Below are 144179 nucleotides of genomic sequence, written 5' to 3'. Positions count from 1 at the left end.
GAGATGGATGTAGGACAAATGACTTTTTTTGAAACTAAAGATTCACTTTTCAGAAACCATATAAGTGTTATGCAGGTATGTGTTTTCTTCACATGCTCACATCTTTACGTAACATGGCATGCTTATCTTTACTCCATTGTCTGATTTTAAGGTTATGTGAAAAAAGGTTTTTGACGATATTTCTATAGCGCCGACATATTCCACAGCACTTTACATTATAGAGGGGATTAGTACAGACAATAGACATTACAGCATAACCATAATCACATAGATCAAAACTGATACCAAGAAGAGTGAGGGCCCTGCTCGCAAGCTTACAATCTAAAAGGGGAGACACGAGAGGTGGATGGTAACAATTGCTTTAGTTATTTGGACCAGCCATAGTTTAAGGCTCGGGTGTTCATGTAAAGCTGCATGAACCAGTTAACAGCCTAAGTATGTAACAGTACAGACACAGAGGGCTATTAACTGCATAAAGTGTATGAGAACATGATACGAGGAACCTGATTATGGTTTAAGTTTTTTTTTTTTGTTTTTTTTTGAATGGGCCACACAGGGATAGTTGGCTTAATGAGTTGATGCGGTAGGCCAGTCTGAACAAATGCATTTTTAGGGCACGCTTAAAACTGAGGGCATTGGGGATTAATCGTTTTAACCTGGGTAGTGCATTCCAAAGAGATGGCGCAGCACGTGAAAAATCTTGGAGACTGGAGTGGGAGGTTCTGGTTATTGAGGATGCTAACCTGAGGTCATTAGCGGAGCAGAGGGCACGGGTAGGGTGGAAGACTGAGACCAGGGAGGAGATGTAGGGTGATGCTGAGCCATGAAGTGCTTTGTGGGTGAGAGTGATAAGTTTGTACTGGATTCTGGAGTGGATGGGTAACCAGTGTAATGACTGGCACAAGGTAGAGGCATCGGTGTAACGATTGGTGAGGAATATTTAAAGGGATTGTCCAGTCTGTGACTGCAGACTTCTCAATCCTTACAGCATGTGTACTGCATACTGTCAGGATTTTATCACCAGGGAGATCGGGTGGTCACATGACCATAAGTATGCGGTTTGGTTACTTCTGGCCACACTTCAACTTGACTTGCTCATCCTCCCTCAATTTGCTTGAGCACAAACTATCAGCACATGAACACTTTTTTTGCAAGTCCCACACTTGTGGTTAAGCAACCGTCCGCTCTCGCCATCCTCAAATGATTGATTTTTTTATTTTTATTTTTTAAAAAAAAACACTCGGAGCATGATGGCGAACCTTATGTTAATGGTGTGAGTAGTCTGAGAATAGATGGTTACTCAACTACTTCAATTGAAACCCTCTTACCAGGGATGGGCAATTACATTTTCCATTTTCCAGAGGGCCCACATGAGACTGACTTTTACAGAGAACCAAACTAACACTTTAATATTGAGCTAAACTGATTCCATAGTATTTTTATTACCTTATCGCAGATTATTGAGCCGGTCAAAACTATGTAACTTACTAATATTTATAAAAAGCAGTAAACCATTCTACTCCTGTTATTCGAGCCCTTGTACTGTGATCAACAGCCCCCCCCCCCAAAAAAAAAAAAACCAAACAAAAAAAAACTAACAGTATGACCCCACAGCTCCCACACAGTAGAATGGTCCCCCAGCTCGTCATGGCACTAATATACCTACAAAAAAATCGTTCAAAATTAGGTTGACGGATTATTCCAACTGTAGTAAGTTGCTGTCCCCTATGCACAGGATCCCAGCAATCCCAGGCCTTGTGAACAGATCTCTGAACCTTGACTGTAGTGGAGGTGTGATCTCACAAGCTCTATAGCACAGAATAATTGTTCAAACCAAGTACAAGCGCTCTGTTCTTCACAGCGGGGACCATTGTTTCGATACACCTTCCCACATTCTTGGTTTCATCTATCTCCACTCTGCTCTGGCCCTATGGAGCCAGACGTGTCAATCAAGGGGGGATCAATCAATTAACTACACCTTCCCACTGCTTGGGAAAGGGACAGTGGAGATGGTGGGACAACAAGCAGTGGGAAGGTTTATTTAATTGATTGGGCCACTTTTCGATTGACACATCTTCATAGGGCCAGAGAAGGGTGGAGATGGATGGAAAGCAAGAATGTGGGAAGGTGTATATAAATGATTGTCATTGCTGTGAAGCACCAAGCGCCAGTACTTAGTGTGAACAGTCATTCTGTGCGGACGGTCCCTTTTAAAAGCACTGTGCGCCTTCTACATTAGCCACCACTGATAGAGGCAGTGGTAATCTAGGTAAGTCACAATAAAATACCTCTGTTATTGATATTTTTAATAAGATTTAAATTGCTAAGTTGGCTTGTTTTGTCTTTCGGGTGCTTTGCAATTTCACCTGAAGCTCTGTAGTATTTGAAGTAATGAACATGTAATTCTTCGCAGGTATCTTTTTTTTTTTTTTTTTTTTTAAGAAGAAAAAAACCTTCTAAACTGTAATTCTGGGGGGTGCCAAAAGTTTCAAGTTTATGGCATTAAAAGGGTTATTCCCATCTCAAAGATCCTATCCCAATATGTAATAGATGTAGTAATATTAGCAAACGCCTTAAATTAGAAATGTAGTATAGTTTTTCTGACACAAAATGTCTCTTTTCTCATGTGCAGGCATTGTAGGACCTTAGGTATCCATCCATGGTTATGACCACTAGCAACTAGCTGTCAGTTGTTGTGTTTTTTTTGTTTGTTTTTTTTCCCAATAGTTGCAACCACGGATACCTAAGGTCCTACAATGCCCTGCACATGACTGAAGCAAATCAGAAACACTATGCTATATATCTAATTGGAGGGATTTGCTAATATTATACCCACTACATTTTGGGAATGGATCTTGGAGAAGGGACTACTCCTTAAGTCCTAGTCAGCTGTTGCTAGTGTGTGTGTGTGATATACACCATAAAAATTTAATACACAATTATAAATATAAAATGGTTATGTTGTTCTTGAGTAATTTATAATGTATTTTTTTCCCCAGCTTTTGTCCGAATTTGTCTGCAATCTCTCAAACGCTCAGGCTATCACATAATGTAGCTGTATCCTTTTTTTAGAAAGGTGTTTGGTATATAAGTGTAAATGGGAAAACTGCATCCTTTAGGATGGAATGTACCTTTCAGAGTTGGAAATCAGAGTTTGGACACAACCACACAGCTGCTGTTGCTTTTTTCCTGCCCTCCCTGGGGATCAAGCAAGTGTGACTGGCAATGTGTATGTACATATAACAGATCCCGACACTACATAATCACATGGATATTCAAGTACAGGGAAAAAGTGTGTATCATACATACATACATACATACATACATACATACATACATACATACATACATACATACATACATACATACATACATACATACATACATACATACATACATACCAGGGCTGTGCAGTCAGTATAAAATGGACCGACTCCTAAAATATGTAATAAATTTGGTTCAGTGCAGGATGTGCTGTGTTTTCATAGTAATTTGGGAAAGTTATGAAATGTCCTATAAAAGTCTGTTTCTGATCTAAGGATCTCGGCTTTTAGTTGAGATGAATGTGTGCTGCACTTTGTATACATGCTCAGTAGTGAGGGAGTCATGGAGACAGAGGTATGGCTTACAGACTCCAAAGCCCTGATTTATACACACGCCTTCAACATTAAATTGTAACACCAAAAAATAAGATGTGGAATTATGAAAATCACAGGGACGTCAGCAGTCTCAACTGCCAGGAATGTTGTGCCATGTGGAATGAACTTGGGCACGCAAAACATCAAAATCAGCTGCTGGCAGCGCCCTCTATAATTGCCACTCAATGATGTATCCCATGGAGAACAAATATGTAGATGTTCCAGTAGCTCGAGCAACAAACCAAAGACCAAAGCAGGACTTTACACTTAATGCCGGGGTCACACTTGCAAGTGCAATGCGAGAAACTCGCGCATCAATTCCTGGCACTGCCACCGCCACTCGGGATTGGAGCATGCAGCTGCATGTGTTTTTATGCAGCTGAATGCCCTGGTCCCTAGTGCCAGCGACAGTGTCAGGAATTGATGCGTGAGTTTCTCGTATTGCACTCGCAAGTGTGACCCCCTGCCTAAGAGGCTAGACTTGAATTCCTGCCTTTATTGCTAGCTTGCATGCTTGATGATGGCTTTTGAGCGCAGTGGCTTAAGGTCAATAGACTACCTACAGCTGAACATCTGACTCCTAGCCCATTATCGTGCTTATGCTTTTTTTCAATAGTTTGTGTAGACAGGAGTTAATTCCTTTAGTCTTGGCATGTGATGTCCAACTTGTAGTACAGACAGGGCCGGCCCGAACGTATAGGCGAACTAGGCAGCCGCCTAGGGCGCCGACCCTAAGGGGGCGCCAGAGGAAAAAATTATAAAAAATCTTTTCAAAAGGCAAAAGGTGTATGGAGCGGAGCTGAATGTGTGTGGAGCGGAGCCGTGTGTGTATGAGGTGTACGGAGCGGAGCGCATGTGTACGGAGCGCAACCGCGTGTGTAGGAGTAGCTATGTGTGGCCATTATACGGTATGGAGCATCATGTGTGGCCAATATACAGTATGGAGCATCATGTGTGGCCATTATACAGTATGGAGCACTGTGTGGCCATATTTTTTTGTTTATAATTATTCTTTATGAAACGGTGTGATCAGCAGTGCTAAATGGGTGTGGTTGGGACGTGGATATGGGTGTGGCTCGTTATGAATGGGTGTGGTCAGAGGCGTGGCCTAAACTTTGTCCCTCTTTCCCATCTTCAAAAGTTGGGAGGTATGGGTAACTAAGCGCAGGGCCGCGCTTAGTAACCCGATGTTTACCGTGGTTACCAGCGTAAACGTAAAAAAAAACCAAACAGTACATACTTACATTCCGGTGTCTGTCCCCGGCGTCTCAGCTTCTCTGCACTGTGTGAGCGTCTGCCAGCCGGAAAGCGAGCACAGCGGTGACATCTGACGTCACCGCTGTGCTTTCCGGCTATGGCGCTTACACAGTGGAGAGAAGCAGAACGCCGGGGACAGACACCGGAATGTAAGTATGTACTGTTTGTTTTTTTTATGTTTACGCTGGTAACCACGGTAAACATCGGGTTACTAAGCACGGCCCTGCGCTTAGTTACCCGATGTTTACCCTGGTTACCGGGGACTTCGGCATCGCTCCAGCGCCGTGATTGCAACGTGTGACCGCAGTCTACGACGCTGGAGCGATAATCATACGATCGCTGCGACGTCACGGATCGTGCCGTCGTAGCGATTAAAATGGTACTGTGTGACGGTACCCTTACACAGTATGTTAGATAGCATATCAGTGGGCAAGTCTGTATTCTTGACCCACCAGACATAAACACTTAAATTCACAAGCCAATATACAGATAAAAAGCCAGTTCTTTTGTTTTTGCAAAACATGGTTGTCTGGGAAATTAAGATACAATCTGGTTTCTTCACAACCCCTGATAGCCTGAAAGGAAAAAAGTTTTAATCTGAGAGGCCAGATCTGCCACAGATCCAAACATGGATCATGACAGTAAGCTTGCTGCAGCTCTCCGCACACTCTTGGTTGGAACACGTACACAGACTCCTGCTGTAAGTCTGCAGCTGGGTTCCTGATACTGAGTAAACGGGCAGAGGACAAATTAGGGTGTAATGGGGTCAGTTGCTCAAGCAGGGGGCAAGAACTATAGCTGACGCTGCCTGCAGGCAGCCATGGACTGGAATAGCAAAACAGATCCCGAAGCGAGGCAAATAAGGTTAACCCCCGCATGACCAGACTGGTGTGAGATTAGCAAGAAACAAACCCCGGCCTGGATCATGATAGTACATTAATGAGAAAAAAATGAACTTTTATGAATTTTCCAAATGGGTGCAATGAAACAAAGAGTGAAACATTTAAAGGGGTCTGAATACTTTTCATACACACTGTAAATAACACAGTGTACTTAGTTAACGTTATTTGGTTTAACAAAAAGTGTAAAACCCATCCCACCATGACAAGTTATACCCATCAGGGTTGTTCTAACTGTTCTCTAGTAGTAAAACCTTACCATGTGTCAAATGATGTCAATGACAAAAAGGGAGGAGGGACTAGCACACATAGGGTGGTATTGAAACGCACTCAAATAAAAGTTCTGAAATCGACTCTAGAACTGCTTCCTTAATATAGCAGTGCGGTCTACTCTCCTTTTTCTCTTAAATGATGTCAATGTCAAAAAGGGCAGAGCAAGACAGGGCCTGACTGAGACACCCATCCATGAGAAGCAATACAGATAAAATACTTAGTTCAGAAAGGGGTGGCATGCCCCCTGTTTGTACAAAATACAAGACATTACATCGAGACTGAAAATTTTAGCTAGACAATAATACGGTTTACAAGCAAAGTGTAAGAGCAAGTTAACACTGTAGTCTGCTAGAGGCGGTGGTGGTCCCAGAGGAAGACGAGGAAGCAGAAGTGGATGCGGAAGGTATACCAATATCTCTAACTTCCAAACTGTCTTCGCACAGGCGGGTGCCTTGAGAGGGTGGATAACAGCAATCAAGGGGGGTTTATGGTACCAGACAAACTGTTAGTGAAGGTGCAGAAGCCGAGGAAAAATTGGATGTGGAAGAGATGATGGTGCAAAACAGTCAGGAGATAAAGAGAACAATAATCCCCTCTCTGTTGTCCATGTTTGGTGTGCGGGGACGGAGAAAGCAGGGATGGAGGAAGCAAGATTGAGTATCTATCTACACTATTTCTAATCTTGGGAAATGTATGCTACTTTAGTGGTGTGTGCCAATAATTTTTTGAAATATGGAGACTCCAAGTTGTGGCTCCATCTGGTGGGTTGCCTGTAGTGGAAGAAGTCTCAGAGCACCAGGCTTACACCTGTCACTCATCCACTGATCATTTTATAAGGTATAAGGTAGTGTCAAGACTCAGAACATTTTTATTACCTTTTGTGCATTACTGCCCTTTTCCAAGATGGCATCTTTGGTCTCATGTGCACTGTGTCTTCCTGCTATATAACTCAACCCCAGCATTCAGTCTGTGCTAGAGTATTCTGCCTTGCATCCAGCTCCTGACCCTGTTGACTTTCTGGCTATATACCTGCTCCTGTGAACCTGTGTGGTTATCCTGCTACTCTGCTCTGAGTTCCTGCTGCATACACCAGTTTCCAGTAATTCTCCTTCATCTGCTGCTTGTGTTTTCTTCCATCTGCATTTGCTGGTCATGTAAGCTGTTTGCTGCTCTGCTTAAACCTGAGACTATTACCCAGACCTCCCTGGTTGTGCTAAGATATTATTTGAACTTCCTTATAAGCATAGCTATCTGTGTTTGGACTAAAACAAGGACTTATTCATGTCAAGTATCCTCAAGAATAATTGTGCTTCATAGACTTTCTGGGTGATTGCATTTCCCTCTGAAGTTCCCTATAGACTGTTTAAGCCGCGTTTAATATTTACACCAAGTGTTGTGGACTTGAATTTCTCTCTGCACCTGTTTGAATCACCGTGTGATAATATAGACTTTACCGCTTATAAAACTGTGTCCTGTAGTTGTCTTGTTCCATGCAAAGAGTCTCCTGAGTTATCCCCTATAATTATTACAGGATACTCTAGCCAGAAAAGAGGAGACTGCTGGAACAATAACTGCAGAAAGCAGATTAGAGCAGGTGTTTTCCATAATTAGATTACTGCAGAAAAATGTCGAAGGTCTGCAAAAAAAGTTTGAAAGCTTTGAACACAATCAACAAGTGTTTGGACAAACTTTGCAGGACTTAAGCACCCGCATGGCAGCCCAGGAAAACAAACTTGCTGGCATAGAGTCCCAGTATGGACTGGCTTTCAGGACATAAGCACACAAATAGCTGCACAAGCGACTTTACCCTCTGGGCAACCGCCACCAGCTAGCCCACCTAAGTTGCCCCCATTCAGATTTAATGGTGATCGCGACAAATGTTGTGGCTTTGTGAATCAATGTATGCTATATTTTGATGTGCATGCTGACCGTTTTCCTACTGATAGATCCAAAGTATTGTGTGTAATAATGCTGCTGACCTTACGAGCGCTCATCTGGGCGAATCCGAAGATTGAGTCTCGTGACCCACGGTTAAATAACTTGGATGATTTCTTGGCTGCTATGGCATTAATGTTTGATGATCCTAATCGCCGTGCAACCGCTGAATCTACTTTATTGTCTTTACGCCAGGCTAAACATTCTGTTATTGAGTATGCTACTGAATTCAGGAGATTAGCGTTAGATACCAATTGGGACAGTTATGCACAATTGCCTATTTTTAAAAGGGGTCTGTCTAGTACTGTAAAAGATGAATTAGCTCACTCTGAATTACCACAAGAGCTAAAAACGTTTATGCAGCATTGTGTACGCATAAACATTCGCCTTACTGAGTGTAGGCAGGAGAAGTTTGCTGCACATAACCGTATTTCTAACTTTTCCCTTCCTTCCAAAGAGCCTGCAGGTAAAACCTCTCGGGAGGTGGAGGAGGTGCCCATGCAAATTGATTCCGTTCAGAGGCGCGAGATTAATGAGCGCTGGGAGCATTACCTTAGTGAAAGTCTATGTTTCTACTGCGGTCAGTCTGACCACTTTTTAATCAACTGTCCCAAGTGTCCCAAGCGGCCTAACAAGGTGCTAGCAGCGGTAGGAGAATATGACAACTGTGATGATGAATCTGACATCTCTGAATGTAGCCTGCCTTTAAACGCTGTATTCCATTCACTTTCTATGACTTCACCCCCCCAAGGAGCTTAAGGAAAAGAACTCTCACTATTCTCTCCCTATTAAGATCCTGTGTTGAGGACAGTGGATTTCCAGTGCAGCTATGATAGACTCTGGTGCAGGTGGCAATTTCATGGATATCGCATTTGCAGGGCCGGCGTTAGGGCCAGGCAGACTAGGCAGCTGCCTGGGGCCCCCACTCCCTTGGGGGCCCCCAGCATCTACAGCAGAAGCTTCACTGATAATAGCATTATCAGTGAAGCTTCCGAGTAGAGACTGGTTAAGGACCTGTAGTGACATCACGATCAGGTGACCTGCCATGTGACCGTGATGTCACCACAGGCCATGTACTCTGGGAATGTTTGTAGCAGTAAAATAGGAGCCTGCAGTGAAGCACAGGAGCAGCGGCCACTGAACCTCCCCCATCAGCGTGATAGAAGTGCTCATTGGCCAGCGCCCTGTCCTGCTGCACGGAGCCTCTGAGGGGAAGGGAGAGAGACCCAGCACCAGTAACAACCTGAGCCGGCAGATAAGTAAAGAGCACCGTCCCACTGTGTGTGTGCTGCTCCTGGTGATGATGGCTCCTGTCCTGCTGTCAGCAACTCCTGCTCTTGTCGGCAGTCCCAGCAGAGGAGAGGGCAGAAAGGTGTCTGCTGGGAGCAGGAGGAGCTGCATCTGATAGTGTGCATCATCTCATTCCCTCCAGCATAAAGGTGTGTGTGTGTGTGGTGTGTATAGCGTGTGTCATGTGTAGTGTGTGCTTATGTGAATCACATGTATCAAATGAGCATTTGTTGTGCTGCATGTGTGTGCCGTGTATGTGTGTGTGTATAAGTGTGTCTTTGCTTGCCGTGTGTGTGTGTGTGTGTGTGTATGTATATATATATATATTGTATGTGTGTATATATATGTGTGTGTATGTATGTGTGTATAAATGCGTGCCATGTATGTGTATAAATGCATGCCATGTATATATTTGTGTGTATAAGTGCATGCCATGTGTGTGTTTATGTGTGTGTAAAATATATATATATATATATACGCTATGTATGTGTGTATGTATAAGAATGCTATGTATGTGTCTGTGTATAAGTGCATGCCATATATATGTGTGTGTATATAAGTGTGTGCCGTGTATGTGTGTATGCGTGCGTGCCATGTACATGTATGTGTGTATAAGTGTGTGTGTATAAGCATGTGTCATGTGCGTGTGTGTTTAATTGTGTGTATATATATATATATATATATATATATATATATATATATATACTTTTTTGCATTATTCTATATAAACATACAGTGATAGTGTGTGTGTGTGTTCCATGCACATTTTAAAATAATGGTTGAACAGACTAGAGTGTATATATATATATATATATATATATATATATATATATATATATATATATATATATATATATATATATATATATATATATGACACACACACACACAGCCCTGCTGCTTATAGCATGATACTATATGGGGACAGATTGATCTACTAGTGTTCTGTCCCCATCATTCGATTCGTCCTCAGACGATGTAAAGAGGCCGAGAAACAAGAGCCAAACGACTTCAATGTTGTCAATCGCACGCATCGAACGGTCTGAACTCAACGCATGTAAATGCAACCAAAATGTTTGAGCGTCATGGTGCAATATGTATGTGAGCATTGGGGGCCTCATTTTAAACTTTTGCCTAGGGCCCCACTTTGTCTAAAACCGGCCCTGCGCATTTGCCAAAGAACTAGGTATTGAAATTTAGCAAAGAGCCTCTCCAATTACCATGGAAACAGTGGATGGCTCACCTTTAATCTCTGGACCTGTGGATCAGGAGACCGTACCCCTTGAAATTTTGTTGGAGCCTAATCATCAGGAGCAACTTTCTTTCTTGCTAAAATCTCCTCCTCATTTTCCTGTGATTTTAGGCATTCCTTGGTTGCGTTCTCAGAACCCAAATATCAACTGGGAGACCAAGGAGATTATCTTTCCAACAAGGAGCAACTCAGTGTTAACTGAAGCTGTCCCCGAGTCCACAGCTACGGAACCACCTGTACAGGTATTTACTTTACCTTCATCATACAAAAGTGTTCTCTGACATCTGTGACAAGAAGAATGCAGATCAGCTTCCTCCACACAGGCATTATGACTGTCCCATTGAGCTGCTTCCTGGGGCAGCTATTCCTTTTGGTAACGTATACCCTTTGGCGGCACCTGAGCTTCAAGCCTTAAAGGAGTATATTGATGAAAATCTGGCCAAAGGCTTCATACGTCCTTCTTCCTCACCAGCAGGGGCACCCATATTTTTTGTAAAAAAGAAGGATGGGACCCTGAGACCCTGTGTTGACTATCGGGAACTCAATAAGGTGACCATACGAAACCGTTACCCTTTGCCTCTGATTCCCAAATTACTGGAAAGAGTCCGCCATGCTAAGGTGTTCTCTAAACTGGATCTTCATGGGGCTTATAATTTGGAATGCTTATAAAATATAAATATATATAGAAATGCTGGGCCAGGCATTGTACCATCCAGCCCTGCTGCACCGTTACAAAATTTCTACTGTGGGTCAATTGATGACCCTTTTCCTGGTGTCTGCCCCTAATTTTTGCAAATGTTTTAACTCCAGGTTTGGTCTCCTTCATGTGTGTTGCCTGAATTTGCCAGTGTTCCCAGCACAGCAGGCCTACACCAGTTCCTCAGTCACCTCCTAATTTCAACTTAATTTGAAAGCTGTAAATGCTGGCCCAAACCCTGTCTCATGCATGGCCCATGTTTGCCTCTTGCACCATTTTAAAATTTCTAATGTGGGTCAATTGATGCCACTTTTCCTGGTGTCTACACCTAATTTATGGAAATGTTGGGACTTCAAGTTGGATCTCCTTCATGTTTGTTGCCTTAATTTGCAAGGGCTCTCACAGCACCAGTTTGACTTCTGACGACCCCTTTAACCCATTCCTGACATTTGACATAAGTTTATGTCATGGTTGGGAAGAGATTTCCGCCAAATGATGTAAATTTATATCATGACTAGAGTTGGATGACTTTTACTTTTTTAGGATCGAGTCGGGTTTCGCGAAACCCAACTTTCTCAAATGTCGGGTCGGGTGAAATCGGCCGATTATTGCGAAAAGTCGGGGGCCGGCTGAAACACGAAACCCAATGAAAGTCAATGGGGAATCAAAGTCGGCAGTGAGTGGAGGACAGGAAAACACCTACAGTGCCCATTTTAATGCCAAAAACATAAATTCTTATTAATTAAGCTTGTCAATCTTACTTTACTTTTTAATAATAGTTACGCAATTAAAACAGGGAGTCATTTGGCTAAAGTTGTGGGGGGGTAGGGCTGGCTCAAGATTTTCTTGGGCCCAGGAAACGCGGAATACGTCATGGCGGTGGAGCAGGGAGAGGTAAGTATTTCAACTTTGCAAGTGCTGTGATCCTAAGCATGCAGGGGGGGGGGGCACTAGTTGGCACTGGAACAGGGCCCCTCATAGTATGGCGGTGTGTTTGATGGCGCGCGGCGCCTCCCACTGCCAGAGACACTTTTGCGTACAATGAGGGGCCCTGTGCCAGTGCCAACGAGTATGCCCCCCCACCTGATGAAGGAACATGCATTTTCACCTGCACCTTCCTCTTTGTCCCCGTGTAAAATGGTATAGTATGCGGGAAGGGGAACCTGACTTTCAGCAGGGTCAGATTCTGGCTGTGTAGAGTGCAAGGGGAATGTAGTGGTCTGGGTCAATGTACCAGCAGACTCATCTAGCAGTGGCTGGGCAATGGGCAGGATGAAGAGGAAACACAGATATAGGCCCAAAATAAAAAAGTAGGCTAAAAGCAGTTAAAAATTGGTAACAGGAGTACACAGGCAGCATAGCTTTGTTCAGTGGAGGACAACTGTAAGGACTGGCTGTCACAGTTACTAGGCCCAAATAAGTAAGTAGGCTAAATGCAGTTCAAAATTGGCAATAGGAGTACACAGGCGGCATAGCTTTGTTCATTGGAGGACAACTGTAAGGACTGGTGCAGACAGACACATGTAGTAAGCCTAAAATAAAAAAGTAGGCTAAATGCAGTTCAAAATTGGTAACAGGAGTACACAGGCGGCATAGCTTTGTTCAGTGGAGGACAACTGTAAGGACTGGCTGACACAGTTACTAGGCCCAAATAAGAAAGTAGGCTAAATGCAGTTCAAAATTGGTAACAGGAGTACACAGGCGTCATAGCTTTGTTCAGTGGAGGACAGCTGTAAGGACTGGCACTGACAGACACAGGTAGTAGGCCTAAAATAAAAAAGTAGGTTAATGCAGTTCAAAATTGGTAACAGGAGTACACAAGTGGCATAGCTTTGTTCAGTGGAGGACAACTGTAAGGACTGGCTGGCACAGTTACTAGGCCCAAATAAGTAAGTACGCTAAATGCAGTTCAAAATTTGCAACAGGAGTACACAGACGGCATTGCTTTGTTCAGTGCAGGACAACTGTAGGGACTGGCGCAGACAGACACAGGTAGTGGGCCTAAAATTAAAAAGTAGGCTAAATGGAGTTCAAAATTGGGAACAGGAGTACATAGGCGGCATAGCTTTGTTCAGTGGAGGACAACTGTAAGGACTGGCTGACACAGTTACAAGGCCCAAATAAGTAAGTAGGCTAAATGCAGTTCAAAATTGGTAACAGAAGTACACAGGCGGCATAACTTTGCTCAGTGGAGGACAACTGTAAGGACTGGCGCAGACAGACACAGGTAGCAGGCCTAAAATTAAAAAGTAGGCTAAATGCAGTTCAAAATTGGTAACAGGGGTACACAGGCGGCATAGCTTTGTTCAGTGGAGGACAACTGTAAGGACTGGCTGACACAGTTACTAGGCCTAAATAAGTAAGTAGGCTAAATGTCTGCCAAAGAAATGTTCATAAATAAACAGTGGCATAGCTAGGTACAGGGTTGGGATCCTCTGCTGAGTAGCAGACAGTGGTAGTTGGTGCAAAGTATTAACTGGTCTAAATGGAGGCCAGGGCCCCTGTATATTTTTACTATCATCTATCATTTCAACAAATTTGTATTGGCAGTGCCATTGAAGGATTTAACTGCACAGACTACACAGTGGTGGAGCAGGGAGAGGTAAGTTTTGCAAGTGGTAGAGCACTGTTTGAGCTGGGGGGAACACTCTCTCATGGGCGGCGGTACTGGCACAGGGCCCCTCATATTACAACGGTGTGTCTGACGTTGGTTGTGCACCACCACTGTCAGAGACACTTCATTGTACTATGAGGGACCCTGTGCCAGTGCCGTCGCCCAAGAGTGGGCACACCCACCTGTCCAGGCAAACGGCACTAGCACGGGTTGTTGCGCCAAGTGGTGACCACGGCCCTGTGGGGGGAGTCAGCCCATTTAGGGAGGTATAACAATGGCCTATGGTGGACATTCAGAAGCTGCAAATGGAGGAATTGGAGCAGTCAGTAAGAGGAGGCCAAAAGCAAGACATTTTTCAGGCAAGCTACATGTCAGCAGGGGAAGGTGGGGCAAAATAATTCGAAATCCATAATTGGTTCATTTTAATGAAGGTTAGATTATCAACATTTCGGGTAGTCAGACGTGTCCTTTTTTCGGTCAGTATTGAACCAGCAGCACTGAAGACTCTTTCTGATAGCACACTATCAGCTGGGCAAGCGAGCTCCTGTAATGCATATTCTGCCAAATCAGGCCAGGTGTAGTGTTGAGCATTCCGATACTGCAAGTATCGGGTATCGGCCGATACTTGCGGGTATCAGAATTCTGATACCGAGATCCGATACTTTTGTGGTATCGGGAATCGGTATCGGGATTAATATCAATGTGTAAAAGAAAGAATTAAAATAAAAAATAGGGATATACTCACCTCTCCGACGCAGCCTGGACTTTACCGCCGTAACCTGGAGCCGTTGTACCTAAAAATGCGCGCTTGAAGGGCCTTAGATGATGTCACGGCGCTCTGATTGGTCCGCAGCGGTCGCGTGACCGCTACGCGACCAATCACAAAGCAGTGACGTAAAGAAGAATGACCTGTGAGGGAGAACATCGATAAGGGAGGAAAAATAGTTCGTAACCATACTGGACAAATGCTGTCTCCTGTCACTTTGAATCGATGCAGCAGTACCTGTCGTGTCTGCGGTCATTGCGAAATCACACCACAACCTGGTCATAAAACCCCTCTGTCCAACGCCACTTCGTATTTGTGCACCTCTAACATCTCTGCCATGTTGCCCCCTACAGCTCGTGTGAGAACCATCACCGCCGCTGTGTGCTGGGAATGCCTGAACCAAACGGTCTACAAGAGTTGTTTTGTAGCCAATATTTGCTCAAGGTTCTCATGTGGCATGATATTTTGTAATTTTCCTTTATATCGTGGATCCAGGAGGCAGGCCAACCAGTATTCGTCATCGGTCATCATTTTGATAATGCGGGGGTCCCTTTTTAGGATGCGCAAGGCATACTCAGCCAGGTGGGCCAATGTTCCAGGTGTCAATTCACTGCTTGTGCTGGGTTGAGGAGCACTTTCTTGCAAATCAACATCACTTGTGTCCCGCAAAAACCCTGTACCTGACCTTGCAACGCCACCAGTTTCTATTGCCCCCTGAGAAGCATCCTCCTCCCATAAATATTCATCCCCATCATCCTCCTCCTCCTCCTCTTCGTCCGCCACCTCGTCCAGGAGAGTTCCCTGAGCAGACAATGGCTGACTGTCATCAAGGCTTCCCTCCTCCTCGGCTGCAGATGCCTGCTCCTTAATGTGTGTCAAAATTTGCATCAGCAGACACATTACTGGAATGCTCATGCTTATGATGGCGTCATCTGCACTTATCAGCCGTGTGCATTCCTCAAAACACTGAAGGACTTGACAGAGATCTTGTAGCTTCGACCACTGCACACCAGACAACTCCATGTCTGCCATCCAACTGCCTGCCCGTGTATGTGTATCCTCCCACAAATAAATTACAGCATGCCTCTGTTCGCACAACCTCTGAAGCATGTGCAGTGTGGCGTTCCACCTTGTTGCAATGTCAATTATTAGGCGGTGCTGGGGAAGATTCAGCGATCGCTTATGGTTCAGCATACGGCTGGAGTATACAGGCGACTGGCGGATGTGCAAGCAAAGTCTTCGCACCTTCAGGATCAGGTCTGGTAACCCTGGATAATTTTTCAGGAAGCACTGCACCACCAGGTTCAAGGTGAGAGCCAGGCAAGGTATGTGGTTCAGTTCTGAAAGGGCTATGGCAGCCTTAAAATTCCTTCCATTATTACTGACTACCTTGCCTGCCTCAAGATGTACACTGCCCAGCCATGACTTAGTTTCTTGCTGCAAGTATTCGGCTAGTACTTCCGCAGTGTGTCTGTTGTCACCCAAACACTTAATTTCCAACACAGCCTGCCGACGCTTACCACTAGCTGTTCCATAATGGGACACCTCGTGTGCAACACTGGCAGCTGCGGATGGAGTGGTCATGCGACTGCGCTCTGTGGATGAGCTTTCGCTTCTGGAGGAGGAGGAGGAGGGGTGGCGAACGCCTACAGCCAACTGTTTCCTAGACCGTGGTCTAGGCAGAAATGTCCCACTATGGCTGTCCCCTGTGGACCCTGCATACACCACATTAACCCAGTGCGTCGTGATGGATACGTAACGTCCCTGGCCATGCCTACTGGTCCATGCATCTGTTGTGAGGTGCACCTTTCTACTGACTCATTGCCTCATTGCATGGACAATGTGGTCTTTGACATGCTGGTGGACGGCTGGGATGGCTTTTCTCGCAAAGATGTGTCGACTGGGTAGGTCATAGCGTGGTACTGCGTAGGCCATCAGGACTTTGAAAGCTTCGCTTTCAACCAACCAGTAGGGCATCATCTCTAACGAGATTGGTCTAGCAATGTGGGCGTTCCAACCCTGTGTACATGGATGAGAGGATGAGTACTTCCTTTTCCTAACGAGAGTCTCTTGTAGGGTGAGGTGTACTGGAGAGCTGCATATTTTGGAACTAGCGGGGGTGGTGGTGGACACAGCAGATTGAGAGAGGGTTGGTGATGGTATTCTTGATGTTGGCCTACATACAGTGTTTCCTACCTAGAAACTTGTGATTCCCTGACTGCTTTGGCCTTGCGATGATACCTCCACATTTGCTGCTGGTGGTGTCCTAACTAGGGTTGAGCGACTTTCATTTTTTAAAGATCGAGTCGGGTTTTATGAAACCCGACTTTGTCCAGAGTCGAGTCGAGTGCAGTCGGCCGATTATCGCTAAAAGTCGGGGATCGACCGATACACGAAACCCAATGCAAGTCAACGGGGAATCATAGTCGGCAGTGAGTGGAGGCCAGGAAAACACCTACAGTGCCCATTTTACTGCCAAAAACATCCATTCTTGTTTCTGAAGCTTGTCAATCTTAATTAATTTTATAATAATAGTTGTTCATTGGAACCTGGGGGTCATTTGGCAAAAGTTGTGGGGGGTAGGGCTGGTTCAAGTTTTAGTGGGCCCAGGAATCGTGGACTACGTCACGGCGGTGGAGCAGGGAGAGGTAAGTATTTCAACGTTGCAAGTGCTGTGATCCTGAGCAAGCAGGGGGGGCCCACTCGTTCGCATTGGCACTGGCACAGGGCCCCTCAAAGTACAGCGGTGTGTTTGCATGGCGGGGGCGCCTCCCACCAGCAGCGACACTTTTGCGTACTCTGAGGGGCCCTGTGCCAGTGACGTCGCCAACGAGTATGCCCCCCCACCTGATGAAGGAACCTGCACTTTCATCTGCACCTTCCTCTTTGTCCCTGTGTAAGGTGGTATAACATGCGGGAAGGGGAACCTTACTTTCAGCAGGGTCAGATTCTGGCTGTGTAGAGTGATGGGGAATGTAGTGGTCTAGGTCAATGTACCAGCAGACTCATCTAGCAGTGGCTGGGCAATGGGCAGGATGAGGAGGAAACAGATATAGGGCCAAAGAATAAAGTAGGCTAAATGCAGTTCAAAATTGGTAACAGAAGTACACAGGCGGCATAACTTTGCTCAGTGGAGGACAACTGTAAGGACTGGCGCAGACAGACACAGGTAGTAGGCCTAAAATTAAAAAGTATGCTAAATGCAGTTCAAAATTGGTAACAGGGGTACACAGGCAGCATAGCTTTGTTCAGTGGAGGACAACTGTAAGGACTGGCTGACACAGTTACTAGGCCTAAATAAGTAAGTAGGCTAAATGTCTGCCAAAGAAATGTTCATAAATAAACAGTGGCATAGCTAGGTACAGGGGTGGGATCCTCTGCTGAGTAGCAGACAGTGATAGTTGGTGCAAAGTATTAACTGGTCTAAATGGAGGCCAGGGCCCCTGTATATTTTTACTATCATCTATCATTTCAACAAATTTGTATTGGCAGTGCCATTGAAGGATTTAACTGCACAGACTACACAGTGGTGGAGCAGGGAGAGGTAAGTTTTGCAAGTGGTAGAGCACTGTTTGAGCTGGGGGGAACACTCTCTCATGGGCGGCAGTACTGGCACAGGGCCCCTCATATTACAACGGTGTGTCTGACGTTGGTTGTGCACCACCACTGTCAGAGACACTTCATTGTACTATGAGGGACCCTGTGCCAGTGCCGTCGCCCAAGAGTGGGCACACCCACCTGTCCAGGCAAACGGCACTAGCACGGGTGCTTGCGCCAAGTGGTGACCACGGCCCTGTGGGGGGAGTCAGCCCATTTAGGGAGGTATAACAATGGCCTATGGTGGACATTCAGAAGCTGCAAATGGAGGAATTGGAGCAGTCAGTAAGAGGAGGCCAAAAGCAAGACATTTTTCAGGCAAGCTACATGTCAGCAGGGGAAGGTGGGGCAAAATAATTCGAAATCCATAATTGGTTCATTTTAATGAAGGTTAGATTATCAACATTTCGGGTAGTCAGACGTGTCCTTTTTTCGGTCAGTATTGAACCAGCAGCACTGAAGACTCTTTCTGATAGCACACTATCAGCTGGGCAAGCGAGCTCCTGTAATGCATATTCTGCCAAATCAGGCCAGGTGTAGTGTTGAGCATTCCGATACTGCAAGTATCGGGTATCGGCCGATACTTGCGGGTATCAGAATTCTGATACCGAGATCCGATACTTTTGTGGTATCGGGAATCGGTATCGGGATTAATATCAATGTGTAAAAGAAAGAATTAAAATAAAAAATAGGGATATACTCACCTCTCCGACGCAGCCTGGACTTTACCGCCGTAACCGGGAGCCGTTGTACCTAAAAATGCGCGCTTGAAGGGCCTTAGATGATGTCACGGCGCTCTGATTGGTCCGAAGCGGTCGCGTGACCGCTACGCGACCAATCACAAAGCAGTGACGTAAAGAAGAATGACCTGTGAGGGAGAACATCGATAAGGGAGGAAAAATAGTTCGTAACCATACTGGACAAATGCTGTCTCCTGTCACTTTGAATCGATGCAGCAGTACCTGTCGTATCTGCGGTCATTGCGAAATCACACCACAACCTGGTCATAAAACCCCTCTGTCCAACGCCACTTCGTATTTGTGCACCTCTAACATCTCTGCCATGTTGCCCCCTACAGCTCGTGTGAGAACCATCACCGCCGCTGTGTGCTGGGAATGCCTGAACCAAACGGTCTACAAGAGTTGTTTTGTAGCCAATATTTGCTCAAGGTTCTCATGTGGCATGATATTTTGTAATTTTCCTTTATATCGTGGATCCAGGAGGCAGGCCAACCAGTATTCGTCATCGGTCATCATTTTGATAATGCGGGGGTCCCTTTTTAGGATGCGCAAGGCATACTCAGCCAGGTGGGCCAATGTTCCAGGTGTCAATTCACTGCTTGTGCTGGATTGAGGAGCACTTTCTTGCAAATCAACATCACTTGTGTCCCGCAAAAACCCTGTACCTGACCTTGCAACGCCACCAGTTTCTATTGCCCCCTGAGAAGCATCCTCCTCCCATAAATATTCATCCCCATCATCCTCCTCCTCCTCCTCTTCGTCCGCCACCTCGTCCAGGAGAGTTCCCTGAGCAGACAATGGCTGACTGTCATCAAGGCTTCCCTCCTCCTCGGCTGCAGATGCCTGCTCCTTAATGTGTGTCAAAATTTGCATCAGCAGACACATTACTGGAATGCTCATGCTTATGATGGCGTCATCTGCACTTATCAGCCGTGTGCATTCCTCAAAACACTGAAGGACTTGACAGAGATCTTGTAGCTTCGACCACTGCACACCAGACAACTCCATGTCTGCCATCCAACTGCCTGCCCGTGTATGTGTATCCTCCCACAAATAAATTACAGCATGCCTCTGTTCGCACAACCTCTGAAGCATGTGCAGTGTGGCGTTCCACCTTGTTGCAATGTCAATTATTAGGCGGTGCTGGGGAAGATTCAGCGATTGCTTATGGTTCAGCATACGGCTGGAGTATACAGGCGACCGGCGGATGTGCAAGCAAAGTCTTCGCACCTTCAGGATCAGGTCTGGTAACCCTGGATAATTTTTCAGGAAGCACTGCACCACCAGGTTCAAGGTGAGAGCCAGGCAAGGTATGTGGTTCAGTTCTGAAAGGGCTATGGCAGCCTTAAAATTCCTTCCATTATTACTGACTACCTTGCCTGCCTCAAGATGTACACTGCCCAGCCATGACTTAGTTTCTTGCTGCAAGTATTCGGCTAGTACTTCCGCAGTGTGTCTGTTGTCACCCAAACACTTAATTTCCAACACAGCCTGCCGACGCTTACCACTAGCTGTTCCATAATGGGACACCTCGTGTGCAACACTGGCAGCTGCGGATGGAGTGGTCATGCGACTGCGCTCTGTGGATGAGCTTTCGCTTCTGGAGGAGGAGGAGGAGGGGTGGCGAACGCCTACAGCCAACTGTTTCCTAGACCGTGGTCTAGGCAGAAATGTCCCACTATGGCTGTCCCCTGTGGACCCTGCATACACCACATTAACCCAGTGCGTCGTGATGGATACGTAACGTCCCTGGCCATGCCTACTGGTCCATGCATCTGTTGTGAGGTGCACCTTTCTGCTGACTCATTGCCTCATTGCATGGACAATGTGGTCTTTGACATGCTGGTGGATGGCTGGGATGGCTTTTCTCGCAAAGATGTGTCGACTGGGTAGGTCATAGCGTGGTACTGCGTAGGCCATCAGGACTTTGAAAGCTTCGCTTTCAACCAACCAGTAGGGCATCATCTCTAACGAGATTGGTCTAGCAATGTGGGCGTTCCAACCCTGTGTACATGGATGAGAGGATGAGTACTTCCTTTTCCTAACGAGATTCTCTTGTAGGGTGAGGTGTACTGGAGAGCTGCATATTTTGGAACTAGCGGGGGTGGTGGTGGACACAGCAGATTGAGAGAGGGTTGGTGATGGTATTCTTGATGTTGGCCTACATACAGTGTTTCCTACCTAGAAACTTGTGATTCCCTGACTGCTTTGGCCTTGCGATGATACCTCCACATTTGCTGCTGGTGGTGTCCTAACTAGGGTTGAGCGACTTTCATTTTTTAAAGATCGAGTCGGGTTTTATGAAACCCGACTTTGTCCAGAGTCGAGTCGAGTGCAGTCGGCCGATTGTCGCTAAAAGTCGGGGATCGACCGATACACGAAACCCAATGCAAGTCAACGGGGAATCATAGTCGGCAGTGAGTGGAGGCCAGGAAAACACCTACAGTGCCCATTTTAATGCCAAAAACATCCATTCTTGTTTCTGAAGCTTGTCAATCTTAATTAATTTTATAATAATAGTTGTTCATTGGAACCTGGGGGTCATTTGGCAAAAGTTGTGGGGGGTAGGGCTGGTTCAAGGTTTTAGTGGGCCCAGGAATCGTGGACTACGTCACGGCGGTGGAGCAGGGAGAGGTAAGTATTTCAACGTTGCAAGTGCTGTGATCCTGAGCAAGCAGGGGGGGCCCACTCGTTCGCATTGGCACTGGCACAGGGCCCCTCAAAGTACAGCGGTGTGTTTGCATGGCGGGGGCGCCTCCCACCAGCAGCGACACTTTTGCGTACTCTGAGGGGCCCTGTGCCAGTGACGTCGCCAACGAGTATGCCCCCCCACCTGATGAAGGAACCTGCACTTTCATCTGCACCTTCCTCTTTGTCCCTGTGTAAGGTGGTATAACATGCGGGAAGGGGAACCTTACTTTCAGCAGGGTCAGATTCTGGCTGTGTAGAGTGATGGGGAATGTAGTGGTCTAGGTCAATGTACCAGCAGACTCATCTAGCAGTGGCTGGGCAATGGGCAGGATGAGGAGGAAACAGATATAGGGCCAAAGAATAAAGTAGGCTAAATGCAGTTCAAAATTGGTAACAGGACTAAACAGGCGGCATTGCTTTGTTCAGTGGAGAAGCAAACCCAGGAGCAGCAGACACTGTTCTTCTGGCTGTGTAGAGTGATGGGGAATGTAGTGGTCTAGGTCAATGTACCAGCAGACTCATCTAGCAGTGGCTGGGCAATGGGCAGGATGAGGAGGAAACAGATATAGGGCCAAAGAATAAAGTAGGCTAAATGCAGTTCAAAATTGGTAACAGAAGTACACAGGCGGCATAACTTTGCTCAGTGGAGGACAACTGTAAGGACTGGCGCAGACAGACACAGGTAGTAGGCCTAAAATTAAAAAGTAGGCTAAATGCAGTTCAAAATTGGTAACAGGGGTACACAGGCGGCATAGCTTTGTTCAGTGGAGGACAACTGTAAGGACTGGCTGACACAGTTACTAGGCCTAAATAAGTAAGTAGGCTAAATGTCTGCCAAAGAAATGTTCATAAATAAACAGTGGCATAGCTAGGTACAGGGGTGGGATCCTCTGCTGAGTAGCAGACAGTGATAGTTGGTGCAAAGTATTAACTGGTCTAAATGGAGGCCAGGGACCCTGTATATTTTTACTATCATCTATCATTTCAACAAATTTGTATTGGCAGTGCCATTGAAGGATTTAACTGCACAGACTACACAGTGGTGGAGCAGGGAGAGGTAAGTTTTGCAAGTGGTAGAGCACTGTTTGAGCTGGGGGGAACACTCTCTCATGGGCGGCGGTACTGGCACAGGGCCCCTCATATTACAACGGTGTGTCTGACGTTGGTTGTGCACCACCACTGTCAGAGACACTTCATTGTACTATGAGGGACCCTGTGCCAGTGCCGTCGCCCAAGAGTGGGCACACCCACCTGTCCAGGCAAACGGCACTAGCACGGGTTGTTGCGCCAAGTGGTGACCACGGCCCTGTGGGGGGAGTCAGCCCATTTAGGGAGGTATAACAATGGCCTATGGTGGACATTCAGAAGCTGCAAATGGAGGAATTGGAGCAGTCAGTAAGAGGAGGCCAAAAGCAAGACATTTTTCAGGCAAGCTACATGTCAGCAGGGGAAGGTGGGGCAAAATAATTCGAAATCCATAATTGGTTCATTTTAATGAAGGTTAGATTATCAACATTTCGGGTAGTCAGACGTGTCCTTTTTTCGGTCAGTATTGAACCAGCAGCACTGAAGACTCTTTCTGATAGCACACTATCAGCTGGGCAAGCGAGCTCCTGTAATGCATATTCTGCCAAATCAGGCCAGGTGTAGTGTTGAGCATTCCGATACTGCAAGTATCGGGTATCGGCCGATACTTGCGGGTATCAGAATTCTGATACCGAGATCCGATACTTTTGTGGTATCGGGAATCGGTATCGGGATTAATATCAATGTGTAAAAGAAAGAATTAAAATAAAAAATAGGGATATACTCACCTCTCCGACGCAGCCTGGACTTTACCGCCGTAACCTGGAGCCGTTGTACCTAAAAATGCGCGCTTGAAGGGCCTTAGATGATGTCACGGCGCTCTGATTGGTCCGCAGCGGTCGCGTGACCGCTACGCGACCAATCACAAAGCAGTGACGTAAAGAAGAATGACCTGTGAGGGAGAACATCGATAAGGGAGGAAAAATAGTTCGTAACCATACTGGACAAATGCTGTCTCCTGTCACTTTGAATCGATGCAGCAGTACCTGTCGTGTCTGCGGTCATTGCGAAATCACACCACAACCTGGTCATAAAACCCCTCTGTCCAACGCCACTTCGTATTTGTGCACCTCTAACATCTCTGCCATGTTGCCCCCTACAGCTCGTGTGAGAACCATCACCGCCGCTGTGTGCTGGGAATGCCTGAACCAAACGGTCTACAAGAGTTGTTTTGTAGCCAATATTTGCTCAAGGTTCTCATGTGGCATGATATTTTGTAATTTTCCTTTATATCGTGGATCCAGGAGGCAGGCCAACCAGTATTCGTCATCGGTCATCATTTTGATAATGCGGGGGTCCCTTTTTAGGATGCGCAAGGCATACTCAGCCAGGTGGGCCAATGTTCCAGGTGTCAATTCACTGCTTGTGCTGGGTTGAGGAGCACTTTCTTGCAAATCAACATCACTTGTGTCCCGCAAAAACCCTGTACCTGACCTTGCAACGCCACCAGTTTCTATTGCCCCCTGAGAAGCATCCTCCTCCCATAAATATTCATCCCCATCATCCTCCTCCTCCTCCTCTTCGTCCGCCACCTCGTCCAGGAGAGTTCCCTGAGCAGACAATGGCTGACTGTCATCAAGGCTTCCCTCCTCCTCGGCTGCAGATGCCTGCTCCTTAATGTGTGTCAAAATTTGCATCAGCAGACACATTACTGGAATGCTCATGCTTATGATGGCGTCATCTGCACTTATCAGCCGTGTGCATTCCTCAAAACACTGAAGGACTTGACAGAGATCTTGTAGCTTCGACCACTGCACACCAGACAACTCCATGTCTGCCATCCAACTGCCTGCCCGTGTATGTGTATCCTCCCACAAATAAATTACAGCATGCCTCTGTTCGCACAACCTCTGAAGCATGTGCAGTGTGGCGTTCCACCTTGTTGCAATGTCAATTATTAGGCGGTGCTGGGGAAGATTCAGCGATCGCTTATGGTTCAGCATACGGCTGGAGTATACAGGCGACTGGCGGATGTGCAAGCAAAGTCTTCGCACCTTCAGGATCAGGTCTGGTAACCCTGGATAATTTTTCAGGAAGCACTGCACCACCAGGTTCAAGGTGAGAGCCAGGCAAGGTATGTGGTTCAGTTCTGAAAGGGCTATGGCAGCCTTAAAATTCCTTCCATTATTACTGACTACCTTGCCTGCCTCAAGATGTACACTGCCCAGCCATGACTTAGTTTCTTGCTGCAAGTATTCGGCTAGTACTTCCGCAGTGTGTCTGTTGTCACCCAAACACTTAATTTCCAACACAGCCTGCCGACGCTTACCACTAGCTGTTCCATAATGGGACACCTCGTGTGCAACACTGGCAGCTGCGGATGGAGTGGTCATGCGACTGCGCTCTGTGGATGAGCTTTCGCTTCTGGAGGAGGAGGAGGAGGGGTGGCGAACGCCTACAGCCAACTGTTTCCTAGACCGTGGTCTAGGCAGAAATGTCCCACTATGGCTGTCCCCTGTGGACCCTGCATACACCACATTAACCCAGAGCGTCGTGATGGATACGTTACGTCCCTGGCCATGCCTACTGGTCCATGCATCTGTTGTGAGGTGCACCTTTCTACTGACTCATTGCCTCATTGCATGGACAATGTGGTCTTTGACATGCTGGTGGACGGCTGGGATGGCTTTTCTCGCAAAGATGTGTCGACTGGGTAGGTCATAGCGTGGTACTGCGTAGGCCATCAGGACTTTGAAAGCTTCGCTTTCAACCAACCAGTAGGGCATCATCTCTAACGAGATTGGTCTAGCAATGTGGGCGTTCCAACCCTGTGTACATGGATGAGAGGATGAGTACTTCCTTTTCCTAACGAGAGTCTCTTGTAGGGTGAGGTGTACTGGAGAGCTGCATATTTTGGAACTAGCGGGGGTGGTGGTGGACACAGCAGATTGAGAGAGGGTTGGTGATGGTATTCTTGATGTTGGCCTACATACAGTGTTTCCTACCTAGAAACTTGTGATTCCCTGACTGCTTTGGCCTTGCGATGATACCTCCACATTTGCTGCTGGTGGTGTCCTAACTAGGGTTGAGCGACTTTCATTTTTTAAAGATCGAGTCGGGTTTTATGAAACCCGACTTTGTCCAGAGTCGAGTCGAGTGCAGTCGGCCGATTATCGCTAAAAGTCGGGGATCGACCGATACACGAAACCCAATGCAAGTCAACGGGGAATCATAGTCGGCAGTGAGTGGAGGCCAGGAAAACACCTACAGTGCCCATTTTACTGCCAAAAACATCCATTCTTGTTTCTGAAGCTTGTCAATCTTAATTAATTTTATAATAATAGTTGTTCATTGGAACCTGGGGGTCATTTGGCAAAAGTTGTGGGGGGTAGGGCTGGTTCAAGTTTTAGTGGGCCCAGGAATCGTGGACTACGTCACGGCGGTGGAGCAGGGAGAGGTAAGTATTTCAACGTTGCAAGTGCTGTGATCCTGAGCAAGCAGGGGGGGCCCACTCGTTCGCATTGGCACTGGCACAGGGCCCCTCAAAGTACAGCGGTGTGTTTGCATGGCGGGGGCGCCTCCCACCAGCAGCGACACTTTTGCGTACTCTGAGGGGCCCTGTGCCAGTGACGTCGCCAACGAGTATGCCCCCCCACCTGATGAAGGAACCTGCACTTTCATCTGCACCTTCCTCTTTGTCCCTGTGTAAGGTGGTATAACATGCGGGAAGGGGAACCTTACTTTCAGCAGGGTCAGATTCTGGCTGTGTAGAGTGATGGGGAATGTAGTGGTCTAGGTCAATGTACCAGCAGACTCATCTAGCAGTGGCTGGGCAATGGGCAGGATGAGGAGGAAACAGATATAGGGCCAAAGAATAAAGTAGGCTAAATGCAGTTCAAAATTGGTAACAGAAGTACACAGGCGGCATAACTTTGCTCAGTGGAGGACAACTGTAAGGACTGGCGCAGACAGACACAGGTAGTAGGCCTAAAATTAAAAAGTATGCTAAATGCAGTTCAAAATTGGTAACAGGGGTACACAGGCAGCATAGCTTTGTTCAGTGGAGGACAACTGTAAGGACTGGCTGACACAGTTACTAGGCCTAAATAAGTAAGTAGGCTAAATGTCTGCCAAAGAAATGTTCATAAATAAACAGTGGCATAGCTAGGTACAGGGGTGGGATCCTCTGCTGAGTAGCAGACAGTGATAGTTGGTGCAAAGTATTAACTGGTCTAAATGGAGGCCAGGGCCCCTGTATATTTTTACTATCATCTATCATTTCAACAAATTTGTATTGACAGTGCCATTGAAGGATTTAACTGCACAGACTACACAGTGGTGGAGCAGGGAGAGGTAAGTTTTGCAAGTGGTAGAGCACTGTTTGAGCTGGGGGGAACACTCTCTCATGGGCGGCAGTACTGGCACAGGGCCCCTCATATTACAACGGTGTGTCTGACGTTGGTTGTGCACCACCACTGTCAGAGACACTTCATTGTACTATGAGGGACCCTGTGCCAGTGCCGTCGCCCAAGAGTGGGCACACCCACCTGTCCAGGCAAACGGCACTAGCACGGGTGCTTGCGCCAAGTGGTGACCACGGCCCTGTGGGGGGAGTCAGCCCATTTAGGGAGGTATAACAATGGCCTATGGTGGACATTCAGAAGCTGCAAATGGAGGAATTGGAGCAGTCAGTAAGAGGAGGCCAAAAGCAAGACATTTTTCAGGCAAGCTACATGTCAGCAGGGGAAGGTGGGGCAAAATAATTCGAAATCCATAATTGGTTCATTTTAATGAAGGTTAGATTATCAACATTTCGGGTAGTCAGACGTGTCCTTTTTTCGGTCAGTATTGAACCAGCAGCACTGAAGACTCTTTCTGATAGCACACTATCAGCTGGGCAAGCGAGCTCCTGTAATGCATATTCTGCCAAATCAGGCCAGGTGTAGTGTTGAGCATTCCGATACTGCAAGTATCGGGTATCGGCCGATACTTGCGGGTATCAGAATTCTGATACCGAGATCCGATACTTTTGTGGTATCGGGAATCGGTATCGGGATTAATATCAATGTGTAAAAGAAAGAATTAAAATAAAAAATAGGGATATACTCACCTCTCCGACGCAGCCTGGACTTTACCGCCGTAACCGGGAGCCGTTGTACCTAAAAATGCGCGCTTGAAGGGCCTTAGATGATGTCACGGCGCTCTGATTGGTCCGAAGCGGTCGCGTGACCGCTACGCGACCAATCACAAAGCAGTGACGTAAAGAAGAATGACCTGTGAGGGAGAACATCGATAAGGGAGGAAAAATAGTTCGTAACCATACTGGACAAATGCTGTCTCCTGTCACTTTGAATCGATGCAGCAGTACCTGTCGTATCTGCGGTCATTGCGAAATCACACCACAACCTGGTCATAAAACCCCTCTGTCCAACGCCACTTCGTATTTGTGCACCTCTAACATCTCTGCCATGTTGCCCCCTACAGCTCGTGTGAGAACCATCACCGCCGCTGTGTGCTGGGAATGCCTGAACCAAACGGTCTACAAGAGTTGTTTTGTAGCCAATATTTGCTCAAGGTTCTCATGTGGCATGATATTTTGTAATTTTCCTTTATATCGTGGATCCAGGAGGCAGGCCAACCAGTATTCGTCATCGGTCATCATTTTGATAATGCGGGGGTCCCTTTTTAGGATGCGCAAGGCATACTCAGCCAGGTGGGCCAATGTTCCAGGTGTCAATTCACTGCTTGTGCTGGATTGAGGAGCACTTTCTTGCAAATCAACATCACTTGTGTCCCGCAAAAACCCTGTACCTGACCTTGCAACGCCACCAGTTTCTATTGCCCCCTGAGAAGCATCCTCCTCCCATAAATATTCATCCCCATCATCCTCCTCCTCCTCCTCTTCGTCCGCCACCTCGTCCAGGAGAGTTCCCTGAGCAGACAATGGCTGACTGTCATCAAGGCTTCCCTCCTCCTCGGCTGCAGATGCCTGCTCCTTAATGTGTGTCAAAATTTGCATCAGCAGACACATTACTGGAATGCTCATGCTTATGATGGCGTCATCTGCACTTATCAGCCGTGTGCATTCCTCAAAACACTGAAGGACTTGACAGAGATCTTGTAGCTTCGACCACTGCACACCAGACAACTCCATGTCTGCCATCCAACTGCCTGCCCGTGTATGTGTATCCTCCCACAAATAAATTACAGCATGCCTCTGTTCGCACAACCTCTGAAGCATGTGCAGTGTGGCGTTCCACCTTGTTGCAATGTCAATTATTAGGCGGTGCTGGGGAAGATTCAGCGATCGCTTATGGTTCAGCATACGGCTGGAGTATACAGGCGACCGGCGGATGTGCAAGCAAAGTCTTCGCACCTTCAGGATCAGGTCTGGTAACCCTGGATAATTTTTCAGGAAGCACTGCACCACCAGGTTCAAGGTGAGAGCCAGGCAAGGTATGTGGTTCAGTTCTGAAAGGGCTATGGCAGCCTTAAAATTCCTTCCATTATTACTGACTACCTTGCCTGCCTCAAGATGTACACTGCCCAGCCATGACTTAGTTTCTTGCTGCAAGTATTCGGCTAGTACTTCCGCAGTGTGTCTGTTGTCACCCAAACACTTAATTTCCAACACAGCCTGCCGACGCTTACCACTAGCTGTTCCATAATGGGACACCTCGTGTGCAACACTGGCAGCTGCGGATGGAGTGGTCATGCGACTGCGCTCTGTGGATGAGCTTTCGCTTCTGGAGGAGGAGGAGGAGGGGTGGCGAACGCCTACAGCCAACTGTTTCCTAGACCGTGGTCTAGGCAGAAATGTCCCACTATGGCTGTCCCCTGTGGACCCTGCATACACCACATTAACCCAGTGCATCGTGATGGATACGTAACGTCCCTGGCCATGCCTACTGGTCCATGCATCTGTTGTGAGGTGCACCTTTCTACTGACTCATTGCCTCATTGCATGGACAATGTGGTCTTTGACATGCTGGTGGATGGCTGGGATGGCTTTTCTCGCAAAGATGTGTCGACTGGGTAGGTCATAGCGTGGTACTGCGTAGGCCATCAGGACTTTGAAAGCTTCGCTTTCAACCAACCAGTAGGGCATCATCTCTAACGAGATTGGTCTAGCAATGTGGGCGTTCCAACCCTGTGTACATGGATGAGAGGATGAGTACTTCCTTTTCCTAACGAGATTCTCTTGTAGGGTGAGGTGTACTGGAGAGCTGCATATTTTGGAACTAGCGGGGGTGGTGGTGGACACAGCAGATTGAGAGAGGGTTGGTGATGGTATTCTTGATGTTGGCCTACATACAGTGTTTCCTACCTAGAAACTTGTGATTCCCTGACTGCTTTGGCCTTGCGATGATACCTCCACATTTGCTGCTGGTGGTGTCCTAACTAGGGTTGAGCGACTTTCATTTTTTAAAGATCGAGTCGGGTTTTATGAAACCCGACTTTGTCCAGAGTCGAGTCGAGTGCAGTCGGCCGATTGTCGCTAAAAGTCGGGGATCGACCGATACACGAAACCCAATGCAAGTCAACGGGGAATCATAGTCGGCAGTGAGTGGAGGCCAGGAAAACACCTACAGTGCCCATTTTAATGCCAAAAACATCCATTCTTGTTTCTGAAGCTTGTCAATCTTAATTAATTTTATAATAATAGTTGTTCATTGGAACCTGGGGGTCATTTGGCAAAAGTTGTGGGGGGTAGGGCTGGTTCAAGGTTTTAGTGGGCCCAGGAATCGTGGACTACGTCACGGCGGTGGAGCAGGGAGAGGTAAGTATTTCAACGTTGCAAGTGCTGTGATCCTGAGCAAGCAGGGGGGGCCCACTCGTTCGCATTGGCACTGGCACAGGGCCCCTCAAAGTACAGCGGTGTGTTTGCATGGCGGGGGCGCCTCCCACCAGCAGCGACACTTTTGCGTACTCTGAGGGGCCCTGTGCCAGTGACGTCGCCAACGAGTATGCCCCCCCACCTGATGAAGGAACCTGCACTTTCATCTGCACCTTCCTCTTTGTCCCTGTGTAAGGTGGTATAACATGCGGGAAGGGGAACCTTACTTTCAGCAGGGTCAGATTCTGGCTGTGTAGAGTGATGGGGAATGTAGTGGTCTAGGTCAATGTACCAGCAGACTCATCTAGCAGTGGCTGGGCAATGGGCAGGATGAGGAGGAAACAGATATAGGGCCAAAGAATAAAGTAGGCTAAATGCAGTTCAAAATTGGTAACAGGACTAAACAGGCGGCATTGCTTTGTTCAGTGGAGAAGCAAACCCAGGAGCAGCAGACACTGTTTTAAGGGCCCAAACACACTAATAGGCCAAATGCAGTTTAATATCTGATACTTTAGGCCAAAAGCCTAAAGACTGAAGCTCAGCTTTATACAGTGGAGGACAACACCAGGGAGGGGCAGACACCGTTAGTAGGCCCTAACCACCAAGTTTTTAAAAAACAGCACTTAATGAGAGCCAGAAGGTTGAAGCTCAGCTTTATTCAGTTGAGGCCAAACACCAGGGAGGGGCAGACACCGTTAGTAGGCTGTAACCACCAAGTTTTTTAAAAAACAGCACTTAATGAGAGCCAGAAGGTTGAAGCTTAGCTTTATACAGTGGAGGACAAACACCAGGGAGGGGCAGACACCGTTAGTAGGCTGTAACCACCAAGTTTTTTAAAAAACAGCACTTAATGAGAGCCAGAAGGTTGAAGCTTAGCTTTATACAGTGGAGGACAAACACCAGGGAGGGGCAGACACCGTTAGTAGGCTGTAACCACCAAGTTTTTTAAAAAACAGCACTTAATGAGAGCCAGAAGGTTGAAGCTCAGCATTATACAGTGGAGGTCAACACCAGGGAGGGGCAGACACCGTTAGTAGGCCGTAACCAAAGTTGAAGGCCAAATGCAGTTTAATATCTGATACTATAGGCCGAAAGCCAGAAGGTTGAAGCTCAGCTTTATTCAGTTGAGGACAAACACCAGGGAGCGGCAGACACCGTTAGTAGGCCCTAACCACCAAGTTTTTAAAAAACAGCACTTAATGAGAGCCAGAAGGTTGAAGCTCAGATTTAGACAGTGGAGGACAATTTGAATTAGGGACTGCAGACAGACTTAGTAGGCTGTCCCCTGTGGACCATGCATCCACCACATTAACCCATTGCGCCGTAATGGACACGTAATCTTCCGTGGCCATGCCTACAGGTCCATGCGTCTGTTGTCAGGTGCACCTTTGTACTCACAGATTGCCAGAGTGCATGGACAATGCGGTCTTTTACATGCTGGTGGAGGGTTGGGATGGCTTTTCTCGCAAAAGAAGTGTCGACTGGTTAGCTTGTATCGTGGTACAGCGTACTCCATCATGGCCTTATTAATAGTAAATAAAATATATAACTAGGCTCTATGAACTTTTAAATAGGTTCCAGGGGTACACGGGCAGCATTGGTGTGGTCAGTGGAGGAGTATTGCAAGAAGGGACCGCAGACAGGCTAACGAAGGCCTAAAATAACAAACAATAGGCTCATGGCAGTTTTAAATCGGTTACATGGATACACAGGCAGGCACTCCAGGCAGCATTGTGGTCAGTGGAGGAGTATTGCAAGTAGGGACCGCAGACAGGCTATCAAAGGCCTAAAATAACAAACAATAGGCTCATGGCAGTTTTAAATCGGTTACATGGATACACAGGCAGGCACTCCAGGCAGCATTGTGGTCAGTGGAGGAGTATTGCAAGTAGGGACCGCAGACAGGCTATCAAAGGCCTAATATAACAAACAATAGGCTCGTGGCAGTTTTAAATCGGTTACATGGATACACAGGCAGGCACTCCAGGCAGCATTGTGGTCAGTGGAGGAGTATTGCAAATAGGGACCGCAGACAGGCTAACAAAGGCCTAACATAACAAACAATAGGCTCATGGCAGTTTTAAATCGGTTACATGGATACACAGGCAGCATTGTGGTCAGTGGAGGAGTATTGCAAGGAGTGTCTGACACAGTTAGTACTCCCAAAAAATAAATAGATGTTAATGTCTCGCAAAACAACAATAAATTAAAAAAGGGTGGCATGCTTAGGTACAGGGGTGGGCTCATCTGCAGAGTTTATGACAAAGTAATTTGGCAGTAAATTACTATTTACTGGTGTCAATATAGGACACTGACCCAGACTACTTTAACTAGCATCATAGATGTCAACAAATTGGTATTGTTTGTCAGGGCCAGGCATTGAATGATGTCAGCGCATAGACTAAACATTGGTGGAGCTGTGCGAGATAATTTTGAACGTGGTAGAGCACAGTTTGAGCTTTGGGGGGGGAACTCTCTTGTGGCCGGAGGTACCGCCCCAGGGCCCCTCATGTTACAACGGTGTGTCTGACGTTGGGTGCGCACCACCACCGCCAGAGACACTACATTGTACTATGAGGGACCCAGTGGCAGTGTCGTTGACCAAAAGCGGGCACACCCACCTCTTCAGACAAACAGCATTGTAACGGGTGCTTGCGCCAAGTGGCGAGACCACGGCCCAGTGGGGGGAGTTTTCCCATTGGGGGAGGTGTAAACATGTCGTATGCTGGACAAACAGCTGCTGCAAATTAAGAGATTGGAACACTCAGTAAGACCAGTCCACAAGCAAGCAATTTTTATAGGAAAGCTAGGTGTCAGCCGGGAAAGGTGGGGCAAAATAATTTGAAATCCAGGAGTGGTTCATTTTAATGAAGGTGAGATCATCCACATTTTGGGTAGCCAGACGAGTCCTTTTTTTCGGTTAATATTGAACCAGCAGCACTGAATACTCTTTCTGATAGCACACTAGCTGCTGGGCAAGCAAGCTCCTGCAATGCATATTCTGCCAATTCAGGCCAGGTGTCTAATTTGGATGCCCAGTAATCAAATGGGAATGACGGTTGAGGGAGAACATTGATAAGGGATGAAAAATAGTTAGTAACCATACTGGACAAATGTTGTCTCCTGTCACTTTGAATAGATGCTGCAGTACCTGTCCTGTCTGCGGTCATTGCAAAATCACTCCACAACCTGGTCAGAAAACCCCTCTGTCCAACGCCACTTCTGATCTGTGCACCTCTAACACCTCTGCCATGTAGCCCCATGTGAGAACCATCACCAGCGCTGTGTGCTGGGAATGCCTGAATCAAACGGACTACAAGAGTAGCTTGTTTGGTTGCTAATATTTGTTCGAGGTTCTCATGTGGCATAATATTTTGCAATTTGCCTTTATAGCGAGGGTCAAGGATGCAGGCCAATCAGTAATCATCATCGCTCATCATTTTAATAATGCGTGTGTCCCTTTTGAGGATACGTAAGGCATAATCCACCATGTGGGCCAAAGTTCCAGTTGTCAAATCTGCGGTTGTGCTGGTTGGAGGGGCAGTTACAGGCAAATCTACGTCACTTGTCTCCCTTAAAAAAACAGAACCCGGCCTTGCAATGCCACTAATTTCTGTTGGCCCAGGAGAAGCTTCCTCATTCAAAAAGTACTCATCCCCATCATCCTCCTCATCCTCCTCCTCCTCTTCGCCCGCTACCGCGTCCTCTACACGGCCCTGACCAGACAATGGCTGACTGTCATCAAGGCTTTCCTCATCCTCGGCTGCAGACGCCTGCTCCTTTATGTGCGTCAAACTTTGCATCAGCAGACGCATTAGGGGGATGCTCATGCTTATTATGGCGTTGTCTGCACTAACCAGCCGTGTGCATTCCTCAAAACACTTTAGGACTTGACACAGGTCTTGTAACTTCGACCACTGCACACCTGACAACTCCATGTCTGCCATCCAACTGCCTGCCCGTGTATGTGTATCCTCCCACAAAAACATAACAGCACGCCTCTGTTCGCACAGTCTCTGAAGCATGTGCAGTGTGGAGTTCCACCTTGTTGCAACGTCGATGATTAGGCGATGCTGGGGAAGGTTCAAAGACCGCTGATAGTTCTGCATACGGCTGGAGTGTACGGGCGAACGGCGGATATGCGAGCAAAGTCTGCGCACTTTGAGGAGCAGGTCGGGTAACCCCGGGTAACTTTTCAGGAAGCACTGCACCACCAGGTTTAAGGTGTGAGCCAGGCAAGGAATGTGTTTCAGTTGGGAAAGGGCTATGGCAGCCATGAAATTCCTTCCGTTATCACTCACTACCTTGCCTGCCTCAAGATGTACAGTGCACAGCCATGACTGAGTTTCATTCTGCAAGAACTCGGACAGAACTTCCGCGGTGTGTCTGTTGTCGCCCAAACACTTCATTGCCAATACAGCCTGCTGACGCTTGCCACTAGCTGTCCCATAATGGCACACCTGGTGTGCAACAGTGGCAGCTGCGGATGGAGTGGATGTGCGACTGCGGTCTGTGGACGAGCTCTCGCTTCTGCATGAGGAGGAGGAAGAGGAGGAGGGGGGGGCGAATGCCTACAGCCAACTCTTTCCTTGACCGTGGGCTAGGCAGAACTGTCCCAATATTGCTGTCCCCTGTGGAGCCTGCATCCACCACATTCACCCAGTGTGCCATGATGGACACGTAACGTCCCTGGCCATGCCTACTGGTCCATGCATCTGTTGTCAGGTGCACCTTTGTAGTCACAGACTGCCTGAGTGCATGGACGATGCGGTCTTTAACATGCTGTTGGAGGGCTGGGATGGCTTTTCTAGAAAAGAAGTGCCGACTGGGTAGCTCGTAGCGTGGTACAGCGTAGTCCATCAGCGCTTTGAAAGCTTCGCTTTCAACTAACCGGTAGGGCATCATCTCTAATGAGATTAGTCTAGCAATGTGGGCGTTCAAACCCTGTGTACGCGGATGCAAGGATGAGTACTTCCTTTTCCTAACAAGAGTCTCATGTAGGGTGAGCTGGACTGGAGAGCTGGAGACCGTGGAACTAGCGGTGGTGCCGGTGGACATGGGTGAGTGAGAGAGGGTTGGAGATGGTATTCTTGCCGGTGCCCTACATGCAGTGTTTCCTACTACTAACCTGGTGATTCCCTGACTGCTTTGGCCTGGCGATGAAAGCTGCACAGATACTGCAGGTGGTGTGGGAAATGGTCAGCTTACAGGGAGGGAAGGGATGTAGCGCTGCTGACTAGCTTCATTGGCCGAGGGTGCTGCAACCTTTAGGGACATTTGGTAGTTAGTCCAGGCTTGCAAATGCATGGTGGATAAATGTCTATGCATGCAACTTGTATTTAGACTTTTAAGATTCTGACCTCTGCTTAAGGTAGTTGAACATTTTTGACAGATGACTTTGCGCTGATCATTTGGATGTTGTTTAAAAAAATGCCAGACTGCACTCTTTCTACTATCGGATACCTTTTCAGGCATTGCAGACTGAGCTTCTTTGACTGGATGGCCACGCTGTCCTCCAACTGGTTTTGGTTTTGCCACGCGTTTTTGGCTAGATACGGGCCCGGTAGATGGAACCTGTTGTGATGTTGATGCCTGCTGCGGCTCCTCCTCCTCCGCTTCAGAACTACTGCCGCCTGCACCCTGTTCCCCCAATGGCTGCCAATCGGGGTCCACAACTGGGTCATCTATGACCTCCTCTTCTATGTTGTGTGCAACTTCGTCTGTGTCACCGTGTAAGCCGGTGGTATTGCGTTCGTGACGGAGCACCATAGTCTCAGCTGGTTTTGATTCTGCCTCAGTACACTGCGAGGGCAATGTTCTGGTCTGAGTCAAAGGAACAGCATAGTAATCTGGCTGTGGCTGTGCATGTGTGCACTCCTTGTCCGAATCAACTTCTAATGGGCATGGCCTGTTAACTGTTTCACTGTGTAACCCAGGAACGGTATGTGTAAAGAGCTCCATGGAGTAACCTGTTATGGCGACTGACGCATCCTTCACTGTTGTTTTTAGTGAAGGACACAAGGAAGCGACTTGTTCCTGACCGGGAGCATCCACTGACGATGCACTGCTCTGACATTTGGCACTTTCCGAGGAGGAGGCGAAAGAGCTAGAGGCAGAGGCAGCAATGAAAGCCAATACTTGTTCCTCCTGCTCCGGCTTCAAAAGTGGTTTTCCTACTCCCAGAAAAGAGAGCGTTCGAGGCCTTGTGTAGCCAGACAACGAACCTGGCTCAACAACTCGAGACTTAGGTGCTGTACTGCTTTTACCACGACCACCTGATGCTCCACCACCACTACCGTCATTACCAGCTGACAATGACCGCCCACGGCCACGACCTCTTCCACTAGACTTCCTCATTGTTTGCAAAACGTAACCAAAGTAACGCTATTTGTTACTGTAAAACAACTTATAAGGTGAACTCAAACTTCTGTAGGATTTATATATACCTTTATAGGTGCCTGACACTGAAAGGAAAATCAGGCCCAATGTTACACACTAGGTTTTCTGTGCCCCAATAATTTGAGACAGATGGCACACACAGGACCAGCACTCAAGCAGAAATGCCAATCTTAATCTCCCACTATTATTTTTTTTTTAAAAGGGAGAATTTACCCCCCCCCAAAAAAAAAAATGGCCAAGTATTACACAGTGGTTTTCGGTGGCACACAATGAGAGACAGATGCCACACACAGCAATGGCACGGAGGCAGACTTGCCAATATTTATCTCCCACTAATTATTTTTTTTTTAAAAGGGAGAATGTACCCCCCCCAAAAAAAATGGCGAAGTATTACACAGTGGTTTTCGGTGCCACACAATGAGAGATAGATGCCACCCACAGCAATGGCATGGAGGCAGACTTGCCAATGTTTATCTCCCACTAATTTTTTTTTTTTTAAAAGGTAGAATGCACCCACAAAAAAAAAAATGGCCAAGTATTACACAGTGGTTTTCGGTGGCACACAATGAGAGACAGATGCCACACACAGGACTGGCACAGAGGCAGAGTTGCCAATATTTATCTCCCACTAATTATTTTTTTTTGAAAAGGGAGAATGTACCCACAAAAAAAAAAATGGCCAAGTATTACACAGTGGTTTTCGGTGGCACACAATGAGAGACAGATGCCACACACAGCAATGGCACGGAGGCAGACTTGCCAATATTTATCTCCCTGCAGTTATCTCAGAAAAGTATGGCAGGCAGCTATAAAAAGGACTGCTGCACACAAACGTGTGGACAAACACACAAGATAGCTGTGCAGAAAGGAAGGAAAAACAGGATTTGTGCTTTGAAAAAAGCAGTTGGTTTGCACAGCGGCGTACACACAGGCAGAGCAACGCAGCTATCAGGGTCAGGGAGCCTTCTAGTGCAGCCCAATGAGCTACAGCACTGAGGAAAAAAAAATGTAGCTTCCACTGTCCCTGCAAACAAAAGGTGGTGTTGGACAGTGGAAATCGCTACAGCACAAGTGGTTTGTAGCTTTATGTACCCTGCCTATCACTATCCCTGCTTCTGAAGAAGCGGCAGCAACCTCTCCCTACGCTCAGATCAGCAGTAGAAAGATGGCGGTCGGCGGGAACGCCCCTTTATAGCCCCTGTGACGCCGCAGAAAGCAAGCCAATCACTGCAATTCCCTTCTCTAAGATGGTGGGGACTGAGATCTATGTCATCACGCTGCCCACACTCTGCGTCCACCTTCATTGGCTGAGAAATGGCGCTTTTAGCGTCATTGAAACGCGACTTTGGCGCGAAAGTCGCGTACCGCATGGCAGACCCCACACAGGGATCGGCTCGGTTTCATGAGACGCCGACTTTGCCAAAAGTCGGCGACTTGTGAAAATGAACGATCCGTTTTGCTCAACCCTAGTCCTAACCAGTGGGCTTACAGTGAGGGAAGCAATGTAGCGTTCCTGACTACCTTCATTGTGAGCGGGTGCTCCAACGGTACGGGACCTTTGGTAGTTATTCCAGGCTTGCAAGTGCATGCTGGTTAAATGTCTACGCATGCACGTTGTATTTAAATTTTGGAGATTCTTCCCTCTGGTAGAGGTCTTGAGCATTTCTTACAGATAACTTTTGACTGATCATTCGGATCTTGGTTAAAAAATTGCCACACTGCACTCTTCCTACTATGGATAACATTTTCAGGCATTGCACACTGTGCGACTTTCACCGGATGGCCACACTGTCCTAAAACTGTTTTTGTTTTTGACAAACGTGTTTGGCCGGATACGGCCTGCCAGATGACAGCTGTTGAGATGTAGATGGCTGCTGCGGATCATCCTCCTCCGCTTCTGAGCTACTGGCAGCGGCACCCTCTTCCCCAATGGCTGCCAATCTGGGTCAACAACTGGGTCATCTATCACCTCCTCTTCAATATCATGTGCACCTTCCTCTGTGTCACCATGTAAGTTGCTATAGCGTTCGGGATGGGGCACCATAGTCTCATCAGGGTCAGATTCTGGCTCAGTACACTGTTAGGGCAATGTAGTGATCTGAGTCAATGGAACAGCATAATAATCTAGCTGTGGCTGTGCATGTCTGCACTCCATGTCCGATTCAACTTGTAATGGGCTGTTAACAATTTCCCTTTCTAACCCAGGCACGGTATGTGTAAAGAGCTCCATGGAGTAAACTGTAGTGTAGCCTGACGCATCCTTCACTTTTGGTTTGGGTGAAGGACACAAGGAAGCGGCTTGTTCCTGACCGGTAGCATCGACTGATGACTCGCTGCTTTTATATTTTGAACTTTGGGAAGAGGAGGCGAAAGAGCCAGAGGCTGAGTCAGCAAGGAAAGCCAAAACTTTTTCCTGCTGCTCCGGCTTTAAAAGTGGTTTTCCTACTCCCAGATAAAGGAGCCTTCGAGGCCTTGTGTAGCCAGACGATGACGCTGGCTCAACACCTCGAGGCTTAGGTGCTATTTTGCTTTTCCCACTATGACCAGATGCTCCACCATCACCACCACCACCATCATCACCATCATTACCAGCTGGCAACGACCGCCCACGGCCTCTTCCACCAGACTTCCTCATTTTTGGGAAAATGTAACCAAAATAACAACCATTATATGGTACTGTAAAACAAGGTAGAAGGTGTATATAAACTTGTTGAGAATTTTAATCTCCCTTTTTTTTGGGGGGGAACTGCACCAAAACTCAGGCCCAGTGTATTACACTACACAATGTAAGTGGCAGAATGTGGCTGGAAGATATACGACAAACTAATAGAACTGACGTAGATCCACTTAGTGGCAATTTAAATCTCCCTTTTTTGGGGGGGAGACTGCACCAAAACTCAGGCCCAGTGTATTACACTACACAATGTAAGTGGCAGAAAGTGGCTGGCTGATATACCACAAACCAACAGGACTCTAGTATATCCACTTTGTGAGAATTTGAAACTCCCTTTTTTGGGGGGGAGACTGAACCCAAACTCAGGCCCAGTGTATTTTACAACGCAATGTGAGGGGCAGCAAGTGGCTGGCTGATACACAACAAACTAAGAGGACTGAGGTATATCCACTTTGTGAGAATTTGAATCTCACTTTTTTTGGGGGGGAGACTGAACCACAACTCAGGCCCAGTGTATTTTACAATGCAATGTGAGTGGCAGCAAGTGGCTGGCTGATACACGACAAACTAAGAGGACTGAGGTATATCCACTTTGTGAGAATTTGAATCTCACTTTTTTTGGGGGGGAGACTGAACCCAAACTCAGGCCCAGTGTATTTTACAACACAATGTAAGTGGCAGAACGTGGCTGGCTGATATACGACAAACTAACAGAGCTGACGTATATCCACTTTGTGACAATTTGAATCTCCCTTTTTTGGGGGGGAGACAGCACCACAACTCAGGCCCAGTGTGTAACACAACACAATGTAAGTGGCAGAAAGTGGCTGGAAGATATCTGAAAAAATCCAAGGACTGTAGTACAATTTCAATCTCCCTACAATGATCTCAGGACAAGTATGGCTGCAACAAAAAGGACTGCTGCACACAAAAGTGTGGACAAATAAACAAGATAACTGCAGAAAGGAGCAACAGGATTTTTGCTTTTAAAAAAGCAGTTGGTTTGCACAGCAGCGGTGCAAACAGCAATGCAGCTGTCAGGGAGCCTTATAAGTAGTAGGGTATCGGCCGATATTTGCTGTATCGGAATTCCGATACCGAGATCCGATACTTTTGTGGTATCGGGAATCAGTATCGGGATCGATATTAATGTGTAAAATAAAGAATAAAAATAAAAAATATTGATATACTCACCCTCTGACGTGCCCTGGTTGTAACCGACAGCCTTCGTTCATAAGAATGAGCGCTTGAAAGTCCTTAGATGACGTCGCGGCCTGTGATTGGTCACGGAGCGGTCACGTGACCGCAACACGACCAATCACAAGCCGTGACATCATCTAAGGTCTTTCAAGCGCTTGAAAGACCTTAGATGAAGTCGCGGCTTGTGATTGGTCGCGTTGCGGTCACATGACCGCTCCGTGACCAATCACAGGCCGCAACGTCATCTAAGGACTTTCAAGCGCTCATTCTTATGAACGGAGGCTGGCGGTTACAACCAGGGCGCGTCAGAGGGTGAGTATATCAATATATTTTTTTTTTATTCTTTATTTTACACATTAATATGGATCTCAGGGCCTGAAGGAGAGTTTACTCTCCTTCAGACCCTGGAAACCATCAGGATACCTTCCGATACTTGGTGTCCCATTGACTTGTATTGGTATCGGGTATCGCTATTGGCGATATCCGATACTTTTCGGGTATCGGCCGATACTATCCGATACCGATACTTTCAAGTATTGGACGGTATCGCTCAACACTACTTATAAGGCAGCCTAATAAGCTACAGAGCTGATGCACAAAGATATAGCCTCCACTGTCCTTGCAAAAAAAAGGTGGTGTTGGACAGTGGAAATCGCAACAGCACAAGCGGTTTGGGGTTAACCTTCCCTCCCTAACTATAGCCCTTCTTCTTTCAAGGCTGCAGCAATCTCTCCCTATGCTAAGATCGGCAGAAGATGGCGGTTGGCGTGCACGCCCCTTTATACCCCCTGTGACGCCGCAGAAAACAAGCCAATCACTGTCATGCCCTTCTCTAAGATGGTTACTTTCTTTAAATGTTTTAAGCAATAGTAGTCTACTTACAAAGCTGATATTTTGGCCACCTTAGTGTGGTGGAGCAGAAAGGCAGTTTGAGCTGTTGCTTGAGATATCATGGCTCCCAGCACAGCATTTACAACTTTGAATTTAAGTTCAAATTAAGAGGTGGGTGAAGGCCTACACCGGTCCCTCACCCACCTCTTAATTTGACCTTAAATTCAAAGCTGTAAATGCTTGCAGAGACCCTGGCTCATAAACTGCTGCTGCAACATTATAAAATTTTGTCAATTGATGCCAATTTTCCTGGTGTCTTCCCCTATTATTTGGAAATGTTTTGACTCCAAATTGGATCTCCTTCATGTTTGTTGCTAGAATTTGGCAGAGCTCTCAGAGCACCAGGCCTTCACCTGTCACTCGTTCACCTGTTAGTGATCAATGTTTAAGTTAGAAATGCTGATCCAAGCCCTGTCCCAGGCATCCATGCCATGCAAATTGTGAGAATCAGACTGCACTCAGAAGTCATCCGAGTGCGGTCCTATTGGAATACCTGGGGTGGACCTGCAGATCCGCGACAACGAACCTCCCAAGGGTGAGCTGACCAGGTAGACCACCCCCTATACAGGGAGCGTTAGGGGCAGACCCAAGGGAGACTATTGCCGCAGAAGCTGGAACCCAGAGACAGGTAGTAGGAGGTATAAAAATGGAGAATCTAGGCGTAGGACAGACAGAGCGGGGTAAGAAGAAGTACAGTTAGGTAAGAGCTGGGTACAGGTGAGACCAAAGGAGCACTGCGGAGGGGAAGACACAAAGGAAGCAGGACAGGACAGAGACTCCAGACTAACAGAGTATGGAGAGAACACTGGGAGGACTGGACTGGATGAGGAGACAAGGAAGCCTGGGAGAGACAGAGAAAGTGAACTGGCTGGACAGAGTGGAGACTCAAAACAGGCAGTGCAGAGACTAAGATGGACCTGAGTCACAGAAGCACAAATGACAGACAGGCAAGGAGAAGAGGAAGGAATCGCCTTATGTACATGGAGTGCTGGAGGACTTCCGGGTCACGGTCCTCCAGGATCACAGAGAGGAGATACAGAGCGCCTGTAAATCAGAAAGAGGAAGTGCTGGAGTGAGCTGTGCGCACGTGCACCCGACAACCAGGGAGCGGAGAGGAATGAAGGAGAGGACGCGCGCCTGCAGGAGGAGCGCGCTGCAGCGGGTAAGTATGAGCAGAAGGAGTGGCCGTGGCACAAATATACTATTTGTACCCTTAGTCAGTTAGGCTGTTGGTGAGTTTTTTCGTAGGTGTAAACAATGGTAATTGGGATACCACCTTTGAGGATTGTACTGTGTATGATGTTAAGGATCCTGGAGGAGGAGGAGATGCCACTTGATGAAGCGCTTGCCATCCACTGGAGCACAGACTCTTTTGGCCCTCACTTACAAGGCATACCACTGTGCGACTGCCAAAGAAAGGGAGTTGAGAAACCCGCCCAGTAAGAGAAGCTGTCTTCTTTGAATAGGACAAGCCTGTGTTTGTTCAGTAGTAACATTACCACCTACAACACATACACCTCAAACACCAAGCCTATGCCTCTTTCTACCACGGCCATGCTTTTTCCAACTCATATTGGATGCACCCTTCCCCTCATTTAGGCAACTGTTTCTCAACCCTAGGCACATAACTGTCTGTCACCTGTCAATAAATTAACAATCTGTATTTATTTGCTGAGATAGTGTGGCTAGACCATAGAATTGGCACAAAAGATTTAGATGCTGAAATGTGGACAGATGTATGGACCACACAATTAGCACAAATGATTTAGATGCTGAACTGTGGACTCCTGGATGGACAATACAATTATCACAAAGGATTTAAATGCTGAAATGTATACTGCTTACTGGACAACACAATTTGCAAAAAGGATTTAGACCCTGAAATGTGGACTTCTGGCTGGACCACACTATTAGCACAAACTATTTAGATTCTGAAATGTAGACTCCTGGCTGGATCACACTATTAGCAGAAAGGATTTAAAGTCATAAATGTGGCCTGGTTGTCATGTTGGACGCTGTTCAGACCAGGTCGTTCGATAGACAGCGGTAATTCCGCTTTTGACCACTATGCGCTCATTGGCGTCAGCTACATTTTATCTAGCTGGTCCGGGATTAATTTGCCTGGTGCTCGGATTTGAAGCTGGGCCATGCCCACTGCCTTTAAATAGTTCTCCTGAACATTGGGCATCGCCGATTATAGCTTCTGTCTTGTGCATTGTTATATCGGTTTGGAGTGGTGAGCTAGTAGTTGGAGTATCGTTGTTGGTGGTGTATTTCCCTTTGTCTTATTTGCTTCTTCCTATATTTGTATTTGTTTTGCCCTTTGCATTTATAGTGTATTCCTGAGTGACTGCAGCGTGGTGCTTATTTTTCCGTTATCCTTGTCTGTGCTAACTGTGGGTATTGGAGTGTGGACTCTTCACTGGGTGGTGGGCGGTGGTTTCAGCCTAGGGTTGAAACAGGAGATAGGGTGAGGGTGGAGGCCCAGACATGCACACCATCAGTGTAAACTCTGGGAGATGGTCAGTCAGGGTTTCCCTAGTCTGAGGGAAATTGCAGGGGCCCGGGTTATTAGCTCTTTCCTGCCTAGGTCTCCCATGACATTATAATTGGCCAACATTATTTTCATGGATCCCATGATTTCCATAACCCGCCATTTGAAGGCGCTGTCCCTACAGGTCACTGAGTTAAGGGGGACAGTGCAGCAACAGGGACTAGCAGTGTCTAATGTGCAAGCCGGAGTTACAGGTAAAGTTGCTGAGCCTAAGTTTCCTTTGCCTGAAAAATTTTCCGGGGAACGCAGTAAATTTGTTTCTTTTCGTGAAGCTTGCAAACTGTATTTCCGTGTGCGCCCGATCTCCTCCGGTAATGAGGCTCAGCGTGTGGGCCTGGTGTTGTCATTATTAAGCGGGGATCCCCAAGCATGGGCGTTTTCTTTGTCGTCTGATTCTGCTACATTTAACTCTGTGGAGAGTTTTTTTTCTGCTCTAGGACACATTTACGACGATCCGGACAGAATGGCTCTAGCAGAATCTAAAATACGCACTATTTGCCAGGGGGAGCGTGTTGCAGAGGATTACTGTTCTGAATTTCACCGCTGGGCGGTCGACACACAGTGGAATGAGTTCGCGCTGCGGAGTCACTTTATTCATGGAGTTTCTAATAGGGTTAAAAAAGCCCTCCTGATGTACGAGACTCCTGCTTCACTAGATTCCGCTATGAGTCTTGTTGTCCGCATTGATCGCTGTTTGCGTCAGGGGGATCATGAGACGCCGCCTGTGGGTGAAGGTTTAGGTTCACGTGAGGTTGCTGCAGGTGAGCACACGGAACTTATGCAAATCGCAGGGGTATCACATGTTAAGAATCGAGCCCCTGTACTCAGGAAGCAGGGAGCCTGTTTTTACTGCGGTAAAATTAGTCATTTTATTAATATCTGTCCTTTGCTGTCAAAGAAAAAGCAACGGCGGGAAAACTTCTAAGCTCAGAGGGTGTGGAGGAGTCCAATCTGAGCTTATGTATATCCTCCATGATGGTTTCTCAGTGCATGCTCCCTGTCAAAGTTGTTGTCGCTGGCAGAGAGCTGCCAATCACTGTTTTTGTGGATAGTGGTTCTGCCACAAATCTCATTGATGAGGAGTTTGCGTGCACTGCTGGTTTTAGAATCGAAAAACTGCCTCATCCTATCCGTGTGGTCACCATCAATTCTGCTCCTCTCCCACAGGGGGAGATTACTGAGTTTGTGGCTGAGGTTAAACTCCACATTGGGGTTCTTCATTTCGAGCAGGTTACATGTAAGGTGCTCAAGAGTCTTCCGGCACAATTGGTTCTGGGTTTTCCATGGTTGTCTACACACAACCCGGTTATTGACTGGAAAACTCAGGACATAATTCAGTGGAGTGATGGAGTGATTTCTGTCAGGAGAATTGTTTGGCCACATGTGTTTCTGCTGTGACTCCAAGCGTTCCTGAGTCACTTCTGGATTTTGTGGATGTGTTCTCTGAGAAGGGTTGTTCAGAGTTGCCACCACATCGCTCCTATGACTGTTCTATCAGGTTTAAACCAGGGGCCAAGTTGCCGAAAGCAAGGATGTTTAACATCTCCGGTCCGGAGAGACAAGCGCTAAAGGATTACATTGCTGAAAGTTTGAGCAAAGGGCACATCAGGCCTTCATCCTCACCAGTGGCAGCAGGGTTCTCCTTCGTTAAGAAGAAAGATGGTGGACTACAGCCGTGTCTGGATTTCAGGGAGTTAAACCAGATTACGGTTCGTGATCCATACCTTATGCCACAGATACCTGATTTTTTCAACCAGGTGGCAGGTGCTAAGTGGTTTACCAAGCTTGACCTCAGGGGGGCGTACAACCTCATAAGAGTCCGTCAAGGTGATGAGTGGAAGACGGCGTTTAATACCCCTGAGGGTCATTTTGAAAATTTGGTGATGCCATTTGGGTTGACAAACGCACCTGCAGTGTTTCAACATTTTATAAATGATGTCTTCTCGCATGTTTTGGGGAAATTCGTTATTGTGTACCTAGATGACATCTTCATATATTCTTGCGACCGTGATACTCATTTAGATCATGTCAGGCAGGTGTTACAGCTTCTCAGAGAGAATAAGCTATACGCAAAACTGGAGAAATGTGTATTTTCGGTACAGGAGTTGCCTTTCTTGGGCTATATTGTGTCTGCTTCTGGTTTTAAAATGGACACCGCTAAGGTGCAAGCGGTGTTGCATTGGGAACAGCCTGATAACCTAAAAGCACTTCAGCGGTTCCTTGGGTTTTCTAACTACTATAGGAAGTTTATCAAGGATTTTTCTATCATTGCTAAACTGCTAACTGACATGACTAAAAAGGGTACCAATTTCTCCGTTTGGCCTGAGGCTGCTGTGTGCGCATTTGAATCTCTTAAAGGGAACCTGTCACCCCGTTTTTTCCGTATGAGATAAAAATACTGTTAAATAGGGCCTGAGCTGTGCATTACAATAGTGTATTTTGTGGACCCCGATTCCCCACCTATGCTGCCGAAATACGTTACCAAAGTCGCCGTTTTCGCCTGTCAATCAGGCTGGTCTGGTCAGATGGGCGTGGTGACATCGCTGTTTCTTCCCCCAGATCTTGCTTAGTTTTCCGTTGGTGGCGTAGTGGTTTGCGCATGCCCAAGTCCTGAATCCACTGCACAGGGGAGCCAAAAGAACGCGATCTGCGCTATTCCCCTGGTGATCGGTGGGGGCAGCCATCTTCCTGTGGCCGCGTGTGCGCAGATGGAGCGCTCTGCTGCCCGGGGCTTCAGGAAAATGGCCGCGGGATGCCGTGCGAGCGCAGATGGAGATCGCGGCGGCCATTTTCCTGAAGCCGAAATGCAAACTCTGCTTCAGGAAAATGGCCGCCGCGATCTCCATCTGCGCACGCACGGCATCCCGCGGCCATTTTCCTGAAGCCCCGGGCAGCAGAGCGCTCCATCTGCGCACGCGCGGCCACAGGAAGATTGCCGCCCCCACCGATCACCAGGGGAATAGCGCAGATCGGGCTCCTTTCCCTCCCCTGTGCAGTGGATTCGGGACTTGGGCATACGCAAACCTCTACCCCACCAATGGAAAACTAAGCAAGATCTGGGGGAAGAAACAGCGATGTCACCACGCCCATCTGACCAGACCAGCCTGATTGACAGGCGAAAACGGCGACTTTGGTAACGTATTTCGGCAGCATAGGTGGGGAATCGGGGTCCACAAAATACACTATTGTAATGCACAGCTCAGGCTCTATTTAACAGTATTTTTATCTCATACGGAAAAAACGGGGTGACAGGTTCCCTTTAAAAACAGGTTTGTTTCGGCTCCCATTCTGGTGCAGCCAGATGTATCAAAACGTTTTGTTGTAGAAGTCGATGCGTCTGAGGTTGGTGTGGGGGCGGTGTTGTCACAAGGCTCATCCTTGAGTGGTTTGCATCCGTGCGCCTATTTTTCCAAGAAACTGTTGCCCGCCGAACGTAACTACGATATCGGCAACAGAGAGTTGTTGGCAATCAAATTGGCCTTTGAGGAATGGCGACACTTCTTGGAGGGGTCGGTTCATCAGGTTACTGTTATTACCGACCATAAGAATTTGCTTTATTTGGAGTCTGCCAAGCGTCTGTCTCCCAGGCAGGCTCGCTGGGCATTGTTTTTCACACTGTTCAACTTTGTTGTCACTTACAGACCTGGTTCTAAAAACACTAAGGCGGATGCTTTGTCCAGGTGTTTTCCGGGGGGAGAGCCTCGGGAAGATCCAGTACCCATCCTCCAAAAGGGTGTACTGGTTTTGGCTCTCACTACCGAGGTTGAGGCTGAGATTGCCGAGGCCCAGGAGGAGGTACCATCTGAGCTTCCCATCAACAAAATGTTTGTACCGCTTCATCTCCACTTAAAGGTTTTGGCGGAGCATCATGTGTCTATCCTGGCTGGCCACCCAGGGGTTAGAGGTACCTTGGAGTTGGTGTCACGTCGGTTTTGGTGGCCCAAGATCCGACAGGACGTGGTCTCATACGTGTCAGCTTGCACAACGTGCGCTAGGACTAAGATACCCCGCTCCCGTCCTGTTGGCACACTACTTCCTCTCGAGGTACCTAGTAAGCCATGGACAGAAATCTCCATGGATTTTATCACTGACTTGCCCTCCTCAGCTGGGAACACGGTCATCTTGGTGATTGTTGATCGGTTCTCAAAAATGTCGCACTTTGTGTCTTTGCCTTCGTTGCCTAACGCTAAGACTCTGGCTCAGGTATTTGTGCAGGAGGTGGTCAGACTTCATGGGGTTCCATCTGACATCGTTTCTGATAGGGGGTCTCAGTTTGTGGCAAAATTTTGGAAAGCATTTTGTTCACGGCTGGGGATCAAGTTGTCTCATTCTTCGGCGTTTCATCCTCAGTCAAATGGTCAGACCGAGCGTATGAACCAAAACTTGGAACAGTACTTATGCTGCTTTGTTTCGGATAACCAGGAGGAGTGGTCGAAGTTTCTTCCTTTGGCTGAGTTTGCCATCAATAGTCATTGCCAGGAGTCGTCTGGGGAGTCTCCGTTTTTTGTGTTTACGGGCTTCATCCTCAATTTTGTACTTTGAGTCAGGGGGGCTCTTCCGGCGTCCCAGAGGAAGACCAGTTAAGAGCACAATTATCATCAGTCTGGAGGAGAGTTAAACAGCGCCTGTTGAGTGTGGGTGCTAGGTACAAACGTGTGGCTGACAGTAGGCGTGTGCCAGGTCCAGACATGAGTGTGGATGACTGGGTGTGGTTATCCACAAAAAACATAGGACTCAAAATACCATCCCTTAAATTGGGTCCACGGTTTATTGGTCCATTTAGGGTCACCGCTGTCATTAACCCAGTAGCGTACCGGTTGGAGCTTCCTACGGTGTATAAGATACACAACGTGTTCCACAGGTCTCTTTTAAAGAAGGTGGTGGGTTCCGTGGACACGGGGCCTATGCCACCTCCAGTCTTGGTGGATGGTAATTTGGAATTTGAAGTCTCCAAGGTGGTTGACTCTCGTGTAGTGCGCCGCACTTTACAGTACTTGTAATAAATTAGAACAGAGCCACATATATGTCCAATCACGGACAGAGCAAACTCCCAAACAGTATATAAATATGCGAAGAAAGGAGTCAAACAGCTGTCACTTGTAGTTAATAAAAAGGTAGATATTTATTAAATGACAACAATTTATATTAAACTATCAGTACAGGTTCAGCAGATAATAAAACCATATTTTAAATCAACTAAATGTGCGGAGATTCCAGCAACTAATCAGAGTGCAGAAACCACCCACAACGTCCAGATACAGGACTTTTGTCATTGGCTGCCTATGTCACAGTTCCCTCTTCATATACAGTTAAATCCATATATATTTGGACAGAGACAACATTTTTCTAGTTTTGGTTATAGACATTACCACAATGAATTTTAAACAAAACAATTCAGATGCAGTTGAAGTTCAGACTTTCAGCTTTCATTTGAGGGTATCCACATTAAAATTGGATGAAGGGTTTAGGAGTTTCAGCTCCTTAACATGTGCCACCCTGTTTTTAAAGGGACCAAAAGTAATTGGACAGATTCAATAATTTTTAATAAAATGTTCATTTTTAGTACTTGGTTGAAAACCCTTTGTTGGCAATGACTGCCTGAAGTCTTGAACTCATGGACATCACCAAACGCTGTGTTTCCTCCTTTTTGATGCTCGGCCAGGCCTTCACTGCAGTGGTTTTCAGTTGCTGTTTGTTTGTGGGCCTTTCTGTCTGAAGTTTAGTCTTTAACAAGTGAAATGCATGCTCAATTGGGTTGAGATCAGGTGACTGACTAGGCCATTCAAGAATATTACACTTATTTGCTTTAATAAACTCCTGGGTTGCTTTGGCTTTATGTTTTGGGTCATTGTCCATCTGTAGTATGAAACGACGACCAATCAGTTTGGCTGCATTTGGCTGGATCTGAGCACACAGTATGTCTCTGAATACCTCAGAATTCATTCGTCTGCTTCTGTCCTGTGTCACATCATCAATAAACACTAGTGACCCAGTGGCACTGGCAGCCATGCATGCCCAAGCCATCACACTGCCTCCGCCGTGTTTTACAGATGATGTGGTATGCTTTGGATCATGAGCTGTACCACGCCTTCGCCATACTTTTCTCTTTCCATCATTCTGGTAGAGGTTGATCTTGGTTTCATCTGTCCAAAGAATGTTCTTCCAGAACTGTGCTGGCTTTTTTAGATGTTTTTTAGCAAAGTCCAGTCTAGCCTTTTTATTCTTGATACTTAGGAGGGGCTTGCACCGTGCAGTGAACCCTCTGTATTTACTTTCATGCAGTCTTCTCTTTATGGTAGATTTGGATATTGATACGCCGACCTCCTGGAGAGTGTTGTTCACTTGGTTGGCTGTTGTGAAGGGGTTTCTCTTCACCATGGAGATTATTCTGCGATCAACCACCACTGTTGTCTTCAGTGGACGCCCAGGTCTTTTTGCATTGATGAGTTTACCAGTACTTACTTTCTTTCTCAGGATGTACCAAACTGTAGATTTTGCCACTCCTAATATTGTAGCAATTTCTCGGATGTTTTTTTTCTGTTTTCGCAGCTTAAGGATGGCTTGTTTCACCTGCATGGAGAGCTCCTTTGACCGCATGTTTACTTCACAGCAAAACCTTCCAAATGCAAGCACCACACCTCAAATCAGCTCCAGGCCTTTTATCTGCTTAATTGAGAATGACATAATGAAGGGATTGCCCACACCTGTCCATGAAATAGCCTTGGAGTCAATTGTCCAATTACTTTTGGTCCCTTTAAAAACAGGGTGGCACATGTTAAGGAGCTGAAACTCCGAAACCCTTCATCCAATTTTAATGTGGATACCCTCAAATGAAAGCTGAAAGTCTGAACTTCATTTGCATCTGAATTGTTTTGTTTAAAATTCATTGTGGTAATGTCTATAACCAAAATTAGAAAAATGTTGTCTCTGTCCAAATATATATGGACCTAACTGTATGTAGGGTATTGGCGATTTCAGGAAACATTGCACAACAAACTGTGATGTCCATTTTTTTCCTGTTAGCCCCAAGGTTCTAATTTTTATTAGGGCTATTCTGATTTTGTCATTGACCTGACCTCTCATCTCTGACCCTACTTGGCAACCATTCCTACCTCTGGATGGCAGACCATTCATTCATGGTAACGTTCCACTGGGTCCTAATGTAAAACCAGATCTCTGTACAGGGGTTAAAGGGTATTAGGATTTCTCTGGTGTCTGCCAGACAGAGCGGCTTGTGACAAGTCTGTCTGAGGCAGCTTTTTGAGCCAATAACCCAGCAGAACATAGAGGAAATCCATGGTTATCTACTGGCATTGACTTTGAGGACTTCTCACCGCATAGAAGAATCCCACTCACAGATCGGATTGAAACTCTTTGGACTCATACCTTCAGGTCTGATTGTAGCAATCATCTTATTTATTTTACCTCGGCATATTAGCGCATATCCTGTCAAACATGTCAAACATAGGTTATTCATCTTAATCAGCACATAGGCAGTTCATGCTTTTATTATATGCTGCTTTGTATACCAAGTTTTTGTGTATTGAATGTGGGAGTGCATATATACACCTTTAATTTTTATATTAAATGTATTATTTTTATCAGGGCTATGTCCCTTAGGCCGGCCTCACACTCAGCGTATGTAAATACGGTCCGTTTTTTACGGCCGTAATACGCAGAAAAGTCCCCAAAATAGTGATCCGTATGTCATCCGTAGGCAGGGTGTGTCAGCGTATTTTGCGCATGGCATCCTCCGTATGTAATCCATATGGCATCCGTACTGCGATATTTTCTCACAGGCTTGCAAAACCGGCATCTAATGGATTTATGTGCTCAAATGTTCGTGAAAACATATATACAGTATATATATATATATATATATATATATATATATATGTCATTGAGACATATATATATATATTCTGTATTTATATTTAATTCAGCGCGATATATGTGAAAAACCGGTAATTCAATTGCCGGCTTTTGCTATCTCCTTCCCAAACCCGACAGGATATGAGACATGGTTTACATACAGTAGACCATCTCATATCCCTTTTTTTTTTGCATATTCCACACTACTAATGATAGTAGTGTGTATGTGCAAAATTTGGGCGCTGCAGCTGCTAAAATAAAGGGTTAAATCGTGGAAAAAATTGGCGTGGGCTCACGCGTAATTTTCTCCGCCAGAATGGTAAAGCCAGTGACTGAGGGCAGATATTAATAGCCTAGAGAGGGTCCATGGTTATTGGCCCCCCCTGGCTAAAAACATCTGCCCCCAGCCACCCCAGAAAAGGCACATCTGGAAGATGCTCCTATTCTGGCACTTGGCCACTCTCTTCCCATTCCCGTGTAGCAGTGGGATATGGGGTAATGATGGGTTAATGTCACCTTGCTATTGTAAGGTGACATTAAGCCAGATTAATAATGGAGAGGCGTCAATTATGACACCTATCCATTATTAATCCAATAGTACTAAATGGATAATAAAACACACACATGATTACAAAGTATTTTAATGAAATAAAGACACATGTTGTTGTAATATTTTATTAGACTCTTAATCCACCTGAAGACCCTCGTGCTGTAACAAAGTTAAAAAAACAAACAACAATATTCCATACCTTCCGTTGTTATGTCCCACGATGTAAATCCATCTGAAGGGGTTAAATCATTTTACAGCCAGGAGCTGTGCTAATGCACTCGCTCGTGCCTGTAAACCCCCGGGTACTGAAAGGAAAGCTGGGTGATCTGTAGTTACCTTGAGTTGCGGTGAGGCGCCCTCTGCTGGGTGTCCTCATATGAACTCGAGCGTGGGAACTTTTCCAAGGCTCCAGTTCATGAGGCCATCCAGCAGAGGGCAGATGTAATGGATTTACATCGCGGGACATAATGACGGAAGGTATGGAATATTGTTGTTTGTTTTTTTACTTTGTTTCAGGACGATGGTCTTCAGGTGGATTAAGAGTCTAATAAAATATTACAACAACATGTGTCTTTATTTCATTAAAATACTTTGTAATAATGTGTGTGTGTTTTATTAACCATTTAGTACTATTTGATTAATAATGGATAGGTGTCATAATTGACGCCTCCCCATTATTAATCTGGCTTAATGTCACCTTACAATAGCAAGGTGACATTAACCCTTCATTACCCCATATCCCACCGCTACACGGGAGTGGGAAGAGAGTGGCCAAGTGCCAGAATAGGCGCATCTTCCAGATGTGCCTTATCTGGGGTGGCTGGGGGCAGATGTTTTTAGCCAGGGGGGCCAATAACCATGGACCCTCTCTAGGCTATTAATATCTGCCCTCAGTCACTGGCTTTACCACTCTGGTGGGGAAAATTGCGCGGGAGCCCATGTCAATTTTTTCCGCAATTTAACCCTTTATTTTAGCAGCTACAGCGCCCAAATTTTGCACATACACACTACTAACATTAGTAGTGTGGAATATGCAAAAAAAAAGGGGATATGAGATGGTTTACTGTATGTAAACCATGACTCATATCCTGTCAGTTTTGGGAAGGAGAAATGAAAAGCCGGCAAATGAATTACCGGCTTTTCTCTCTAACACCGGTGGGTATTTCTCGCAGGTCACACTGTTGGTCCGTGTGGAATCCATATTTTTTTTGCCCCCATAGACTTTCATTGGCGATTTTTTTGCGCAATACGGTGACAAACGCAGCATGCTGCGATTTTGTACGGCCGTACAAGACCGTATAATACGGATCAGTAAAATACGGCTGATAGGAGCTGGGACATAGGGAATTATTGGGCCGTGTGTTATGCGTATTTTACGGATGTAGTTTATGCGCTCATACGTCCGTAAAACTCACTAGTGTGAGGCAAGCCTTACTGTTCTTGGCTTGTACAGACATCGTCTATATACATATTCCTTTTAAGACCTCTGAACAGTCATATTTATATGTAAAAAAAAGCATGTGTGTTAATTTACTTTGTGATCATTTTTCAAAACCATGCTATAGAAATACTGTTGATAGCCTGAAGTATCAAATGTTAAAAGATGGGATAAAGGTCTTATTAGTAAACAGACCCACTTACCTTCTTACCTATGTGGAAAAAAACACATTTCCCTTTTCATAGTAAAAGTGTTTCAATTGGTGATATCTTGGAAGGAGTCTTGCTAAGTACACTAGGTGGAGCTTTAACCATACCCAATTACTCCAATATGTACTGTCTGTAAATAATGAAGTCTAGTGTATTGATTCTTATGTGAAATGAATATTTGCAGCTTGTTTGCAGGTAGATAAAGCAGGATACAATGTTAAAAGGAAGTAATAGACGCACATTAGCAAAATTATCACAAAAAAAGAAGATATCAAACTTGACATTAAACATGCATTAACTAAATATGAAGTGTTTCTTTCTGAGATGCACAACTCACCATTATGTCAAACTCAAATTGTTGCAAACAGATCATTAAATATCTATTTATTTGTTTGTGTCATGATTCTTTTCTGCAAAACAAATAGAACAAATTAATAAATAAATACATTTTGATTGAAAACTACAGTGAAGTCCTGTGAAAAATTTGAAATTAATTTTTGTTTTGCAAGATCTGGTAGTTATATTTTCTAAATACTTCTAATTCTGGGACAGCAAAAATCACAAAATGAAAACTGTGCACAAACATCTCGGAAAACATAAAATGAATGATAAATATGATAAGAAATACATGTCTATAGCTTTGGATGTGCAAATAACCTTTCAGATAGGCCGGTTATAAATTCCAAGAGTAGTATTTCATCGCTTATAAGTCTCTTTACACCAAATTAGTGCTCTCCAAAGGCAAAAGCGAAACCCCTTAAAGCTTAGAATGGTAATCTAAAAAAAAAAACATTTTCAAAACGTTAGGGTCAGACACCATGAAAAGTGGCATCAATTGACCCACAGTAGAAATGTTATAATGGCACAGCAGTCAGGCATGAGCATGCATGAGACAGGGTCTGAGCCAGCATTTACAGCTTTGAATTTAAGTTAAAATTAAGAGGTGGGTGAGGGATCGGTGTAGGCCTGCTGTGCTGGGAGCCCTGATACCTCATGCAACAGATCAAACTGCTTTTCTGCTCAGCTACACGCAGGTGGAACAAATATCAGCTTTATAGACTACTATTGTTAGAAACATTTAATGATAGTAATACAGGTAGTTGACTGAAAGTAAGTGCAGGCCTGCCAGTCTGGGAGCCCTAATGCTGCAGGCAACACAAATGACGGAGACCCAACTTGGAGTCTAAACATTGCCAAAAACTAAGGTCAGACACCAGGAAAGGTGGCATCAATTGACCCACTGTGCAAATGTTATAATGGTGCAGCAGTAAGGCATTGGCCATGCAGGAGACAGGGTCAGGTCCAGCATTTACAGCTTTAAATTAAAATTAAAATTTTGTTGAGGGACTGGTGTAAACCTGCTGTGCTGGGAGACCTGCAAAATTCAGGCAACACACATGAAGGAGACCAAACTCGGAGTCAAAACACTTCCAAAAATTAGGGGCAGGTACAGGAAAAGTAACACCAATTGACCCACAGTAGAAATGTTATAATGGTGCAGCAGTCAGGCTTGGGTCATGCATGAGATAGAGTTTGGGCCACCGTTTACAGCTTTGAAATTAAGTTGAAATTCACAGATGGGTGAGGGATGGGTGCAGGCCTGCTGTGCTGGGAGCCCTGCCAAATTCAGGCAACACACATGTAAGAGACCCAACTTGGAGTCAAAATATTTACAACACTTAAGGGCACACACTAGGAAAAGTGGCACCATTTGACCCACAGTTGAAATTTTATAATGGTGCAGCATGGATGGTTGGGACAGGGCCTGGCCCAACATTTCTGGCTTATAAACTTATCAGTAAGAGGTGGATGAGTGAGGCCTGGTGCTCTAAGATTCCTTCTACTACAAGCAACTCACTAGATGGAGACCCAACTTGGAGTCTCCACATTTCCAAAAATTATTGGCACATACCACTAAAGTGGCATCAATTTACCCAGAGTGGAAATAGTATATTGGTGCTCTGAGACTCATTCCACTACAGGCAACATACCAGATGAAGACCTAACTTGGAGTCTCTACATTTCACAAAAATTTTGGCACATACCACCAAACTGGCATCAAATTCCATGGAGTAGAAATAGTATAATGGTGCTTTCGAGTCCCTGTAGTGCAGCGGGGTTGGTTTAGTGTGACAGACAGTGACCACAGGAAAAGTTCACAGCAAAATGTGTTTAATGTCCAAACTCACACAGTGCACAGCACACGTCGTCCTCTGGATCGCAGCTGGGAAACAAGACAGTCCATAAGTGCATTCGATTGCCGAGGGCAACTGCGGGGTGCCAGGAGTTCACTCTGCTTGGCTCTGTGTTCCCTCACACAGGCTGAGATTTTGCAGAGCCGACTGTTCTGCTTGCTGCCAACTCCACACTGGCACACCCAAACCCTATGCTGCACGGTTTCTAACAATCAACCTGTGGCTGTAGGCCACATGGAAAACCCAGCCGGAGGAAACAGAACAACCCCACTACCTTTCTGCAGTCCGTTTCAAAAATAAGAGCCCATAATGGATTTTCATGAACAATGCCTTGGCCAAATAGCCTGACCAGATCCACATTTACTTTTACTTTGCATTGTGATTCACAGGGGTCCTGCTGTGAATACAATACAAAAAACTTGGCACTCAGCTTTGGTATTTTTGATTAAGAGTTTTAATGTAGTCCAATAGTAGTACTTTCATCAAACATTTCGGTCACACCTTGACCTTCATCAGCGTACTAAACATATACTCGTAAATATGTATATACAATTAGATGACATTGTATAAAAGACAAAAATAATAGAGCAAAATATCAAGCTAAATATTTACCCTCCCATATGATCCCCTCACTGCCTCACAGTCCTGTTCCACTACAAGTAACCCACCAGATGGAGACCCAACTTGGAGTCTCTATATTTCCAAAATTTTGGCACACATCTCTAAAGTGGCATCTATTTCCTCAGAGTATAAATAGTATAATGGTGCTTTGAGAGCCCTTCCACCACAGGCAACACACCAGATGAAAACCTGACTTGGCTGAATTCTGCCAATTTTGAGGAAAATGCTTGAGAATCCGAACAAGACTCAAAATGTGCAACGTTTGTGCCAAATTTGAGATTAGCGAACGTTTTCCGAACAAGTTCTCTCATCTCTATAAGAGGGGCTTGAACTTTGGAACACTTGTGACCCAAGCTATGTAAACTCAACATATAGGGGATGCGTCTTGGACTCACTTCTTCTATCAGGTCTACACTGATTACATCGATAGCACACGAGCTGACAAAATGAGTACCATTTTCTTTGCGACACACAAGGAGTGAGGTGTGTTGTAGCAAGTCTTCTGTAGGCATGGCAGAGAGTGAACCAGACCCCAGTGAGCTCTACAGCCATCCAGAAAACACCAATGAGAAGGAGATGCCAGAGATTATCTCCCCCAGGCCCAATGGGCAGCTATCACGCAGCGGAGCAGTGCAGGAGCCGTTACTGCTGCTGCTGATGCCTCTGATGCTGGTTCAGTAGACGACGATGCCACAACTGGACGTGGGCCTCTTGGCTCATGAGCTGCGAGTGATGTGTTGGATCCGGATGCCGGAGGGTGGGACTTCCTCGACTGAGGGAGAGAATATCCGACTAACATATAACCTAATACCTAAAATTATTATTATTATTTTTTTTTAATATAGCAATTAAAATATCATAGACAAAAACCCCTACAGTACCCGCAACTTCAATACACACAATACAGTATATGCATATACCCCTAATAAACCCTACCAGCCCCTGATATACCCTTCCTACCAGCGGAGGTTGGCACCCTGACTTGTATACAAAAATGGCGCCCCCGCTCAACGATGGCTCACCCTGGATTCACACTGGTCCACCCTAGTTTAACAATATAACAACCAGTACATCAAACCAAAAGCCATGAACCACAGGTGCCAAAGAAATTTAGAAAGGAAAGGAGGTAGAGAATATGATGTGGGTGAAATCACCTCAACAAAGTATGCTAATCATAACTGTGAATAAACAGAGACAAATGCAAAATAATGTATCAAAAACAAAACATAACTGACTGATATAGCAAATTGGATACCCAGATATAGACGTATACCAGGACACAGTAGGGAGAGGGAAAGCCTGAATTGCTGACCCTCTAATCTCCCTAAATATGTCCCTACCTTGCTGCGGAGGTTGGCACCCTAAAAACAAATCGCAAGTGGCGCCCCCGCTCTTGTCGGCTCACCCTTGGTGACCCTTCACACTTACCCTCTCAACTCTAAGAGTAGAATAGAGATAGTAACCCACAAAAGAGTGAGGGAACCACGTGTGGAGGGATCCCTAAAAAAGGGGTGTATAAGATAATAGACAAGCACAGATCTTAAGACGCTGCAAAATCTGCTTAGGGGTATTGACAGGGAGTAAACAGTTGTCGGGACAAAGAACAGCGATCAATAGTCAATTGTACACAATCCACTTTTCAAGTGCTAAATTGCTTGCCGTCAAGCCATTATAAACATGTGGCAACAACCCTTTGTTTTATGTTGCCTGACAGCGCCAAGTACCATATCATGGCACTATTGCAGCTTCTCTTATTGCACAATCCTGCAAGATACAGCATCACTATTAGAAAAGAAAAAAGGGAAACCAGTCTTATCTGGGGTCCAGAAGATAAACATATGCCTCAACGCGTTTCCCTGCCATGATGCCAGTTCATCAGGAGGCTAAAGGAACAGCCGTTGCCAGTATATAAACAGCCCACGGCAGTCAGGACATCCTAGTTGCAGGTGTTGGATCCGGATGCCGGAGTGTGGGACTTCCTCGACTGAGGGAGAGAATATCCCAGAGGGTGCGAGAGCTGCACATCCAGAGAAGAAGGATGAGCTCTCCAGGTCAAGACCGGTCCTAGTTTAAGCCCTTGCTGAGAAGGATCCAGAAGGAGGAGCGGCATCGGATGAGCCTGAGGTGAGTTCCAGCGAGTGGAAGGCCCCATTTATTAACTGCAGGATGATAGAGCGATACATTATGAGCACCCCACCAGTGGAGCAATGGAAGTGGACTTACCTGTTCCTGCGGGTGTGGCTCGAAGGGCCTAAAGCAGCTCGAATCAGTCGAGGCATACCAGACCCACGGATGAGTTGTCAAGTTCGACATCAGGAGGGGGTATGGATTCCTTGAGGAGGAATGGACATGGGATAAGGTCTATGCCCAATTTATGTCCAGGGGAGATTGTGGATTTTTTTGCGAAATGCGGGTGTCAGTGGGATGGTATGCAGCAGCCTTGGTACACCCCCATACATAGGAAGACATCCTAGAGCGGGACCAGGAAGTCTTCAGATGGATAGTTGAGAGAGAGGCCCACCAAGGAGGAACTGGAACAGTACCCATGAAAATGATGAAGGTGCATGGGAATGGGTATTCTATTGGGGGAAGGTAACCCCCAAAGGGTCTCTTGAAGAGCTGGAGGGTGCTGATTGAAATCCTTTAAAGGGTCGTGGACCAGCTGAATCTCCAAGGGAGCGTCACCATCCAGCTTTCCAGAACTGCGGCTGTGAAGGTTAACCCCACAAGGCCAGAATTCGTTGAAGACAGCTGGGCCGCAGCAGGTCACATGGTCCAAATATTTAGGGTCAACAGCTTTGGCTCTAGCCAGGTGAGTTGCAGGAGCCTGACCAGCCTTGGAGATGGAGGAGGCCACAACTGCTTGAGCTGCCTTCATGGAGGAGAGAAAGAAGGCAAGACCTTAAAAAAAGTTCAGGACTCAACGTCCATTGTTTCTGAAGTTCAACGAGTGTGATTTTCATTGCTACTGACATTGCCCAGAGGAAGTTGTTACTGACTGTCGCCTGTTTTTCCTTTGGGACCAAAAAGGTCTGAAGCGGCTGAATTTGGTTGTACCTGTGTTTGTTTGTTCTTATTTTTTGTGGCACCTGTTGCACCTTTTTCTGCTGGAATAGCAGACACTGGTAGACTCGGAGGATTTTTGACATCCTCCACAACAGAGACTGTACGTTTCTCTACTGTGTTTTAACCGAAGACTACTGCTATGTTTGCCTACGGTCCCTAGTCATAAAATGGACATAGATACTTTTTTCCAGAGTCCTTACCAATAAGAACCGGTACTATTGAAAAGTTTTATGATTCTGGACTGCCGCACTTGCTGTTCAGGGGCCCTTAACTAAGAAACCAAGAAACTGATCTACACAAAGATGAAGATGTCAGGACCAGCCTACTGTCATGGTTGAGGACAGCGTTCCTTTCCCTGTCCTCTCAGGGTAAATTTTGTGTGGCCTCCTTTTGTATTTGGGAGGGCTATATATACCCGCCTCCCTTCTGGGGTTCCTTGTACATGTGTTCTGGCTGTGTGTCTGACCCCCTGGCATGCTTGCATACTGTTTTGTCTGATTGTCTCTCGTGTATGACCTGGTCCGTTTTCTCATTTTGTGCTTTGCTCTGTGATTCTGTTGCTACTGTCTCTTCTGGCTCTGACATTCAGGATTGATTACTCTTACTCTGCACCCGTCTGCCCCACATGTACTGTACCACTATCTCCAGCTCCCTGACCTTTGGCTACGTCCTGACTTTCCCTTTTCGTCTCACTCTTTGGCACTTCATTGACCTCCTGGCTTGACTTCGGCACATTGAGACTGCTCTCTGCCAGTCTCCGATGCTACCCTGCATCTGGCTCCTCCTCCAGCCACTCCCCTTAGAGATCACGTGATTCAGGTCCTGTGCTCAGGATGGTAAGCTCACAGCAGCTCTCCTCTGATGACCCCCTGTTCTCTTTGTATCTGTGCGCAAACACCTGCTGTAAGCCTGCATCAGGGGTAATGATACCTGCAGTCTAATGTTTTATAGAGTTTTATAATGCCTTATTCTCTGCTCTAACTCTTCTATTAAGGACTGACATGGTCATAGATGACCATAATTAAATTTTGGGGGAAAAAGCAGTGGTAGGGTCTAATGGTTTGCTCCCTGACACTCCAAGGGTTAAATGCATTTGATGTTTATTTATGTTATAAAAGCATGATACCCACTGGGGCTGCAGTTAGCTTAGACAGGATTAAGTATAATGGCTGGCCCAGTTTGGGAGTGGGAACAGAGGGTTAGTGGCAAGTCCAGGAAGCGACAGCACCAGTTAAGAGTGTGGAGAGCAGTGTGTGAAGTGGCAGGCCTAGGTCAAGAGGCTGATAAGGACAAATTGAGCCTAAAGGCCCCGTCACACATAGCGAGATCGCTAGCGAGATCGCTGCTGAGTCACAAGTTTTGTGACGCAACAGCGACCTCAGTAGCGATCTCGCTATGTGTGACACGTACCAGCGATCAGGCCCCTGCTGTGAGATCGCTGGTCATGTCGGAATGGCCTGGACCTTTTTTTGGTCGTTGAGGTCCCGCTGACATCGCTGAATCGGTGTGTGTGACACCGATCCAGCGATGTCTTCACTGGTAACCAGGGTAAACATCGGGTTACTAAGCGCAGGGCCGCGCTTAGTAACCCGATGTTTACCCTGGTTACCAGCGTAAATGTAAAAAAAAAAAAACAGTACATACTCACCATCTGATGTCCGTCAGGTCCTTTGCCGTCTGCTTCCTGCTCTGACTGAGATCCGGCCGTACAGTCAGAGCACAGCACAGCAGTGACGTCACCACTGCGCTCTGCTCTCACTGTACGGCGGCACTCAGTCAGAGCAGGAAGCAGATGGCAAGGGACCTGACGGACATCAGATGGTGAGTATGTACTGTTTGTTTTTTTTGGTAACCAGGGTAAACATCGGGTTACTAAGCGCGGCCCTGCGCTTAGTAACCCGATGTTTACCCTGGTTACCCGGGTGCTGCAGGGGGACTTCGGCATCGTTGAAGACAGTTTCAACGATGCCAAAGTCGTTCCCCTGATCGTTGGTCGCTGGAGAGAGCTGTCTGTGTGACAGCTCCCCAGCGACCACACAGCGACTTACCAACGATCACGGCCAGGTCGTATCGCTGGTCGTGATCGTTGGTAAATCGCTATGTGTGACGGGGCCTTAATACTTGGGGCAGTGGGTTGCCAAACATTCCCTTCATGTGATTCTGTCTAATGGCCTGGGGCAACTTCGAGATACATGGGGGCCTGGGGCGAACTCAGCCTCTGAAGCTACAGTGAAAGATTGACTCAGACTACATGGGGTGGAAGGTATTGCAATCCGAAAATACTGCTAGTGGTGGAGAATACTCCCTAGGGCTAGAAAAGCCAGTTAGAGGGACATTCTACTTATATCGAGAACCAGGGCTGAAGTTGTATCCTGTACCTGTGGGAAAGATGACAACCTGTTTGGCATTATCCTCTACATCTGCCTGTAAAAACTGTAAATACTGCTGGTCACCAAGTAAAAGTTTGGTTGTTTTTATGAAACTCGTGTCTCCTGGATTAATTGCTGCCCTGGTTCCAAAAGAGGGATTACTAGGCTCAGAAGAAAAAGAGGCCTGCAGCCCTAAAGTAAGTGTGATGCACTTCACAGATAGCAGCACACCGGTTCTGGGACACAAGATGTATGTAGGATGCCAAAGCGAGTGGAAACAGAAGCCTGCCCACGACTGCCTCACTTGGGCATCTTACATTATCTTCCTTGCACTCTTAATGATGACGGGGAGGAGTCTACTGCATGGAGCCTGGCCCTCTATTTGCAGGATGTTTCCCGGCCTGTCCATGCCAGGTACGCAATAACCCCTGGCAGGTGTTTACACACCTTGAACATTGGCAGATGTCTCCTGACAACCTTCTCTTATTGCCAGAGGTTCAAGAAGACCAGCCACCATCATTACCCCAACCATCACCACCTCCAACAGAAGTAGAAGCACACCAGCTACCACTACCTGCACACTATGGGCACTTGAGTGTACCCACTCAAGGCAAATGGTCACTTCCAGCCCCTGCTAGGCATGGTTACACTGGGGGCAAATGCAGCGCCAATAGCTAAGTTATTTTGGCACAAGTGGCCCATACAATGTACCCCCACAGGCACAGCCAAATGACCCTTTGTTAAACCCACCTCATCCTTTGTCCAACAACATCTGACAGCAACCCAAATGAACCTTTTGCCTAGTCAAATGGGGCATTAGTTTCCTCAAAGTAGTTGTCCCTCTCTGCATGTTGTCATGCCTCTGTGGGCATGATAACATGATTTGCAAGAGCCAGCGCCACCACTCTGTAAATCTCATGCAGGTGAGCAACTTTCTTCAGCCACCTCATTGTGCCTTTGAAAAACAGGTATAAGCTTTCCAGCTTCAGATGCTCACTGCACATGGCCGGATGTTCAGAAGACAACTCATGTAGACTAGTGAGCCAAAGATCAGCAAGAATAAGAGGAGCTATTTGTAATCATGGCTGAAGAAAGCCATTTGCATGTGTGAGATTTGCAGAAAGCTAACAATGACCCTGCATCTTGCAAATCATGTTATCACTTCCAGAGGGGCTTGATAACATACAGAGAGGGATGACTAGTAGTGTTGAGCGATACCGTCCGATACTTGAAAGTATCGGTATCGGAAAGTATCGGCCGATACCGGCAAAATATCGGATCCAATCCGATACCGATACCCGATACCAATACAAGTCAATGGGACTCAGGTATCGGACGGTATTCCTGATGGTTCCCAGGGTCTGAAGGAGAGGAAACTCTCCTTCAGGCCCTGGGAACCATATTAATGTGTAAAAGAAAGAATTAAAATAAAAAATATCGCTATACTCACCTGTCCGACGCAGCCGGGACCTCAGCGAGGGAACCGGCAGCGTTGTTTGTTTAAAATTCGCGCTTTTACTTGGTTACGTGAGGTCCCGGCTTGTGATTGGTCAGGGCGGCCATGTTGCCGGGACGCGGACCAATCACAGCAAGCCGTGACGAAATTACGTCACGGCTTGCTGTGATTGGTCCGAGTCCCGGCAACATGGCCGCCAATAACCAATCACAAGCCGTGACGTCACGGGAGGCTGGACATGCGCGTATTTTGAAAAGCGCGCGTGTCCAGCCTCCAGTGACGTCCCGGCTTATGATTGGTCACGGCGCCATGTTGCCGGGACGCGGACCAATCACAGCAAGCCGTGACGAAATTACGTCACGGCTTGCTGTGATTGGTCCGCGTCCCGGCAACATGGCCGCCATTAACCAATCACAAGCCGTGACGTCACGGGAGGCTGGACACGCGCGCTTTTCAAAATACGCGCATGTCCAGCCTCCCGTGACGTCCCGGCTTGTGATTGGTTAATGGCGGCCATGTTGCCGGGACGTCACTGGAGGCTGGACACGCGCGCTTTTCAAAATACGCGCATGTCCAGCCTCCCGTGACGTCACGGCTTGTGATTGGTTAATGGCGGCCATGTTGCCGGGACGTCACTGGAGGCTGGACACGCGCGCTTTTCAAAATACGCGCATGTCCAGCCTCCCGTGACGTCACGGCTTGTGATTGGTTAATGGCGGCCATGTTGCCGGGACGCGGACCAATCACAGCAAGCCGTGACGTAATTTCGTCACGGCTTGCTGTGATTGGTCCGCGTCCCGGCAACATGGCCGCCCTGACCAATCACAAGCCGGGACTTCACGTAACCAAGTAAAAGCGCAAAATTTAAACAAACAACGCTGCCGGTTCCCTCGCTGAGGTCCCGGCTGCGTCGGACAGGTGAGTATAGTGATATTTTTTATTTTAATTCTCTTTTTTACACATTATTACATTAATGTTGTTGCGATACCCGATACCCGATATCACAAAAATTTCGGATCTCGGTATCGGAAATTCCGATACAGCAAGTATCGGCCGATACCCGATACTTGCAGTATCGGAATGCTCAACACTAATGACTAGTTTAGGGAAACTAAAGCCATATCTACTAGTCAAAAGGTTCATTTGCATAAGAAAAACTGAGTTTCTAAATACTTTTTTAACCCATTAACGACCTTGCAATTTTCCATTTTTGCACTATCATTTTTTGCTCCCCTTCTTTCCAGAGTCATACCTATTTTGATTTTCTGTAAGTATGATGGCTTGTTTTTTGACTCCATTCATTTTACCATATACCATATTGAAAAGAAGGGAAAAAATTCCAAGTTTGGTGAAATTGCCAAAAAGTACAATTCCACAATTGTTCTTTGGATTTTTTTTTTACCATGTTCACTAAATGCTAAAACTGACCTGGCAATATGATTCCTCAGGTGAGTATGAGTACACAGATACCAAAGATATATAGTTTTTTTTTTTTATTTAAGTGGTGAAAAAAAAATTTGCTGATGTTGCCATTTTCCAAGACACGTAGTGTCTCCATTTTCCGTGATCTGGGGTTGGGTGAATGTTTATTTTTGCGCCCCAAGCTGACGTTTATAGTGATACCATTTTGGGGTAGATATGATGTTTTAATCGCCCATTATTGCATTGTTGCAGAGGCCAAAAAACATAATTCTGGGATAGCGATATTTTTTCTCATTACGTTGTTTACCGATCTGATTAATTTACTTTATATATTGATAGATTGGACATTTATGATACCAAATATGTGTATTTTGCTATTTTTTTTAATTGATTTATTTTCATTGGGGCAAAAAGGGGGTATCACGACTGTTGTTGGGTGACTCAGGACCAGGGTCTCCTTCCCTTTATTTAACGCTATGAGCGCCCTAGCTCGCCCTGTTCCCTGGATTTCATTTGATGGAGAAGACGCCGGGGCCACATACCTTGCCTCAGCTCCTGAATCCACCCTCAGTTTGTACCCTTCCCCCACCCAGGGAAGAGGGGAGTAGTAGTATACTGTAATACACCAACCCGACTAATAAGGTAATACGAACAGGGGTAACAAAAAATACCAAACATACAACTGTAAACACACAAACAGCAGAGGGATGCACTGGGTAGTGGAGGATGGGGTTAAACCAAAGTAGGAGAAGAAAGGGAATTATTCACACACTCAAAACCTAGCAACAAAACAGAATGTAAACTTTGGCACTCAAAAAATATGTTGCAGTGAAAAGTTTATTAGCAGAAAAAATGACCCAGATGAATTCCAGATATCAAAATCTCAACGTTTCGACCTAACATCCAGCCTTTATCAAGAAATATCTGTATTAGAACAGGAAGTGAAACAGAAAAAAATAAATTATCATATTGCAGCGCCCCAGGGTCCTGGTCGTTGCAGTAATGTCGTTCTTCCACCAGGGGGAGTGATATTACGTCTGAAGGCAATAAAGGAGATCTCTTTACCAGGTATCACAAGCCACACAACATACTTCACACTCCAGGCTGCCAGGGGGAGCCATGCTCTTATTTATTAGGACACTCCTCACAATTAGGTAAAACTGGTAGTCTGGACAGGAAGTTAGGCAGAAGTGAGCTGGGCTTCACCCAGTGAGCTGCTATCTGGGCTCTGCTCAGGAAGTGGGTCCCTGACAGGGGTGGGATCCTGTCAGAGGCCTAGACAGAAGGCCACGGAGCTGCGCCTTCCCGACGTGCGGCAGCATCCTAAGGAAGAGACATTGGAAGAGAATTGTATTGTAGCGAGTGAGAAACGAAGTCATAGCAAAAGGAGAGGAAACCAGAAGGAGTTCTGCCCTGCAAAAGGCTGCCTCCTTTCTGAGGCACAGGATCCGGTAGCCGGAACACCGAGGGAGTCATCGTCTCCAGGCCTGGCTCCAGAGACCGGCAGGACAGCTAGTTCCATATTAGTTGCCTGACCTTATACCCAGGAGGCACGGTGGCAACTGTGGAGGCCGGGGCGTGATAGAGTCCCTGTAAAAAGGCTCAGGCCATCAGTCATATGGGTTTGTCCTATCCTATCCATCAGGGGGACAGAGAGAAAGAGACATAACATCTAGAACACCAACGTCAGTTGTGAGGACCTTACCGAGAAGCTCACAGGCAATAGAGGAAGGCTATTGATTTCCACTGGATAAGGGGGACTCTGGATTTGCCTTCAGACTGGACGGATTCTGCCTACCCTGTGGTCTGGTGCTCTGGACTGTGGACGCTGAAGCCTTCAGTAAAGGTAAAGAGACTGCAACCTTGTGTCCTCGTTCTTCACTGTGCCTCACACCATCCACCATCTACACTCTGGGAAGCCCTGGAGATACACTTCGCCTGTGGGAAGGTATACCATCTAGCTGCCATAACATCCCCCCAGCGGACCCCTAAGCAGCGTCGGTCACCCTGACCGAATACCACAGGTGGTATCACGAACACTATCCCTTTAAAGACCTTTCCCCAATTTTCAACGGACGTCCCTAGGGCCACGGACTGGGTCAGCCACCATGACATTCCCCATCGAGAACCGAAGGGCCCGGCTCTGAGTACCCCACTGCCCTACTGGGGGCGATCCAATATATATACAGTGGGTACGGAAATTGTTCATACCTCTAAATTTTTCACTCTTTGTTTCATTGCAGCCATTTGGTAAATTCAAAAAAGTAAATTTTTTTCTCATTAATGTACACTCTGCGCCCCACCTTTACTGAAAAAAAAACAGAAATGTAGAAATTTTTGCAAATTTTATAAAAAAGAAAAACTGAAGTATCACATGGTCATAAGTATTCAGACCCTTTGCTCAGACACTCATATTTAAGTCACATGCTGTCCATTTCCTTGTGATCCTCCTTGAGATTGTTCTACTCCTTCATTGGAGGCCAGCTGTGTTTAATTAAACTGCAGTAGGGAGATGGGAGAAAGTTACACAAAGTCAACTATCACTGCAACCCTCCACCAGTCTGGATTTTGTGGCAGAGAGGCCCGACGGAAGCCTCTCCTCAGTGCAAGACATATGAAAGCCCGCATAGAGTTTGCTAAAAAAAAAACACATGAAGGACTCCCAAACTATGAGAAAGAAGATTCAACATAGCACATATATAGAATATCCCTTCTTTTCATTTTATGCAAGTGCAGCAATGAATATGCTAATCAAATTTTTTCTCTCTCTCCCTCCTAGGCCCTAAGACACCACGCATTTGATCATGTTTAAAATCACACCCGACAAGATAGCATCTATTTTAAATGGCTACCCTCTATATCCTTTATAGTTATAAAGATTGCAAGAATACCTACACCATGTGCTATATATACCATGTATTATATACACTCACCGGCCACTTTATTAGGTACACCATGCTAGTAACGGGTTGGACCCCTTTTGCCTTCAGAACTGCCTCAATTCTTCGTGGCATAGATTCAACAAGGTGCTGGAAGCATTCCTCAGAGATTTTGGTCCATATTGACATGATGGCATCACACAGTTGCCGCAGATTTGTCGGCTGCACATCCCAAAGATGCTCCATACAAGGCAGGATGGATCCATGCTTTCATGTTGTTTACGCCAAATTCTGACCCTACCATCCGAATGTCGCAGCAGAAATCGAGACTCATCAGACCAAGCAACGTTTTTCCAATCTTCTACTGTCCAATTTCGATGAGCTTGTGCAAATTGTAGCCTCAGTTTCCTGTTCTTAGCTGAAAGGAGTGGTACCCGGTGTGGTCTTCTGCTGCTGTAGCCCATCTGCCTCAAAGTTCGACGCACTGTGCGTTCAGAGATGCTCTTAGGCCTACCTTGGTTGTAACGGGTGGCGATTTGAGTCACTGTTGCCTTTCTATCAGCTCGAACCAGTCTGCCCATTCTCCTCTGACCTCTGGCATCAACAAGGCATTTCCGCCCACAGAACTGCTGCTCACTGGATTTTTTTTCTTTTTCGGGCCATTCTCTGTAAACCCTAGAGATGGTTGTGCGTGAAAATCCCAGTAGATCAGCAGTTTCTGAAATACTCAGACCAGCCCTTCTGGCACCAACAACCATGCCACGTTCAAAGGCACTCAAATCACCTTTCTTCCCCATACTGATGCTCGGTTTGAACTGCAGGAGATTGTCTTGACCATGTCTACATGCCTAAATGCACTGAGTTGCCGCCATGTGATTGGCTGATTAGAAATTAAGTGTTAACAAGAAGTTGGACAGGTGTACCTAATAAAGTGGCCAGTGAGTGTATATGATCATTTATTTTTTTCTGTTTCACTTCATGCTCTAATACAGATATTTCTTAATAATGGCCGGATGTTAGGCCGAAACGTTGAGATTTTGATTATCTAGAATTCACCAGGATAATTTTTTCTGTTCACAAACTTTTCACTGCAACATATTTTTTGTGTACCGAAGTTTACATTCTATTTTGTTATACCTATTTACTTCTGAGTAGGGTTGAGTGAAACGGATCGGTCATTTTCATAAGTCGCCGACTTTTGGCAAAGTCGGGTTTCATGAAACCCGACCCGATCCCAGCGTGGGATCGACCATGCGGTACGCGATCTTCCCGCCAAAGTCGCGTTTCATATGACGCTTAAAGCGCCATTTTTCAGCCAATGAAGGTGCACGCAGAGTGTGGGCAGCATGATGACATAGGTCCTGGTCCCCACCATCTTAGAGAAGGGCATGGCAGTGATTGGCTTGCTTTCTGCGGCGTCACAGGGGCTATAAAGGGGCGTTCCCGCCGACCGCCATCTTACTGCTGCTGATCTGAGCGTAGGGAGAGGATGCTGTCGCTTCGTCAGAAGCAGGGATAGCATTAGGCAGGGTAAATTGACCCCAAAACCGCTTGTGCTGTAGCGATTTCCACTGTCCAACACCACCTTTTCTTTGCAGGGACAGTGGAGGCTAGATTTCTCTTCATCAGCTCTGTAGATTATAAGGCTCCCTGATAGCTGCGTTGCTGTGTGTACGCTGCTGTGCAAACCAACTGCTTTTTTCAAAGCACAAATCCTGTTGCTCCTTCCTTTCTGCACAGCTATCTTGTTTGTTTGTCCACACTTTTGACTTTTGTGTGCAGCACTCCTTTTTATTGCTGCCTGCCACACTTTTCTGAGATTACTGTAGGGGATAACAGTGTGCCTGATTTGTTCCTAATTCTCCCATAAAACAAAAAAAAAAGTGGGAGATTAAGACTGGCAAATCTGCATTAGTGCCAGTCCTGTGTGTGGCTTCTGTCTTTTTTTTCTGCCACAGAAAACCTACTGTATAACAGTGTGCCTGATTTCTTCCTAATTCTCTCATAAAAAAAAAAAAATAAATTGGAAGATTAAGACTGGCAAATCTGCATTAGTGCCAGTCCTGTGTGTGGCTTGTCTTTTTTTTTCTGCCACAGAAAACCTACTGTATAACAGTGTGCCTGATTTCTTCCTAATTCTCCCATAAAACAAAAAAAAAGTGGGAGATTAAGACTGGCAAATCTGCATTAGTGCCAGTCCTGTGTGTGGCATCTGTTTTTTTTTTTCTGCCACAGAAAACCTACTGTATAACAGTGTGCCTGATTTGTTCCTAATTCTCCCATAAAACAAAAAAAAAAGTGGGAGATTAAGACTGGCAAATCTGCATTAGTGCCAGTCCTGTGTGTGGCTTCTGTCTTTTTTTTCTGCCACAGAAAACCTACTGTATAACAGTGTGCCTGATTTCTTCCTAATTCTCCCATAAAAAAAAATAAAAAAATTGGGAGATTAAGACTGGCAAATCTGCATTAGTGCCAGTCCTGTGTGTGGCATGTCTTTTTTTTCTGCCACAGAAAACCTACTGTGTAGCAGTGGGCCTGATTTCTTCACAATTATCCCAGAAAAAAAAAGTGGGAGATTAAGATTTGCAAATCTGCATTAGTGCCAGTTCTGTGTGTGGCATTTATTTATTTTTTTCTGCCACAGAAAACCTACTGTGTAACAGTGGGCCAGATTAAATCACTTGTCTCACATATCCCCCAAAAAAATTAAAATAAAGGGAGAATAATCTTGCCAAACCTGTGCATGTGTGCAGGTGCTGTCTGTGGTATCTGTCAGTCATTTTGTGCCAAAGGAACTATACCGTGATATAGTGGGCCTAATTCAATCCCTTGTCTCCCATATCATAAAAAGAGGGACATTTCTATTGCCAGTGTGTGCATCTGCGTCAGTCCGGCTAGTGCCATATTTGCCAGCCTCTTTCTGCTAATCAAACTGTGTATTGTGTAATACAGTGGGCCTGATTTTTCCCTGCATTCTCCCACACATAAAGAGGGACATTTCTATTGCCAGTGTTTTTATCTGCGTCAATCCTGTTAGTGCCATATCTGCCAGCCTCTTTCTGCTAATCAAACTGTGTTGTTGTGTAATACAGTGGGCCTGATTTTTCCCTGCGTTCTCCCACACATAAAGTGGGACATTTATATTGCCAGTGTTTTCATCTGCGTCACTCCTGTTAGTGCCATATCGGCCAGCCTCTTTCTGCTAATCAAACTGTGTTGTGTAATACAGTGGGCCTGATTTTTCCCTGCATTCTCCCACACATAAAGAGGGACATTTCTATTGCCAGTGTTTTTATCTGCGTCAATCCTGTTAGTGCCATATCTGCCAGCCTCTTTCTGCTAATCGAACTGTGTTGTTGTGTAATACAGTGGGCCTGATTTTTCCCTGCATTCTCCCACACATAAAGAGGGACATTTCTATTGCCAGTGTTTTCATCTGCGTCACTCCTATTAGTGCCATATCTGCCAGCCTCTTTCTGCTAATCAAACTGTGTTGTGTAATAAAGTGGGCCTGATTTTTCCCTGCATTCTCCCACACATAAAGAGGGACATTTCTATTGCCAGTTTTTATCTGCGTCAATCCTGTTAGTGCCATATCTGCCAGCCTCTTTCTGCTAATCAAACTGTGTTGTTGTGTAATACAGTGGGCCTGATTTTTCCCTGCATTCTCCCACACATAAAGAGGGACATTTCTATTGCCAGTGTTTTCATCTGCGTCACTCCTGTTAGTGCCATATCTGCCAGCCTCTTTCTGCTAATCAAACTGTGTTGTGTAATAAAGTGGGCCTGATTTTTCCCTGCATTCTCCCACACATAAAGAGGGACATTTCTATTGCCAGTGTTTTTATCTGCGTCAATCCTGTTAGTGCCATATCTGCCAGCCTCTTTCTGCTAATCAAACTGTGTTGTGTAATACAGTGGGCCTGATTTTTCCCTGCATTCTCCCACACATAAAGAGGGACATTTCTATTGCCAGTGTTTTCATCTGCGTCACTCCTCTTAGTGCCATATCTGCCAGCCTGTTTCTGCTAATCAAACTGTGTTGTGTAATACAGTGGGCCTGATTTTTCCCTGCATTCTCCCACACATAAAGAGGGACATTTCTATTGCCAGTGTTTTTATCTGCGTCACTCCTGTTAGTGCCATATCTGCCAGCCTCTTTCTGCTACTCAAACTGTGTTATGTAATAAAGTGGGCTTGATTTTTCCCTGCATTCTCCCACACATAAAGAGGGACAATTCTATTGCCAGTGTTTTTATCTGCGTCAATCCTGTTAGTGCCATATCTGCCAGCCTCTTTCTGCTAATCGAACTGTGTTGTTGTGTAATACAGTGGGCCTGATTTTTCCCTGCATTCTCCCACACATAAAGAGGGACATTTCTATTGCCAGTGTTTTCATCTGCGTCACTCCTGTTAGTGCCATATCTGCCAGCCTCTTTCTGCTAATCAAACTGTGTTGTGTAATAAAGTGGGCCTGATTTTTCCCTGCATTCTCCCACACATAAAGAGGGACATTTCTATTGCCAGTTTTTATCTGCGTCAATCCTGTTAGTGCCATATCTGCCAGCCTCTTTCTGCTAATCAAACTGTGTTGTGTAATAAAGTGGGCCTAATTTTTCCCTGCATTCTCCCACACATAAAGAGGGACATTTCTATTGCCAGTGTTTTCATCTGCGTCACACCTGTTAGTGCCATATCTGCCAGCCTGTTTCTGCTAATCAAACTGTGTTGTTGTGTAATACAGTGGGCCTGATTTTTCCCTGCATTCTCCCACACATAAAGAGGGACATTTCTATTGCCAGTGTTTTCATCTGCGTCACTCCTGTTAGTGCCATATCTGCCAGCCTCTTTCTGCTAATCAAACTGTGTTGTGTAATAAAGTGGGCCTGATTTTTCCCTGCATTCTCCCACACATAAAGAGGGACATTTCTATTGCCAGTGTTTTTATCTGCGTCAATCCTGTTAGTGCCATATCTGCCAGCCTCTTTCTGCTAATCAAACTGTGTTGTGTAATACAGTGGGCCTGATTTTTCCCTGCATTCTCCCACACATAAAGAGGGACATTTCTATTGCCTGTGTTTTCATCTGCGTCACTCCTGTTAGTGCCATATCTGCCAGCCTGTTTCTGCTAATCAAACTGTGTTGTGTAATACAGTGGGCCTGATTTTTCCCTGCATTCTCCCACACATAAAGAGGGACATTTCTATTGCCAGTGTTTTCATCTGCGTCACACCTGTTAGTGCCATATCTGCCAGCCTGTTTCTGCTAATCAAACTGTTTTGTGTAATACAGTGGGCCTGATTTTTCCCTGCATTCTCCCACACATAAAGAGGGACATTTCTATTGCCAGTGTTTTCATCTGCGTCACTCCTGTTAGTGCCATATCTGCCAGCCTCTTTCTGCTAATCAAACTGTGTTGTGTAATACAGTGGGCCTGATTTTTCCCTGCATTCTCCCACACATAAAGAGGGACATTTCTATTGCCAGTGTTTTCATCTGCGTCACTACTGTTAGTGCCATATCTGCCAGCCTCTTTCTGCTAATCAAACTGTGTTGTGTAATACAGTGGGCCTGATTTTTCCGTGCATTCTCCCACACATAAAGAGGGACATTTCTATTGCCAGTGTTTTTATCTGCGTCAATCCTGTTAGTGCCATATCTGCCAGCCTCTTTCTGCCAATCAAACTGTCTAGTGTAATACAGTGGGCCTCATTTTTCACTGCATTCTCCCACACATAAAAAAGGGAGATTTACATTCACAACAAGTTCACGCACACCTTGTACCTGGTTTTATGGGACCACATAATGGTTGTTAGTTTGGTAACATTTTTCCAAGAATGAGGAAGTCTGGTGGAAGAGGTCGTGGCCGTGGGCGGTCATTGGCAGCTGGTAATGATGGTAGTGGTGGTGGTCATGGAGCATCAGGTGGTCGTGGGAAAAGCAGTATAGCCCCTAAGTCTCGAGTTGTTGAGCCAGCGTCATCGTCTGGCTGAACAAGGCCTCGAAGGCTCCCTTTTCTGGGAGTAGGAAAACCGCTTTTGAAGCCGGAGCAGCAGGAACAAGTATTGGCTTTCATTGCTGACTCTGCCTATAGCTCTTTGGCCTCCTCCTCGGAAAGTGCCAAATGTCAGAGCAGTGCGTCGTCAGTGGATGCTCCCGGTCAGGAACAAGTCGCTTCCTTGTGTCCTTCACCCAGAACAACAGTGAAGGATGCGTCAGGCGACACAACTGGTTACTCCATGGAGCTCTTTACACATACCGTGCCTGGGATAGAAAGGGAAATTGTTAACAGGCCATGCCCATTACAAGATGAATCGGACATGGAGTGCACAGATGCACAGCCACAGCCAGATTATTATGCTGTTCCTTTGACTCAGATCAGAACATTGCCCTCGCAGTGTACTGATACAGAATCTGACCCCGATGAGACTATGGAGCCCCGTCACAAACGCTATAGCACCGGCTTACACGGTGACCCAGAGGAAGGTGCACAGAACATAGAAGAGGAGGTCATAGATGACCCAGTTGTTGACCCCGATTGGCAGCCATTGGGGGAACAGGGTGCAGGCGGCAGTAGCTCTGAAGCGGAGGAGGAGGAGCCGCAGCAGGCATCAACATCACAACAGGTTCCATCTGGCAGGCCCGTATCTGGCCAAAAACGTGTGGCAAAACCAAAACCAGTTGTAGGACAGCGTGGCCATCAGGTTAAAGTAGCTCAGTGTGCAATACCTGAAAAGGTATCCGATAGGAAGAGTGCAGTCTGGAATTTTTTTAACCAAGATCCCAATGATCAGCGCAAAGTCATCTGTAAGAAATGCTCAAGGACCTTCAGCAGAGGTCAGAATGTAAAAAATTTAAATACAAGTTGCATGCATAGACATTTAACCACCATGCACTTGCAAGCCTGGACAAACTACCAAACGTCCCTTAACGTTGTAGCACCCTCTCACAATAAAGCTAATCAGCAAGGCGACATCCCTTCCCTCACTGTAAGCCCACCGTTTACCACACCACCTGCACGTAATGTTGCGATTTCGTTGCAAGGCCAAAGCAGTCAGGGAATCACCAGGTTCGTGGTCGGAAAAACTATATGTAGGGCACCATCAAGAATACCATCCCCAACCCTCTCTCAGTCACCCATGTCCACTGGCACCACCGCTAGTTCCACCGTATGCAGCTCTGCAGTCCAGCTCACCCTACATGAGACTCTCGTTAGGAAAAGGAAGTACTCATCCTCGCATCCGCGTACACAGGGTTTGAACGCCCACATTGCTAGACTAATCTCATTAGAGATGATGCCCTACTGGTTAGTTGAAACCAAAGCTTTCAAAGCCCTGATGGACTACGCTGTACCACGCTATGAGCTATCCAGTCGACACTTCTTTTCGAGAAAAGCCATCCCAGCCCTCCACCATCATGTAAAAGACCGCATTGTCCATGCGCTCAGGCAATCTGTGAGCAGAAAGGTGCACCTGACAACAGATGCATGGACCAGTAGGCATGGCCAGGGGTGTTACGTCTCCATCACAGCACACTGGGTTAATGTGGTGGATGCAGGGTCCACAGGGGACAGTAATATTGGGACAGTACTGCCTAGCCCACGGTCTAGGAAACAGTTGGCTGTAGGCGTTCATCCCCCCTCCTCCTCCTCGTCTTCCAGCAGAAGCGAGAGCTCGTCCACAGACCGCAGTCGCACGACCACTCCATCCGCAGCTGCCACTGTTGCACACGAGGTGTCCAATTATGGAACAGCTAGTGGCAAGCGTCAGCAGGCTGTATTGGCAATGAAGTGTTTGGGTGACAACAGACACACCGTGGAAGTTCTGTCAGAGTTCTTGCAGCAAGAAACTCTGTCATGGCTGGGCACTGTACATCTTGAGACAGGCAAGGTAGTGAGTGATAACAGAAGGAATTTTATGGCTGCCATAGCCCTTTCACAACTGAAACACATTCCTTGCCTGGCTCACACCTTAAACCTGGTGGTGCAGTGCTTCCTGAAAAGTTATCCGGGGTTACCCGACCTGCTGCTGAAAGTGCGCAGACTTTGCTCTCACATCCGCCATTTGCCCGTACACTCCAGCCGTACGCAGAACCATCAGTGGTCTTTGAACCTTCCCCAACATCGCCTAATCATCGACATTGCAACAAGGTGGAACTCCACACTGCACATGCTTCATAGACTGTGCGAACAGAGGCGTGCTGTTATGTATTTGTGGGAGGATACACATACACGGGCAGGCAGTTGGATGGCAGACATGGAGTTGTCAGCTGTGCAGTGGTCGAAGCTCCAAGACCTGTGTCAAGTCCTTCAGTGTTTTGAGGAATGCACACGGCTGGTTAGTGCAGACAGCGCCGTAATAATCATGAGCATCCCCCTAATGCGTCTGCTGATGCAAAGATTGACGCACATAAAGGAACAGGCGTCTGCACCCTAGGAGGAGGGAAGCCTTGATGACAGTCAGCAATTGTCTGCTCAGGGAAGTCTACAGGACGAGGTGGCGGGCGAAGAGGAGGAGGATGAGGAGGATGATGGGGATGACTATTTTTTGGATGAGGAAGCTTCTCAGGGGGCAATAGAAACTGCTGGCGGTGCAAGGCCGAGTTCAGGGTTTTTGAGGGAGACAAGTGACGTTGGTTTGCCAGAAAGTGCTACTCAACCCAGCATATGCACTGACTTGACAACTGGAACATTGGCCCACATGGCGGATTATGCCTTGCGTATCCTCAAAAGGGACCCACGCATTATAAAAATGATGACAGATGACGATTACTGGTTGGCCTGCCTCCTTGATCCTCGCTATAAAGGCAAATTGCAAAATATCATGCCACATGAGAACCTCAAACAGATATTGGCAACCAAACAAGCTACTCTTGTAGACCGTTTGATTCAGGCATTCCCAGCACACAGCGCCGGTGATGGTTCTCACACGAGCTGCAGGGGGCAACAGGGCAGAGGTGTTAGAGGTGCACAGATCAGAAGTGGCGTAGGACAGAGGGGTTTTCTGACCAGGTTGTGGAGTGATTTCGCAATGACCGCAGACACAACAGGTACAGCAGCATCCATTCAAAGTGACAGGAGACAACATTTGTCCAGTATGGTTACTAACTATTTTTCCTCCATTACCGATGTTCTCCCTCAACCGTCATTCCCCTTTGATTACTGGGCATCCAAAATAGACACCTGGCCTGAATTGGCTGAATATGCATTGCAGGAGCTTGTTTGCCCTGCAGCTAGTGTGCTATCAGAAAGAGTATTCAGTGCTGCTGGTTCAATACTGACCAAAAAAAGGACTCGTCTGGCTACCCAAAATGTTGATGATCTAACCTTCATTAAAATGAACCACTCATGGATTTCAAATTATTTTGCCCCACCTTTCCCGGCTGACACCTAGCTTTCCTGTAAAAAGGTCTTGCTTTGGTGTTACTGACTGTTCCAATCTCTTAATTTGCAGCTGCTGTTTGTCCAGCATACGACATGTTTACACCTCTCTAAATGGCCTAACTCCCCCCACGGGGCCGTGGTCTCGCCACTTGTCGCAACTTCAAGCACCCGTCAGAGTGCCGTTTGTCTGAAGAGGTGGGTGTGCCCACTTTTGGTCGACGGCACTGGCACTGGGTCCCTCATAGTACAATGAAGTGTCTCTGGCGGTGGTGGCGCGCACCCAACGTCAGACACACCGTTGTAACATGAGGAGCCCTGGGCTTGTACTGCCGGCCAGGAGAGAGTGTCCCCCCACAAGGTCAAACAGTGCTCTACCACTTGCAAAATTATCTGTCGCTGCTCCACCACTGTTTAGTCTAGGCGCTGAAATCCTTCCATGCCTGGCACAGACAATAACAATTTGTTGACATGTATGATGCTAGTTAAAATAGTCAGGGGCCCTGTCCTACATTTACATCAGTAAATACTTTGCGCCAAATTACAATGTCTGAACGTCAGCATAGGAGCACACCCCTGTACCTAAGTATGCCACCCTTTTTTTTGGGGGGGGGGTTTGTTTTTGTTTGGGATATATTAACATCAATTTAGGTTTTGGGACTCGGAGTACTTACTGTGTCAGACACTTCTTCCAATTGTCCTCCACTGACCACACCAATGCTGCCTGTGTACCCCTGTAGCCAAATTTAAGCTGCATAGAGCCTATTTTAATATTTTGGGCCTAGAAAGTCTGTCTGCGGTCCCTCCTTCCAATTGTCCTCCACTGACCACACCAATGCTGCCTGTGTACCCCTGTTACCAATTAAAAAATGCATAGAGCCTATTTTATTATTTTAGGCCTAGGAAGTCTGTCTGCGGTCCCTTCTTCCAATTGTCCTCCACTGACCACACCTATGCTGCCTGTGTACCCCTGTTCCCAATTTAAAACTGCATAGAGCCTATTTTATTATTTTAGGCCTAGGAAGTCTGTCTGCGGTCCCTCCTTCCAATTGTCCTCCACTGACCACACCAATGCTGCCTGTGTACCCCTGTTACCAATTAAAAAATGCATAGAGCCTATTTTATTATTTTAGGCCTAGGAAGTCTGTCTGCGGTCCCTCCTTCCAATTGTCCTCCACTGACCACACCTATGCTGCCTGTGTACCCCTGTTCCCAATTTAAAACTGCATAGAGCCTATTTTATTATTTTAGGCCTAGGAAGTCTGTCTGCGGTCCCTCTTTCCAATTGTCCTCCACTGACCACACCAATGCTGCCTGTGTACCCCTGTTGCCAAATTTAAGCTGCATAGAGCCTATTTTATTATTTTAGGCCTAGGAAGTCTGTCTGCGGTCCCTCCTTCCAATTGTCCTCCACTGACCACACCAATGCTGCCTGTGTACCCCTGTAACCAATTTAATACTGCATAGAGCCAACTTTTTTAGTTAACACATACTACCTTTGTCTGTCTGCGCCACTAAATCACGCTGTCCTCCACTGAAAAAGCTGAGCTTCAACCTTCAGGCTCTCATTAAGTATTTTTAAATGTAACACTGCAGTTGCCCTACTACTTGGGTTGGGGCCTAGTAACGGTGTCTGCCGCTCCTTGGTGTTCTCCTCCTCCTTGGTGTTCTCCTCCAGGTTTCCTTGTCTGAGCTTCAACCTTCAGGCTCTCATTAAGTATTTTTAAATGTAACACTGCAGTTGCCCTACTACTTGAGTTGGGGACTAGTAACGGTGTCTTCCGCTCCTTGGTATTCTCCTCCTCCTTGGTGTTCTCCTCCAGGTTTCCTTGTCTGAGCTTCAACCTTCAGGCTCTCATTAAGTATTTTTAAATGTAACACTGCAGTTGCCCTACTACTTGGGTTGGGGCCTAGTAACGGTGTCTGCCGCTCCTTGGTGGTGTTCTCCTCCTCCTTGGTGTTCTCCTCCAGATTTCCTTGTCTGACCTTCAACCTTCTGGCTCTCATTAAGTATTTTTAACTGTAACACTTTTGTTGCCCTACTACCTGGGTTGGGGCCTAGTAACGGTGTCTGCCGCTCCTTGGTGTTCTCCTCCTCCTCGGTGTTCTCCTCCAGATTTCCTTGTCTGAGCTTCAACCTTCAGGCTCTCATTAAGTATTTTTAAATGTAACACTGAAGTTGCCCTAGTACTTGGGTTGGGACCTAGTAACGGTGTCTGCCGCTCCTTGGTGTAATCCTCCTCCTTTGTGTTCTCCTCCAGGTTTCCTTGTCTGAGCTTCAACCTTCTGGCACTCATTAAGTATTTTTAACTGTAACACTTTTGTTGCCCTACTACTTGGGTTGGGGCCTAGTAACAGTGTCTGCCGCTCCTTGGTGTTCTCCTCCAGGTTTGCTTGTCTGAGCTTCAACCTTCAGGCTCTCTTTAAGTATTTTTAAATGTAACACTGCAGTTGCCCTACTACTTGGATTGGGGCCTAGTAACGGTGTCTGCCGCTCCTTGGTGTTCTCCTCCTCCTTGTTGTTCTCCAGGTTTCCTTGTCTGAGCTTCAACCTTCTGGCTCTCATTAAGTATTTTTAACTGTAACACTTTTGTTGCCCTACTACTTGGGTTGGGGCCTATTGACTGTGTCTGCAGCTCCTTGGTGTTCTCCTCCTCCTTGGTGTTCTCCTCCAGGTTTCCTTGTCTGAGCTTCAACCTTCTGGCTCTCATTAAGTATTTTTAACTGTAACACTTTTGTTGCCCTACTACTTGGGTTGGGGCCTAGTAACGGTGTCTGCCGCTCCTTGGTGTTCTCCTCCAGGTTTCCTTGTCTGAGCTTCAACCTTCAGGCTCTCATTAAGTATTTTTAAATGTAACACTGCAGTTGCCCTACTACATGGGTTGAGGCCTGGTAACGGTGTCTGCGCTACTTGGTGTTCTCCTCCTCCTTGGTGTTCTCCTCCAGGTTTCCTTGTCTGAGCTTCAACCTTCTGGCTCTCATTAAGTATTTTTAACTGTAACACTTTTGTTGCCCTACTATTTGGGTTGGGGCCTAGTAACGGTATCTGCCGCTCCTTGGTGTTCTCCTCCTCCTTGGTGTTCTCCTCCAGGTTTCCTTGTCTGAGCTTCAACCTTCAGGCTCTCATTAAGTATTGTTAACTGTAACACTTTTGGTGCCCTACTACTTGGGTTGGGGCCTAGTAATGGTGTCTGCCGCTCCTTGGTGATCTCCTCCTCCTTGTTGTTCTCCTCCAGGTTTCCTTGTCTGAGCTTCAACCTTCAGGCTCTCATTAAGTATTTCTAAATGTAACACTTTTGTTGCCCTACTACTTGGGTTGGGGCCTAGGAACGGTGTCTGCCACTCCTTGGTGTTCTCCTCCTCCTTGGTGTTCTCCTCCAGGTTTCCTTGTCTGAGCTTCAACCTTCAGGCTCTCATTAAGTATTTTTAAATGTAACACTGCAGTTGCCCTACTACTTGGGTTGGGGCCTAGTAACGGTGTCTTCCGCTCCTTGGTATTCTCCTCCTCCTTGGTGTTCTCCTCCAGGTTTCCTTGTCTGAGCTTCAACCTTCAGGCTCTCATTAAGTATGTTTAAATGTAACACTGCAGTTGCCCTACTACTTGGGTTGGGGCCTAGTAACGGTGTCTGCCGCTCCTTGGTGTTCTCCTCCTCCTTGGTGTTCTCCTCCAGATTTCCTTTTCTGACCTTCAACCTTCTGGCTCTCATTAAGTATTTTTAACTGTAACACATTTGTTGCTCTACTACTTGGGTTGGGTGTTGTGAACTATACTTCTTGGCTCCCTCTTGTGGTCACTAGTGGTATGGCACTTGGATATTCTTTCCCCAGGTTGGTACTCACCTGGTTCGTTAGGCCAGGGGTGTTTCTATTTAAACTTCCTGGATTCTTAGTCTGGTGCCTGGCATCGTTGTAATCAGTTCATTTCTGTTTGCTCCTGTCTGCTGGTCCTGGTTCTTTGCAAGATAAGCTAAGTCCTGCTTTCTTATTTTTTGTTTATTTGCTTTGTTCTAATTTTTGTCCAGCTTGTGCAAAATGTGATTCCTGATATTGCTGGAAGCTCTAGGGGGCTGAGATTCTCCCCCCACACCGTTAGTCGGTTTGGGGGTTCTTGAATATTCAGCATGGATATTTTGATAGGGTTTTTTGCTGACCGTATAAGTCATCTTCCTATTTTCTGCTATTAGTCAGTGGGCCTCTCTTTGCTAAAATCTAGTTCATTCTTACGTTTGTCTTTTCTTCTTACCTCACCGTTATTATTTGTTGGGGGCTTGTATTTATCTTTGGGGTCTTTTCTCTGGAGGCAAGAAAGGTCTTATTTTCCCTTATAGGGTTAGTTAGTTCTCCGGCTGGCGCGAGACGTCTAGAATCAACGTAGGTACGTTCCCCGGCTACTGCTAGTTGTTTGTGCTAGGATCAGGTATACGGTCAGCCTAGTTACCACTTCCCTATGAGCTGTTTTTTTGTGTTTGCAGACTTTGCTGAAATCTCTGAGATCCTCTGCCATTGGGATCATAACAGTATGCCAGGCCAAGTGAATAGTTAATGCATTGCAGAAGCGGGATTAAAAGAAAAGAAGTTCTGAGGTTTTTTTTTTTTTCTTCCTTCCCCTTTTTTTTCTCTGAGTGGCTCCAGGCTCTGCTGCAGACCTGAATGTCCAGACTTTGATTACTAGTGTGGATCAGCTTGCTGCACGGGTGCAGGGCATTCAGGATTTTGTTACTAGTAGTCCTATGTCTGAACCTAATATACCTATTCCTGAGCTGTTCTCTGGAGATCGATTTAAATTTAGGAATTTTAGGAATAATTGTAAATTGTTTCTATCCTTGAGACCTCGTCCGTCTGGAGACTCAGCTCAGCAAGTTAAAATTGTTATCTCCTTCTTGCGTGGCGACCCTCAGGATTGGGCTTTCTCGTTGGCGCCAGGAGATCCGGCATTGGCAAATGTTGATGCGTTTTTTCTGGCGCTCGGATTGCTTTATGAGGAGCCCAACCTTGAAATTCAGGCAGAAAAAGCTTTGCTGGCTATCTCTCAGGGCCAGGATGAAGCTGAAGTGTATTGCCCAAAATTTCGGAAATGGTCCGTGCTTACTCAATGGAATGAGTGTGCTCTGGCCGCAAATTTCAGAAATGGCCTTTCTGAAGCCATTAAGAATGTGATGGTGGGTTTCTCCATTCCTACAAGTCTGAATGATTCTATGGCGCTGGCCATTCAGATTGACCGGCGTTTGCGGGAGCGCAAATCCGCTAATCCTCTGGTGGTGTTGTCTGAACGGACACCTGTCTCAATGCAATGTGATAGAATCCTGACTAGAACCGAACGGCAAAATCATAGACGTCTGAATGGGTTGTGTTTTTACTGTGGTGATTCTACACATGTTATATCAGCATGCTCTAAACGCCTAACAAAGGTTGTTAGTCCTGTCGCCATTGGTAATTTGCAACCTAAATTTATTTTGTCTGTGACTTTAATTTGCTCATTGTCCTCCTACCCTGTTATGGCGTTTGTGGATTCAGGTGCTGCCCTGAGTCTTATGGACTTGTCGTTTGCCAAGCGCTGTGGTTTTGTTCTGGAGCCTTTGGAAAATCCTATCCCTCTTAGAGGAATTGATGCTACGCCATTGGCGGAAAATAAACCGCAGTTTTGGACACAAGTGACCATGTGCACGACTCCTGAACATCGGGAGGAGATTCGTTTTCTTGTTCTGCATAAAATGCATGATTTGGTCGTTTTAGGTCTGCATGGTTACAGACCCATAATCCAGTTTTGGATTGGAGGGCTATGTCTGTGTCAAGTTGGGGCTGTCAGGGAATTCATTGCGATTCCCCGCCGGTGTCTATTGCTTCCTCTACTCCTTCAGAAGTTCCTGAGTATTTGTTTGACTATCAGGATGTATTCAGTGAGTCCAGGTCCAATGCTCTTCCTCCTCATAGGGACTGTGACTGCGCTATAGATTTGATTCAGGGTAGTAAATTTCCTAAGGGACGATTATTTAATCTGTCTGTACCTGAGCATGCCGCAATGCGTTCTTATATCAAGGAGTCTTTGGAGAAGGGGCATATTCGTCCATCCTCTTCCCCTCTTGGTGCGGGATTCTTTTTTGTGGCCAAGAAAGATGGATCTTTGAGACCTTGTATAGACTATCGGCTTCTGAATAAAATCACTGTTAAATTTCAGTATCCTTTGCCTCTATTGTCGGACTTGTTTGCCCGGATTAAGGGTGCCAGGTGGTTCACCAAGATAGATCTTCGTGGTGCGTACAACCTTGTGCGCATTAAGCAGGGAGATGAATGGAAAACTGCATTTAATACGCCCGAAGGTCATTTTGAGTACTTGGTGATGCCTTTTGGGCTCTCTAATGCTCCTTCAGTGTTTCAGTCCTTTATGCATGACATCTTCCGGAAGTATCTGGATAAATTTATGATTGTTTATCTGGATGATATTCTGGTTTTTTCAGATGATTGGGACTCTCATGTAAAGCAGGTCAGGATGGTGTTTCAGGTTTTGCGTGATAATGCTTTGTTTGTGAAGGGCTCAAAGTGTCTCTTTGGAGTGCAGAAGGTGTCCGTTTTGGGTTTTATTTTCTCCCCTTCTGCTGTGGAGATGGACCCAGTCAAGGTCCGAGCTATTCATGATTGGACTCAACCCACGTCTGTTAAAAGTCTTCAGAAGTTCTTGGGTTTTGCTAATTTCTACCGTCGTTTTATCGCTAACTTTTCTAGCGTTGTTAAACCTTTGACGGATATGACCAAGAAAGGTTCTGATGTTGCTAATTGGGCTCCTGCAGCCGTGGAGGCCTTCCAGGAGCTGAAGCGCCGGTTTACTTCGGCGCCTGTTTTGTGTCAGCCTGATGTCTCACTTCCCTTTCAGGTTGAAGTGGATGCTTCTGAGATCGGTGCAGGGGCTGTTTTGTCGCAGAGAGGCTCTGGTTGCTCTGTAATGAGACCATGTGCATTTTTTTCTAGGAAGTTTTCGCCTACTGAGCGGAACTATGATGTTGGTAATCGGGAGTTGTTGGCCATGAAGTGGGCATTTGAGGAGTGGCGTCATTGGCTCTAGGGTGCTAAGCATCGTGTGGTGGTCTTGACTGATCATGAAAATCTGATGTACCTCGAGTCTGCTAAGCGCCTGAATCCTAGACAGGCTCGTTGGTCATTGTTTTTCTCCCGTTTTGACTTTGTGGTCTCGTACCTGCCTGGTTCGAAGAATGTGAAGGCTGATGCTCTTTCTAGGAGCTTTGTGCCTGACTCTCCTGGAGTCTCAGAGCCAGCTGACATTCTTAAAGAGGGAGTAATCTTGTCGGCCATTTCTCCTGATTTGCGACGTGTGTTGCAGAGATTTCAGGCTGGTAGACCTGACTCTTGTCCACCTGACAGACTGTTTGTTCCTGATAAATGGACCAGAAGGGTTATTTCCGAGGTTCATTCCTCGGTGTTGGCAGGGCATCCGGGGATTTTTGGCACCAGAGATTTGGTGGCTAGGTCCTTTTGGTGGCCTTCCTTGTCACGGGATGTGCGGTCATTTGTGCAGTCCTGTGGGACTTGTGCTCGGGCTAAGCCTTGCTGTTCTCGTGCCAGCGGGTTGCTTTTGCCCTTGCCCGTCCCGAAGAGGCCTTGGACGCACATTTCCATGGATTTCATTTCAGATCTTCCGGTGTCTCAAGAAATGTCTGTCATCTGGGTGGTGTGTGATCGTTTTTCCAAGATGGTCCATTTGGTGCCCTTGCCTAAGTTGCCTTCCTCTTCCGATCTGGTTCCTTTGTTCTTTCAGAATGTGGTTCGTTTGCACGGCATTCCTGAGAATATCGTGTCTGACAGAGGATCCCAGTTTGTGTCCAGGTTCTGGCGATCCTTTTGTGCTAAGATGGGCATTGATTTGTCGTTTTCGTCTGCCTTTCATCCTCAGACTAATGGCCAAACGGAGCGAACTAATCAGACACTGGAGGCTTATTTGAGATGTTTTGTTTCTGCGGATCAGGATGATTGGGTGACCTTCTTGCCATTGGCTGAGTTTGCCCTTAATAATCGGGCTAGTTCCGCTACTTTGGTTTCGCCATTTTTCTGCAACTCTGGTTTTCATCCTCGTTTTTCCTCGGGGCATGTTGAGCCTTCTGACTGTCCTGGGGTGGATTCCGTGGTGGATAGGTTGCAGCGGATTTGGAATCATGTGGTGGACAACTTAAAGTTGTCACAGGAGAGGGCTCAGCGTTTTGCCAACCGCCGCCGCGGTGTGGGTCCCCGACTTCGTGTTGGGGATTTGGTATGGCTGTCTTCTCGGTTTGTTCCTATGAAGGTCTCCTCTCCTAAATTCAAGCCTCGCTTCATCGGTCCTTATAAGATTTTGGAAATCCTTAATCCAGTGTCCTTTCGTTTGGATCTTCCGGTGTCATTTGCCATTCACAACGTGTTCCATAGGTCTTTGTTGCGGCGGTACGTTGTGCCTGTGGTTCCTTCTGTTGAGCCTCCTGCTCCGGTGTTGGTTGAGGGCGAGTTGGAGTACGTGGTGGAGAAGATCTTGGATTCTCGTCTCTCTAGACGGAGGCTTCAGTATCTGGTCAAATGGAAGGGCTATGGTCAGGAGGATAATTCCTGGGTGGTCGCCTCTGATGTTCATGCAGCCGATTTGGTTTGTGCCTTTCACGCTGCTCGTCCTGATCGCCCTGGTGGTCTTGGTGAGGGTTCGGTGACCCCTCCTTAAAGGGGGGGTACTGTTGTGAACTATACTTCTTGGCTCCCTCTTGTGGTCACTAGTGGTATGGCACTTGGATATTCTTTCCCCAGGTTGGTACTCACCTGGTTCGTTAGGCCAGGGGTGTTTCTATTTAAACTTCCTGGATTCTTAGTCTGGTGCCTGGCATCGTTGTAATCAGTTCATTTCTGTTTGCTCCTGTCTGCTGGTCCTGGTTCTTTGCAAGATAAGCTAAGTCCTGCTTTCTTATTTTTTGTTTATTTGCTTTCTTCTAATTTTTGTCCAGCTTGTGCAAAATGTGATTCCTGATATTGCTGGAAGCTCTGGGGGGCTGAGATTCTCCCCCCACACTGTTAGTCGGTTTGGGGGTTCTTGAATATTTAGCGTGGATATTTTGATAGGGTTTTTTGCTGACCGTATAAGTCATCTTCCTATTTTCTGCTATTAGTCAGTGGGCCTCTCTTTGCTAAAATCTAGTTCATTCTTACGTTTGTCTTTTCTTCTTACCTCACCGTTATTATTTGTTGGGGGCTTGTATTTATCTTTGGGGTCTTTTCTCTGGAGGCAAGAAAGGTCTTATTTTCCCTTATAGGGTTAGTTAGTTCTCCGGCTGGCGCGAGACGTCTAGAATCAACGTAGGTACGTTCCCCGGCTACTGCTAGTTGTTTGTGCTAGGATCAGGTATACGGTCAGCCTAGTTACCACTTGCCTATGAGCTGTTTTTTTGTGTTTGCAGACTTTGCTAAAATCTCTGAGATCCTCTGCCATTGGGATCATAACAGTTGGGGCCTAGTAACGGTGTCTCCCGCTCCTTGGTGTTCTCCTCCTCCTCGGTGTTCTCCTCCAGATTTCCTTGTCTGAGCTTCAACCTTCAGGCTCTCATTAAGTATTTTTAAATGTAACACTGAAGTTGCCCTAGTACTTGGGTTGGGACCTGGTAACGGTGTCTGCCGCTCCTTTGTGTTCTCCTCCTCCTTTGTGTTCTCATCCAAGTTTCCTTGTCTGAGCTTCAACCTTCTGGCTCTCATTAGGTATTTTTAACTGTAACACTTTTGTTGCCCTACTACATGGGTTGGGGCCTAGTAACGGTGTCTGCCGCTCCTTGGTGTTCTCCTCCTCCTTGGTGTTCTCCTCCAGGTTTCCTTGTCTGAGCTTCAACCTTCAGGCTCTCATTAAGTATTTTTAAATGTAACACTGCAGTTGCCCTACTACTTGGATTGGGGCCTAGTAACGGTGTCTGCCGCTCCTTGGTGTTCTCCTCCTCCTTGGTGTTCTCCTCCAGGTTTCCTTGTCTGAGCTTCAACCTTTTGGCTCTCATTAAGTATTTTTAACTGTAACTTTTGTTGCCCTACTACTTGGGTTGGGGCCTAGTAACGGTGTCTGCCGCTCCTTGGTGTTCTCCTCCTCCTTGGTGTTCTCCTCCATTTTTCCTTGTCTGAGCTTCAACCTTTTGGCTCTCGTTAAGTATTGTTAACTGTAACACTTTTGTTGCCCTACTACATGTATTGGGGCCTAATAACGGTGTCTGCCGCTCCTTGGTGTTCTCCTCCTCCTTGGTGTTCTCCAGGTTTCCTTGTCTGAGCTTCAACCTTCTGGCTCTCATTAAGTATTTTTAACTGTAACACTTTTGTTGCCCTACTACTTGGGTTGGGGCCTAGTTACGGTGTCTGCCGCACCTTGGTGTTCTCCTCCTCCTTGGTGTTCTTCTCCAGCTTTCCTTGTCTGATCTTCAACCTTCTGGCTCTCATTAAGTATTGTTAACTATAACACTTTTGTTGCCCTACTACATGGGTTGGGGCCTAGTAACGGTGTCTGCCGCTCCTTGGTGTTCTCCTCCTCCTTGGTGTTCTCCTCCAGGTTTCCTTGTCTGAGCTTCAACCTTCAGGCTCTCATTAAGTATTTTTAAATGTAACACTGCAGTTGCCCTACTACTTGGGTTGGGGCCTAGTAACGGTGTCTGCCTCTCCTTGGTGTTCTCCTCCTCCTTGGTGTTCTCCTCCAGGTTTCCTTGTCTGAGCTTCAACCTTCAGGCTCTCATTAAGTATTTTTAACTGTAACACTTTTGTTGCCCTACTACTTGGATTGGGGCCTAGTAATGGTGTCTGCTGCTCCTTGGTGTTCTCCTCCTCCTTGGTGTTCTCCTCCAGGTTTCCTTGTCTGAGCTTCAACCTTCTGGCTCTCATTAAGTGTTGTTAACTGTAACACTTTTGTTGCCCTACTAGTTGGGTTGGGGCCTAGTAACCGTGTCTGCCGCTCCTTGGTGTTCTCCTCCTCCTTGGTGTTCTCCTCCAGGTTTCCTTGTCTGAGCTTCAACCTTCAGGCTCTCATTAAGTATTTTTAAATGCAACACTTTTGTTGCCCTACTACTTGGGTTGGGGCCTAGTAACGGTGTCTGCCGCTCCTTGGTGTTCTCCTCCTCCTTGGTGTTCTCCTCCAGGTTTCCTTGTCTGAGCTTCAACCTTCTGGCTCTCATTAAGTATTTTTAACTGTAACACTTTTGTTGCCCTACTACCTGGGTTGGGGCCTAGTAACGGTGTCTGCCGCTCCTTGGTGTTCTCCTCCTCCTTGGTGTTCTCCTCCAGGATTCCTTGTCTGAGCTTCAACCTTCAGGCTCTCATTAAGTATTTTTAAATGTAACACTGCAGTTGCCCTACTACTTGGGTTGGGACCTAGTAACGGTGTCTTCCGCTCCTTGGTATTCTCCTCCTCCTTGGTGTTCTCCTCCAGGTTTCCTTGTCTGAGCTTCAACCTTCAGGCTCTCATTAAGTATTTTTAAATGTAACACTGCAGTTGCCCTACTACTTGGGTTGGGGCCTAGTAACGGTGTCTGCCGCTCCTTGGTGTTCTCCTCCTCCTTGGTGTTCTCCTCCAGGTTTCCTTGTCTGAGCTTCAACCTTCAGGCTCTCATTAAGTATTTTTAAATGTAACACTGAAGTTGCCCCACTACTTGGGTTGAGACCTAGTAACGGTGTCTGCCGCTGCTTGGTGTTCTCCTCCACTGAACAAAGCAGTGCCGCCTGTTTCCTACTGTTAGCAATTTAGAACTGCATTTAGCCTAGTTACTTATTTGGCCCTCCTCCCTGTGTCAGCCTCTCATTACAGTTGTCCTCCACTGAACAAAGCAATGCCGCCTGGTTAGTCCTGTTACCAATTGTGAACTGCATTTAGGCCACTTTATTATTAGGGCCTAGATCTGTGTTTCCTCCTCATCCTGCCCATTGCCCAGCCACTGCTAGATTAGCCCGCTGGTACATTGACCCAGACCACTTCATTCCCCTTGCACTCTACACAGCCTGAATCTGACCCTGCTGAATCTGACCCTGCTGAAAGTCTGGTTCCTCTTCCCGCATACTATACCATCTTACACGGGGACAAAGAGGAAGGTGCAGGTTAAAGTGCAGGTTCCTTCATCAGGTGGGGGGGCCCACTCGTTGGCGACGTCACTGGCACAGGGCCCCTCATAATACGCAAAAGTGTCGCTGCCGGTGGGAGGCACCCCCGCCATGCAAACACACCGCCGTACTGTGAGGGGCCCTGTGCCAGTGCCAATGCGAACGAGTGGGACCCCCTGCTTGCCCAGGATCACAGCACTTGCAACGTTGCAATACTTACCTTTAACTGCTCCACCGCAGTGACGTAGTCTATGTTTCCTGGGCCCACTAAAAACTTAGACCAGCCCTACCCCCCACAACTTTAGCCAAATGACCCCCCAATTTTCAATGGCTACCTATTATTGTAAGGTAAATTAAGATTGACAAGCTTAAGTAACAAGAATTGATGTTTTTGGCATTAAAATGGGCACTGTAGGTGTTTTCCTGGCCTCCACTCACTGCCGACTATGCTTCCCCATTGACTTGCATTGGGTTTCGTGTTTCGGCCGAACAACGACCCCGACTTTTCAAGAAGATTTGCCGATTTCACTCGACTCGACTCTTGACAAAGTCGGGTTTCTCAAAACCCGACTCGACCCCAAAAAAGTAAAAGTCGCTCAACCCTACTTCTGAGCACCACTGACTTGACGGTTGAGCACCCATTCTTTACTACAAAACCTAGCAACAGTCACAGATAAATCCATCAACTGCCTACTCTAATAACCATCAACAACAACCTCCAACCATGCAGCAAAAGATTGCTCTGACAATAAGTGCTAGCCAGACAAGTTTATATAGGTGTGGGAGTGGCTAGCAGTGCACAGCTGAGAGCCTAAACTCTCCAGGAGCTAGCAGCTGAGCAGATTAACCCCTGCACTGTTAAAATAAATGTATACCATTTAATCTGAAGGTGAAGTGCTTCCAAACAGCGCAGAAGTAGGAAAAATCAGACGCTGTGGTCTTATGGTTCCTCTCTGTCGCGGTAAACCCATGACAGGGGGTGATATGAACTTTTGAGTTTTTCTAAAGTTTTTTTAACTTTTGACTGGCTTCAATAGTATCGTTAGGAGGCTTGAAGCTGCAATCATCTTTTTACCTGTACTACACGTAGCAGGGCTTCAGAGTCTGTAGCAAAAATCACCATTTCCTATGAATGCCGGCCATGAGCTCACTCTGATAATAATGAACAAAGCCTGAATTAGACCCCCTCCACCAGATGACAACATTGAAGTGCTTTCAATGTTCAATATTTGAATGAGGCCCCCCTGTTTTTGCCTTCTAGGCTCTAGTGATAACTGGATGACCCTGCTTATAATTTTTCCAGGCTTTGAACTTTGTGCAAAGCTTTTATGTGTACAGAAACACCACAACTACACTTTCTTAATTTTTTTTATGAGGCACAACATTTGGTGCCTTCAAGGGTGTATGGACGACCCTGCTTGTAATTCTTGGCATGCTCTGTGGACAGAACTTTTATGAGTGTAGGAGTCATACAACTACACTTTGTTCACAATTTTTGAATGAAGCATTACAGTTGGTGCCTTCATGGGCGTATGGATGACCATACTTCTAGTTTTTTACAGGATTTGCACTTAGTGCACAGCCTTTATGAGTCTAGGAGTACCACAGCATTACAGTTTGAAAACAATGTGTATGAGGCCCTCCTTTATATCTATTATAGAGTGTATCTGAGTCCCTCTGAGTCCTTACTTTTTGGCACTTCTTGCTTCCTTTACACAGAAATTTTAAAAAAAATTATAAAATAATCAATTTTGGCTTGTTTAAATTATAATTTTTAAAAAATCGTAATAAAAAAGTTGCCTTAAACACAAGTCATTATATAGGAAAAAATGTTTCTTAAATTTTTTTTTTCCTGTAAACTCCAATTTCTCATCAATTTTTAACCCCTTCACCCAAAGCCTGTTTTCACCTTCTTGACCCGGCCAATTTTTTCAATTCTGACCACTGTCAATTTATGAGATCATAACTCTGGAATGCTTCAATGGATCCCACTGATTCTGAGAATGAGTTTTATTGACATACTGTACTTTTTGATAGTGGTAAAATTTCTTTGATGTGACTTATGTTTATTTGTGAAAAAAATTGGAAATTTGGTGAAAATTTAGCAGCTTTCAAACTTTAAATTTTCATGCCCTTAAATCAGAGCGTTATGTCATACAACATAGTTAATAAATAACATTTTCCACATGTCTACTTTACATGAGCATCTTTTTATAATTTTTAAAAAATATATTTATATTAGGAAGTTCTAAGAGTTAAATTTGACTAGTGATTTCTCATTTCTCAAATTGACACAACCATATTTTTAGGAACCACATTCAATTTGAAGTGACTTTCAGGGGACTATATGGCAAAAAATATATATCCAAGAGTGACACCGTCTTAAAGGCTGCATTCCTCAAGGAGCTAAAACTGTATTTAAGAAGTTTAACTCCTCAGGTACTTCACAGGAATTAATGGAATGTGAAAGAAAAAAATAAGCATTTAACTTTTTTCCCAAAATTTTCTTTTAAACCAATTTATTTTTACTTCCACAAAGGTAACAGTAGAAAATTGACCATAAAATTTGTTGTGCCTTTCCCCATATGTGGGGGAAAACCACTGTTTGGGCGCATGGCAGGACTCGACATAGCACAGCAGGTGCTTCACAGAAGTTTATAACATTGAGCCGTGAAAATGAAAACATCACAGTTATACCACAAAATGTATTTTATCTCCAAATTTTGCATTTTCATAAGGATAACAGGAGAAGTTGCACCTAAGAATTAATTGTGCAATTTCTCTTGAGTATGCCGATACCAAATATGTGGAGGAAAACTACTGTTTGGGCGCACAGCAGGGCTTGGAAGGTGAAAAACAGCTTTTGACTTTTTGAATACCAAATTTGCTGGAATAATTTTAGGACGCCATGTCGCATTTGGAGAGGCCCTGTTGTGCCTAATCAGTAAAAATCCCACAAGAGACACAAGTTTGGAAACTAGACCACTCAGAGAACTTATCTAAATGTGCGTTGAGCACTTTGAATCCCCAGGTGTTTCACAGAAGTTTATAAGGTTAAGCCGTGAAAATAAAAAAATCTAATTTTTATCACAAAAATTTTTTAAGCTCCAAATTTAAGCTCTCACATGGAGATGACATCCACACCTGATTGTGGTAGAACTCAGCATGAGCTCGTGCGATCGTGGCAGCATTATGATATGGTGGTTTGCAGGAACTCTGCTCCCATGTTGCCATATATGTATGGTGCACATCATAAAAGAGTTAATGTTTTATTGTCAGTCCTTAAAAGGGAGAAAAGGTGTGGATACCATGGTTCTCAACAATGATCTGAGAGTCACAGATTTCATTCAGCACTTTTTCCATCCAGTTCAACATTTTCACTGCCCCCTATACCTCCTTGTAGGGTCTCCTGGAAAAATGCTAGAATTTTCCATTGCCTCCCATTATACTTATTACTCAAAACAAGCAACCAAGCATTAGAAATTGCTCGGTTTGAGAATCGAGCAACAAAGGATTTTAGTGCTCTCTAGAGATGAGCGAGCATACTTGGTAATGCTCGTTACTCGCCCGAGCATCGCTGTACTTGTGGTACGCGGCGAGCACCGAGCCTTTCCGTGTTTGCTCGGTGGGAGCTCGGGTCTCTGCCCTGCATGATTGGCACTCTTTACAGAGCCAACATCCAGGGAATGTGTGCCACACACTGTAATGCCGCAGCAATTTTTTTGTGGTATTATGGTGATTGACTGGCCACACAGCGTCATCAGGTCTATAAGACAAATTTGGGCATTTCAGGCCTACATTCCACTGTATTTGATGTCTGTTACCCTCATTCTATGCAGTATTTTGGGGTAAAAAATACAAAAAAGCAGGCCACATATTGAGCATTGTGGTTTCTCTGTCAGACGCCAGAGCTATCTGTGGGCTACAAATTTGGGCATTTCAGACCTCCATTCCATTGTATTGGCTGTCTGTAACCCTCGTTCTATTCAGTATTTTGGGGTAAAAAATACAGGCCACATATTGGACAGTGTGGTACCTCTGTCAGACCCCTGATCCATCTGTGGGCTACAAATTTGGGCATTTCAGACCTCCATTCCATCATATTGGCTGTCTGTAACCCTCGTTCTTTACAGTATTTTGGGGTAAAAATACAAAAAAACAGGCCACATATTGAGCATTGTGGTTTCTCTGTCAGATGCCAGATCTATCTGTGGGTTACAAATTTCTGTATTTCACGCCTCCATTCCACTGTATTTGCTGTCTGTTACCCTATCTCTATAGTGTTTTGGGGTAAAAAAAGCAAAAATACAAGCCACATATTGAGCATTGCAGTTTCTCTCTCAGACGCCTGATTTATCTGTGGGCTACAAATTTGGGCATTTCAGACCTCCATTCCATTTTATTGGCTGTCTGTAACCCTCGTTCTATTCAGTATTTTGGGGTAAAAAATACAGGTCACATATTGAACAGTGTGGTACCTCTGTCAGACCCCTGATCTATCCATGGGCTACAAATTTGGGCAATTCAGGCCTATATTCCACTGTATTAGCTGTCTGTTACCCTCGTTCTATACAGTATTTGGGGGTAAATAATACAAAAACAGAGGCCACATATTGAGCTTTGTGGTTTCTCTCTCAGACGCCAGATCTATCTGTGAGCTACAAATTTGGGCATTTCAGGCTTACATTCCACTGTATTTGTTGTCTGTTACCCTAGTTCTAAAGAGTATTTAGTGGTAAAAAAATACAGGCCACATATTGAGCATTGCGGTTTCTCTGTCAGATGCCTGATCTTTCTGTGGGCTACAAATTTGGGCATTTCAGACCTCCATTCCATTGTACTCACTGTCTGTAACCCTCATTCTTTTCAGTATTTTGGGGTAAAAAATACAAGCCACATATTGAACAGTGTGATACCTCTGTCAGACCCCTGATCTATCTGTGGGCTACAAATGTGGGCATTTCAGGCCTACTGTATTTGCTGTCTGCTACCCTAGTTCTAAAGAGTATTTAGTAAAAAAAAAAATAATACAGGCCACATATTGATACAGGAAAGAAATATATCTTGGTACCGTGTTAACACGGTACCAAGATATATTTCTTTCCTGTATCAAAATGGAGGATACCAGAATAGGCCACATATTGAGCATTGCAGTTTCTCTGTCAGATGCCAGATCTCTCTGTGGTCTACAAATTTGGGCATTTAACGCCTCCACTCCACTGTATTTGCTGTCTGTTACCCTCGTTCTATACAGTATTTTGAAGTAAAAAATACAAAAATAGAGGCCACAGATTGAACAGTGTGGTACCTCTGTCAGATGCCTGATCTATCTGTGGGCCACAAATTTGGGCATTTCAGGCCTACATTCACATTTTTTTTTGTGGTGTGTTGTTCTAGTTCTACAGTATTTTTCTGTTTAAATTAAAAATATACAGGACACATTGACCAGTGAGGTATCTCTGTCAAACGCCGCCTTTGGGCTAAAATTGTGGCATTTGAGGGATCATTTGAACTGGTTTTGCGGTGTCTTACCCTAGTTATTAACAACAGTTTAAAAAAAAAAATTAACCTACATTCCAGATAATTTAAACTGTGTTTTTTGCGCACACTGATCACATACAAGTTTGCTCCAAATTCAGCCATTTGTAGTGAACGTGGAAAATATTTTAATAGTTCATTTAACCCCTTTCTGACCTCGGATGGGATAGTACGTCCGAGGTCATATCCCCTGCTCTGATGCAGGGCTCCGCGGTGAGCCCACATCAAAGACGGGACATGTCAGCTGTTTTGAACAGGTGACATGTGCCCGCAATAGCGGTGGGTAAAATCACGATTCACCCGCCGCTATTAACTAGATAAATGCCGCTGTCAAATGCAGACAGCGGCATTTAACCGGCGCTTCCGGTTAGGCAGCCGGAAATGTGCGCCTCGCTGACCTCCGTCACATGATTGGAGGTCTGCGATGCTTCTGAATAGTAACCATAGAGGTCCTTGAGACCTCTATGGTTACTGATCCCCGGCAGCTGTGAGCGCCACCCTGTGGTCGGCGCTCATAGCACACCTGCATTTCTGCTACATAGCAGCGAATATCAGATCGCTGCAATGTAGCAGAGCCTATCGTGTTGTGCCAGCTTCTAGCCTCCTATGGAGGCTATAGAAGCATGGCAAAAGTAAAAAAAAAAAGTAAAAAAAATGTGAAAAAAAAAATATATAAAAGTTTAAATCACCCTCCTTTTGCCCCATTCAAAATAAATCAATAAAGAAATAATCAAACCTACACATATTTGGTATCGCCGCTTTTAGAATCACCCGATCTATCAATAAAAAAAGCATTAACCTGATCGCTAAACGGCGTAACGAGAAAAAAATACGAAACGCCAGAATTAAATTTTTTTGGTCGCTGTGACATTGCATTAAAATGCAATAACGGGCGATCAAAAGAATGTATCTGCACTGAAATGGTATTATTAAAAATTCCAGCTCGGCACGCAAAAAAAAAGCCCTCAACCAACTCCAGATCATTAAAAATGGAGACGCTACGAGTATCGGAAAATGGCACAATTTTTTTTTTTTTTTAGCAAAGTTTGGAATTTTTTTTCACCACTTAGATAAAAAATAACCTAGTCATGTAAGGTGTCTATGAACTCATACTGACCTGGAGAATCATAATGGCAGGTCAGTTTTAGCATTTAGTGAACCTAGCAAAAAAGCCAAACAAAAAACAAGTGTGGGACTGCACTTTTTTTGCAATTTCACCGCACTTGGAATTTTGTTCCCGTTTTCTAGTACACGACATGGTAAAACCAATGATGTTGTTCAAAAGTACAACTTGTCCCGCAAAAAATAAGCCTTCACATGGCCAAATTGACAGAAAAATAAAAAAGTTATGGCTCTGGGAAGGAGGGGAGCGAAAAACGAACACGGAAAAATGGAAAATCCCAAGGTCATGAAGGGGTTAAAATGAGCAAGGCATGTGGCAAGTGACGGGGAAGTGGATGTGATTCTGATGGTGCATGCGGAGGCCGAGGCCGTGGGCAAGCTGAAAGTGGGCCATAATAAATACCTACATTTTCTCGCTCGACCTTCCTGTCCCAATTACTAGGGGACCACAGAACAACACTGTTGAACCCATAGCAGTGTCAAAAGGTTGTTGGTTGGATAGCGGATAATGCTTCCAGTCACTTTGCCACCACCACCACCATGTCTTCCACACGGTCAAGCCTGAGTAACCGTGAGACGTGCCCGCATATTACTCACCCTGATCCTCCTTCCTCCCACCATGCCGAGTGCCAGGAGACAACTGATCCCAAACTTGGACATTCCGAAGAGCTGTTCACTTTTCCATTTATAGATTCGGGACTCTAGGCCGGTCCACTTGAAGCTGGGCAAGAAGAGATCGCATGTAGCGATGCCCAAATATTTGAGAAGCCACGGTCACACGAAGGTGACAGTGGGAAAGTGTCACAAGAGGTGGATGATGATGAGACACAATTGCCAGAAAATCAGGAGGAGGACCAGGGTTCGGATGAGGAAGACGAGGTGTTGGATGATATAGCAACTGACCCAACCTGGCAGGAGGACATGCAGAGTGAGGACAGCAGCACACATAGGCAAGGAGGCATAGCACCCCAACAGTCAGGAAATAGCAGTGTGGTGGCCGCAGACAGAAGGCGTGCATCCGTTCCCCATAACACCAACATGACAGAAGTTGCCATTCCAACTTTTAGGTCTTCCCGAGTCTGGTTATTTTTTTAAAGACTCTGTCGATAAACCCAAACAGGCCATTTTCACCACCTACCATGCCCGCATCAGCAGGGGTAGCAAAACTACCAGCCAGACCACCACCTGCATGATCAGGCACATGGCAGCAAAACACCTGACTTTGTGGGACGAACCCCAGGCTCTAGGAACAGTGTGTGTGGTTGAAACCACTGCTTCTTCCACTGTTTTGCATGCAAGCCAATCCCCTGTACACGGTGCTTGTGAAGATGCCTCATGTCCTGCACCTGTCGTTTGCCCACAGTCAATTAGCAGCATCATCAAGCATTTTCCACGTCTAAGTCCCAGTGCAGCCTTCAGCTCTCCATACCCCAGTCATTGGAATGCAAGCGGAAATACGCAGCCAATGCCCCACAGGCCACAGTACTAAATTCACACATTTCTCATCTGCTTGCCCTCAAAATTTTACCTTTTAGTCTTGTGGAGACAACCTGATTGTGGCGGCTGTTCCAAGGCACTCCATCCCCAGCTGCCACTATTTCTCCCGGTGTGCCTTCCTGGCATTACACCAGCACATGTCCCACAACATTACCCGTGCCCTCAACAGTGCTGTTACTGGGAAAGTCCACCTAACCATGTACACGTGGACAAGTGCCTGAGGGCAGTGACGTACATCTCACTGATGGCACACTGGGTTAACATAGTGGAAGCTGGGACCCAGTCAGACCTTGGGATAGAACACGTCCTCCTGACACCGAGGATTGCGGGCCCTACATCCATCAAGGTTGCCCCCACAGTCTACAGCTTCTGCAGCTCCTACTCTTCAGTCTCCATCTCTGAAATGAGCACATCAATCACAAGCTGGAAGCACTGCAGCACTGCCTTAGCCAAGCGGCAACAGGCTGTGCTGAAGCTAATTTGCTTAGGTGACCAACCGCACAATGCTGAAGCATTGTGGACAGCTCTGGAAGAGCAGTCAGATTTGTGGCTGACACTGCTGAACCTACAGCCAGGCATGGTCATTTGTGACAATGGCCGGAACGTGGTGGCGGCTCTGAGGCAAGGTGAGCTCACACACATACCATGCCTGGCCCATGTGCTTAACCTCATCGTTCAACGGTTTTTCAAAAGCTACCCAGAGCTGCCGGATCTGCTTGTGAAAGTATGTCGCCTGTGTGCCCGTTTTAGAAAGTCAGCTACAGCTTCAGCCGCCCTTGCTGAGCTTTAGCAGCGTTCGCAGCTTCCGGCGCACCGAATGGTGTGTAATGTCCATACGCGTTGGAACTCTGCAATCCATATGTTGGAAAGGATTTGTGAGAAGAAGAGGGTGGTTGTTGACTACCAGCATGTTATGGTTCCCAATGGCAGGGGAACATCAGGAGCATAGGGAAAAACGGACAAGCTCTCGGGTGATGGAAACTAGAGCTGACCGCGATGCTAAACCTATTCACACAATTAATAGTAGCCGGGGAACGTGCCTGCGTTTTCTCTAGACGTCTCGCGCCAGCCGGAGATCTAACTGCCCCTGGTAGAAGAAACACAGACCTGGCTTGCCTCCAGAGAAATACCCCAAAAGGAGATAGCAGCCCCCCACATATAATGACGGTGAGTTCAGAGGAAAAGACACACGTAGTATGAAAGCAGATTTAGCACAGCGAGGCCCACTTAACTAGATAGCAGAAAAAATACAAAAGGGGACTTCACGGTCAGCTACAAAACCCTATAAAATACCATCCTGAAATTACTTTAAACTCATGTGCCAACTCATGACACCGGAGTGGTAATTTCAGCCCACAAGAGCTTCCAGCTGCAGAGAGTCACATAACTGCAAGCTGGACAAAACATACAAAAATAGACCAAGGACTGAATAGTCCAACTTAGCTGATCAGCAGACTGGGAGCAGGTACATGCAACAGAAAGACTCTGGTTACATTGATGGCCGGCACTAGAATGACTGAGGAGCAAGGCTAAATAGGATACTCCCATATCCTGATGGAAACAGGTGAACTGAGAAAGCAAAGCACACAAGACACCAGTACCACCAGTGACCACCGGGGGAGCCCACAAACCGAATTCACAACAGTACCCCCCCCTTAAGGAGGGGGCACCGAACCCTCACAAGAACCACCAGGGCGATCTGGATGAGCCCTATGAAAGGCACGGACCAAATCAGAGGCATGAACATCAGAGGCTGTCACCCAAGAATTATCCTCTTGACCGTAGCCCTTCCACTTAACCAGATATTGAAGTTTCCGTCTGGAAACACGGGAGTCCAAGATCTTCTCCACAACGTACTCCAATTCACCCTCAACCAGCACAGGAGCAGGAGGCTCAACGGAAGGCACAACTGGTACCTCATACCTCCGCAATAATGACCGATGGAAGACATTATGGATAGCAAAAGATGCTGGGAGGTCCAAACGAAAGGACACAGGGTTAAGAATCTCCAAAATCTTATAAGGACCGATGAACCGAGGCTTAAACTTAGGAGAAGAGACCTTCATAGGGACAAAACGGGAAGACAACCACACCAAGTCCCCAACACGAAGACGAGGACCAGCACGACGATGGCGATTAGCAAAATGTTGAGTCTTCTCCTGGGACAACTTTAAATTGTCCACCACCTGACCCCAAATCTGATGCAACCTATCCACCATCGTGTCCACTCCAGGACAATCCGAAGATTCCACCTGACCAGATGAAAAACGAGGATGGAACCCCGAATTGCAAAAGAAAGGGGAAACCAAAGTGGCAGAACTGGCCCGATTATTAAGGGCAAATTCTGCCAACGGCAAAAAGGCGACCCAGTCATCCTGATCAGCAGACACAAAACACCTCAAATAAGTCTCCAAGGTTTGATTAGTTCGCTCCGTCTGGCCATTCGTCTGAGGATGGAATGCAGATGAAAAAGACAAATCAATGCCCATCCTGGCACAGAACGCCCGCCAAAATCTGGACACAAACTGGGATCCCCTGTCGGAAACTATGTTCTCCGGGATACCATGCAACCGAACCACATTCTGAAAAAACAGGGGCACCAACTCAGATGAGGAAGGCAATTTGGGCAAGGGCACCAAATGAACCATCTTAGAAAAACGGTCACACACCACCCAGATGACAGACATTTTCTGAGAAACAGGGAGATCAGAAATAAAGTCCATAGAGATGTGCGTCCAAGGCCTCTTCGGGATAGGCAAGGACAACAACAATCCACTAGCCCGAGAACAACAAGGCTTAGCCCGAGCACAAACATCACAAGACTGTACAAAAGTACGCACGTCCCGAGACAGGGAAGGCCACCAGAAGGACCTAGCCACCAAATCTCTGGTACCAAAAATTCCAGGATGACCTGCCAACGCAGAAGAATGAACCTCCGAGATGACTCTACTGGTCCAATCATCCGGAACAAACAGTCTCCCAGGCGGACAACGATCAGGCCTATCCGCCTGAAACTCTTGCAAAGCACGTCGCAGGTCTGGGGAGACAGCAGACAATATCACCCCATCCTTAAGGATACCCGTAGGTTCAGAATCACCAGGGGTATCAGGTTCAAAACTCCTAGAAAGGGCATCTGCCTTCACATTTTTAGAACCTGGTAGGTATGAGACCACAAAATTAAACCGGGAGAAAAACAACGACCAGCGCGCCTGTCTAGGATTCAGACGCCTGGCAGACTCAAGGTAAATCAGATTCTTGTGATCAGTCAAGACCACCACCTGATGTCTAGCACCCTCAAGCCAATGACGCCACTCCTCAAAAGCCCACTTCATAGCCAAGAGCTCCCGATTACCAACATCATAGTTTCGCTCGGCGGGCGAAAATTTTCGAGAAAAGAACGCACAAGGTCTCATCTCTGAGCAATCTGAACTTTTCTGTGACAAAACCGCCCCCGCTCCGATCTCGGAAGCATCAACCTCAACCTGAAAAGGAAGTGAAACATCAGGCTGGCGCAACACAGGGGCAGAAGAAAAGCGGCGCTTAAGCTCCCGAAAGGCCTCCACAGCAGCAGGAGACCAATCGGCAACGTCAGCACGCTTTTTAGTCAAATCAGTCAAAGGCTTGACAACGCTAGAAAAACCAGTTATGAATCGACGATAAAAATTAGCAAAGCCCAAGAATTTCTGAAGGCTCTTAAGAGAAGTCGGTTGCGTCCAGTCACAAATAGCCCGAACCTTAACAGGATCCATCTCAATAGAAGAAGGGGAAAAAATGTACCCCAAAAAAGAAATCTTCTGAACCCCAAAAATACACTTTGAACCCTTTACAAACAGAGAATTGGTCCGCAAAACCTGAAAAACCTTCCTGACCTGTTGAACATGAGACTCCCAGTCATCAGAAAAAATCAAAATATCATCCAAATACTGTTGTGAATTTACTTTTTGCTCCCTCTAGTGGTTACTAGTTTTTTGACTCTGGTTTTTCTGTCATTCCTTTTATCCGCACCTGGGTCGTTAGTTTAGGGTGTTGCTATTTAAGCTCCCTGGACCTTCAGTTCAATGCCTGGCAACGTAGTTATCAGAGCTAGTCTGCTGTGCTCTTGTCTACTGATCCTGGTTCCAGTTATATCAGCTAAGTCCGCTTTTTGCTTTTTGCTATTTTGTTTTGGTTTTGTATTTTTGTCCAGTTGTTCCAAATATATATCCTGACCTTTGCTGGAAGCTCTAGGGGGCTGGTGTTCTCCCCCCGGACCGTTAGACGGTTCGGGGGTTCTTGAATTTCCAGTGTGGATTTTGATAGGGTTTTTGTTGACCATATAAGTTACCTTTCTTTATTCTGCTATCAGTAAGCGGGCCTGTCGTGTTCTCAATGGCAAGAGAACATAGCATCAGCATATATAGGAACTAGCTCTTGGAAGATGGGAACTGAGCTGACCATGAACTAAACCTAACTGTCATGATCTCAATGGCAAGAGATCATAGCATAAGCATATATAGGAACTAGCTCTTGGAAGATGGGAACTGAGCTGACCATGAACTAAACCTAACACACAACTAGCAGTGGCCGGGTAGCATGCCTACGTTGGTTCTAGATGCCCAGCACCAGCCGGAGGACTAAATAATGCTAGCAGAGGAAAATATTAGTCCTAGCTCACCTCTAGAGAAATACCCCAAAAGGAGACAGAGGCCCCCCACATGTATTGGCGGTGAATTAAGATGAAACAACAAACGTAGTATGAAAATAGGCTTAGCAAATTTGAGGTCCACTTACTACATAGCAGAAGACAGAAAGGACACTTTCATGGTCAGCTAAAAACCCTAATCAAAACACCATCCAGAAATTACTTTAAAACTCTGGCATTAACTCATAACACCAGAGTGGCAATTCCTGTTCACAAGAGCTTTCCAGACACAGTAACGAAACTACAGCTGTGAACTGGAACAAAAATGCAAAAACAAACATGGACAAGAGTCCAACTTATCTAGTAGTTGTCTAGGAGCAGGAACAAGCACAGAGAGGCTTCTGATAACATTGTTGACCGGCAAGAAACTAACAGAGCAGCAAGGTTATATAGCGACTCCCACATCTTGATGGGAACAGGTGAGCAGAGAAGATGAAGACACCAGTTCAATTCCACCAGTAGCCACCGGGGGAGCCCAGAATCCAAATTCACAACAGTACCCCCCCCTCAAGGAGGGGGCACCGAACCCTCACCAGAACCACCAGGGCGATCAGGATGGGCCCTATGAAAGGCACGAACCAGATCAGAGGCATGAACATCAGATGCATTCACCCAAGAATTATCCTCCTGGCCGTATCCCTTCCACTTGACCAGATACTGGAGTCTCCGTCTGGAAACACGAGAGTCTAAGATTTTCTCCACAACGTACTCCAACTCACCCTCAACCAACACCGGAGCAGGAGGCTCAACGGAAGGCACAACCGGTACCTCATACCTGCGCAATAATGACCGATGAAAAACGTTATGAATAGAAAAGGATGCAGGGAGGTCCAAACGGAAGGAAACAGGGTTAAGAATCTCCAATATCTTATACGGGCCAATGAACCGAGGCTTAAACTTAGGAGAAGAGACCCTCATAGGGACAAAACGAGAAGACAACCACACCAAATCCCCAACACAAAGCCGAGGACCAACACGACGGTGGCGGTTGGCAAAAAGCTGAGTCTTCTCCTGGGACAACCTCAAATTGTCCACCACCTGCCCCCAGATCTGATGCAATCTCTCCACCACAGCATCCACTCCAGGACAATCCGAAGATTCCACCTGACCAGAGGAAAATCGAGGATGAAACCCCGAATTACAGAAAAACGGGGACACCAAAGTGGCAGAGCTGGCCCGATTATTGAGAGCGAACTCCGCCAATGGCAAAAAAGCAACCCAATCATCCTGGTCAGCAGACACAAAACACCTCAGATATGTCTCCAGGGTCTGATTAATCCGCTCGGTCTGGCCATTCGTCTGAGGATGGAAAGCGGACGAAAAAGATAAATCTATGCCCATCCTAGCACAGAATGCCCGCCAAAATCTAGACACGAATTGGGTCCCTCTGTCAGAAACGATATTCTCAGGAATACCATGCAAACGAACAACATTTTGAAAAAACAGAGGAACCAACTCGGAAGAAGAAGGCAACTTGGGCAGAGGAACCAAATGGACCATCTTAGAGAAACGGTCACACACCACCCAGATGACAGACATCTTCTGAGAAACAGGCAGATCTGAAATAAAATCCATCGAGATGTGCGTCCAAGGCCTCTTAGGAATAGGCAAGGGCAACAACAATCCACTAGCCCGAGAACAACAAGGCTTGGCCCGAGCACAAACGTCACAAGACTGCACAAAGCCTCGCACATCTCGTGACAGGGAAGGCCACCAGAAGGACCTTGCCACCAAATCCCTGGTACCAAAAATGCCAGGATGACCTGCCAACGCAGAAGAATGAACCTCAGAGATGACTCTACTGGTCCAATCATCAGGAACAAACAGTTTATCAGGTGGGCAACGATCAGGTCTATCCGCCTGAAACTCCTGCAAGGCCCGCCGCAGGTCTGGAGAAATGGCTGACAATACCACTCCATCCTTAAGGATACCTGTGGGCTCAGAGTTACCAGGTGAGTCAGGCTCAAAACTCCTAGAAAGGGCATCCGCCTTAACATTCTTAGAACCCGGTAGGTATGACACCACAAAATTAAACCGAGAGAAAAATAATGACCAGCGCGCCTGTCTAGGATTCAGGCGCCTGGCGGTCTCAAGATAAATCAAATTTTTGTGGTCAGTCAATACCACCACCTGATGTCTGGCCCCCTCAAGCCAATGGCGCCACTCCTCAAAAGCCCACTTCATGGCCAAAAGCTCCCGATTCCCAACATCATAATTCCGCTCAGCGGGCGAAAATTTACGGGAAAAGAAGGCACAAGGCCTCATCACGGAGCAGTCAGAACTTTTCTGCGACAACACTGCCCCAGCTCCGATCTCAGAAGCGTCGACCTCAACCTGAAAAGGTAGAGCAACATCAGGCTGACGCAACACAGGGGCAGAGGAAAAACGGCGCTTAAGCTCCCGAAAGGCCTCCACAGCATCAGGGGACCAATCAGCAACATCAGCACCCTTCTTAGTCAAATCGGTCAATGGCTTAGCAATATCCGAAAAACCAGCAATAAATCGACGATAAAAGTTAGCAAAGCCCAAAAATTTCTGAAGACTCTTAAGAGAAGAGGGCTGCGTCCAATCACAAATAGCTTGAACCTTGACAGGATCCATTTCAATGGAAGAGGGGGAAAAAATATATCCCAAAAAGGAAATCCTCTGTACCCCAAAAACACACTTAGAACCCTTCACACACAAAGAATTAGACCGCAAAACCTGAAAAACCCTCCTGACTTGCTGGACATGAGAGTCCCAGTCATCCGAAAAAATCAGAATATCATCCAGATACACAATCATAAATTTATCCAAATAATCGCGAAAAATATCATGCATAAAGGACTGGAAAACTGACGGAGCATTAGAAAGACCAAAAGGCATCACTAAATACTCAAAGTGGCCCTCGGGCGTATTAAATGCGGTTTTCCACTCATCCCCCTGCCTGATTCGCACCAAATTATACGCCCCACGAAGGTCAATCTTAGAGAACCACTTGGCCCCCTTTATGCGAGCAAACAAATCAGTCAGCAACGGCAATGGGTATTGATATTTAACAGTGATTTTATTCAAAAGCCGATAATCAATACATGGTCTCAAAGAGCCGTCTTTTTTTGACACAAAGAAAAAACCGGCTCCTAAGGGAGATGACGATGGAAGAATATGTCCCTTTTCCAAGGACTCCTTTATATATTCACGCATAGCAGCATGTTCAGGCACAGACAGATTAAATAAACGACCCTTTGGGTATTTACTACCCGGGATTAAATCTATGGCACAATCGCACTCTCGGTGCGGAGGTAACGAACCAAGCTTGGATTCTTCAAAGACGTCACGATATTCAGACAGGAACTCAGGAATTTCAGAGGGAATAGATGATGAAATGGAAACCACAGGTACATCCCCATGAGCCCCCTTACATCCCCAGCTCAACACAGACATAGCTTTCCAGTCGAGGACTGGGTTGTGAGATTGCAGCCAAGGCAATCCTAGCACCAAATCATCATGTAGATTATACAGCACCAGAAAGCGAATAATCTCCTGGTGACCCGGATTAATACGCATAGTTACTTGTGTCCAGTATTGTGGTTTATTATTAGCCAATGGGGTGGAGTCAATCCCCTTCAGAGGAATAGGAGTCTCCAAAGGCTCTAAATCATACCCACAGCGTTTGGCAAAGGACCAATCCATAAGACTCAAAGCGGCGCCAGAGTCGACATAGGCGTCCGTGGTAATAGATGACAAAGAGCAAATCAGGGTCACAGATAGAATAAACTTAGACGGTAAGGTGCAAATGGAAACAGATTTACCAAGTTTTTTAGTGCGCTTAGAGCATGCTGATATAACATGAGTAGAATCACCACAATAGAAACACAACCCATTTTTCCGTCTAAAATTCTGCCGCTCGCTTCGGGACAGAATTCTATCACACTGCATACTCTCTGGCGATTTCTCAGTGGACACCGCCAGATGGTGCACTGGTTTGCGCTCCCGCAAACGCCTATCGATCTGAATAGCCATTGTCATGGACTCATTCAGACCCGCAGGCACAGGGAACCCCACCATAACATCCTTAATGGCATCAGAGAGACCCTCTCTGAAAGTCGCCGCCAGGGCGCACTCATTCCACTGAGTAAGCACAGACCATTTACGGAATCTTTGGCAGTAGATTTCCGCTTCATCTTGCCCCTGAGATAGGGACATCAAAGTTTTTTCTGCCTGAAGCTCCAAATGAGGTTCGTCATAAAGCAACCCCAAGGCCAGAAAAAACGCATCCACATTGAGCAACGCAGGATCCCCTGGTGTCAATGAAAAAGCCCAGTCTTGAGGGTCGCCCCGGAGCAAGGAAATCACAATCCTGACCTGCTGTGCAGGGTCTCCGGCAGAGCGAGATTTCAGGGACAAAAATAATTTGCAATTATTTCGAAAATTCTGAAACCCAGATCTATTCCCCGAGAAAAATTCCGGCAAAGGAATTCTCGGCTCAGATACAGGTGCATGACAAACAAAATCTTGCAAATTTTGTACCTTCGTGGCGAGATTATTCAAACCTGCAGTTACCCTCTGAAGATCCATTACAAACAGGTGGACACAGAGCCATTCAAAGGGGAGAAAAAAAAAAAAAAAAATTTCAGCAGACTACTTATTTCTCTCCTTTCTCAGCCAAGGATTTTAACCCTTTAGTGGGCCGGTCAAACTGTCATGATCTCAATGGCAAGAGATCATAGCATAAGCATATATAGGAACTAGCTCTTGGAAGATGGGAACTGAGCTGACCATGAACTAAACCTAACACACAACTAGCAGTGGCCGGGTAGCATGCCTACGTTGGTTCTAGATGCCCAGCACCAGCCGGAGGACTAAATAATGCTAGCAGAGGAAAATATTAGTCCTAGCTCACCTCTAGAGAAATACCCCGAAAGGAGACAGAGGCCCCCCACATGTATTGGCGGTGAATTAAGATGAAATAACAAACGTAGTATGAAAATAGGTTTAGCAAATTTGAGGTCCACTTACTACATAGCAGAAGACAGAAAGGACACTTTCATGGTCAGCTGAAAACCCTATCAAAACACCATCCAGAAATTACTTTAAAACTCTGGCATTAACTCATAACACCAGAGTGGCAATTCCTGTTCACAAGAGCTTTCCAGACACAGTAACGAAACTACAGCTGTGAACTGGAACAAAAATGCAAAAACAAACATGGACAAGAGTCCAACTTATCTAGTAGTTGTCTAGGAGCAGGAACAAGCACAGAGAGGCTTCTGATAACATTGTTGACCGGCAAGCAACTAACAGAGCAGCAAGGTTATATAGCGACTCCCACATCTTGATGGGAACAGGTGAACAGAGAAGATGAAGACACCAGTTCAATTCCACCAGTAGCCACCGGGGGAGCCCAGAATCCAAATTCACAACAGTACCCCCCCCTCAAGGAGGGGGCACCGAACCCTCACCAGAACCACCAGGGCGATCAGGATGGGCCCTATGAAAGGCACGAACCAAATCAGAGGCATGAACATCAGATGCATTCACCCAAGAATTATCCTCCTGGCCGTATCCCTTCCACTTGACCAGATACTGGAGTCTCCGTCTGGAAACACGAGAGTCTAAGATTTTCTCCACAACGTACTCCAACTCACCCTCAACCAACACCGGAGCAGGAGGCTCAACGGAAGGCACAACCGGTACCTCATACCTGCGCAATAATGACCGATGAAAAACGTTATGAATAGAAAAGGATGCAGGGAGGTCCAAACGGAAGGAAACAGGGTTAAGAATCTCCAATATCTTATACGGGCCGATGAACCGAGGCTTAAACTTAGGAGAAGAGACCCTCATAGGGACAAAACGAGAAGACAACCACACCAAATCCCCAACACAAAGCCGAGGACCAACACGACGGTGGCGGTTGGCAAAAAGCTGAGTCTTCTCCTGGGACAACCTCAAATTGTCCACCACCTGCCCCCAGATCTGATGCAATCTCTCCACCACAGCATCCACTCCAGGACAATCCGAAGATTCCACCTGACCAGAGGAAAATCGAGGATGAAACCCCGAATTACAGAAAAACGGGGACACCAAAGTGGCAGAGCTGGCCCGATTATTGAGAGCGAACTCTGCCAATGGCAAAAAAGCAACCCAATCATCCTGGTCAGCAGACACAAAACACCTCAGATATGTCTCCAGGGTCTGATTAGTCCGCTCGGTCTGGCCATTCGTCTGAGGATGGAAAGCGGACGAAAAAGATAAATCTATGCCCATCCTAGCACAGAATGCCCGCCAAAATCTAGACACGAATTGGGTCCCTCTGTCAGAAATGATATTCTCAGGAATACCATGCAAACGAACAACATTTTGAAAAAACAGAGGAACCAACTCGGAAGAAGAAGGCAACTTGGGCAGAGGAACCAAATGGACCATCTTAGAGAAACGGTCACACACCACCCAGATGACAGACATCTTCTGAGAAACAGGCAGATCTGAAATAAAATCCATCGAGATGTGCGTCCAAGGCCTCTTAGGAATAGGCAAGGGCAACAATAATCCACTAGCCCGAGAACAACAAGGCTTGGCCCGAGCACAAACGTCACAAGACTGCACAAAGCCTCGCACATCTCGTGACAGGGAAGGCCACCAGAAGGACCTTGCCACCAAATCCCTGGTACCAAAAATGCCAGGATGACCTGCCAACGCAGAGGAATGAACCTCAGAGATGACTCTACTGGTCCAATCATCAGGAACAAACAGTTTATCAGGTGGGCAACGATCCGGTCTATCCGCCTGAAACTCCTGCAAGGCCCGCCGCAGGTCTGGAGAAACGGCTGACAATACCACTCCATCCTTAAGGATACCTGTGGGCTCAGAGTTACCAGGTGAGTCAGGCTCAAAACTCCTAGAAAGGGCATCCGCCTTAACATTCTTAGAATCCGGTAGGTATGACACCACAAAATTAAACCGAGAGAAAAATAATGACCAGCGCGCCTGTCTAGGATTCAGGCGCCTGGCGGTCTCAAGATAAATCAAATTTTTGTGGTCAGTCAATACCACCACCTGATGTCTGGCCCCCTGTAGCCAATGGCGCCACTCCTCAAAAGACCACTTCATGGCCAAAAGCTCCCGATTCCCAACATCATAATTCCGCTCAGCGGGCGAAAATTTATGGGAAAAGAAGGCACAAGGCCTCATCACGGAGCAGTCAGAACTTTTCTGCGACAACACTGCCCCAGCTCCGATCTCAGAAGCGTCGACCTCAACCTGAAAAGGTAGAGCAACATCAGGCTGACGCAACACAGGGGCAGAGGAAAAACGGCGCTTAAGCTCCCGAAAGGCCTCCACAGCGTCAGGGGACCAATCAGCAACATCAGCACCCTTCTTAGTCAAATCGGTCAATGGCTTAGCAATATCCGAAAAACCAGCAATAAATCGACGATAAAAGTTAGCAAAGCCCAAAAATTTCTGAAGACTCTTAAGAGAAGAGGGCTGCGTCCAATCACAAATAGCTTGAACCTTGACAGGATCCATTTCAATGGAAGAGGGAGAAAAAATATATCCCAAAAAGGAAATTCTCTGTACCCCAAAAACACACTTAGAACCCTTCACACACAAAGAATTAGACCGCAAAACCTGGAAAACCCTCCTGACTTGCTGGACATGAGAGTCCCAGTCATCCGAAAAAATCAGAATATCATCCAGATACACAATCATAAATTTATCCAAATAATCGCGAAAAATATCATGCATAAAGGACTGGAAAACTGACGGAGCATTTGAAAGACCAAAAGGCATCACTAAATACTCAAAGTGGCCCTCGGGCGTATTAAATGCGGTCTTCCACTCATCCCCCTGCCTGATTCGCACCAAATTATACGCCCCACGAAGGTCAATCTTAGAGAACCACTTGGCCCCCTTTATGCGAGCAAACAAATCAGTCAGCAACGGCAATGGGTATTGATATTTAACAGTGATTTTGTTCAAAAGCCGATAATCGATACATGGTCTCAAAGAGCCGTCTTTTTTTGACACAAAGAAAAAACCGGCTCCTAAGGGAGATGACGATGGACGAATATGTCCCTTTTCCAAGGACTCCTTTATATATTCTCGCATAGCAGCATGTTCAGGCACAGACAGATTAAACAAACGACCCTTTGGGTATTTACTACCCGGGATTAAATCTATGGCACAATCGCACTCTCGGTGCGGAGGTAACGAACCAAGCTTGGATTCTTCAAAGACGTCACGATAATCAGACAGGAACTCAGGAATTTCAGAGGGAGTAGATGATGAAATGGAAACCACAGGTACATCCCCATGAGCCCCCTTACCTCCCCAGCTCAACACAGACATAGCTCTCCAGTCGAGGACTGGGTTGTGAGATTGCAGCCAAGGCAATCCTAGCACCAAATCATCATGTAGATTATACAGCACCAGAAAGCGAATAATCTCCTGGTGATCCGGATTAATACGCATAGTTACTTGTGTCCAGTATTGTGGTTTATTATTAGCCAATGGGGTGGAGTCAATCCCCTTCAGAGGAATAGGAGTCTCCAAAGGCTCTAAATCATACCCACAGCGTTTGGCAAAGGACCAATCCATAAGACTCAAAGCGGCGCCAGAGTCGACATAGGCGTCCGTGGTCATAGATGACAAAGAGCAAATCAGGGTCACAGATAGAATAAACTTAGACGGTAAGGTGCAAATGGAAACAGATTTATCAAGCTTTTTAGTGCGCTTAGAGCATGCTGATATAACATGAGTAGAATCACCACAATAGAAACACAACCCATTTTTCCGTCTAAAATTCTGCCGCTCGCTTCGGGACAGAATTCTATCACACTGCATACTCTCTGGCGACTTCTCAGTGGACACCGCCAGATGGTGCACTGGTTTGCGCTCCCGCAAACGCCTATCGATCTGAATAGCCATTGTCATGGACTCATTCAGACCCGCAGGCACAGGGAACCCCACCATAACATCCTTAATGGCATCAGAGAGACCCTCTCTGAAAGTCGCCGCCAAGGCGCACTCATTCCACTGAGTAAGCACAGACCATTTACGGAATCTTTGGCAGTAAATTTCCGCTTCATCTTGCCCCTGAGATAGGGACATCAAAGTTTTTTCTGCCTGAAGCTCCAAATGAGGTTCGTCATAAAGCAACCCCAAGGCCAGAAAAAACGCATCCACATTGAGCAACGCAGGATCCCCTGGTGTCAATGAGAAAGCCCAGTCTTGAGGGTCGCCCCGGAGCAAGGAAATCACAATCCTGACCTGCTGTGCAGGGTCTCCGGCAGAGCGAAATTTCAGGGACAAAAATAATTTGCAATTATTTCGAAAATTCTGAAACCCAGATCTATTCCCCGAGAAAAATTCCGGCAAAGGAATTCTCGGCTCAGATACAGGTGCATGACAAACAAAGTCTTGCAAATTTTGTACCTTCGTGGCGAGATTATTCAAACCTGCAGTTACACTCTGAAGATCCATTACAAACAGGTGGACACAGAGCCATTCAAAGATTAGAAGGAGAAAAAAAAAAAAAAAAAAAAAATCTCAGCAGACTTCTTATTTCTCTCCTTTCTCAGCCAAGGATTTTAACCCTTTAGTGGGCCGGTCAAACTGTCGTGTTCTCAATGGCAAGAGAACATAGCATCAGCATATATAGGAACTAGCTCTTGGAAGATGGGAACTGAGCTGACCATGAACTAAACCTAACACACAACTAGCAGTGGCCGGGTAGCATGCCTACGTTGATTCTAGATGCCCAGCACCAGCCGGAGGACTAAATAATGCTAGCAGAGGAAAATATTAGTCCTAGCTCACCTCTAGAGAAATACCCCGAAAGGAGACAGAGGCCCCCCACATGTATTGGCGGTGAATTAAGATGAAATAACAAACGTAGTATGAAAATAGGTTTAGCAAATTTGAGGTCCACTTACTACATAGCAGAAGACAGAAAGGACACTTTCATGGTCAGCTGAAAACCCTATCAAAACACCATCCAGAAATTACTTTAAAACTCTGGCATTAACTCATAACACCAGAGTGGCAATTCCTGTTCACAAGAGCTTTCCAGACACAGTAACGAAACTACAGCTGTGAACTGGAACAAAAATGCAAAAACAAACATGGACAAGAGTCCAACTTATCTAGTAGTTGTCTAGGAGCAGGAACAAGCACAGAGAGGCTTCTGATAACATTGTTGACCGGCAAGCAACTAACAGAGCAGCAAGGTTATATAGCGACTCCCACATCTTGATGGGAACAGGTGAACAGAGAAGATGAAGACACCAGTTCAATTCCACCAGTAGCCACCGGGGGAGCCCAGAATCCAAATTCACAACACGGGCCTCTCTGTGCTAAACCTGGTTCATTTCTGTGTTTGTCATTTCCTCTTACCTCACCGTTATTATTTGTGGGGGGCTTCTATCCAGCTTTGGGGTCCCCTTCTCTGGAGGCAAGAAAGGTCTTTTGTTTTCCTCTACTAGGGGTAGCTAGATTCTCCGGCTGGAGCGTGTCATCTAGAATCAACGTAGGAATGATCCCCGGCTACTTCTAGTGTTGGCGTTAGGAGTAGATATATGGTCAACCCAGCTACCACTGCCCTATGAGCTGGATTTTTGTATTCTGCAGACTTCCACGTTCCTCTGAGACCCTCGCCATTGGGGTCATAACAGTTTGCCAGGCCAGTATTAAATGTTTAATGCATTGCAGAAGAGGGATTATAAGAAAGAAGATTCTGAGTTTTTTTTTTTTTTCTTATTCCCCTTTACCTCAGAGTGGCTATGCTTGCTGCAGACATGAATGTCCAGACCTTGATTACAAGTGTGGACCAGCTGGCTACTCGTGTGCAGGGCATACAAGACTATGTTATCAGTAATCCTAGGTCAGAACCTAAAATACCGATTCCTGAACTGTTTTCCGGAGACAGGTTTAAGTTTAGGAATTTTGTGAATAATTGTAAATTGTTTTTGTCCCTGAGACCCTGTTCATCTGGAGACTCTGCTCAGCAAGTAAAAATTGTTATTTCGTTCTTACGGGGCGACCCTCAGGATTGGGCTTTTTCGCTGGCGCCAGGAGATCCGGCATTGGCTGATATTAATGCGTTTTTTCTGGCGCTCGGTTTACTTTATGAGGAACCCAATCTTGAGATTCAGGCAGAAAAGGCCTTGCTGGCTATGTCTCAGGGGCAGGACGAGGCTGAAGTGTACTGCCAAAAATTTCGGAAATGGTCCGTGCTGACACATTGGAACGAGTGTGCACTGGCCGCTAATTTTAGAAATGGCCTTTCTGAAGCCATTAAGAATGTTATGGTGGGTTTTCCCATTCCCACAGGTCTGAATGATACTATGGCACTGGCTATTCAAATTGACCGGCGGTTGCGGGAGCGCAAAACCGCAAATTCCCTCATGGTGTTGTCTGAACAGACACCTAATTCGGTGCAATGTGATAGAAAAATCGCAAATTCCCTCATGGTGTTGTCTGAACAGACACCTGATTTAATGCAATGTGATAGAATCCTGACTAGAAATGAGCGGAAAATTCATAGACGCCGGAATGGCTTGTGCTACTACTGTGGTGATTCTACACATATTATCTCAGCATGCTCTAAACGTATAGCTAAGGTTGTTAGTCCTGTCACCGTTGGTAATTTGCAACCTAAATTTATTCTGTCTGTAACTTTGATTTGCTCACTGTCGTCTTTTCCTGTCATGGCGTTTGTAGATTCAGGTGCTGCCCTGAGTCTTATGGATCTGTCATTTGCTAAGCACTGTGGTTTTACTCTTGAACCATTAGAAAATCCTATTCCTCTTAGGGGTATTGATGCTACGCCATTGGCAGCAAATAAACCGCAGTATTGGACACAGGTTACCATGTGCATGACTCCTGAACACCGCGAGGTGATACGTTTCCTGGTTTTACATAAAATGCATGATTTGGTTGTTTTAGGGCTGCCATGGTTACAGACCCATAATCCAGTCCTGGACTGGAAGGCTATGTCAGTCTCAAGTTGGGGCTGTCGTGGTATTCATGGGGATTCCCTGCCTGTGTCTATTGCTTCTTCTACGCCTTCGGAAGTTCCGGAGTATTTGTGTGATTATCAGGATGTCTTCAGTGAGTCTGAGTCCAGTGCACTGCCTCCTCATAGGGACTGTGACTGTGCTATAGATTTGATCCCAGGCAGTAAATTTCCTAAGGGAAGACTGTTTAATCTGTCGGTACCTGAACATACCGCTATGCGTTCATATATCAAGGAGTCTCTAGAGAAAGGACATATTCGTCCGTCTTCTTCCCCTCTTGGTGCGGGATTCTTTTTTGTGGCAAAAAAGGACGGATCTTTGAGACCTTGTATTGATTATCGGCTTTTAAATAAGATCACTGTCAAATTTCAGTATCCTTTACCGCTGTTGTCTGACTTGTTTGCCCGGATTAAAGGTGCCAAGTGGTTCACCAAGATAGATCTTCGTGGTGCGTACAACCTTGTGCGCATTAAGCAAGGTGATGAATGGAAAACCGCATTCAATACGCCCGAAGGTCATTTTGAGTACTTGGTGATGCCTTTTGGGCTCTCCAATGCGCCTTCAGTTTTTCAGTCCTTTATGCATGACATTTTCCGGAAGTATCTGGATACATTTTTGATTGTTTATCTGGATGATATTTTGGTTTTTTCTGATAATTGGGATTCGCATGTGGAGCAGGTCAGGTTGGTCTTTAAAATTTTGCGTGAAAATTCTTTGTTTGTCAAGGGCTCAAAGTGTCTCTTTGGTGTACAGAAGGTTCCCTTTTTGGGGTTCATTTTTTCCCCTTCTGCTGTGGAGATGGACCCAGTCAAGGTCCGAGCTATTCTTGATTGGACTCAGCCCTCGTCAGTTAAGAGTCTACAGAAGTTCTTGGGTTTCGCTAACTTCTACCGTCGTTTTATCGCTAATTTTTCTAGCATTGTGAAACCTTTGACGGATATGACCAAGAAGGGCTCCGATGTAGCTAACTGGGCTCCTGCTGCCGTGGAGGCTTTCCAGGAGTTGAAACGCCGGTTTACTTCAGCGCCTGTTTTGTGCCAGCCCGATGTCTCACTTCCCTTTCAGGTTGAGGTGGATGCTTCAGAGATTGGAGCAGGGGCCGTTTTGTCGCAGAGAGGCCCTGGTTGCTCTGTTATGAAACCTTGTGCCTTTTTCTCTAGGAAGTTTTCGCCTGCCGAGCGAAATTATGATGTGGGCAATCGGGAGTTGTTGGCCATGAAATGGGCATTTGAGGAGTGGCGTCATTGGCTCGAGGGTGCTAAGCATCGTGTGGTGGTCTTGACTGATCACAAAAATCTGATGTATCTCGAGTCTGCTAAACGCCTTAATCCGAGACAGGCCCGCTGGTCATTGTTTTTCTCCCGCTTTGATTTTGTTGTCTCGTATTTACCAGGTTCAAAGAATGTGAAGGCCGATGCTCTTTCTAGGAGCTTTGTGCCTGATGCTCCTGGAGTCGCTGATCCTGTTGGTATTCTTAAAGATGGAGTTATCTTGTCAGCTATTTCTCCGGATCTGCGACGTGTGTTGCAGAGATTTCAGGCTGATAGGCCTGAGTCTTGTCCACCTGACAGACTGTTTGTCCCGGATAAGTGGACCAGCAGAGTCATTTCCGAGGTTCATTCCTCGGTGTTGGCAGGTCACCCGGGAATTTTTGGCACCAGAGATCTGGTGGCCAGGTCCTTTTGGTGGCCTTCCTTGTCAAGGGATGTGCGGTCATTTGTGCAGTCCTGTGGGACTTGTGCTCGAGCTAAGCCTTGCTGTTCTCGTGCCAGCGGTTTGCTCTTGCCCTTGCCTGTCCCGAAGAGACCTTGGACACATATCTCCATGGATTTCATTTCTGATCTTCCGCTATCCCAGGGCATGTCCGTTATCTGGGTGATATGTGATCGCTTCTCAAAGATGGTCCATTTGGTTCCTTTGCCTAAGCTGCCTTCCTCTTCCGATCTGGTTCCTGTGTTTTTCCAGAACGTGGTTCGTTTGCACGGCATCCCTGAGAATATTGTGTCAGACAGAGGATCCCAGTTCGTTTCCAGATTCTGGCGATCCTTTTGTAGTAGGATGGGCATTGATTTGTCGTTTTCGTCTGCTTTCCATCCTCAGACTAATGGACAGACGGAGCGAACCAATCAGACTTTGGAGGCTTATTTGAGGTGTTTTGTCTCTGCTGATCAGGACGATTGGGTGACATTCTTGCCGTTGGCTGAGTTTGCCCTTAATAATCGGGCTAGTTCCGCCACCTTGGTTTCGCCTTTTTTCTGCAACTCTGGTTTCCATCCTCGCTTTTCTTCGGGTCATGTGGAGCCTTCTGACTGTCCTGGGGTGGATTCTGTGGTGGATAGGTTGCAGCGGATCTGGAATCATGTGGTGGACAACTTGAAGTTGTCACAGGAGAGGGCTCAGCGCTTTGCCAACCGCCGCCGCGGTGTGGGTCCCCGACTACGCGTTGGGGATTTGGTATGGCTTTCTTCCCGCTTTGTTCCTATGAAGGTCTCCTCTCCCAAATTTAAACCTCGTTTTATTGGGCCTTACAAGATATTGGAAATCCTTAATCCTGTATCTTTTCGTCTGGATCTTCCTGTGTCGTTTGCTATTCACAATGTATTTCATAGGTCCTTGTTGCGGCGGTACATTGTGCCTATAGTTCCTTCTGCTGAGCCTCCTGCTCCGGTGTTGGTTGAGGGCGAGTTGGAGTACGTGGTGGAGAAGATCTTGGATTCTCGCCTCTCCAGGCGGAGGCTTCAGTACCTGGTCAAGTGGAAGGGCTATGGTCAGGAGGATAATTCCTGGGTGGTCGCCTCTGATGTTCATGCGGCCGATTTAGTTCGTGCCTTTCATGCCGCTCATCCTGATCGCCCTGGTGGTCGTGGTGAGGGTTCGGTGACCCCTCACTAAGGGGGGGGTACTGTTGTGAATTTACTTTTTGCTCCCTCTAGTGGTTACTAGTTTTTTGACTCTGGTTTTTCTGTCATTCCTTTTATCCGCACCTGGGTCGTTAGTTTAGGGTGTTGCTATTTAAGCTCCCTGGACCTTCAGTTCAATGCCTGGCAACGTAGTTATCAGAGCTAGTCTGCTGTGCTCTTGTCTACTGATCCTGGTTCCAGTTATATCAGCTAAGTCCGCTTTTTGCTTTTTGCTATTTTGTTTTGGTTTTGTATTTTTGTCCAGTTGTTCCAAATATATATCCTGACCTTTGCTGGAAGCTCTAGGGGGCTGGTGTTCTCCCCCCGGACCGTTAGACGGTTCGGGGGTTCTTGAATTTCCAGTGTGGATTTTGATAGGGTTTTTGTTGACCATATAAGTTACCTTTCTTTATTCTGCTATCAGTAAGCGGGCCTCTCTGTGCTAAACCTGGTTCATTTCTGTGTTTGTCATTTCCTCTTACCTCACCGTTATTATTTGTGGGGGGCTTCTATCCAGCTTTGGGGTCCCCTTCTCTGGAGGCAAGAAAGGTCTTTTGTTTTCCTCTACTAGGGGTAGCTAGATTCTCCGGCTGGAGCGTGTCATCTAGAATCAACGTAGGAATGATCCCCGGCTACTTCTAGTGTTGGCGTTAGGAGTAGATATATGGTCAACCCAGCTACCACTGCCCTATGAGCTGGATTTTTGTATTCTGCAGACTTCCACGTTCCTCTGAGACCCTCGCCATTGGGGTCATAACAAATACACAATCATAAATTTATCCAGATATTCACGGAAAATATTGTGCATAAAGGACTGAAAGACTGAAGGGGCATTTGAAAGATCGAAAGGCATTACCAAATACTCAAAATGGCCCTCGGGCGTATTAAATGCGGTTTTCCACTCATCCCCCTGCTTAATTCGCACCAGATTATACGCACCACGAAGATCAATCTTAGAGAACCACTTAGCTCCCTTAATGCGAGCAAATAAATCAGTCAGTAATGGCAAAGGATACTGATATTTGACTGTAATCTTATTCAAAAGTCGATGATCAATACAAGGTCTCAGGGAACCATCTTTTTTGGCTACGAAAAAAAACCCTGCTCCTAAAGGAGATGAAGAAGGACGAATATGTCCCTTTTCCAAGGACTCCTTAATATACTCTCGCATAGCAGCATGTTCAGGTACAGACAGATTGAATAAACGACCTTTAGGAAATTTACTGCCAGGAATCAAATTTATGGCGCAATCACAATCTCTGTGAGGAGGGAGCGAATTAAGTTTAGACTCCTCAAAAACATCACGATAATCAGACAAAAAAGCCGGGATCTCAGAGGGAATAGATGAAGCAATGGAAACCAAAGGTGCGTCCCCATGATTCCCCTGACATCCCCAGCTTAGTACAGACATTGTTTTCCAGTCAAGGACTGGGTTATGAGTTTGCAACCATGGCAATCCAAGCACTAATACATCATGTAGATTATACAACACAAGGAAGCGAATCACCTCCTGATGGTCTGGAGTCATACGCATAGTCACTTGTGTCCAGTATTGTGGTTTATTACTAGCCAATGGTGTAGCATCAATACCCATTAAAGGTATAGGGACTTCCAGAGGCTCTAGACCAAACCCACAGCGCCTGGCAAAGGACCAATCCATAAGACTCAGAGCGGCGCCAGAATCCACATAAGCATCCACGGCAATAGATGATAACGAACAAATCAAAGTCACAGACAAAATAAACTTAGACTGTAAAGAGCCAATAGCAAAGGATTTATCAACCTTCTTTGTGCGTTTAGAGCATGCTGATATACATGACGTCTTTAACGGCATCAGAGAGACCCTCTCTGAAATTCGCCGCCAGGGCGCACTCATTCCACTGAGTAAGCACAGACCATTTTCGAAATTTTTGGCAATATATTTCAGCTTCATCTTGCCCTTGAGAGAGGGCTATCAAGGCTTTTTCAGCCTGAATCTCTAAATTAGGTTCCTCATAAAGCAACCCCAAAGCCAGAAAAAACGCATCCACATTGAGCAACGCAGGATCCCCTGGTGCCAATGAAAATGCCCAATTTTGAGGGTCACCCCGCAGTAAGGAAATAACAATCTTAACCTGCTGTGCAGGATCTCCAGCGGAGTGAGATCTCAGAGAAAAGAACAATTTACAATTATATTTGAAATTCAGAAAACGAGATCGATCTCCAGAAAAAAACTCTGGTATAGGAATTTTAGGTTCAGACATAGGAGCATGTATAACAAAATCTTGTATATTCTGAACTTTAGCAGCAAGATTATTCAAATTTGCAGCCAGACTCTGGGGATCCATATTTCAACAGGTAAAGTCTAAGCCATTCAGGGATTAAGAGGAGGGAAAAGCAGCAGACTGCAATTATAGCTGGAGTGCAACTTCAGAGTAAAAAAAAAAAAAAAAAAAAAAAAGTTCCACACAGTTCCTTTTCTCTCCTGCTTCAGCCCATAGATTTAACACATTGGCCGGCCATACTGTTATGGTTCCCAATGGCAGGGGAACATCAGGAGCATAGGGAAAAACGGACAAGCTCTCGGGTGATGGAAACTAGAGCTGACCGCGATGCTAAACCTATTCACACAATTAATAGTAGCCGGGGAACGTGCCTGCGTTTTCTCTAGACGTCTCGCGCCAGCCGGAGATCTAACTGCCCCTGGTAGAAGAAACACAGACCTGGCTTGCCTCCAGAGAAATACCCCAAAAGGAGATAGCAGCCCCCCACATATAATGACGGTGAGTTCAGAGGAAAAGACACACGTAGTATGAAAGCAGATTTAGCACAGCGAGGCCCACTTAACTAGATAGCAGAAAAAATACAAAAGGGGACTTCACGGTCAGCTACAAAACCCTATAAAATACCATCCTGAAATTACTTTAAACTCATGTGCCAACTCATGACACCGGAGTGGTAATTTCAGCCCACAAGAGCTTCCAGCTGCAGAGAGTCACATAACTGCAAGCTGGACAAAACATACAAAAATAGACCAAGGACTGAATAGTCCAACTTAGCTGATCAGCAGACTGGGAGCAGGTACATGCAACAGAAAGACTCTGGTTACATTGATGGCCGGCACTAGAATGACTGAGGAGCAAGGCTAAATAGGATACTCCCATATCCTGATGGAAACAGGTGAACTGAGAAAGCAAAGCACACAAGACACCAGTACCACCAGTGACCACCGGGGGAGCCCACAAACCGAATTCACAACACAGCATCAACAAGGCTGTCGTTAATCAGTTCAGACTCCACACATAAGACCTCAGGAGTGGATATGGATGTTAGACATATGTACCATCCTACAAAACTTTGAGGACTCCACCAAGATGGTGAGCGGCGATAACGCCATAATTAGCATCACCATCCCGCTCCTGTGCATTTTGAAAATCTCTCTGCTCACAATGAAAGAGGATGCATTGCAGGTGGACGACAAGGATATGGAGCAAGTAATCATACAGGGTGATTACACACAGCCCAACCTTATGTCATCCCAACATGGATTGGTAGACAATGAGGAAGAGGAGGAGGAGGATGAACAGGAGCTACTTTCATGCGCTATAGACGTTACTTCAAGCACAACTGTCATACCGTCTGTTTAGCGTGGATGGCCAGAGAACAAGGAGGAGGAGGAGGAGGAGGACAGCATAATCAGTCATTCTGATGGTGAGGACACAGAAGTCTTGCCTGTTAGCAGCCTGGCACGCATGGCTGACTTTATGTTGCACTGCCTTTCTCGTGACTCTCGCATTATGAAAATTTTCAGTGACACTTATTACTGGTTGGTGACAGTTCTAGACACACGCTTCAAGGAGAACTGACAATCTCTTCTTCCAGAGGCAGACAAGTCTACTAAAATGGTGCAGTATCAGAGGGTCCTTGTTGCGGAATTACTAAAAAAATTCCTATCTGAGAATGCTGGCAGCAGACGTCATAGTTCGTTGGACAATCAAGAAGTAGAGGTGAGAGAGACACAACTCCAATCCAGCAGAGGCAGGGGAACACTGGCAAAGTTCTGGGAGCGTTTTCTAAGACTGTCCTATTGCACAGGCCCTAAGGCCTCTCACAAGGAGTGCAAAGTTTTGGAAGATGCTGAGGGAGTACTTTGCTGACCGTACCAACGTCCTTCATCATTCCTCTGTGCCTTATAATTATTGGGTATCTAAGCTGGAAATGAGGCATGAACTGGCTCTCTATGCCTTGGAGGTCCTGGCCTGCTGCTAGCATTTTGTCAGAGCGGGTTTTTAGTGCCGCTAGTGGAATTATGACTGATAAGCGCATCCACCTGTCAACTGAAAATTCTGACAGGCTGACTCTTATAAAAATGAACAAGGGCTGGATTGGCAAGACTTTTGTACACCACCGAATGATAACAACGAAACATAATCTCCAATACAGTGTATTTTTGGGGGAGGTGTATTCCCATGCACCTCTTCACACCCACACATTTGTATATGCTTCCTGATTTTGGCTATTTGGTGTTATCCTCCTCCTTATTCTCATCATCCACCACCACTAGAACACCAGGGTGAATGTGTTCCGTGATGCAACAGTCACTCTATTTTTTGGCAAGGGTGTTTATGATGCCCATAAATAATAAAAAAATATGTGTACCCCCAGGGGGAACTGTTTGTCAGCCCATACACTTAGTGTATGGGCATTCCAAATATAGGAGACCTGTTCCTTTAAATTGGCAATAGATTCATAAGAGGACATCCTCCACATCTCTTCAGACACCACCACTAGAACACCAGGGTGAATGTGTTCCATGATGCAACAGTCACTCTACTTTTTGGCAAGGCCATTTATGATGCCTGAAAAATAGTGTTGAGCATTCCGATACCGCAAGTATCGGGTATCGGCCGATACTTGCGGGTATCGGAATTCCGATACCGAGATCCGATACTTTTGTGGTATCGGGTATCGGTATCGAAACAACATTAATGTGTAAAAGAAAGAATTAAAATAAAAAATATTGCTATACTCACCTCTCCGACGCAGCCTGGACCTTACCGAGGAAACCGGCAGCGTTCTTTGCTTAAAATGCACGCGTTTACTGCCTTCCGTGACGTCATGGCTTGTGATTGGTCGCGTGCCGCCCATGTGGCCACGACGCGACCAATCACAGCAAGCCGTGACGTAATTTTCAGGTCCTGAATGCCTAATTCTAGGCATTCAGGATTTGAAAATTACGTTACGGCTTGTGATTGGTCGCGTCGCGGTCACATGGGCGACGCGACCAATCACAAGCCGTGACGTCACGGGAGGCAGGAAATGCGCGCATTTTAAAATTACGTCACGGCTTGTGATTGGTTGCGTGCCGTCCATGTGACCGCGATGCGACCAATCACAGCAAGCCGTGACGTAATTTCAGGTCCTGAATGCCTAATTCTGCATTCAGGACCTGAAAATTACGTCACGGCTTGCTGTGATTGGTCGCGTCGCGGTCACATGGGCGGCACGCGACCAATCACAAGCCGTGACGTCACGGAAGGCAGTAAACGCGCGCATTTTAAGCAAAGAACGCTGCCGGTTCCCTCGGTAAGGTCCAGGCTGCGTCGGAGAGGTGAGTATAGCAATATTTTTTAGTTTAATTCTTTCTTTTACACATTAATATGGATCCCAGGGCCTGAAGGAGAGTTTCCTCTCCTTCAGACCCTGGGAACCATCAGGGATACCGTCCGATACTTGAGTCCCATTGACTTGTATTGGTATCGGGTATCGGTATCGGATTAGATCCGATACTTTGCCGGTATCGGCCGATACTTTCCGATACCGATACTTTCAAGTATCGGACGGTATCGCTCAACACTACAGAAAAATAATTTAAAAAAAATTGTACCCCCCCCAGGGGGAAGTGATTGTCAGCCCATACACTTAGTGTATGGGCATTCCAAATATAGAAGACCCGCTCCTTTAAATTGGGAATAGATACATTGGAGGACATCCTCCACATTTCTTCAGACACCACCACTAGGATGAACGTATTCCGTGATGCAACAGTCACTCTACTTTTTGGCAAGGCCATTTATGATGCACATAAAAAAAAAAAAAAAAAAAAAAAAAGGGAACTGCCAGGGGGAAATGTTTGTCAGCCCATACGCTTAGTGTATGGGCATTACAAGTATGGGAGACCCGCTCCTTTATAATGGGAACATTTTTTTATTAGGCCCTCCTCCACATGTCTTTCCAGGGGCATTGGACTGCCTCCTAATTTTTTGCAGGCCTTGCATTCACTGCATAGGCAAACACTATGGGAGACCCACTTCCTAATAATGGGAACATTGCTTTCTACATCTCTTCCAAGGCTTATTTGGGTGCATGTAACTTTGGGGCAGGGCAGGCCTTGCATTCAATGCATAGGCTAACAGTATGGCAGTACCGAATGTATAATGTGAACTTGGTTTTCCTGTGGCCATCCAGTACGTAGTTTCAAAGGCTTATTGGGTTGCGTGTGACTTTGGGGCAGGACAGGCCTTGCATTCAATGCATAATCAAACAGTATGGCAGTACCAAATGAATAATGTGAACTACGTTTTCCTGTGGCCATCCAGTACGTGGGTTGAAAGGCTTATTTGGGTGTGTTTTACTTTGGGGCAGGGCAGGCCTTGCATTCAATGCCTAAGCAAATAGTATGGCAGTACCAAATAAATAATGTGAACTTTGTTTTCCTTTGGCCATCCAGTACGTGGTTTCAAAGGCTTATTGAGGTGCGTGTAACTTTGGGGCAGGGCAGGCCTTGCATTTAATACATAAGCAAACAGTATTGCAGTACCAAATGAATAATGTGAACTTGGTTTGCCTGTGGCCTTCCAGTACGTGGGCACAAAGGCTTATTGGGGTGCCTGTAACTTTGGTTCAGGGCAGGCCTTGCATTCAATGCATAGGCAAACACTATGGAAGACCCACTTTCTTATAATGGCAACATTTTTTCAGGAGGCGCCCCTGTACGTATCGTGAAAGAGATATTGGGGTTGCGTCCTAATTTTTGGCAGCCCAGCCACTCACTGCTAGGCAATAACAGTATAAGAGACCCACTGTGTAAAAATGGCCCTTTAAGAATATTAATGCCCCCTGATGCCACTATAAAAATAAGCTTTGTGACTTTACGAGTTCCTTCTTCATAAATGAAACAAGATGTGTCTGATGATGTGTCACAAACCACATGGCCAGCTAAAGTTGTTAAATGTTACAATGACATTTCCCAGTGAATGCATTTGTATTGGTTGAAAGCAATGCTAAAGTTGAAAAACGCATCAAAAACGCTACGTGTGAACATAGCCAAAGTGTTGGAGGTAAATTTTTTTTGGGGGGTCTTTATTTTGCCTTACATACAAATTATTACCCTGTAAAGGATGTTCCTTAGCATATTTGACCAGGAAAATCCATTTTGGTTTTGTTTTTGTATGTTTTAGTGTGCGCCTGAAAAAGTGGCATCACAATCGGACAACATTGGTCACAGCTGTGACCTAGGAGTCAGAAATGCTTCCAGTAGTCTTTCCCATGATGTTCCCATGTCATTTGAGCACTGTTCCCATCGATTTCTGATGTTTTTAGACTCTAAAGGGACACCCAGGGGGAATCGTGGCAAAAATGCTCGGGTTTCCCATAGACTTACATTGGGCTCGTTGCTTGGGTCGAGTACCCGAGTATTCCAATTTGTGCGACCCGAGAAACGAGCACCTGAGCATTTAAGTGCTCGCCCATCACTAGTTTTCTCTCATCTGCAGTGAATAGATGTCCTTTTTCTTTGTCAAAGCTAGCCAGGTGCCCAAAGCTGAGGGCTGGGCACTGTCTGTGAACTCACAGTGCTTACAGGGCTTTAAATTGACCTGAGCAGGAGGGACCTAGTACCTCCACAAACTTGCCCCTATTTTTGGATACCAGTAGGTTGTCATAATATATCAAGAAGAGCTTTCTTTGCCCCGGCCAGTGAATTTTATAATATACCTCTCACACCTTTTCCACCACCTTAAAGGGTACCTACCACTTGGTAAGCCACTTGCCCTCCAGTGTGGGAACTAACACAAGTACCCAGTGCCCCGGCTTAAATTGTATCACTCAAGCTGATTGATTATACCCCCTGGATTTTGCCTCCTGGGCCTTGAGTAGGCCCCCACCCTTGGGAGAAGTACACAAATCCCCAAAAGAACAGAACTTTGCCATTTGGCCAGAGAATTAGAGGCCATGTGTTAATGAAGGCAATGAGGAGCAGAGCTGGGACCCCCTGCTGTCTTTTGTGCAAGACAACCCACATCAAGAGAAAGCTCTAGACACTTGGCACCGACACCTAGAGATGAATTATCAGACTACCGTGAATCTCAGGGTTAAGTCCAATACACCACCAGAACCCTAAGAGCCCTCCATACACACCCCAGTGTCTCATATTTCTCTAGCTGTCCCAGATAACCTCTTAGCCTACCCAAGTTTGGACTCTGTATCGGTCCAGCCCCAATGAACCCACTGAGACGTCAGTCGTCCCGTTTGGACCTCCCGTTAGGAAGTTATGACCCTTCCTAAATATTGGGAATTATTTCAGCTAGGAGGTCAAGGGAGGAGAATTCAGTCCAACCCAGAGGGGTGGTGGCAAATATGGGAGGGTGCGAGCTAGGGATTAAAAGCTAGCTACACACCTTTAGCCTTTGTTATTGCTCTGCCATGGAAGCCACCACACATCACGTGTGGGGACGGACCAAAAACTAACAAGGTGCCTGTGGATACGAGAGATTCTTTCCATCCACAAGTGATAAGAAACGGTAACGTAACACATACAGCTAACTGCAATCCCAACCTGTACCCTACTTTTATCTGTACTTCTGGCTGTAATATCTGTATATCACTCGGTATATATTTGTAGTATCTAGTGCGCCTTTTGGCAATTAAAATATCAATTAATTTTGGGCTGCTCTTTTATCTTGAAACTTGGCTTCCCAAGTCCGTGAGTCTGGCTAGTACTTATACGCTACCTGGGGTTGCTTTCTGACCTGATGTAAGCTTGTTATTGGACCAGGCTTCTATGTAACAAGGAACTGGTGACACCATACCGTTCTGGTGTTATTTAGGAATCCTGGCAGTGACGGACCAGAGGTTTATACATATATTCCTGGCCTGGGACTGGTGTTATATATACCACCTTCACTTCAGAGTGCCCTGATAACCCGTATGTGACAGGGCAGCCTCTCTAGCAACTACTTATCCTAGGAGCAGTTCCCTGACTGACCTGAGGGTAAGGGAGCGCCAGAGAGCTGTGACTGTGTAAGCTCCGTCACAGAAAGGTGATGGCGGGATGATATCCATATCCCCCCGTCCTCTCTCTTGTGTGTTCTCCTTATACTTAAATTTTTCAGAGTACCTTTTGCTGTAAAGTCCCCGAGCTGGGCAATCCTAATGTTGTTATGAGACTCCTCCGGGTCAGAGATATTGACTACAGGGGGATGCTTCCTCAACTTCCTTTCGAGCTGGTACAGTGAGATAAAATTCACTGTTTACATAATGTAACCTTGTTTCCATAGTCTACTCATTGGAGCATACCGAACTACTGCATTTTACAGCTTTAGCCCATAAGTCCAAGAAAAACAGAAAGTCACGTCCAACAATTATAGCATTCTATAAGTCTTTGATCACTTCTAATGGGACTTGGAACCACAGTCTGTGCATATGTCGAGCCAGGCCATGGGATAGTTCTTGGCATCTCCATGGATACACCTTACCCGTCTACCTTCGCAGAGAGTAGCACATGCAAACGTTTGGCCCTTACCAGGGTCACCAAACTTCCTAAGTCTAGAAAGCACAGCACTTGGACACTGTTCAGATTCACGTGCAATAGCTTAAGTTGCTTGCCAGGATGAAGAACAGCACTGCAGGCAGGGTAGGCAAAGAAGGAGTAACGCCAGTGTATTCTGTAGTCCATTGGTTCTGAGACTAAAGGACAATGGGCTGATATATGACAAGGGCATAACATCTCCAGCAGAAGATGGTAAGAGATGTATTCCTTGGACCTGGCTTTGACCCCTCCTAGGTATTTGGGCGCCTTTCAGACATGGTCTTGGGACCCTGCTTTTGCGTATCCCAGAAAGGTGACCTCTGGCTTCCTTGATTTCTCATGGAGATCTCTACCACCAAAAATATTTCTGCAAGATTAACATGTCATCTGTGTTCTGGGGATCTTCTTGGGCAACCCAACATTGCACAGATTTAGAAAGTGAGTGGATAAATCAGTGCACTACTGCTCTTTCCACCATCTGTGCCGAAGAGCAAGGCAAGGTCGTAGTACACTTTCTGTTCCCCAGAAAGTTATGGAGCTAGGATCTCTGCCCATTACTCTGGGGGTAGTTTCTCCTTGTTTGTAACCCTCTTAAAATAAATCAAGAAGACCTTGAAGTTGTCTTGAAGAGTCATTTTCTGCAAAGCCTCCTTTACTATTCTACTCACCCGGGTAATGTCATTTTGGCTGGAAGGTGCTGTCTCCCTGACTCAGATAGTTTCTGCCAAGAGAGTCATCTACTGATAATGCTCCTGTTGATACTGCTGATGAAATTTCTGCTGCTGTTGAAACTGCTGTTGCAACTAGGGCATCAGAAGTGTGTTGGACTCTTGTTGAACCAGCTGCTGCTGTTGCTGTTGCTTCAACTGCAGATTAGCCTGGACCAGTTGCTTAACATGCTTCTCCATTTTTTCAGACATGTTTGCAATGCTGCCTTTACCCAGGACTAGTGTTGAGCGATACCATCCGATACTTGAAAGTATCGGTATCGGATAGTATCGGCCGATACCCGAAAAGTATCGGATATCGCTGATACCGATACCCGATACCAATACAAGTCAATGGGACACCAAGTATCGGAAGGTATCCTGTATGGTTCCCAGGGTCTGAAGGAGAGGAAACTCTCCTTCAGGCCCTGGGATCGATATTAATGTGTAAAATAAAGAATAAAAATAAAAAATATTGATATACTCACCTCTCCGACGCAGCCTGGACCTTACCGATGTAACCGGCAGCTTCCGTTCCTAAGAATGAGCGCTTGAAAGACCTTAGATGACGTCGCGGCCTGTGATTGGTCGCGTGAGCGGTCACGTGACCGCCACGCGACCAATCACAAGCCGCGACGTCATCTAAGGACTTTCAAGCGCTTGAAAGACCTTAGATGATGTCGCGGCTTGTGATTGGTCGCGTGGCGGTCACGTGACCGCTCACGCAACCAATCACAGGCCGCGACGTCATCTAAGGTCTTTCAAGCGCTCATTCTTAGGAACGGAAGCTGCCGGTTACATCGATAAGGTCCAGGCTGCGTCGGAGAGGTGAGTATATCAATATTTTTTATTTTTATTCTTTATTTTACACATTAATATTGATCCCGATACCGATTCCCGATATCACAAAAGTATCGGATCTCGGTATCGGAATTCCGATACAGCAAATATCGGCCGATACCCGATACTTGCGGTATCGGAATGCTCAACACTACCCAGGACATTCAGTCTTTAAACTGTAAACACATGTGCTATTTGGGACTTTATCAGTGCAGTCAAACATCAGTTGTAGGCTTTCAGCTCTGGCAGCCACTTCGATATGCACATGCACAGGAGTTTTATATCAAAGCAGCATAAGGTTTATTGCATATGATAAACTTTATAGCTCCAAAATGAAAAAAAGCCTTCCTTCAGTACAAATGCATAACATAAATAGTCCTTTCTTTAGGTTAAATGAAGAAAGTACATGTAGCAGCCTCACCAATCTTAGTATTCCAGGCATGATTAGCTCAAGTAGTATTAAATGCATTCACCAAACACACATTTGTTCAGTTCCAACAAAACTCCACACTGGTGAGCTAACCCAACTGCTTATTATTAAGCCTATAAGCCCTTAGGCCAGGGTCAGACCTAACCTATAAAAATACGGACCGTTTTTAAGGCCGAGATGCGCAGAAAAGTTCCTGAACAGTGATCTGTATTCAATGCGATTTTTTTCTCCAAAAAGTATCCATGTGCCATCCGTATGGCATCCAAACGGTGAGTTTTTCTCACCAGCCGGCAAAATAGGCATATAATGGATGCATGGGCTCAAATATTCATGAAAACATATATACAGTCTCTCTCTCTCTCTCTCTCTCTCTATATATATATATATATATGCATATACATATATCTATCTATCTATATTTATATATATATATATACATACATATATATATATATATATATATATATATATATATATATATATATATATATATATATATATATATATATATATATAGTACAGACCAAAAGTTTGGACACACATCCATTAAAGATTTTTCGGTATTTTCATGACTATGAAAACTGTACATTCACACTGAAGGCATCAAAACTATAAAGTAACATATATGGCATTATATAGTTAACAAAAAAGTGTGAAACAACTGAAATTATGTCTTATATTCTAGGTTCTTCAAAGTAGGCACCTTTTGCTTTGATGACTGCTTGGCACACTCTTGGCATTCTCTTGATGAGCTTCAAGAGGTAGTCACCGGAAATGGTTTTCACTTCACAGGTGTGCCCTGTCAGGTTTAATAAGTGGGATTTCTTGCCTTATAAATGGAGTTGGGACCATCAGTTGTGTTGTGCAGAAGTCTGGTGGATACACAGCTGATAGTCCTACTGAATAGACTGTTAGAATTTGTATTCTGGCAAGAAAAAAGCAGCTAAGTAAAGAAAAACTAGTGGCCATCATTACTTTAAGAAATGAAGGTCAGTCAGTCTGAAAAATTGGGAAAACTTTGAAAGTGTCCCCAAGTGCAGTGGCAAAAACCATCAAGCACTACAAAGAAAGTGGCTCACATGAGGACCGCCCCTGGAAGACCAAGAGTCACCTCTGCTTCTCAGGATAAGTTTATCCGAGTCACCAGCCTCAGAAATTGCAGGTTAACAGCAGCTCAAAAGAAACCAGGTCAATGCCACGCAGAGTTCTTGCAGCAGACACATCTCTACAACAACTGTTAAGAGGAGACTTTGGGCAGCAGGCCTTCATGGTAAAATAGCTGCTAGGAAACCACCTCTAAGGACAGGCAACAATAAGAAGAGACTTGTTTGGGCTAAATAAAACAATGAATGGACATTAGACAAGTGGAAATCTGTGCTTTGGTCTGATGAGTCCAAATTTGAGATCTTTGGTTCCAACCACCGTGTCTTTGTGTGACGCAGAAAAGGTGAACGGATGGACTCTACATGCCTGGTTCCCACCACCGTGAAGCATGGAGTATGAGGTGTGATGGTGTGGGGGTGCTTTGCTGGTGACACTGATGGGGATTTATTTAACATTGAAGGCATACTGAACCAGCATGGCTACCACAACATCTTGCAGCGGCATGCTATTCCATCCGGTTTGCATTTAGTTGGACCATCATTTATTTTTCAACAGGACAATAACCCCAAACACACCTTCAGGCTGTGTAAGGGCTATTTGACCAAGAAGGAGAGTGATGGGGTGCTACGCCAGATGACCTGGCCTCCACAGTCACCAGACCTGAACCCAATCGAGATGGTTTGGTGTGAGCTGGACTACAGAGTGAAGGCAAAAGGGCCAAGAAGTGCTAAGCATCTCTGGGAACACCTTCAAGATTGTTGGAAGACCATTCCCGGTGACTACCTCTTGAAGCTCATCAAGAGAATGCAAAGAGTGTGCAAAGCAGTCATCAAAGCAGAATAGCATGTAATGCTGGTTCAGTATGCCTTCAATTTTGAATAAATCCCCAACAGTGTCACCAGCAAAGCACCCCCACACCATCACACCTCCACTTCCATGCTTCACGGTGGGAACCAGGCATGTAGAGTCCATCCGTTCACCTTTTCTGTGCCGCACAAAGACACGGTGGTTGGAACCAAAAATCTCAAATTTGGATTCATCAGACCAAAGCACAGATTTCCACTTGTCTAATGTTCATTCCTTGTGTTCTGTAGCCCAAACAAGTCTCTTCTGCTTGTTGCCTGTTCTTAGCAGTGGTTTCCTAGCAGCTATTTTACCATGAAGGCCTGCTGCCCAAAGTCTCCTCTTAACAGTGGTTGTAGAGATGTGTCTGCTGCTAGAACTCTGTGTAGTATTGACCTGGTCTCTAATCTGAGCTGCTGTTAACCTGCGATTTCTGAGGCTGGTGACTCGGATAAACTTATCTTCAGAAGCAGAGGTGACTCTTGGTCTTCCTTTTCCTGGGGTGGTCCTCATGTGAGCCAGTTTCTTTGTAGCGCTTGATTGTTTTTGCCACTGCACTTGGGGACACTTTCAAAGTTTTCCCAATTTTTCAGACTGACTGACCTTCATTTCTTAAAGTAATGATGGCTATTTGTTTTTCTTTACTTAGCTGCCTTTTTCTTGCCATAATACAAATTCTAACAGTCTATTCAGTAGGACTATCAGCTGTGTATCCACCAGACTTCTGCACAACACAATTGATGGTCCCAACCCCATTTATAAGGCAAGAAATCCCACTTAATAAAACTGACAGGGCATACCTGTGAAGTGAAAACCATTCTCGGTGACTACCTCTTGAAGCTCATCAAGAGAATGCCAAGAGTGTGCAAAGCAGTCATCAAAGCAAAAGGTGGCTACTTTGAATAACCTAGAATATAAGACATAATTTCAGTTGTTTCACACTTTTTTGTTAAGTATATAATTCCACATGTGTTAATTCATAGTTTTGATGCCTTCAGTGTGAATGTACAATTTTCATAGTCATGAAAATACAGAAAAATCTTTAAATGAGTAGGTGTGTTCAAACTTTTGGTGTGTACTGTATATATACTGTATACAAATATGTTTATATTGTGACAAAGTCACTGGTAATGTGATAGAGGGGAGGCATGTGTCACTGTGCTTAAAGGCATCAGTTATATGAAGCCAGAATATTTTTTGCCAGCATGCTATGTGTTGTGATTGTTAAGTTAAAGTTGCATAATGGGCTGGTTTTATATGGACCTTCATAGAGCAGAGTGGGAGGGAGTTTGGTGACCCTGATAAGAGCCACACTCCCCCACCAGTTGATTCCAGGGAAACATATGGGCCTCCGCTGTATCCACAGCAATGCCAAGGGCTACTCCGTAGCCAGAGTGTATATAAAAACAAACTGTGGCACTGAGTCCAATGAGTTCGGGGTTGTGAGAGACTTGCTACACCCTGTGATAGTCGGGCAGGACTTCAGCCTGTTTTGGGACTTGTGGGGAAAGGCAGGGTTGCTAAGTGACTCAGATAGAAGCCAACTCAACCCTGATCAATCGCCATCACAGCCAGAGGTGGAGGAGTTCCCCTTGTGTGTCCTGGTGGGTGATGAGGATGAGACAATGGTGAGTGAGGCCAAGGTTCCTGATCTGGGGGTTTCTGGAAAAATTTTTGGCTCTGCTCAAATGTGGGATCTTACCCTAAAATAGGGCATTTGAAAATATGTCTTTGATAGATGGGGTTGCTCAAGAGCCAGGGACTGACACCAGGTACCCCCACTTTGCAGTCAGGTGAGGCAGTTCCAGCCCGTGGACCACATGCTATTGCTTATCCCCACGGTGGAGAGCAAGTTCTTAGCCAAGTGGCAAGGCCTATATGAGGTGGAGGAAAAACTGAGGATGGTGAATTACAAGGTACACTAGCCAGGCCGAAGGAAGATGCACCAAATATACCATGTGAACTTGTTCAAGCCATGACAAAATTGGAAGTCACTGGAAACAACTTGCCTGGGAGCCAATCGAAAAGCCACAGTGGACGATGGACGATGTCACTGCTACAGAGACTCTAACACCAGCCCAGAGACACCAGTGTCGGGAACTGTTGCAGAACCGTGAACTGTTCTCGGCATTGCCAGGGCATACGCAGATGGTTGCGCTTGACATGTTGACAGAGCGACATGTGAGGGTGAACCTCAGGCCCAATAGAATTCCTGAAACACATCAGGAGGTAATAGCCAATGAGGTGAAGAGGATGTTAGACCTTGGGGTGATTGAGGAGTCAAAAAGTGGATGGTCGAGTCCCATCGTCCTTGTGCAGAAGCCCGATGGTGAGTGTCAATTTTACAATGATTACCGCAAACTGAATGAGGTCTCCAAATGTCATGCATATCCGATGCCCCATGTGGACAAACTCATTGAGAGATGGGAACCGCAAGGTTCATCACCACCGTTGACCTGACGAAGGGCTACTGGCAGATCCCCATGTCTGTTAAATATATACTTATTTTGTATATTTATTTATTCAGGACTCTTTACCAGATGCGATACTCTAAAGAAAATGTACTTGATATTTCTTATAAAAAATGTAGTGGTTTATTGGATTGTCCACCAAAAAGAATCATTGCAGCAAAACATAAAATAGGTGAAATAGTTACAAAGAGATTGTCCATTTTGTCCATATCAAAGTTTGTTCCCCATCTTTCCTGGGATCCTGAATAGTAAATGGCGTCTGTGTCAGTCAAGAGCATGGTTGAAGTCCATCAAGAAGCACATGGCTTAGGCTTCTTTCACACTAGCATCGGCACAGGGCCATCGCTATGCGCGTTGTGAAAGCGATGCCCGACGTGGGCAGCGGAAGCAATCTTACGACGCTTCCGCTGCCCCATTGTAAGGTCCGGGGAGGAGGGGGCGGAGTCTCGGCAGCGCATGCGCGGTCAAAAATGGCAGACACTTGATTTTCTACTCACTGATGTGCCTCCTCCAATTTTTGGATTTATTCACAAGGTTTGGATGTACCTGGGAGGCTCTTGCACCATACAATATTTTTGTGCTGCTTTTTGCTCTCTTTTCTCTCTCTCTCTCTCTACATATATGTATGTATATATATATATATATATATATATATATATATATATATATATATATTCATTGGATTTGTTTAATATAAGGCAGTGTTAGAACATTTCCCTTGTTCTCTTATCATTCATCAATTAAGTTTTTACTTACCCAAGAACTTAATTTCATAAGTATCAGATGTAAAGTTGGCTTGGTAAACTCTTTGGTGCCTAATGTCCATGTTAATTACTTGAAACTTTCAATTTAGTGACAATCCATCATTCTTAAACCATTATTTGAAATAAGAAAAACTAATCTACTCACATTGACTCCCAAAGACTATAACTGCCATAAGAAGCTGAGAGAAATCAATTATTCTCAAGAGTGTAAGTCATAAAACAGAGAATTCATCAATACCCTTACAGTCACACTACTCTGCAATGTTCAAGAGTTAGACAGAGCAGTCATAAAACATGCTATTTTACAAGATTCCTCTTAACTTTCCTGAAAATGTTCCAATTTGATGTTTTACTGCCAGCAGAATTATATGGCTGGTGGTCTGAGGCAATTCTCCAATATGCCATCAAGGAGACATCCAAATCTCTCATTTATGCGGAGAGGACATACTGGATAGAGGACAAGCAACATTTCAGTATTACTTCATGATTGATGGCAGGGCCAGTCTACAGATTTTTGTGAAGCTTATTTTCATTGTATTTTTCTCATGGGCATTGGACAAAGATATTTTTTGAGCATTATAGACAGTGTCTGGTGGTATTTCCTGTAGAACAAAACTGTTCCCATGCAGAAGCTACTGACTGAAACATTAAAACTGCTTATCTAACTATCAATGGAACAAATGGGCACATGCTGCTAATTAAATGGATATTGATTTTCTTCAGTTATAGCTGTAGAAGTTATCTCTGTCAAGGAATGCCGAGAATTCATTCACAAGGGTGCTATAAGATCTTAATAGTGTTTGACAGATTGTGGAAGCAATATCCCTAAAGGACCAGAAGCAAGAAAATTAAAATGAAGTCACTAATTTAGTTTCTACACATCACTTAGTTTTGTCCAAACATTTTATATTCTCTCTTGGCCTGTACTGACACCTGGCTGCAATGGCCATGATTGTAGAGAACATAGATTCAGGCAGTTTAACCACTTAGATGCCTCAGTCAATACTAGCTGTGGCATCTAAGAAGTTTGAAAGTGGTAATATAAAAATTAATAAAAACTTTCCTCATTAAATCGTTAACCCCAGGAGCCTTTTTCGGTTTTGCATTTTTGTTTTTCGCTCCCCTCCTTCCCAGAGCCATAACTTTTTTATTTTCCTGTCAATATGGCGTGTGAGGGCTTATTTTTTTGTGAGACAAGTTGTCATTTTGAGCAATACCATTAATTTTACCTTGTTGTGTACTAGAAATTCCAAGTGCAGTGCAATCCCACACTTGTTTTTTGTTTGGCTTTTTTGCTAGGATCACTAAATGCTAAAACTGACCTGCCATTGTGATTATCAAGGTCATTACGAGTTCATAGACACCAAAGATGTTTAGGTTCTTTTTCCATACTTTGCTATAAAAAAAAAAAAAAAGCACAATTTTCCGATACCCATACCGTCTCCGTTTTTCGTTATCTGGGATCTGGTGAGGGCTTATTTTGTGCGTGCCGAGCTGATGTTTTAATGATAACATTTTGGTGCAAATACGTTATTTTCATCGCCTATTATTGCATTTTAATGCAATGTCGTGGCGACCAAAAAAAATGTAATTCTGGCATTTTGACTTTTTTTATTACTACACCATTTAGTGATCAGGTTAATATTTTTTTGTTGCTATATCGGGTGATTCTAAACACGGTGATACCAAATATGTGTAGGTTTGATTTTTTTTTATTGTTTTATTTTGAATGGGGCGAAAGGGGGGTGATTTGAACTTTTATATTTTTTTTATTTTTTTTCATATTTTTAAAAACATTTTTTTTTACTTTTGGCATGCTTCAATAGTCTCCATGGGAGGCTAGAAGCTGCCATAACTTGGTCGGCTCTGCTACATGGAGGCGATGCTCAGATCGCCTCTATGCAGCTGAATTGCAGACTTGCTATAAGCGCCGACCACAGGGTGGCACTCACAGCAATGCGGCATCAACAACCATAGAGGTCTCAAGGAGACCTCTGGTTGTCATGCCGACACACCGATGACCCCCGATCATGTGAAGGGGGTCATCGGTGTGCGCATTTCTGGTTCGATAGCCAGAAGCGCTTGTTAAATGCTGTTGTCAGCCTGCGTCTATGGTGGGCACATGTCAGTTGTTCAAAACAGCTGACAAGTCCAGGCTTTGAGGTGGGCTCACCACCAGAGCTCACAACAAAGTGGGGGACACTGCCAGCGGTGTAATAGTACGTCCGATGGCAGTAAGAGTTTAAAAACACTTTAAGTCAAAAATTTGAAATAAATTAAAGTACAGAAAATCACTAGCATCATGTTCATAATGATCTAGACTAAAAAAAATCAATCACATTAAGAGACAAAGTGAACATTGTACAAAAAAAAACTGCAATGTACAAATATATATAAATTTGTACATTACCCATATTCGCAAAATAAACTTAACATGTCATTTATACTGGACAATGAATGTAGTAAGATCGAAACCCTCAAAATAAACACTGACAATATTGCAGAATTGCTGTTTTCTTCAATCTTTTAATAGCTTTTAATCTTTTAATACTGTGGCATTCCTGTGTATAGTACAAGTGATTAGACAATTGTAAATTCAAGTCACCTAAAGAGACTACAAAAATCGAGCAAAAATTAAATAAAGAATGTTTTTAAAATTAAAAAAAAAATATATAATATATATATATATATATATATATATATATATATATATATATATATATAAATTGGAATCCGCCACTATTAAAAAATCACGAACAAACATACACATACATTGGCTTCAATTCAATTCCTTGGCTTTTTACCTATTTTGTTACATTACAACCTGTTTCAGTATTTTTGTAATTCAGTTTGTGTGTGATGCATCAGCACTAAATAGTCTAAGTTGGTGAAGTGAAGTAAAATGAGAAAAATATAAGCATAAATTAAATTTATGGAATCAAATAGCTAAAAATTGTCATGTGCATATGTATTCATCCCTTTTGCTATGAAGCCTCTACAAATTTCTGGCGCCAGCAATTACCTTCATAAGTCACATGCTTAGTCAAAGGAAGTCGACCTGTGTGCAATCTATGTGTCACTCTATGTGTCACATGTCTATCAGTATATAGTATACACACCTTTTCTGAAAGGCCACAGAGGCTGCAACACCATTAAACAAGAGACACCACTAACCAGACAACATTGAAGACCAAGGATATCTCCAAACTAGAGATGGGCGGATCCCTGGATGTTCGGGTCCTGTGGGTTCAACCGAACAGATAAAAATGTTTGTGTTCAGGTGCCAAACCGTACCTGGTTACGAATCCGGACACCATTCTCTTGAATGGGAGGCCTGAACATCCAGTGTTTGCCACACTGTCATGTGCACTTTAGGAGGGTGAATATTTATGCACTCTGAAGTTTTTAGTTATTTTGTTCTATTTGTTGTTTGCTTCACAATAAAAAATAAAAGCAAATGTTCACAGTTGTAGGCATGTTCTTCGCATGCCCACATAAAAAAAAAACAGTGAAATTCCAGGTTGTGAGGTAGCAAAACACAAAAAATGCCGAGGGGATGAATACCATTGTAAGCCACTGTGTGTAATATTGCTACATCTGTAAAAGACCAGTCTATCAAAATATAAAATGAATTAATCCAATCGGTAAATGCTGTAAGGAAAAAATAAAAACTCCAAAATTAAATTTTTTTACCTCCACAACAGTTGAAAAATAATGCAGTAAGAGACGATCAAAAAATGATATCTAACCAAAAGGACATCACTAAAAATGTCAGCAAAGGGTGTAAAATACAAGCCCACAAACTCCATAAACAAAAAAATAAAAACATTTGAGTTTCTGAAAAAAACCGAATCATATTGACAGTTTTTGTTTTTACCATGTAATGACTGCTGTAAAAATAAAATCTAAAAATCAATTGCGGAATTGCTCTTCTTTCACAATGTTGATGCATTTGAAATTTTTTCCTTGCTTTCCGGTACCACAGGGTAAAAGATGGTGGCATTCAAAAATACATCCCACAAAAAACAAACCTTTGTACATCTATGTCGACGTAAAAATAAAAAGGTTCCGTTTCTTGAATGAAAGGGAATGAAAAACAATAGCACCAAAACAGAAAGCTGCCACATTGGGACGGGGTTAAAGATAGAATTCAGTAAAAAATGTTTAAATATATCTGGTGTCATTTAACTGCATTGTGAAAAGCACAAGATAAATAAAAACTGAAAGAGTATTTAGGTCACAAATCAATCTATTAACCTTTTCAAGTATTCCTGCAGATATTAACCTTTGCAAAATGGAGAAACCATTAAACAAGAAGATAATGATTGTAAAATTGAATTCTACCTTAAGTGTGGGTTGAGCGCAGCTTTCTGGACTGGGATACAAATGTGAAATGCAATTAAACTTCAATTAGGTTGACGGTGTAGGAAATACCTAATAAAATCCCATTTGCAATATTTAAAATATGTACAATAAAGATCATAAAATTAATGGAATACACATCTTTTTTCACTGGAGCACTGCGCCTTAGATGACCTTGATGAAGCTTCTTACTGAGAAAGTCATGCATACTTCTAGCCTTCAGATATTCTTCTTGTAAATATAATCTAATATTTCAAATTTTAAATTCTTATAACTGTAAAGTTCATGTTCTTTTTTGCTTCTGCTCATTTCCTCCTGTGTTTACAAGGTTTATTGAATATTGTTATGACTGCAGGAATGAGACTGAAATTTAGGCCTGACAGCTGAAATCATGTAGGCCCCCTCACTGTGTGGTGAAGGTGATATGTTAGTGTACTTGTGCATTATGATTGATCGGGGTCTATAACAAACTAAGGCTACTTTCACACTTGTGTTTACCTAATCTGCGGCAGGCTGCCGACTTCCTCCGTGAAGCCCCGCCCTCGGCCGCACCTCCGCCGCTAGCTCCGCCTACTTCTGCATGCGGCCCGCATGCGACCTCCGTACCTATCTTTAACATTAGGTACGCAGGTCGTGCGGCTGTATGCAGATGCTGCCGCATGCGTCGTTTTGACGATGCGGCGACCAGCGTAGGACGCAGCCTGTAGCATTTTTTTTTTCCGCATTGTCAAAACGACGCATGCGGCAGCATCCGCATACAGCCGCACGAACTGCGTACCTAATGTTAAAGATAGGTATGGAGGTCGCATGCGAGCCGCATGCAGAAGTAGGCAGAGCTAGCGGCGGAGGTGCGGCCGAGGGCGGGGCTTCACGGAGGAAGTCCGCAGCTTGCTGCAGATCAGGTAAACGCAAGTGTGAAAGTAGCCTAACAGAAAGCAAATAAATCACCCAAAAATCAAACAGTCAGTAAATGATTGAGCACAACAAAAGATGCGGGCTCATCATGTGGTTAGCTGTTATGACCCCAATGGCAGAGGGTCTCAGGAATCAATACCAAGTCTGCAAACACAAAAAACCAGCTCATAGGGCAGTGGTAACTGGGCTGACCATATATCTAATCCTAGCACCACAAATAGAAGTAGCCGGGGAACGTGCCTATGTTGGTTCTAGACGTCTCGCACCAGCCGGAGAACTAACTAACCCTAGAAGGGAAAAGAAAGACCTTTCTTGCCTCCAGAGAAAAGACCCCAAAAGTTGGATACAAGCCCCCAACAAATAATAACGGTGAGGTAAGAGGAAAAGACAAACATAAGAATGAGCTAGGTATTTAGCAAAGAGAGGCCCACTAGCTAATAGCAGAATATAGTAAGATGACTTATATGGTCAGCAAAAACCCTATTAACATATCCACACTGGATATTCAAGAACCCCCGAACTGTCTAACGGCCAGGGGGAAAACACCAGCCCCCTAGAGCTTCCAGCAAGGTCAGAAATCACATTTAGTACAAGCTGGACAAAAATAGTAGCAAGCAAGTAACTCAAAAAACAAAGAAGCAAGACTTAGCTTAATTTAGCAAGAGCCAGGACCAGCAGACAGGAGCAACAGAAGGATCTGATTACAACGATGCCAGGCACTGGACTAAGGATCCAGGAAGTTAATATAGCGACACCCCTGGACTAACGACCCAGGTGAGTGCCAAACAGAAAAAAGACAATCCCAGAGTCATACCACTAGTGACCACAAGAGGGAGCCAAAAAGTCTAATTCACAACAGTACCCCCCCCTTAAGGAGGGGTCACCGAACCCTCACCAAGACCACCAGGGCGATCAGGATGAGCAGCGTGAAAGGCACGAACTAAATCGGCCGCATGCACATCAGAGGCAACCACCCAGGAATTATCCTCCTGACCATAGCCCTTCCACTTGACCAGATACTGAAGCCTCCGCCTGGAGAGACGAGAATCCAAGATCTTCTCCACCATGTACTTCAACTCGCCCTCAACCAACACCGGAGCAGGAGGCTCAACAGAAGGAACCACAGGTACAACGTACCGCCGCAACAAAGACCTATGGAACACGTTGTGAATGGCAAACGACACAGGAAGATCCAAGCGAAAGGACACAGGATTAAGGATTTCCAATATCTTGTAAGGACCGATGAAGCGAGGCTTAAATTTAGGAGAGGAGACCTTCATAGGAACAAATCGAGAAGACAGCCATACCAAATCCCCAACACGAAGTCGGGGACCCACACCGCGGCGGCGGTTGGCAAAACGCTGAGCCTTCTCTTGTGACAACTTTAAGTTGTCCACCACATGATTCCAGATCTGCTGCAACCTATCCACCACAGAATCTACCCCAGGATAGTCAGAAGGCTCCACATGTCCCGAGGAAAAACGAGGATGGAAACCAGAGTTGCAGAAAAATGGCGAAACCAATGTAGCGGAACTAGCCCGATTATTAAGGGCAAACTCAGCCAATGGCAAGAAGGTCACCCAATCATCCTGATCCGCAGAAACAAAACACCTCAATAAGCCTCCAGAGTCTGATTAATTCGCTCCGTTTGTCCATTAGTCTGAGGATGAAAAGCAGACGAAAACGACAACTCAATGCCCATCCTAGCACAAAAGGATCGCCAGAACCTGGAAACAAACTGGGATCCTCTGTCAGACACAATATTCTCAGGAATGCCGTGTAAACGAACCACATTCTGAAAGAACACAGGAACCAGATCGGAAGAGGAAGGCAGCTTAGGCAAAGGTACCAAATGGACCATCTTAGAAAAGCGATCACATACCACCCAGATGACAGACATGCCCTGAGACACCGGGAGATCTGAAATGAAATCCATGGAAATGTGTGTCCAAGGCCTCTTCGGGACAGGCAAGGGCAAGAGCAACCTGCTGGCATGCGAACAGCAAGGCTTAGCTTGAGCACAAGTCCCACAGGACTGCACAAACGACCGCACATCCCGTGACAAGGAAGGCCACCAAAAGTACCTAGCCACCAGATCTCTGGTGCCAAAAATTCCCGGATGCCCTGCCAACACCGAGGAATGAACCTCGGAAATGACTCTGCTGGTCCACTTGTAATCAAGGTCTGGACATTCATGTCTGCAGCAAGCTCAAGCCACTCAGAGGTAAAGGGGAGAAAGAGAGGAAAAAAAAAAAAAACTCAGAATTTCCTTTCTTATTATCCCACTTCTGCAATGCATTAAACATTCAATGAGGGCCTGGCATACTGTTATGACCCCAATGGCAGAGGGTCTCAGGAATCAATACCAAGTCTGCAAACACAAAAAACCAGCTCATAGGGCAGTGGTAACTGGGCTGACCATATATCTAATCCTAGCACCACAAATAGAAGTAGCCGGGGAACGTGCCTACGTTGGTTCTAGACGTCTCGCGCCAGCCGGAGAACTAACTAACCCTAGAAGGGAAAAGAAAGACCTTTCTTGCCTCCAGAGAAAAGACCCCAAAAGTTGGATACAAGCCCCCAACAAATAATAACGGTGAGGTAAGAGGAAAAGACAAACATAAGAATGAGCTAGGTATTTAGCAAAGAGAGGCCCACTAGCTAATAGCAGAATATAGTAAGATGACTTATATGGTCAGCAAAAACCCTATTAACATATCCACACTGGATATTCAAGAACCCCCGAACCGTCTAACGGCCGGGGGGAGAACACCAGCCCCCTAGAGCTTCCAGCAAGGTCAGAAATCACATTTAGTACAAGCTGGACAAAAATAGTAGCAAGCAAGTAACTCAAAAAACAAAGAAGCAAGACTTAGCTTAATTTAGCAAGAGCCAGGACCAGCAGACAGGAGCAACAGAAGGATCTGATTACAACGATGCCAGGCACTGGACTAAGGATCCAGGAAGTTAATATAGCGACACCCCTGGACTAACGACCCAGGTGAGTGCCAAACAGAAAAAAGACAATCCCAGAGTCATACCACTAGTGACCACAAGAGGGAGCCAAAAAGTCTAATTCACAACAGTTAGCTGCTTCTTTGTGTATTTATAACAAAGTTAACCTCTTCCCGCAAAGAACGTTGCATTACCTTCCTGTGAAGGAGTTGTGATGTACAGAGCTGGCTCAGGACCTAGCTACCTACACATGCAGCAGATACAGGCTGAATTACACAGTTGGCATCTGCCCCATACCGACATGGCTGTTTAAGAGTTCCAGCCATGGCTATGACTAGTGTTGAGCATTCCGATACCGCAAGTATCGGGTATCGGCCGATATTTGCTGTATCGGAATTCCGATACCGAGATCCGATACTTTTGTGGTATCGGGTATCGGTATCGAAACAACATTAATGTGTAAAATAAAGAATTAAAATAAAAAATATTGCTATACTCACCTCTCCGACGCAGCCTGGACCTCACCGAGGGAACCGGCAGCGTTCTTTGCTTAAAATGCGCGCTTTTCCTTCCTTCCGTGATGTCACGGCTTCTGATTGGTCGCGTGCCGCCCATGTGGCCGCGACGCGACCAATCACAGCAAGCCGTGACGTAATTTTCAGGTCCTTCTAGGCATTCAGTATTTTAAAATTACGTTCCGGCTTTGTGATTGGTCGCGTCGCGGTCACATGGGCGACGCGACCAATCACAAGCCGTGACGTCACGGGAGCCTGGACACGCGCGCATTTTAAAATGCGTATTAAAATGCGCGCGTGTCCTGCCTCCCGTGACGTCACGGCTTGTGATTGGTCGCGTCGCCCATGTGACCGCGACGCGACCAATCACAAGCCAGAACGTAATTTTAAAATCCTGAAGGACCTAAAATTACGTTCCGGCTTTGTGATTGGTCGCGTCGCGGTCACATGGGCGACGCGACCAATCACAAGCCGTGACGTCACGGGAGGCTGGACACGCGCGCATTTTAAAATGCGCGCGTGTCCTGCCTCCCGTGACGTCCCGGCTTGTGATTGGTCGCGTCGCCCATGTGGCCGCGACGCGACCAATCACAGCAAGCCGTGACGTAATTTTAGGTCCTTCAGGATTTTAAAATTACGTTCTGGCTTGTGATTGGTCGCGTCGCGGTCACATGGGCGACGCGACCAATCACAAGCCGTGACGTCACGGGAGGCAGGACACGCGCGCATTTTAATACGCGCGCGTGTCCAGCCTCCCGTGACGTCACGGCTTGTGATTGGTCGCGTCACCCATGTGACCGCGACGCGACCAATCACAAGCCAGAACGTAATTTTAAAATCCTGAAGGACCTAAAATTACGTCACGGCTTGCTGTGATTGGTCGCGTCGCGGCCACATGGGCGGCACACGACCAATCACAAGCCGGGACTTCACGTAAGGAAGTAAACGCGCAAATTTTAAGCAAACAACGCTGCCGGTTCCCTCG

General features: G+C 45.8%; 1 protein-coding gene across 1 annotated transcript in view; it reads left to right on the top strand.

Annotated features, from left to right (window-relative positions):
* LOC143785639 (mitochondrial sodium/calcium exchanger protein-like) overlaps positions 1-3220 on the top strand; it is an 18336-nt gene extending 15116 nt beyond the window's left edge. Inside the window, exon 6 of the mRNA XM_077274676.1 lies at positions 3000-3220. Coding sequence (XP_077130791.1) covers positions 3000-3072 — 73 coding nt within the window. The 3' untranslated portion in view covers positions 3073-3220. The remainder of the gene's footprint in view (positions 1-2999) is intronic.
* Positions 3221-144179: the final 140959 nt, after the last annotated feature.

The sequence above is a fragment of the Ranitomeya variabilis genome, chromosome 7 (assembly GCF_051348905.1).
Source record: "Ranitomeya variabilis isolate aRanVar5 chromosome 7, aRanVar5.hap1, whole genome shotgun sequence".
NCBI lineage: Eukaryota > Metazoa > Chordata > Amphibia > Anura > Dendrobatidae > Ranitomeya > Ranitomeya variabilis.
The sequence above is the reverse complement of the archived record's forward strand: the minus strand, read 5'-3'. Positions and strand labels throughout refer to the sequence as shown.